This window comes from Amphibalanus amphitrite, unplaced genomic scaffold (assembly GCF_019059575.1).
Source record: "Amphibalanus amphitrite isolate SeventyFive unplaced genomic scaffold, NRLGWU_Aamphi_draft 001141F_arrow, whole genome shotgun sequence".
NCBI lineage: Eukaryota > Metazoa > Arthropoda > Thecostraca > Balanomorpha > Balanidae > Amphibalanus > Amphibalanus amphitrite.
This window is the reverse complement of record NW_024882635.1, coordinates 1-144,179: the sequence shown is the minus strand read 5'-3', so window position 1 is coordinate 144,179 and position 144,179 is coordinate 1. Positions and strand designations below refer to the sequence as shown.

Genomic DNA, 144,179 nt, shown 5'->3' with positions numbered 1-144,179 from the left:
CCGCTGCCCGTCCTATCTGGCCATATCCGTAGCTACCTGCCCGATACGTCTCCTGTTGTTCTGTCTGTGGTGTGACACCCTTGCTCTCTCCTAATATGGGGTGGGTTTGAAGTGGCTGAGACTTGAGAGTTGATAAGTGAGGCGATGCCTATTGGAATTGTGATGAGAGTGGTACTGGCATTATGTAAAATGTCATTGCATTTATGGCCATGCTATACATATACTGTGTATTTGAAAAATAGTTACATATTTTGCCTGCCAAATTGCAGTGGATTTAAATATGGTTTCTGTTGTTTGAAATATGTGAATATATATTCGACTTGGTATATTGAAGAGACTGCTCAGTAGTCCATTAGGCCAAGGATGTCATGAATTATAGAAGACAGACTTTCAGTTAAATTTGAAAAACCATCCACGACATAGCTTTTCAAGTACTTTGTCATATAAATTATATGCACAGTTGAAAGTCATATTTTTTTTTAATAAATTTAGTTCGAATGTTTGAATGGACGGATTGACAGAGCCGAGGCCCACGCTAAGCAGAGCTTGTTGCGTAGACCCCGACTCCTACCGCCCGATCGCGCAATTCCGGGTAACGGGAGAATTTAGATGCCAAAGTTTAACGTGCCCTTCAAAGCCGGACACGGCCTGTCCCACTCAACTGACTTCAACTGGCTGCGGATGCTCCCACCAACCGCAAACCATCCCCGCCAGGAGTCTCAAATATCGAGCGCCGGAGCGACTCGAACCCGGGCTCTCACTACCGGGAGTCCGGTGCTCTACCAACTGAGCTACGGGACAGGCTTTTTTTCATATGCGGTATAGCTTATAATAATACTCCATCGAATACCCATAATGCAGAAATACTTAACATTAAAGATAGTGTGCCAGCTTTCCTGGACCGTATGGAGGTAATGGCCCAGATAAGGAGAACCGGATTTTTAGAACTTATCCATACCTTCAAAACTCATGGAAACGTCTTAAATTCTTCAAATTTTGAGTACCCCAGTGCGAAATTCGCCCCGACGGGTTGTCGGTCGTACCCCAACCACATTTCACACCACTATGAACAATAAATGCACACACTGAAATCGCTATTACCGATAGGCTCATCCAATCAAGTTTCGATAAACCCGTTCATCATCATCTCCTGCGGTTTCGAACACGCCTGTTAGGTGGTTTGGTAGACCGCGCCCAAAGCCAGGGCCCCGGTAACGTGATGTAGCCGAGTCGGGGCAGCGTGCGCTGACCCAAGCCGGGGCCGCGCGTCCTCCCGGTGTTATGTGATAGCCCGGGGCTGCCCGCGGGGATGCGGTAGACCGCGCCCAAAGCCGCGGCCCCGGCTTGGGTCAGCGCACGCTGCCCCGACTCGGCTACCTCACGTTACCGGGGCCCTGGCTTTGGGCGCGGCTTCTGCTCATACTTTGTGGTGCGGTGGTGGTGCGTCGGGCCGCGCGCTCTGACTTCGGCCAAGAAAAATGCGTCAGCTGATCATTGTCATTTCTGCCACTTTCATGTGGTGAGATGGGGTCATAACTTTAGAGACGGCTGTTTCATATCAATTAATTTACATAAAATAATATTTCAAACCATAAATTAATGTTCGACAGTCAAATAAAAGAAACAATACCAATACAGGCTTACAGTTTAAATTCGACATTGTGTTGTCTACGATTAGACAGCTGATAACTCATTCCCGTACGTCGTAACTCTATAATGACCTTTGCTTATTGTCACATGTGCGCCGCATTCGTGATTGTTGCCGACGCCTGTTTGCAGGTCAGCCCACTATAATTGTTATACATATCGAAAAACCGATAAACTTTTAGGCCAAAAAAGCACTATTTTAGGCCCATTTTTGATTTTTTTTTTGCGATATTAGGTAAAAACAGAAGCTTCTTATCCTAGGAAAAATAAAATGGGAAATCATTCGAAGGTGGCACACTACCTTTAAATTAAGGATCTTTGCGTCTGTCTAGAGAGCGCCTCGGTTGGCAGTTGGCAGCCGTCCAACTCGTCTCTGCCGTCCGCCGGCTCGTCGCTCGGCCGCTGATTGGTCGTGGCCAGGTCACGTGACGGGTCTGCTGGCCCGCCTGGGGCGGTAGCCGGTCGGTTTCTGATTGGTTGTCACCAGGTCAGCTCACGGCGCCTCAGGCGTCTCATGACCAAGCCCCCGGCGGAGAGGGGCCGGGCTGAGCCGACTGGGTTTTATGATGAAGAGTTTTGCTAAATAATATTCAGGGCATGCAAAAACCGGTCGTGGGACGTAAACACCTACAGCTGGTGGCAAGCTAAAAAGCATACAGTTAACATTTGCTATAGTGCACATCAAACACTTGCGATAAATTTTTATACTTATTCTTTTATATTAAAAAAAAATACACCAATTTTTGTAATTTCATAATCTAGGACAAACCACAACAGGTTTGACACTTTCTCTTCCCGCCCTGCCAATTTCAAACATCTTTGACAAGTAAAAAAGGAATAGAAAATATATTAGCCTCATAGTTATCAATGTATTTTTAGATACAGTTAAAAAATCCTTTCGATAAAATTGCCATTTCGACAAAACATTTTGACATGTTTGAAATTTCGATAAAATGTTCGTCCTTCGTTCCCATGGCCTCCAATTCGCTTTTCCGTCGCCCCGGCAGCACCGATCTATTCTTCTCGCGGTGCCACAAACTTCAACTGATGTGCCGCCCCCGGCGTCCGGAACCCATTGGCCATTCCGGCCAGAATTAGAACACCATTGTGGCAATGATTCATGCCGCGTATCTCTGTCGCATCGGCAGTTCTGCCGTATAAATACAGTCATTCCGGGGTGGCTAATTACCAACGCAACCGGGGGTAATTAGCGATGGCACGGCAGCGCGAGCCTCCGGCAAAATCGCACTGCAATCACGTGACATTGTGGTGCAGAGCGCCGCCGGTTGACGGGTGTGGTCGCCACTAGAGAGGCTCAACAACTGCAGGTGGTCCTAAACAAGTGGTGGAACCATCAGCAGAGCTAATTTGGATAATATTCTGCTGTAATTAGCGCCTTAGTGGGAGGCCCAGCGGCTACCGATTGGAGCTTTCTGGAGTTTAACAGAGTGGCAGCGATTCATGGGGTTGGTAAACAAGCTTCCGATTTTTTTATTTTCATCGTAATCGGTGAAATATATTTAGATACATTGAATCTCACCGTTCATTTTATTTAGCCGGGTGACCTTAATGTGAGCATTGGAGCAGCTATAATCCAGCCTCCTCACAGGTGTTCTGACCTATACTTCATTCACCCATCTCCCTACACAGTTTAGAGCCAGTTATTAGATATTTAGACCCCATAATAAAAAAATCCCCCTGGGAAACTTCGAGAGCTGACCACCCACGACAAGAAAGCTGCATCATCAATATCCGGTCTCCCGCTATCGCCTTCTGAGCGTCATTTTACGTAACAGGATTTCACAGCATTGACCGGTAACTGCCGTTAATTCGACGTTAACTGCCGGTAAATACAAGATATTTAGAACCCCTCCGCATACATTCATCCAATCTCGGCTTTGCCCTGAATCATTTCAATCCATGCGAATACGTATGTATGCCGACAATGATTACATTAAAGATGGCACTGAGAAGTATAAATTCGAATGCAACGGTCGATGAATGCCACCCAGGGAGTTTTGTAATCCAATGTGATCATTACCTTTCCTCACTGTCTTTGTTGAGTCGTTGCTCACTTTTGAGTCCAAATTGTACCCGTTGTCATCCCCCACGTTGCCATCATGGTAGACACTGGAAGAAAAAATGCGTGAGTGGCCCGAACCACACCCACCTCTGCTGCGCCCGGCCCCCAGGATCGCCGGCATGCCAGGTGGCCTCTGGGCTGGCTCTCGGAGCGCGGCCTACCCATTGAACGTCGCCTTCTCATGGTATCTAATGACAGCCAGCGGTCTCAGGCGCCCAGATAACTGCAGGCTGGGGCGCGCAGACGCGCCAACGGTTAACGCGAGCGGTTTGAACACCTTGGGTGGGTAATTTTCAGAGCCGGTTGTTAGATGAATGGGGTGCAGACGCATTTTAGCAGGTAAATGACGTCATTGTGATCAAGCATACACTAATTTCTAAAGCAGACATGCTAAATTATGGCATTTTTGGTAAAAATAATAACTTAATTATTTCATTTACACTGTATTTCTGTTCATAATATTAGCATAACAAGTAACGGTGCCCGATCTACGTGGCTCGGTTCCTTCATGCATAACCTATACGGAAAATCCCCCTGCTCAAACGCGAAAATGCCCTCCACCGCACATTACTACAACGGTACCTGAAAATGAGGCCAAAACTCCCAAACAGCCCTCACGGTATCCGAAGGGGGCGCGGCCCCAAAATGGGCCGTTGCACGAGGCACGAGGTCGGAGGCGGATCAAATTACGCCGAGTATGAGTTACGATATTTCTAGTGGAATCAGTATAATTAGTTGTAATATTGTATAATGAGCCGGCGTCGGTTCTGTGATCGATCATGGCCAGCCGGTGCAATGGCCGCTTGCAGCTCAGATGAAGGGCATAGAGAGGTTATCCTGGACTCGCTGAAAACATTGTCTCGCTAAATAATGTAATTATTTCTTTCGCCATGAAGAGCTGCTTTTCAGTCCTCCGTCTTTCTATGATACTATAGTTACCAATAATATATGTTTACTACGGTTCTGATTCCCAATATTTTTGTAGGACATATAAAACAACATTTGATTTTCTAACTAAAAAATTTTTTCGTCGTAATTTAAAAACTCAGCACTTCCAGTGCATTCTTACCATCTCCGTTCACGCGACACATAGTGTTACATAGTGTTACATAGTGACACATAGTGTTATAATAACCTGCTATTTATTACTGTGACACTTCCTCGTCACCTGCTAAAGTCCACGTGATCGATGCAGTAACCCCAGTGTGCTAATCCATATTGATATTCAGGCGGTTCTGTATTGTAAACAAAACTCGGCTACCCCGATACAGTCGCTCTAATTGATTTGATTGCACTGAGTGCTGCTTAGCTATTCCATTGCTTATTTCTGTCCCCTTATGCTCATGCCTGATGCAGAGCTAGTGTTTCGGCAGTCTATTGAGGGAATTTCTTTCCGAGACATCTGATGCGGACGTGTATCACTTCTATCTCAGACGTGCCTCGCGTCTGAAAAAGGCTCCTGACGTTTGTAACCACGGGTCACAGAGAATGCGACGACTTGAACGATTATAAACAGCACAACTGGTCTTTGTTGGACGAAAGCTACCGAGTTCGTTTGCTAGTTGGCATTCCGTTTTAGTGGATGTAAAATGCTGAACACCTAGCAGGGAGCATCTTCTGTCCCTGGTGAGCTTAGAACAAGAATCGGCGGCGTGAAAAGGTAACTGCTCATCGCGATAAACAGCTTTGCGACGGGGAATGTGTAATTCATGTGGCATGCTGATGTGGATAAAGTTAATCAGATCCCTCCGCTGACCATCTTAAAAGCAACTATTAGATACACGGGAATACGGTGCATCGTATCTTATGAACATTTGTTAGTGCCAGGGAGGAGCTCGCTAGCAGCGGTCAGAACTTCGGTCAGACGGATTGCTAGCGGTGACTAGAGTGATGTCGTCATATATGCGAAATAGCTCAAAATCAGCCACGGATTACAAGTCGGCGAACGTCGTGGCATGTAGTGAATTTGATGGTGTTATGTGAAACACTTTTTAGAGACGACCATTTATTTCCGATTCCAGTGAACTTTTCATCACTCACATAACTATACTTCAGCGATATTTTGAATGAAGGAAGTATATATCGAATTAGTATTTTGACTGTTGCACACATATTTCATAACCTTTTTAGCACCATTCAGATAGGAATTTAATGCACGCCCCTAGGAGGAGCCATAGCAGCAGGGAAATAAACTCATGCATCCACACATAGCCTGCAGGCATCGTAAGCCATAAGTCTCATGGCCATCAAGCCATCAATTTAACGCAGATAGGCCTGCGGGTTACCGTTTAACTATCAGTCTGGTTTGTGCGAGATATATGGGGTCAGCGACAGGCCAGAGCCGCATGGCGCATTCCACTTGACTCATGACGCATTTACAGTCATTGTATGAGTCATAAAATATGTCATGGCATTTCAGCAGTAAAGTTGACCCGAGTCCAATCTAATCCTTTGCTCCGGACCAGTTCAAAACACGACCTTCAGGCCCGAGGTCGTCACCTCGCCTCTGATTGGGCGACGGCCCCACCCATCCCAGTGGCGTCATCCATGTGTCGTCACGCCTGAGTGAGTTCTCATCTGTGGCCGTTCGCGGGCAGCGGCAATAAATATTTACCGTACCGTTAGGCAGCTGGTGGTGACCTTGACAGGGGCAGTGACCCCCCAGGGAGGTGTGGACGTGCCCCGCGGCGGCAACCGGGGTCCGAGCCCGGGGGCCGGGGGGGGGGGGCACGGTGGAAGGGGGGGGGGGTGGAGGGACAAGTCAATTGGGGGCTTGTCGGCTGATCACACCATGTATGTTCCGGATGTCTTGTATGATTTCAAGCTTTTACGATTAGGTGCCTTTATTCAAGTTACTTTTGTCTTCTGCTACTGCATACTTAGTCAAACGAAAACAATTGACGAATAGTAGCCGAAAAAAAAACGCTACTTGAATTCCGAATGTCTTGTTTACCCCGGTGTTTTTAGAAACTACCCCGGTGTTGATATCATTTTGTGGTGCTTTACAAATACTGCAAAGCTCAGAACTATATACTGCTTACCCGGTTGTTAGCAATTCTTCTTATCCCCTTTAATAATGGCGAGGCACAACGAATCGCCTAGGCTTGTAGCTAGTCCTCAGTAGGTCAGTTCTAGCTCTGCTAGTGAAGCCGCTGACATGTCCCCGTCTTCCATCCGACACTGCACCTGGGTTTGTTTGAGCGATCGCCCCTCCTGTTGACATCTGATTTGTGGTCGGTTCCTCAGCTCTCGCCACTCGACACGCGTTAGCTCTCTGCTTTAGTGGGCGGCTCCGGCTCGGAATATTGTGATCTGGTGTCCGACAGGAACATTACATGTGATTACACGCTATGATAGATAGCAAGTATGTTGATACGTTGTCGAACATGATAATAATGGGGCTCGGATCAGAGTGAGAGGTAGTTCCATGCACTGCTGTCGAACAATGCAGAATTTTCTATCAGACTCGGCTGGCTCGGTCCAATGGTTTCATTGGAGTCTTTTTACAAGATGATGCCTGCATTATTCAGTAAAATGACCTAAATTGGTTGTTTTAGGGCGGGATCAATTAAATGGAACAAGGAGATATTACTTCTGGCGTTAGAGGCGCATAGCAACCTCTGCTAACCTAACCGTAATTGTGAAACAGAAGCCATCTTCTTAGTAAACGAATTGTTATCATAAGACATTATTTCGAATGGAATACCTCTTCGTGTAGGAGATAAGCCATTAAGATGTTGTTAGAACTTTCCTGCTCAGAGCAAAATTCATCGTTCGATGTTTTCATAATGTCATGAGGAGCAAATATGAAAAGCTCAGAATATGAACATAAAACTGGGAACTCACGTCAGAACTCACGCATATGACGCGAATTCAGCATGAACCGACTGAACCGATTGGGGGGGGGCTCAGTTCAAAGGTCACTGCACGGTGCTGCCAGTCGGGTTCGGCCATCTTCCCGCGGGGTATAATTAGTAATTGTAGGACAGGTGGCGCATTATTTACGGAGAACAATGTGCACCGTTTAGCAGGAATGGGCGGAGCGATCGGACCAGGTTTGGCCCGGTTTCTAGTGGCGCAGGTCAGTAAACTGCTTATATAACCACTGAACAGATGTGGTCAGACCATGGAAGTTTATTGCCATATTTTAATGACTGTCCAGCTGCTTTAATTATCCGTATTATAAGATGCAAAACACAAAGAGGCCCATTGATAATGTGACCTTTAACAACACATGAATAGAAGATGCCTTCATAAGCCATGCTTTTGCGCAAACATGTTTAAAACAATACATTTGTCACCTATGATCGGAGTTCTTTCTTTTTTCTTTTCTTTTCGAAGATATTTTATTATAGGTAGGATTTCGTCTTTAAATGGGGTGTTCCCGTCGACGATGATTTTAAATAACTAAACTTAACTAAGTTGAAAGTCATTTTCTTGCTTGCACTTGATTTTTAGCAAATTGAATCATTTCAATGGCTTTTTCAATTGCTCATTCATTACTTCACTTGAGGTATTCAATGCTCCTATCTTCAAATTAGCAACTACAATTAGCAAATTAGCGAAGATACAATAATATCGACAGAGCGCATGAAGATAGGCTGTTGATTGCAAACAGTGTAAAAAAAAGTAGACGGTATACCTACCTAAGAAAAATCATCATTCTAAAAAAATGCAGAGGCGAGAGGTGAGAAACTTAGTAGGCAATGCATTCTATTATCATATCATGGCATCTCTCATTTGGTATTCTGAAAAATACCCATCATCACAAACAAGTCAATAAATTAGCGCACTGTCCATTATCGAGTCAAACGTACACGCGTACGCATTTAGAGGATTTGCATATTACAGATGCATGCATGACGCGGTCTTTTCTATATGCAATGACGCAGCTTGGGTGAAAACGCAATGCAGCGCGAAATCTCGAGACATTGTGGTCAGGAGCATCCCTGAACGGAAAACCCAGAACGTTGACACAAATTTTGGCCGCAACAGGGCAGTGAACCTCATCCGGGGAGCGCATTTTTCGTTCTCTCTAGACGTGATCTATGATATTATTGTTAAAAGATGTGTATTTCTCTACCGATGGCAGTGTTATTTTTATAACGTACTTTTAGCGTATAGAGGAAATAGTCTAACCATTTTTTCTGCGGGTTACATTCCACTCCCTCCGCTCACAGTAGTCCATGTATATTTTAGTAGCTACTTAACATCAGCTTCGATGCAAATCATGTGTTTAAAAAAGTTAGCAGCTGGTGCTTATAAACTATATGGACAGATTGTTATTTCCTGTGCTTTTTAAAGATTGAAGTTGATTTGGAGCAGGCTTGCCTTAAGTTACATGATTGGCTGAATTTTGCAGCATGTCACTGACACACATGCAACAGAAAACGTGACCGAGTGACGGTCAGTACTCCCGGCTCCACTATAGCCAGACTATATTGACAGACCTCCTAACAGCGTCACACAGCCTGTTCAAGTATTGTAAAGGCCGCAACAGTTTCATTACAATGTGATAGATAAATCTATCTATGGCCAGGTCACAACTCACTAATGCATTTGTAGAAGGCTTTATGCTTCGGCTGACATTTTCTACTGGTTTGAATATTCGCCTTTTTAACATTTATGTATCGATAGTTGTGACCCTAAAGTTCTTAGCTCATTTGCAACAGACAGTATAACTAACTAAACATTATTTATTTGCCTTCTACTAGCGGAAAAACATCCATAGTATCATTAGCCCAAATCTCTCTAAAAAAATCCACACTTGAGCTTCGTCTGAGCTTCTGTCGGCTCTCACCAGGTCTACCTTTCATTGTCAATCTCCCTGAGTCCGTTACGGCCTCTCTCTCACGTTAATTGGGGTTGGCCCGCACAGAAGTCTTTCTCCGCCCGCTCCGGCTGCGTCTCAAGTACTCGCCGACAGGCCGATGAATAAATGCAATGTGCATGATCAATGATCGCCAGATTGATCTTCATGATTGATAAAAGAGCACCCGGAGCGTGGGAGCGAGCGAGCGATGACGCGTCGCCTCTGTATTGTATGCAGATGCCGCCTCTGAACGGAAAACCGCGCGTGACGGCGGAGATTCAACTGCTGTAGCACGATGACGGGTTTGAGTATGTGGCGCAGGCACCGTCTGGTTTGACTTAAAAACCGCGCGAGTGCGGGCTGAGTCATGGTTGGATGTTTGGATTTGTAGGGATCTGGTCTTGATGATGCTTCGCGCCACTGATCAAATGACATTTTGGCATCATAACATGTCCTCGGTTACATTTTGACATACACATTATCCTCCAATAAAATATTCATGGTGGTTTTAATCTTGATTTTTTTTTTTGTGCAGCTTGATATTGTATTGAGTTTTCACAACAACCACATACTGATTCATTTTGCGAGTATCTTCGAAGAAATGCTCATGGCTGTATGAATATTACCCGTGACACAATATCTGAGTTCTGGAAATCCCACCGTTATAGAGGGGTGAACGACGGACCAGCCATTCCCGTTATAAGGGTTATTTCTTTATTATTATTAACTCGTTTTAAGTTGTTAAAAACATTACTATCAGGGCAGTATTGTAATCAAGGAATATTACGAGGACTAACTAGCTGCAATGCAGCCTGAGGAGTTGCAATGTCCCTCCATACCTGTTTGTTATCAGGTTATTATAAGTTGGCAAAAGTAGTGTAATCTTGAAAATTAGAGACTGATGTTGGAAATCTTGCACTGTTCTCGGTACTCTGTTGGTAATGTTGATGCAATATTTACATGTTATTCACATTTATGCTGAGTATTAATTAGATATGCACAATGATAATTGCGGTGTTAATTTTCTCATCGTCATTTTCACCTTCTATCGCTGAAGAACATGTACGGTCATATTTATCCGTGCGCGAGATACAGCAGTTCCGCTTCTGTAATTATTTAATCAACAGAACGAATTAGTCATACGAAAATAGCCACACAACCACAGATTATGTCATCATTTTGGAAAAACATCTCCAAGTCACGTGCCGCTCGTGCGTGTTTTTCCAAGAGGCTGCTAATGCTTAGTGTTGGGTGTCAGGCGAGGGAAGTCCCTCTGTGGATCCTGTTCACTCAGCCATGTCGTCTGTCGACGAAGCGCGAAATGCGGTCAACTGTAGCCCAGGGACAAATATGTTATGCCGCCATAGTGACACCTGACAAAACATTGCATTTTTATTTGAGATATCATCAACGCCAATTTTCATTTTTTTTTTAAGTCCGTATCCATCGATCGCGGAGCGTTTTAAGTGCAGAGTCCTTTGATGAAAAGCGCACGAGAAAAACCTATCCGATGTCATTTTCCTTATTTGACTGTAAATTCATTACTTCTGTTCGCCTCGTGCATAACTTATTTGAGCTCTTGGAGAGATCCGCCCTGATAACAACAGGCTATCGTTATTCTTAATGTGCTGGTGTTATGTGCACCTGCCAGAATGCAGTCTCCATCTCTCGCTTCTGGTGTTACGCATATGTGCCGTTCTGCAGTCTTCGGGCTCGTGTGGTTTCCATTACGGTTACGGCTTTCGGGCATCCCTTACCATTTTTTCTATCACATATATTGGTTGAGAAATTTCTCTTAGGGTTGAATTGACTGTTTAACTCAATTGATACACCAAACTATAAGCAAAAATGAAGGCCAGCTGCAATGCACTCAAAACATAACTTATCCACAGCTTTCTTCTTCCCTGATTTGGGACGTCAAGGACCAGTCGCATTGTAAACCAATGGAATCATCATATCACACTACCAGTGCCTGTACCAGCGATATCAAATTCATGTTACCAGCGACTTTACCCCACCCGTGGCTCAGTGCTGAGTGTGCTCTGTCGTCTCTGCGCCCGTCCTTTGATCGCAGCATGCCGCGCCGCTCAGACACCTGATAGGACCGGCTCGAGATGAACTGATTGACACCCCGTCTGTGGTGATTGGTCGGCCTTGGGATGATCTGCGTGCCTATCAGCTCGTCAGCTCGTCACCCCCTGGGGGGGGGGGGGGCTGAGCCACACCACCCAGTCCTGACGGAACCCCCCACGTTGCCAGTCCGTGGGAACTCAACAATAAACTAACTCTGCATGGTGATTGGGAACCAATAGGGATGCATAGGCTGAAAGGTGTTGGAATTGGGGCCTGACGTCAGGTCGTAGGTATAAGTAATTTCTCAGGATTGAGATGTAAATATCGAGTTTCAAGTGGTTAGGAGAACCATTTGTGTGTCCGGTTGTGCTATGTCATTGCCGTATATTTTTATTTTTATATCTCCGGACTCAGCTTTCTATTCATTTTTACCATGACGCGCGCAAGATATTATGAAGCATGACAGGTGCATTTGAAACTTTTCATGCTCTTGGCTGCTAGATGGCTTATCAGTATGATTCTATCTGGCTGGGCGCCGTTGAAGCTTCCTGTTGTACTTGTTTGCTGCCATTATCTTGCCAATTAAGATTTTCATGCACTCGTTTACTCACAAATCAACCCATTAGGCCCTTGGGTGGCTGAATTATTTTTGTTGTACAGGCGAGCATGAAAAGTTTATTCCTGCCCGTAAAATGTAATGATGAGCGAAGGCACAAAGTGATGATACGAACCCTTGTAAGGGAGATAAAAGTCGACCATAAAGTGGGCTATGTATTGTGGGTGGAAAATGAACTGACTTTATTAGACCGCTAGTTACCTCGTGTCAGGACAATGCTTAAAGCTGGTTTGTGCAAATAAAATGAGCACTGCCTTGAGCCGGTAACGAGGTGATGAGGTGTTTTAGTTATGGAATAATTTCAAATTTCACAGGCCGTGGACTAGACGGTAAGTCTCCTTATTAATGACCATTGATTAAAATTGCCTTGCTCTTCTGTCTGCTTATACAACTAGAGGGAGACGTTTCTCCTTCCACTGGTCTTCGTGGCCTCACATTTGCCTCAGATGTCCCAGCTCTTCCCCGGCTTAACCAGCTGGCTGACCTGCATCTCGCCCGGTTCACGCTCCACTGATCCACTGCCTGTTCGCAAATCCTCCTTTGGAAGTGCTGATCGCCAGGTGGCACGTAGTGTCTGTATCCGTTTTGGGTGGCATCAAATATCCTATTTTTTATACATTCCTACCCAACCATGTTCATTGAACATATTTTCATCAAACCTGTGTTCGTTTGTGTTGTACGTTTATATTATTTCTGAATAAAAAAGAAACGATACAGTTACATATATTGGGAACAAACATGTTCAGTGACTTTTGTTTTATCTGCTGCAAACTTATTGACTTTCGACAAGCTAATAAGTCTGTGTTCGTTACAAAAGGAATCCCCTTCAGTTCTTGCCATCTGTTGTTTTATGATCGCGGTGTTGATTCAGAAAGTTTATCAGTTTGTAATCGGTATTAGTACTCTGTATTGTAGGCAGTAACTGTTGCAAGTCATTTGTGTTCACTGACATAAGTTCATATCGGCCACCAGATCGTGTCTGATGTGTTATCACTTTCAGGCATTTGGCAGGTAGATCACTGGTACCTATACACGAGAAGCATAGTTTAGTCTTTGGATAGGTTAATTCTGTTTGCATTTTAGGCCGTTTTGGTATCATTACGAGTGACAATGTTTTGAAATTGTCGAAAGTGCTCTAATCGGAAGGACACAGCAGAGTGGTGTCGAAAGGGTAAGAAAATGTGAGAGAGGATGGAGTGATTTGGGGGGGGGGGGACGGCTGGTAAGGAGCTGGGTGGAGAACTTCCCCCAAAACAGAATGATAGTATATTGTCGCTGAGCTCTCTCTCTCTCTCTCTCTCTCTCTCTCTCTCTCTCTCTCTCTCTCTCTCTCTCTCTCTCTCTCTCTCTCTCTCTCTCTCTCTCTCTCTCTCTCTCTCTCTCTCTCTCTCTCTCTCTCTCTCTCTCTCTCTCTCTCTCTCTCTCTCTCTCTCTCTCTCTCTCTCTATCTCTATCGGTCCCGTATAGGAGCCGTAGACAGTGATCCACCCCGCCTGTATCGGCTGTGGCAGTGTCAAAGGCTCGTCAAAGTTATCCTTGCATTCCTGGCTGCAGTTGCCTGGCCAGCTGCTGGTAGGAGCGACCCCCCGGATAGATTTGAGCGACGACAAATAGAGACAGAGGGAGGGAGGGGAGGGGTGCACAGACAGTGGGGGAGAACAGGAGCCAGCCAGCACTGAGGGTAGTCAGGGGGAACATTTATGGATAGCTTCATGGCATTTATGCAAAAAGGCACTATGTTTCACTCGCGTGACCCCAAGTGACTGTTGTCATGAGAATGGAATCGTCAAAGATGATAGGTTTATTCGGTTTTATATTCCGCACCTGCGCTAGTGTACCTTTCTACCTACCAAACAGCTAACATAAATAGTTGTCATTCGCTGATCGAGCCTTAACATCGACATATCGTCATGTCAAGTGGACTCACTTCACGGAATAGCAGGTGACAAGAGCCATAACGTCTGTAAAACGGTGATGTGATGTCTTCTATCACCTCTAACTGTGGGAGAGCAAAGCCATTGTCACCACTGACCTCTTTCAACTCCATGCAATTGCACACGAATGTTCATGCTCATAACACATCCTTCGTCAATTTGCAGCCCTTTTCGTGTCATGATCTCGCCTGTACCACATACGGCTTGCTGTTGGTGTCAGGTCACAGGACATAATGGCAGGTCACCGTGCACTTTTGCCACCCGACTCTCCCATAAACGTCATGTATGCCATTTTAGGGAGACGTTAATTCGGGTTGTCGTGTTGCCAGCGACATGCACCGTAAGATGTTTGGACTGCCGCCGCGGCTCGGAGTTCATTTGTCATCAGATAGGCGGACTGGCTACCAGCGAGAGGCCCCGAGAGCTGCGGTTCTTCTAAAGAGGTGCACTGGGATCTCGGACGGTGGTAAAGTGTTCCCGAGCTCGGAGCCAGAGCAGGTGCACCGGCCGAAATATGACGCAGGTGGGGGCACGGTAAATAAATAAAGGAAGTCTACTGGAGGCCTCTGGTCCAGAAACCGGTCTTGGTTGTTCCTTAGTGGTATCATACGGTAGTTGCAATTAGGGCAGATTGCACGAGGAAGATGCTTCATATGTTAGAGAATATGTTATTTTCAGCAGTGTCGGTAACCCGTTATTTAGGTTTGATTCCATTTATCTCATGATTTTATTATATTCCTTGTGGCAATGCTGCCATGATACTGATACCTGGAAGGACCAGCCACAGCTGTCCGAGCCTAAAAGATGACGCAAGCTTCGCTCAATGAAGGACGCGCCGCAAGTGCCATTGTATGTATATTAGGACAGAATACCAAACAATCGAGCCGATTAATTATGTCTCGTTCCATCCTTGTCCGAGGGTATTGAATCCCCGACAATTCAACACCGCTGAACCGCGATAGACTTCTCGCGTACTACGTTCGACCCGCGCCGGTTTTCAATCAACACCCGGCGATCAGCGATTCTGACACCCCGGTTAGCGCAGTCTAACGAGCGGGCCACGACCGGGCCGCGCCGTGCCGGGGAGGTTAGAATCCCGGTGCTGAGTTAGAACTCCTGTGAGTGTAGGTACCGCTCTGGGTGGTCTCGGCGGCCTCAAAGGGAGTGGTGGCTCGCGCGCGGCGCGGCGGGGCGCCCGTTGACCTCTGACCTAACTCGTCAGCAGCGGCGGCTCGATGACTTGACCGGGAGGGGAGGGAGGGGACGCCCATGGAACGGGTGTCGGCACTGGCCGCTGGGGGAGGGGAGGGTGATTGTTGCAGCGTTTGTCTGATTGACATCACTGATAGTAACCATCCCGTGTGCAATTCTAATTGAAGCTGAAGCCAGTCGCTCGGTGGTATCGAGTTTCACTGATTAGCATTGGTGCTGCTAATGACAGCCGCTGATTCGCGGGCCTTCGATCGATACTGGATACCCGTGGAATTCTGCTCATTGAGGCGGTCCGCATCTGATCACGGCGGTGTGTGTTTTGTCAGGGTGTCCGCGCTGTCCGTGTTGTTTATTGTGTCCTGGCCAGGCCCAGGGCCGGATCCAACTTCATATTCTCAGGCTGAGGCTGTCAAAGAAACGCGACGCAGATTTATGATGCTGGGTTCACTTATATCTAGGACGGATGAGTATATTATCAGAATGGATAAAAGCTGTATTATTTTTTTTCTGAAAACACCACACAATGTTTTCCTGGGACGTTCAAAATCGTGTCGGTATTAAATGTCGTGCATAGAGAAGCCGGGAAATAGCTTAAACGATTGTAACATTTTTACACAATCATTGTTCACGAGGCGGTAGTTTTAAAAATCACATCTCACTGAAGGTTATGCACTCGTACACTGCTTAGCTCGTGTTATGCATGTTTCACCAGCCACCTACCACTTGTGCAGCAGCCACGAAGTCTTGTCAGCCTCGAGCAAACACTAACAAGGATCACTCGTCCTGGAAAGATACACGGATCCGCCACTGTCTACGACATGATATAAGACTAATACCGCGTGCCCATATTGTGACGGGAACATGCATAGAGTGACGTCACCCCTATACAATGACCTCATACTACACCTGGGTCATATCATGGACTCGTGAGTCTGAGTCTGTTCCGCGTGGAGACTCGAGTCTGATGGGCTGCCCTGACCGTGAGACCCGGCACAGCTGGAATACAGGATATGTGTCGGAGTGGTTTGCGCCATTTCATGTCAGAGATTTGGCACGTTTCGTGGAGATGGTGTGTGTTTGGTGGCTGGTAAAGCTGTCAAACCCTTCAGACCAAGGACGGAGCTGAGTTACGGCTTGTAGTGCGCGTTTTAGGGTCGCTGTCTGAAAGTCAGTAGTATGTCCGCTGCCTAGAGCCTAGTGCCGTGGTCTGTAGCACGCAGATCGAATTCACCATGCGACGCGTCATAGAAGCTTATTTTGCACATTGGTTTGTACGTGACTTTTCTGACACTTATCATCATGAGTAAGTATGTACCTAACTTGCATAAGAAATGAAACTTTAAAAGCTAACGCGGTAAGGATCATAACTACTCACCGAGACGCGATCTGTCGAATCCATACGTTGCAATTCAGATAAGATATTGTTTTGCTCTGCTCAAAGTCGTTTATCATTCATTAGTTATCAACAGTTTTAAATATCATTTGCTCTAAGCTTCCCTGACCTATCACGTACCTTCCCTTCTCATGACCGTTGACCTACAGACACTGACACCCGTATGATTATGTAAACCCTGACAGGCACAGAGGCTCAGCTGCTTCTGTCCATGTAGCTGCCTGGGCTCTGCATATCTGGTGTCAGGCTCAGGGGTCAACAATGACATGATTATCCATAGGCCCAGGTGTAGACCGTCAGGGTGCCGCGGTGGTTTCTGTTGGGTCACTGCCTGACGGCCTGACCTCACTGGCAACATGTTTTGGAGGCGTTGATCAGTAAAACAGAAGATTGGGGCTGAATCTATTCATTCTTGTTTAGTAGATGGACTTGACAAGTGGTTTGAAAACTGGGCCTGACTTGTATTATATTGGTTGAAACTAAATTCATAATTCATTCAGATACGAATTGATCAATATAAACAATCATAAGGACTAGGGATCTTGCGTTACCTATTAGAGCTGTTTGGAGTAAAAGCAGATTCTGTCTAGGTGAGCTTTCTAAGCATCACACCTCTGTCGAGCCCATGTCATCAGCTGTGTGTCGAACCAGTGACGTCACCCGTGTATATCGAACCACTGACGTGTTGCCCGATCGATCCGAGACATCCAGTCTCGCACCATTGCACACGTCAGTGACGCTGATCGGTTTTGTGTGCACGTGCCCGGTTAGCTACTGGCACTCCGCGACGTGGGGAGCGGCCCAATAGAAATATAGACAGGTAGACAGACGGATAGATAGACAGACGGTTAGACGGACGGGCGCAAAGATGGAAGCGACAGGAGTTTCGGATACTTTGTATTCTATAGAAGGAATTTGAACTTGAATATTTAAAGTGATGATGTGGAGTTTTGAAGTGGGTAAGTTTTAGCAGTCTCAGCCCACAGCGAAACATGCGATATTCGCAACCCACTCTGAAACAAAAGCATCGTTCTATGATCATCATTTTGTTTCTCACAAAAACATCATTAATCTGATATCAATACTCTTCAAAGGTTAGTCTGTCCTTGTGTCACCATAACTTCTATCGAAGAAACACACCAGCGCCACGAAACCTCCCCCCCCCCCCCACGCTCTCCCTCGGTAGACACCCTTTCCTTCCTTCCCTCCGTTCGCCGTCCCTCCCTCCCTCCCTCCCTCTCTCTCTTTCTCTCTCTCTCTCTCTCTCTCTCTCTCTCTCTCTCTCTCTCTCTCTCTCTCTCTCTCTCTCTCTCTCTCTCTCTCTCTCTCTCTCTCTCTCTCTCTCTCTCTCTCTCTCTCTCTCTCTCTCCTGCTCTGTCACCCACTGGCAGGTCACTCGCTGGTCACGTGACAATGACAATGATCATATGGCAGTGATGACAATGCTGCTAGATATAGATGAGGGAATAAGCAAGATGCTGGTCAGTGGTCCGTCACGTCATTTTTATAAGCCCCGATACCCTGACTATGGCAAAGTTCAAATCATGCTGGCTACTTAACAACAAACACAGCTAAATGTTTTACAAAAATAAGTAATAACGCTTACAAATTGTGTAGTTTAGCTCGAAATTATGCTTTGGTTGTCACTTGTCACAGTATTGTCCTAACAACATATTCTATCGTTTGTTTTTATCAATATTTTCTCCTGGTTGACAATCCGGCTGGAGTGGAATGCATAGGCTGAGAAGCAAACATTCCTTACAATGAGGTCACTTAACATTCACTCATTTTTATTCATGCTATTTTTCATGCTTATTAAATGGAATGATAAAAAGGGCAAATTCCTAGCTATCACTCGAATGGTATGTTAAAAAGGGCAAATTCCGAGAGCTATCACTCTTATTGGGTGATAGCCGAGCTTTCGTTGAGGCGACTTCTGTTCTCGTAATCAATGTAGCAGCACAAGGATCACATGCATAAGTCGATAGAAGGAGCTCGCCTTCTTATCATGTCATGTGACTCTCTGTTATATTCATGATCACCACCGAACCAAATAAGGATGAAATACACCGTGAAGCCATCTAAACCGTTCTTTATAAGGTTGGTCTACTAGACTGTTTATTAATTAAAGCAAGCACTCTGGGCCAGATTGATGGATGCAGCTTTTAGATCAGGCTTTCTCCCGCGGGATCACTGACCTTTCTTAGAGAGGGCACAAAACAGCAACAACAACATTTTCCACTCCCAGCTGTTTATAGATTGCATCGCATTGCATTAGTTCTAGCGCCATCAAAGGTGGATGTGCAGCCTTTATTTCACTGCACTAGAGATAGTATCAGTCAGCTTACATTTGTCCTATAGGCCATCGAAGCAGTTGTGAAGTAGCTGTGGTGCAAAAAGAAGCATCGACTTTGGGATGGCTGCTAGACTGAGTATGTTGAAAAGGTCAGGAAAGGTTGACTACCAAGACCCTCGTAAATGACGGCGCGGTTCAGGGGATAGGCCCTTAGGGGGCAACATTTGTTGATTTTAATTGAAGTTTTTCGGTCGCTACGTGATTCCTGCTTAATAGCTGCATTCTTTGATTGTCTCCTGACTTTTCATTCCATGAATGTCTTATATCATTGCTTCCTATTTTCTTACATCTATAGAGTTTGTATTTCGTCAAACGATGAATCGTGGCAGGTCGAGTTGTTCCTTGTTTGCATTCTTGCATGTTTGTTCGACTCGTTAACTTAGCATAACGAACCTACTGAATAGTATCCAGTAAGTGAGACTGCATTCCTGAACTTCTCGTCTAAAGACAAGCGTTTGTCATGCTAAATGTATTCGTTGCAGAAGAGCCCTTGGCAGGACTCATTATGGCACTTCATGTTTAAACATTAACCCATAGAACCAACCCAAGCTCTATGGATGTCCGCGATTTAATCCACATACCAGTACACCCTCTCCCCACATTTGATATCGCATTATTTATTCACATCGGCCGAAAATTCCCAATCACCGATTGGAAACCTCTCCGAATCAAATATTAATAAACCACCGCTAACTCACATGCTTATGAGGCGCCTTGCCTTTGCACGACACGATAATTCCCCGAAATGTGACCGGTCTCCACTATCCGGGGCGTGGGCAGGGATGAACTGCCGTGTCGCGCTGCGCAGCCGTCGTGACCGCGATTAACACGTGGTCCCCGTGTCACCCAGGTGGGGGCCGGCGGTCATTCGTCCCTGTCCGGCGCCCGGCGCGCGACTCGCCACTGAATGATGGGCTCGTTCGAAAGGACCCGGTTCCCGGCGGTTAGAGGGTTCGCAGAGAACGGAAGGTTAGAGTGAAGGGAAGAGGATCGAGTGAGCTCGGTGACCAGAGGTACCGAGTGAAAATCACGAGGTTTGTGATGTGGTGATAGAAAAATGAGTTGCAGCTGGAGGGGACATGTGTAAACAACTGGTTAACATGGCGAGGAAAAGATAAGTCATGTAAATGCTAGCTGGAGAAGCGACATGATCAGGAGACTCATACCTGACGATTTTACAGCATTTTAGCTGTCCTGGCCGAGGTGTTACTCTGAACTATTGTCCTGTTTTCAATTCAGCCTCCCGAGACCTCATTTATCACGGACCGGTCATAACTCAGGACGGATATATTTCATCGTCGTCTTAAGTGACGATGGGTGATACGTGGTGTCCATTTTCGGATTGTAAATGATCACCAGCGCTGGCTCCGGATACACCTGTGATTTAATGTGCTCTCGGCACAGAGGAACCTCATTTCTGATAGCCAAACCGGGTTTGGTGGCGCCCTTCGAGGGACTATTACCTCCCGGCTTCGTTGGAACGTTTTGAATGACCAGAATGGGTTAGCGCGTCTTGTTCTCACGCGGTGACAAACGAGACACATTGTCTCTAGCCTGTCATGCACGTGACATTTCCTCCTAGCCTGTCATACACGAGACATTGCCTCCTAGCCTGTCATACACGAGACATTCCCTCCTATCTTGACCCGGTGTCATACACTAAACGTTGCCTCCTAGCTAACCCGGTGTCACAAACGAGACAGCGCCTCCCAGACCGTCATACAAGCGACATTTCCTCCAAACCTGACCCGGTGTCACACACGAGACAGGCACCTCGGTCTGCCACTGTGTGATTGGTAGGCGGCTCGCGCGTGTCGTGACCGGGTCTCGACTCGGTCACGCTCGTTGTATGTCTGAGTTGTGTGACGTGTCATGGAACAGGTGTACCGAGCGCCGCGCGCGCCAGAGCTCGCAGAACTCGGCTGACCTGCAGCGACCACCGGAGTCATACCCCGCTACCCCGACATGTGACCTGACTGATGGCTTGACTCTCCCGATGTTGCAGATGGCTGAAGCGCCGCATGTTCTGTGCACCGTAAGACGGGTCACTCAGATGTAGCGGCTCAGCGGAGCTTTTCGAATTGTTCGGCATTATTTTGAACAGCCTATGTTTACAAGACATTCCGGCTTGATATTGAATGTTATGAAGCATAATTGCTACGTTCGATATAGTTTATCACGCACCGGGCAACTCGCGTGATACTTTGCCGTAAAGATGTGGAGCAGAGGAGTTCTCGCTTAATTAGCATTAATTGGTTTTAATTTCAGTCAATTTAATTTATTTCAATAGTACCGTAGCAAATGGAAATATTCAATGATTGACTTGAGGGCAGAGCGTAGCTCCGAAGAGGTACGACAAAGAAATGTGTCTCTTCGATATCGAAACGGGTCAAACAAGCAGACACAACAAAATAATTTTCTGTTGAGTGATGGACATGGCACCATCTGTCATGCAACTACCTAAGGAAATAAGCAAATGTGGAATGAGCTGTGGTCTGATGCCTAATGACTCCATTTGGCGTCAAAGACGTCTTTTATTGCTGTATTTTTCTTTAGATTTCATGCTCCACCTTTGCCTAGGTAGAACGAGCTTTGATTTTTAGTTTCCAACAGTTTTTGTCTTGTGTCTTTTTGGGGGATGGGTGGGGGTAATTTGACACTCAATGGCTGATAAAGTAGACCAATGTGAACATCTAAATTAAAGAAGTAGTACGAAACTGCACAATTGCATGCGAAAACCTCCGACAACATCTGCGGTGTCGGATGAATCGTGTAAAATTAATGCAGATTATCCGATAATTTGCATCGATGGCCGGGCATTTAAAGCGCCCTGCTTTCATCGACCTGTCCAGTGTGAGTTATATACAGCCCTCAAAGCTCGTAATTGAACTAAATGCCTTCGATGAATTTATGTCTGCACTGTAATCACGGAGCGCAGAACTGAGCGGCGAAAAATGTGCCGCGGTGGGAAGCCATGATGTATGATATCTCGGAATGATCAGGTTTGATCTGCTCAAACGGGTTTGGCTGGAATGTTGTGTGCTTGTGTTCGATCGAGACCACATATAGCTGATCGCACAGTGCGGAAAGGATGTGTGAGGGAAGCAGAATATTGGTCATATTCTACAGCATGCTTATATCTTGTTAGAAAGCTCAGCACTTTTCTAGAAGTAACGATGTCATAAGTAGGCTGAATGAAATGTTAAGAAAATCGTCGTCATTTTACCTAGTATGGTGGAAAACACGCGTTGGTAATCCGTCCCCTCTGGCTGTCTCCGTCTCAGACGGCTCGTCTGTCTGTCTGTCTGTCTGTCTGTCTGTCTGTCTGTCTGTCTGTCTGTCTGTCTGTCTGTCTGTCTGTCTGTCTGTCTGTCTGTCTGTCTGTCTGTCTGTCTGGTCTGGTCTGGTCTGGTCTGGTCTGGTCTGGTCTGGTCTGGTCTGTCTGGTCTGGGCGGGGGGCGTGGCAAGATGATATCTGAGACGGCATGTGTAATTCCCACGGTCTGCGCCGTTCTTACAAAATGGATCGACAAAGATAAGGCTCGTACTTTATATACGTAGATATAAATATATCTTACGTAGATATATATGTAGTTAAGTACGTATGTCCTGCAGATATTTGTTCGGTCGTTATATCTAAAATATTTTTGTTATACCTATATTAAATAGCAATGAACTAAGAAACAAATTGCTAAGCAAACCATTACACGTGTCCATTTAGTTGTTTCTTGAAATAAAAAAGAAAACAAAAAGGCGTAGGAAAACACATCTGGTAAGACATACGACCGTTTCACATGCTTCTAGCCCTATTTGCCGCCCGGGAATACCAACCTTCTAAAGCACATTGCCGTACACATTTCTAAAGCACACAATTAGACATCTGCTAACCAATTCGGTCAATTCAGGGCGGCTGCATTGCTCTGAACTCCCGTCGGAAGCGGCAATGATCTCTTCAGAGGGTGCGCCGGGTCGGACATTCGCACGGCGCTCGGCGTCAGAATAGCTCTAATGGCACACCTTGTCGATCATTTACCCGCCCCTAACGACGTCTAATCTGTCAGCCAAATTGGCGCACATCATTGGCAACCGACCGCCGAAAGGCGTGGGATACCCCGAAGGCAAACGAAACGCAGACAACGGGCTACCGCTGATCGAAAATGTGCCGAGATCGCTGACCAGAGGACGTTTGACCGGCCTGACGAGACGAGTGTGCTAATCGATACCCAATCTGTCATAATTGACGGCCGCAATTGACGCAGTCTCTCTGGGTGCTCAATTTACCTGATGTGCAGCTGAGGTGTTGATTGAATGGGCTGCGACTCTCGTGAAGGAGCCATGGGGAGATCCCCAACTCAAGAGATGCTGTAAAGAGAACGGCACGGTGCTTAGATTGACAGCAATTATGCTTGCGGTTTTGTAAGATAGCACGTGCTGTTTGGTTGGATAGCATGTGCGGTTTGTTGGATAATTTGTATTTATCTTTTATTTGTTCTAATTAGGTGTGAGTACCGTGAGCACTTCGTTATGGAGCAAAGTTGCACTTATTGCAATTTTGATACTAGCAACATCATAACGTTGTTTGTAATGGGCCTTGTGCCAAGTTATTACAATAATTAGGTGGCATGTGTACAATTATGAGAAAGAAACTCTATGAATTCAAATTTTGTGTGATGATTGTTTCAATCTGTTGAATTGAATACTTGGAAGCAGATACATTTAGCAATTGGATATCCAATGTCCCTGCTATGTAGTAGGATAGCCTCTGTAAATGAAATGAATCAGAGCGTCGTCAAAGTAATACAACATACCTATTGCAAACTTGACTCGTCTAGTGGAATTTATTTGTAGGCATATCTGCCTTTTTCAGATGGTGGTTCGGAGAATGGTTCATGGTTTGCTTGAATCGGAATTTTACTGGTTGATAAGCGGTCAGTATAGACTTTATCGCACATTTCTTAAAGATAACAACTAATTGATGAAGTGACTTTTATGACGCATAAACTACATAACCTAAAGCGTGTGATGTCTGCCTTGCACTTTATGCGCTGCAATTTTGCTTTTCATGCGCAGCATCAATTTGTATAGAAGCAGCCGTAAAACAAGGCAATGAATTCGATATCTGGAGCCTTGTTTGTAAGCTGCGGTTCAAATGTTTTGCGTTGAGTTTGCAGCATATCACTCTGCTCACCTATTCTAATTTCGACGCAAAGGAGCCATTAAAAAAAATCGCTGTACCTACTATTAGAGTGTTTTCTTCAAGTTATGATTTTGCAATGTCATATTGGTATTGCATTGTTTGATTTGTGTAACATCCATCATTTAATTTGTAGACAATTTACATCATGTCTTGGCTAGCATGACATAATCCCAAGGCATCATACCTACTGTCCTTCAACTCTAAGGACACCTGGCGCTGTGGAATTTCCATGACATGGCGGCATTTCATATCCCATACCATGACCACATCTGTGCGCCAAGTTCGATGACATTTTGTTGCTGCCTCTGAGTCAGTTAGGATGTTTACAAGGCTCATCAATATTCCTCACAGAGGATTTGCTACAGGCGTACCCATTGCATCCTCAGGCCATGCAGCATGTGCTCTCTGAACCGCTCAAATATCTGCTGAGATGTCAGGCATGCCTGCAGAGTGATCGGTTTCTGCCAGATGAAGGCTGACATTTTGCAGCAGATCAGATGCAACATGATGCCGCTGAATATATTTTCAGAGTTTCGAGCGTTGTAGTCCTACCCATAACGTAAAGTTGTGCTCTGCGTTAGTGGTACTGCATTAGAAAAAAGGTAAGCTTATTAATGAAAACTAGCGTTAGATGTGTATGCTTTTACCAGTCAACAATGAAAACGAATATCGTACTGCCTTTAATGAAGGAATGTAAAAATTGCGTTACGCTTCTCCTAACCAGCCGTAAGCCTGATTCATAGATAAGCCAATGTAATCATTATCACACGTTGGGAGAACGCAGCCTAATTATGCCGTATTAATATTGACTAAATATAGACTTAAAATATAAAATGTGTGATAAAGCAATACAATCCCTTGATCGGTATCGCTTCGTGCGTGAATCTGAACGATTTCGCTCGTGCTGCGGCGTTTTTAACACCTCCTCCAATGATCTGATAACGAGTGGGATGGTTACCCGGGCTGCCGGCTTACCATTCAGTCTGCATGCTAACTCGGTGTCAGATTTCGGCGGTCTGATGAGCCTTTGGTCTGGTTCTCAGATTCTGCTCCTGTTTATGCACCATTTACATGGATCTGCTGAATGTGTTCGCTACAATATCGGGAATGGGCGCATTAAGAACTCGTAAGCTGCAAGCTTTTATGGATATTTTTATATCGCGAATATGACAGGGTTAATATCTTCAACCGGCATTCCTCTATGTTATAAAAGATGTGATAAGCATGAAGCTATGGTCTTAGAGCGGGTTTACGATTTCTTAGCTAAAAGCGATGATCATTAGTATAACATTGCCTGGGCGATTATGGTTTGGATTGTAGTATCGGAGCTAGTCAGGCGTATCGGTTATCGGGTTTCAGGGTATGGTCAGAGCCAATTATGACATCGGCGCTGCCATAAGTGGTCCTAGGTAGTGGTCAATGAGTAGTCCAAGGTGCCAATGATCACTTCAACTACATATATTTCCACCGAGTGCTACCTGAAGGCGTGTTGATGAACCGTTCGCTGTGTACATCACTGTTATTTTTGTTCACTTATTAGATTAGGTTTATCCCGACCACAGGTGCCTCCTCTGCACATCTTTTCGCTGACTTCAAAAGTAACGCCACGGAAAAGAGCACGCATTGTCAACCGAACGATTACCGAATATATTAAGCTGTTAGTCAATTCAGTCACTATTTATTCTTGAGTTTGCACCAAATACTAATAAAGTTCAGGCAGGGGATTGCCCTTAAACTGGCCTAAGAACTTTTTCAGCTCTAATTTGTCAATGCTTTTCCCTACTTTCTTTCAAGCACCATATGTATGTATTCTAATTTGTACTGCAGTCATGCTCCATTACAAAAGCTCTTATTGACACTATCATGATATGGCTATTCCAACCTAAAAAAGAAAAAACACCTTCCTTAGCGTTTTCACCAAGAATTTAGGTGCGTCGGTCATTTATTTTCTATTTATATTTTTGCAGTGCCGGTGCAGGATCATGTTATCCGCCACTGATCAATGTCTGCTAATCCTTACCGGGCTTGGAGGATCCTCAGCAAACCGTTATACTCGAGCAACGTAACAGTATTACATTGTAATCAGTTCAGTATATTTTATTTAACAAAATACCAGCGCGAGCTAAGCCGATTGACCGCCATTTTATCGCACCGTCACTGCTGCTGAACTCTAGAGAAATATATAGCAATGACGGCGGATATTTGTTAAGCTTGGCATGTGCAGTTCATTGGATATCCACCGTTCAGACTCAGAAGAAAATCTACCCGAGATATCGATGGGCTGCATTTATTTTGTAATCAGCTGCTTCTTCAGTGCACCACGTGGCAGAGTTTAGACTGAACCATCAATCAGCTTCACTGGCGTGAGCACCAGCATAATGCAATGCTATTACATGCATAATGATAATAAAATATATTACATATATAAATATTACATACACATTACACACACATACACATATTACATACACATTATATATATAAATATTACATACATATAAATATTACATGCATAATGCGTAAGCTTTGTTTTACAGCAATGCAGAGTGGAGGACGGACAGATTGCCTTGGTGCTTGGACAGATATGAAAAATAATGGTATAACTCATCGATTCATCACTTTTTCGTTGGTCGTCTGGACAGATGGCAAGGTCCACCGCTGTCGGCTCGTAGGAGCACCTGCCGTACGGCTGCTGTTTTTGCACTTCAAAGGAGAAACCGGCGATATGCTAGTTGGACATATTTACATATGCAGCTTAAAAGTTTTCTAAAAAAAAATATCACATTTGTTCGTTTCATGAATCATTGTTGCTTTGATTTGTCTCGCAGATGACGGGTTACCTAGCCCTGGTGGCAGGGTTTTTTACAATGCTGCTTTGATTTCTAAATGCAACCTTTAAAGGCTCGATGGGCTTGATAAGCGGCTCTATTATTTTACGTTCATTTACAATTATGTCGTGTGATTAGGGAATGATTGACAACTACACCGAGGGTTTGTACTGGGAAATATATGACCGCCTTTAAGCGTGAAAGAGATGTGCCACAAGGGTCTCAATGCCTTTTGTGCATCGTTGACTCTTTGCAATCTCCTTTGAAATGCACATGACCGTTCAGAGTTTTACATGAAAGCATTTACAACCTTCAGATAAAAGGGAATAGCTGGTCGAAACCCGTATTTCTGGTTAGACTTGTTTTTCTGGTTTGTATTTCTGGTTTGACTTGTTTACCAGGTCTGATCGATTTCCGTTATCAGAATGCATATCGAGTAAATCGTTCAACAATCCGGTCGATTATTCTGTTCATGATCATAAATACCTGTGCAAAGGGTTGCATCACTGTTTCCGAAGACCGTATTTGTTTTCGTCAAGCTCATGCCTTTCTCGGAGTGATGAACTACCACTATACCAGAAGCTCCTCACTACTTCAAGAATATCGCCTGATGTTCTAACCGAATTATTTACCCACTTCTCAGCTGACCGTGCATTCACTATTTTGGTACGCACAGCTCAAATAATCCATGTACCGGCTAAGTCAACAGACCCGCGTCCTTTATCGCCATATCATTGAGCCTTATCCTTAATAAATATGCAAATCGTCCTACCCTGCCCTATCGTGCAGCGCGCCGAGCGGAGGCACATCAGGCGCGCTTATCTGGCGGTTATACGCGTCGTAACGACGGCCCGCAATCACAGGACGCAGCAGAGGCCCTCGCTAATTGTCTGGGTGGCCGCGGTGCCCGTTAGTGGGTATTCCCCCGGGCGGTTTGGAGTTAGAGATGACCGGGGTTATGGGCAGCTATTGTCGAGAGGCGCCGCCAACATGGGTGGCGACGTGCAGTATGATGAACTAACTAACTAACTGGTCATTCTCGTTTAGACCCACACTGAATATCGGCCTGTCTGTCCTTGGCCAAAGGTGGCTGAAAGATCACTCTGACTGCAGAAATGATAACATTGAAACACACAATGGGTAACTTACACAAGAATTGGGGGTGGGGAGGGATCGATGACTTAGATGAAGCTGATTCTAACTTCTATGTGAAATAGTTTTTTTTTTTTTACTCAGCATGTGAAGAAACATGCATTATACGCTTCTAATTTCCTTTAATCACTGCGATTTTATAAATGCGTGGCGAACTGAGTGGAAATGAGATTTGCGTAACTCAGCGTACAGAGAACTTGGGAATACACACCGCGTTCATTTCCCGCAGTTTCTGATGCGGCAGCAATTTTCAGCTCGGTCTGCCGTCTCGTGTTGTGTAATGTAACTGTGGGAATTTCTATCAGTGCGTTCCTCTGATGAAATGTTGTATGCCGTCAGGGCGCATCCTTGCAGTCATAGTGATTGAAGGATGATGTATAAAATGGCCAGAAGCAAAGAGAAAAAGGAAGTATTTAAAGTAGATGTTATTCACTGATTCGGTATATTCAGACGTATTAAAGTTGGCATCGCTTTAAAAACACATTTAACAGAAATGGTCGCGCTTTTAGCGCGTCCTTCTAGCTTCTGACACGTTCGAGTGTTTGTAGTCGGTCGCTTTTTCCAATTTATGAATGGGCCCCTTACCCCGAAATAAAACCTAAACCCAGCATTGACACCCGTTCATTTAACTTCAGCGCTTTACGCTACTTTATATACAAGTGGCTCGTGTTTCCAAAGAAGGGGAGGCCGCCGATCCCTTTCTAACCAGCTCGCCACAAAACCCACACAATCAATGAATGGAAGCGGATTGCCCCGCCGCCTCCAATTAACTCCTTCTAATAAAACTGCCGCGCTACGGTCAGGACAACCCGCGACCCTTTGCGGCATTGTTCGCGCCCCGCTGACCGCGCGCGCATTGTTCGCGGGTCACTTCCGCGCCAGTTCCCTCATCTAACCAACTCCTCGCGCGTGCGGCGTGCCACCCCCGCGCCACCGCCGCCACCGCCGCGGCGGGTCAACTGAGCGCCCCCCGCAAAAACCCGCAGGCCGCCGCGCGCGTGCGCGCTCCACCAATCACCAGGCGCGCTGCGGCGGCCGCCGCGTGACGTCTCGGCGTCAACCAATGGGCGTGTCGGCGGCGCGGCACGCCCGCTCGTCGCGCGGCGGCGTGCCGACCGGCCGGCGGCGCCTGGGGCAGCGCCGCGGGCGGTCCGGCCCGCCGGCGGCGGCGGGTTGCCGTCGGCGGCGGCGCGGCCGCTCAGTCGTCCGACCGAGCCGGGTGCCACGCGTGGCCGAACACCGCTCCCAGGTGCCGCCGACGACGGACGTGTCGCCCAGACGTGCTGAGGACGTGCGGAGGACGTGCTAGAGACGTGGTAGAGACGTGCAGGGACGTAGCGCGCGAGCGACTGTGGCTGCCGGCGGTCAGTGTCGGAACGGGGCGAGAGCGCAGCGCTCGGGTTGATGACGGATTTTCCACAAGCGGTGAGTGTGAACTTTGACTTTTTCCGGTGGCGGATTTGTTATGTTTGTGCTATCACCTCCCCCGCGTTTTGGCTAAGGTGCAGAACGGTGCTATTTCCTAGCCCCCAATGAGCCATTATGTCCGAAACAAAACACAAAATTTGACACACACAAAAACACAAGTCTCAAAATGATGCATCACGTAGTCGCTAACAATCAAATAATGCAGCTATGGACTGGATTTAGTTTGTACGACACCGGTGATCATTGCAGTAATTAAGATGTTGAGATGCCAAAAGCTCAGATGAAGATCTAATGTGAAGACGATACCCAGGTGTTGCCTACTAAAGTCACACCGCTAAGAAGGATGAAGTACCGAGCCTTCTACATTAGATACTGTTATCTCTAGATAAGACACAATGGAGGCGTAATAATCCTATCGTAAATAGAATAGATGGCCTCTTTTGCTGAAATTGACAAATGAGCGACCAGAAACCTGCACAAGACCAGTGACACATCTTTGTAACAGGCGATGAAGCAACAGGTTACATAAATAAAGTGTGTTTTAAATGTCACGTAGTCACGCAGGTCTTCGGTGTGCTTTATAAAGAAGTAGCTACCACGCAGACATTCAATGCATTTTTTATTTCAATCACGAAAAGTGCCCCTATATGAAATGAGGTCACAAATACCTGCTGTTAATAGCCTGTAATGTTTTCAGCGCTTCACGCTAAGTAATTTTAGATGGCTGAACGGCTGAAGAAATAACCAATGCTTTTAAAAGACACCTCATATGAAGTCATGCGCAACGGTTAAGATGAAAAGCAAAGGACACAGTCCTTATAGGGTTTAAGCATATGAGGTATTAGCATTTGCTGACACATGTGGAGCATGCCATTCATCCACAAATGGAAACTGGCTCGCGCAGCTCTGGACTCGCTCTTCCTGGAAAATATGACACGCTTCGGGTAATTGTGTCCACTGTGCATATCATCGAAGTGGTTTTGGAAGCTCTGCATTGAACTTAAAACTTAAGCTAACTTAAACGAGGCAAAACTGCCCAAGGAATAGCAAACACTATCAACTGAAAATGTACCTACATTTCATGAGTAGAAAATAGTGTTTAAATACGCCACCAACTTAAGTAAAATATGTAACATTTAATCCATGAGTTTCGGTCTTCACTGCGACTTACATATTAATCGTGTATCAGTAGCAGCGCGAAAGCCACTTCATTTGCCACCTCGCGTCACCGCTCAATAACTTAGTGCAACAAGTCTCCGCCCACCGTATCATGCAGAGGTAGCAACAGGCTCCTTCCCGCTCCACCCAAACAATGCCAAGTGCCACCCCCCCCCCCCCCCCCCCAGAGGGTCAGCCGCCCGACACCTGCCCCGAACATTGCCCTTCGACCTCAGGCTCCCACCCTAGTCTGAGTGAATCGAGATTCATTCGTGCCTGTGCTCTCATGTATCGCCGATGGAGTGGCTGGTTTTTACGACTGTCTGCCTGCTGACGGGAGGCGCTGCCGCATATAATGCGCGTTTCAGCGAGCGATAAATGCCCACAGCTCTGTCATATCGACACTTTACGAGCTCAGTCGACGACTTTCTGAACGGAGAAGCTTTAGGATTCATGGTTTTTGGGAGAGTTGAGTGAGCGATCGTTCGACAATGGTAGGGATATCGTGATGGGTTGTTGTGAATGCGTCGTGAGGCCATTTGTAACCGCGTCAGGCGCGCGCGGCGAAGACGTAACTCGAAAAGAATCCGCGGAATGGTGACGTAATATTGACCGCTACCCCAAACACCACCGTCTAAAAGGATAAACGTTGAAACATTTATCAACAATGAAAACCACTCCTGTGCCCAGCACGAGCCTGCTGCATCTTTAAACACTGTGTGTCGTAGCCTCATTTGCATGTACACTCTGAATTGTCTTAATCATATACGCTACCCGGTCTGTGACACGTCGTTGGCCACGATATTGTTAATATTCGCCGCCACCCGGACGTGTGGTTGCTCGGAGCCTCATCTCTTACTCACAGAGTGGCGCACCTGGCCGCGCCGGTATCGCCGCGCCGCGCCGCAACACGCCGCTTACACCGGTGCCGGCCAAATACAGTGCCGGAGGAGTGCTGGTGCCAGCCGGAGCGGCGGCGGGGGGGGGGGGGGGGCCTGCCGTGGTGTATCTGTGGTGTTCCGTGCAGGGGGTGGTAGGTGGGTCACTGCGAGGCCCAGACTGCAGGGTAAGAGGCGACAGGCTGTCTGGGCTGGGTGCAGCAAAACTGGCGGCTGTGGAACCCATGTTTGCGATGACGTTCCGCCGTCTACTCATCCATTCGTATTTTATGTAATCAGTAGTGTCCATGGCATCACCCAGATGTCATGGGACTAAAGGTTATGGCGATTCGCGTGATTGTTCTTTCTGAAGGAATTCTTGTTTGTGGTGACATCTACGTTGACCGCCGTTTCTCCAAGTATACCACCTCTGCAGTCCACGTATCACCCCAACACGTCTCTGGCTGCGGGCTTCCAGGCCATGAATCCGTGACTGTCCGGCCGATAATGACTCTGTCCGGAGTCAGCGGGGAGGAGTGGGGGGACGGGCGGGGGGACGCGCCGCGAACGGGGAAACGCCCAGGGTCGGCCCAAGGCCGCCGTGCGGGCTGCTGAACCCGCGACTGCATAATGGCCGGACATACTGGGACGGCCGCTGCCTTTTGGGGAGACGCGCCTGCCGTCTGCAGAAACTGGGTTTGTAGTGTGCAGGTCAACCAGCTACTCCTGTGCATGTTTTGTGGTCACTTAAAAGTCTAGGTAAGAACTATTCATATAGCGGGGAAACCGGATGGCCGAGCAGTTAATTACGTGCAAGGCGCTATAGTGTTTCTCATGGAATATAGAACGATGTCAGTAAAATTTGATTTCAGATCTAATTACTGACTTCGTCAACGCGTATTCGCGACGCGGCAGCTCGTCGCCCAAGGCTACCTGAGCCGGTGTGAGTCTCTAGTTCCGACTGTAATTAATACTGGACACCTGGGTACGAATGACTGATGGCCAGGCACTCCAACTGCGGTGTTCGTTTCTCCAATCGACCACGGCGAGACGGCGTTTTATCGTGTGGGAACAAACCCCACGCCAATCGACTGGGCTCGGAATATCGACGCGGAAGCTAGCCGCGTCGAATTGGGTCGGTGTAGCGGCCGCCGAAGGCCCGTCAGTCCGTGATGGATTCTTCCGTCCTTCCGCTCGACCAGGTAAACAGGGACGTTTGGGCGGACTGATTTGAGAACTGGCCGGAGGCTTTTCTCACCCGACAGCGATCGCCGCTACTGCCCCCGGCAAGGATGCTTGGAGCCATTAGTTGAACGGACAGCGGCGCTGTGAGGGGCGCTGGGTTTAGTCTGAGGTGGAAATCACCCAGTCTGAGTCAACGCCCAAACCACAGACACGCTCTGATTAAACGGACCGTGCTCGTGGCTCGCGCTGACGAGATTGTTCCGCTTGCGCCACAGCGCCGCCCTCCAAACCGGCGTAGCCCCTCATGATTCACTGAGAAAGTGTCGTGCTCGTGCTGGCGAAAAGCGTAGCGTAAGGATAATTAATGTTTGTGACTGGTTGCGCGACAGGCGCCGAATCATGGAGTCGTGTCATTGCCACCCGCCACCACTAGTCTGATGGCTATCTGTCTCGTGCCTTACCGAGAAAGGAGCCGGCCGCCGGTCCGCCGCGCCGGCCAAAGACCCACATCTGGTCGACAGCTATAATTTGGGATCGATTAATTGCATGACCTGTCCCCACTGGGCAGGTACCCGCGACTGAGGCGCACTGGTTCCCAGAACACTCACTCATGCATCATTAGGCTCATTGGTATCTCGGGCAGGTAACGACACGGGAGCCTTGGCAAACACCGCACGTGCATCTCAATCTTTGACAGCCTTCGTTCATGAACAACCGACGACCGAATTTCGCCTTTATCACTCGTTGTTCATACGTGCGTTTTGCTGTTTACATTACACGCCAAATTGGCCTTGTGGCTCGCTAAGTCGTGCTGTTAGGCGGCACGGGTCTGGGTCAGGCCGCCAAGGTTGCGCCCTGGGCTCCACCTGGGCTGGGAGGCGGCCCCGCAGTAAGGAACGCCGGCGGAGGCAGCCATGCGCGACGAACATTGCTCCGCACACTGACCCGACAGGCGGCGGCGGCGGACCTGTATGCAGATGCAGCCGCCGCCGCCGCCGCCGCCGCCGACTCCGGAGCTACCCCTACGCCGATAAAGTATGCCGCGCGCGTCCAGCCTAGCCACCGGACGATCTCGCGTTTGCCGACATGTCAGAGCGATGTTTGAGGTGTCGTATACTCTGTTTGAATCAACACGCCGCCTTAGAGCAGTCTTTGTGCCGAGATTAAGGGTAATTTACCGAGAGAGATGGTGGCGTGTATCACGATGAAGCGAAGAGGCTTCTTGAGAAGCCTGGGAGCGGAGTTCCGACGGACCGGCGTCTTTGAGTCAGTCTTCTCCGTGACACGCTCACCGTGACGCCGCGTCACACGATGATGGTGACCTTTTCGTGACGTTGTTCCAGACGAGAAGCTGTTCCTCAATTCCGTCACTTGGGCTACGTCTAGCTGTCTCTCGCCAGTTCAATTAAATGCTAATGTCGCGGCACCTCGCTACCTGAAGTTTTTCACGCCTAGTCCATTATCACTCGCAGGTGATTGAATTAGCATCGCTGCGCCTCCACTAAATAGCCACTCCTGAACGTGTGTTCAATATCGAGTCAGCGCTCGCAGTAACTCCACAGGACTCTATTGCACAGCTTGCTCGACTTTCCTTGACTCCTAAGAAGCTGTCATGACTCTCTGACAAACCGAGTTGTAACTCCTCAAGCAGCAGCGGTGTCGTGTCGTTTTACCATGCTCCCGCGCAGTGTAACAAGCCCTCCCGCCGGCGGCACAGTGCTCGCGTGTCACTCGGACTCGTGTCCTCGCGCGCGGGAGGTCCCGAGAAGAGAGATGGCTGCGATGCACGGGTCAGGTCGGGCTGGGTCGGGACGGCATTGGCTCCGGCGGCACCACAGGGTGTGTGACATGAGGTGAGGATAGGATCGCAGTGGCGCCACGGTGACGGGTGGGCTAGGTAGGGAGAGAGAGAGAGAGAGAGAGAGAGAGAGAGAGAGAGAGAGAGAGAGAGAGAGAGAGAGAGAGAGAGAGAGAGAGAGAGAGAGAGAGACAGAGAGAGAGAGAGAGAGAAAGAGAGAGAGAGAGAGAGAGAGAGAGAGAGAGAGAGAGAGAGAGAGAGAGAGAGAGAGAGAGAGAGAGAGAGAGAGAGAGAGAGAGAGAGAGAGAGAGAGAGGATGGTAGGGACAGATAGAGAAGAGGGGAGAGACACCAGCTTCATATTTTGTGATGTTTATTATCTGAAGTACTAGGGAGTATTGCAATTTATAAACGACCGCAATGAAACACAAGGCCTTGAATACAATTACCTTGGGGTTCAATTTAAATTCAATATGTTTTCTAACAGGCTCATTTGTGGCTGTTACAGTAGATCTACCCGGCGTTCTCAACTCAATTACACAACAGTCGTGCTCGCTGAGGCGCCCACTGCATCAAAACACGTGACGGACACCGCAGCAAAACGCTTCAGACCACGTGCACCTGTTGGGTGACATACCGATAGAGCACTCACGGCTGGGTCCCGGTCAGTGGGACGTGCTACTGGGGCTTGGTGACTGAGCTGGGACGGATGTCCGCAATCCAACATCCTTCAGTGTAGCCGACCTTTGCATTGTATCGATTTAATGTAAAGTATAAGCTTATTCTGCCACCCAGCGATCAATTCTTGATCAGCTCGACTTAATGTTGCATCACCTTCTGCTCCTCCCAACAACTATCCAACTAGTGAACAGCAAAACCACTGACGCTTCGGTTATGCCGGCGATGAGTAAACCAGCAGTGGTAATCGTAAACAAACCGACATTGACCTGGTCTTGCCTCGGGCGCTGAGGTCGCCATGGTTACAAACAAAGGCTGATTGGTGACGCTCAGCTACATCCGGGAATCTGACGAAAATCTGGCACGCTGCCAACTGGTATGGTGATGAGTGTGACCTTGCTGGTGCGATGTGACGAAACTCTGCTCTGGTTCCTGGATGGCTTTGACGTCCGTGTGAGCTCAGTAGATCGCAGGAGATATGGGCTCGACTGTATGAGTTAGGACTGGCCGGGCCAGCATCTCATAAGCGGATGTTCAGATGCATTCGTCACATTAATAAATTATCACCTTGTTTGCGTTTCAATTCGGCGACAATTAAGTTCCGCTTGCTTTTAAATGTCCGCCTAAATTACTATTCCAATTTTTCATGTAACTTACATGTTTTGAATCATCGAGCGAAATCTGGCAGAGAAGCATGACCTAATAGTCGTATTGGACCTCATTGGAGTTCGGTGTAGCTCAGAGGAGTCAGTTACGCCTCTATGAGACCCGTGAGACCGCCGAGGTCCAGTGCAGTTCCGCGCAGCCGGCGGACCCCAGTGAGGTCCGGCGCGTGCGTTCCGGCGCGGTGTGTCGATTTTCCACCGCTAACCAGCGTGGCCTCCCATTATTCTCCCGTCCCTAATCCGAGAAGGTAGGGCGAACACTAAACCAGTGGGAGACGACTGACCAAGCGCCGGCCGGGCCGGGCGTAATTGTTTTATGATACGGGCGCGGCCGCCACGGGGGCAGGCGCCGGGAGAATGCGACCTCTGGTGGGAGGATAGAACAGTAGGTGCGAGGGATGAGGTGCGGACGGAGCATGAAGTCTATACCGTGTGCAACCAAAACACGGATGCTGCGAAGGGCTGCACTGAAGGGATCAATAGATAATGTTTTCCCAGATCTGTTAGTAGCACGTAACGTGTCTGATTCTGTCGAACTCCAGTAAACCTAAACCGGTTTCGTCTTCTAGAATTCGGAATTTCGCCGCGAGCTTTGGCCGTGAATGAGCTGTTATGGTAATTCCGGCCGGCCCGTTCATCATCTAATATGAACTGTTTTATCTCTCTCAATCACCTGACCTGCCACCTGGCCATTTCATTATTCCAGAAGTTACCTCTAATGTATGATTTCGTAGCTTTTCAGTCGCTGTCTTCGCGGGAACATCTTACCTAGCTGTTCGATGATGGTTATTGTTTGTAGATATCACAGTGCGATCTACACTGCTAAACCCTCCGGGTGGGGATATTCAACACCTCATTTAACGCCTCAGCGAGCCGAACTAGATATATCCTCCTTATCCCTGCATGTTAGCATATTTAAACTGGTTCAGTTTAATACCTAATTATATTTCTTCTTCTTGCCTATGATCTCGTTTCTACAAGCGATAGATATTTGGCGGAATGTTTAGTGCTTTACTATGCACCCTATAGTATCGTACCACCTTCATCACTCATTTTCCTCGAACTAACGCCTGCACACAATCAATCGTTCGGCACTTCGGCATAATTATTCCTGTCTACAAATGCATACTTACCGTTATGTGAGTGCAGCGTTCTATCCTGGAACTGTTCTCCGATCAGCCGGTTTTCCGCGGCGTTCGTTCGACATCCGCTCGTGACCAGTTGGTCTCGGCTCCACCAATAAGCCGTCCACTGGGCTGGCAGGATCGGTGACGCGTCTCTACTCGCTCCGCCGTCCCGTCTATCAGACTTATCTCGCCGCAGTCGAGTCGACGACAGCGGCGACGGAGCGACAGACGGACGGGAGAGAGAGACGGGGATGGATGGGGATAGGACGGGGGAGGGGAATAGGGAAGAGGAGGAAAGACGAGAAAAGGAAGGGGAGACGAAGGAGGCAGGCAGTGGATGCAAAAGAATGGGAGGAGAGCACAGGGAAAGAGAGAGAGGGATGGTGAAGAAGAAATGGAAAGGGAGAGGTAGACAGATGGAGAGAGAGAGAGAGAGAGAGAGAGAGAGAGAGAGAGAGAGAGAGAGAGAGAGAGAGAGAGAGAGAAAGAGAGAGAGAGAGAGAGAGAGAGAGAGAGAGAGAGAGAGAGAGAGAGAGAGAGAGAGAGAGAGAGAGAGAGAGAGAGAGAGAGAGAGAGAATGAGCGCAGAGAGCGCGAGAGTCAGAAGTTTCACTCATTTCTCAAACGAAGACGCAATTGATGTGTAATACACTAAAAACAAGATGTAAGACACCGACACATATACCACCTACCTCCAGTTTATGGGCCGATACCAGCCCAGTTTGGTTCGCCGCGAATGGTGCCGCTCTCCGCAGCTGCAGAGGCAATCAGCTCGTTCGCAGGCGGGCCCCGTGGACCACCCGGGGTAGGAGCGAGCAGTACGAGCGGGGCTGGTAGAGACGGACGGCGGCCCGGCAGCGGTAGGGCGTCTCGGCGGCCTGTGCTCGTCGGCGCCGCTGCATGGGACGATACATAATCACAACAATGACAGGGAGTGGGGCGCGCCGGCTGCACCGAGGTATTGTTGAGGAGATGTGGTGGAGCGGCTGCGATGACGGCTAATTTGGAACGGTGTGAAGGGGTGAGGTTCCCCCCGCGGCGGGTCCGCTGTAGACAGTTGTGATGACAGGTGATGTGACACTGAGCCGGACTATGTCCACACTTGAATGAGTGAGATCTCTTCAGAACTAGTCCTCTTGTAATGGAGCCCTCTCGACACTCGAGTCCTCTCAAGTCACGAGTCCTTCAGTTGAACGCTCTCTAGATCACCGTCTCGCGCTTCGGCGCGTGTTTGCCCACCCGAGTCCACTTGCGTCGTTTTTGCGAGCAGTTCATTCATCAGACTCAGCTGGGAGTACGCCTCAATGGGTTACGGAGGCGCTCAGAGGACGGCAAAAACGACGCTCCAGTAGCTCTACGTGAGTTGTCAGTGCCACCGTATGAGCGGAGGGGTGGGTCGGACGGCAAAAACGGCGCACATGACTGCGCGGCGCACAGCGGCGTGAGAGGCTGGTGAGGTGTGAGAATCACGTGGGTCCTGTCCCACTGTTCACTTCTATGATAATGGGCGCTGGTATGAGCTAACCTAAAGGCATGGTGTGAGAGAATCGATAGCAATACTGAGCCATCAGCCGCCGGCATCAGGTGTCATAGTCAACCTGTTTGTTTTACCGACGGGTGGTGAGGAGAATATAAGACGAATGTGTCGACAGTGACCGGCGGTGTACCGAAGCCCTGCGAGTTCGGGCTTCACTAGGAGGCCAGCGCCGCGACTTTGAAGATGAATAATGACGGACATTGTCGGACAATGTCCCCGCATAAATAGAAGGCAACCCAAATGCATAGTGCAGACTGCAGCACGATTCATGAAAACAAGCGAAGGAAGACGATTATCTTCTAGGCATCTCGTCACACACAACAAGTGGCGATTCACGATTTACCCTGGGCGTTATCCTAATGAATCCCGCTCGGCGTTGCCAGTCAGTTCTCTCCTTTTGTTCTGCTGGTTCACTGACACGTGCTGTGTCGCCGGCCGGGTCCGCCGGCCGCCAATTTCTGTCGCTCTGTCTCGCCGAGAATGTATTGGCGGCCCGCCCTCTCTAGCCTGAGGCGGGCCGCCGGCCGGGCAGATGTCGTTCGCTCAGAGACCATTCGCCGCCGGTGCGCTGTCTTCGCCGCCGCGGCGGCCGCCTGTTCTAATTGCAGTGCGCTAGACGCCGGCGCTGTCGCCCGCTTTTAGTGGCAAGTGAAGGCAATTTGGCCACCATGGCATGGGCGTCATTTAGCGCGGCACGGGCGCCGGTCCGCCATCTGGCCTGTTTGTTAGATGTGGAGAGGCGCTGGTCAGTGGCGCAGCCAGGGCGGCGAACGGGGGGTGCCCGGGTACAGTGAGCACGAGACGGAAATGGATTGAGGGTTAGCGGGTTGGAAGGCTCGGTGGATGGGGAACTCGTTATGCCAAAGCGCTGATGTGCTGCAATAGAATATAAGAAAGTTGTTCATTCACTCTTATTGGCCCCGATTTTGCGCTGGCATAATGACATGCAATCATCTGGTGTAGTGGTAAGAATTTAATTGTTTATTTCATGTGATAGTTTGAATGAGATAAGACGCGTTTGCTGCCATTGGAGCAGTTATTCCCTTGTCGGCTGCTCAGGTCAATGATTCATAATTGGTCAGTCTGCTACGAATGTAGAGCAACCAATAACCATTCTTGTCACAACATCCTTACATAACCTATAAACAACTAAACTTAAACATCTGAGACTCCATTCCCTCAACGAATCCCATTTCTGACATGTGTCACCGGGAGATGTCTCCATTGTAGCAGAGAATCTCCGTCTGTCTGTGGGTGACCACCTGTCCACGCTGTGAGGCCGGAGTGAGACGTAACTCTGCCGCGCGCTCTGCGGGCCGTCTGTGATTTTTATCAGACGCGCTGTCCTGTGGTGTGTGCCACTCCGTCTATGTCCGATGGTATCATTATTTCTCCTCTCTGAGATCTTTTTCTTCGTTTCGATGGCATGCCACGAAACGAATAGCCAACCGTTTGCTATTCCTCGTGCAAAAGTCGACGGGGTACCGCCGTGTTTGGACAACAAATGAAAATGGCTCAACGTGGCCTGTTGGCTGAATGCTAAGAGGGTCGTTATGGCGCTGTAAATTGCGCCAATGTCACCCTTACGACGGATGCCGGTATGAGTCTGATGGGTTGCCGGGGCGTCTCACCGTCTCCAAGATGTTGTGTGGGCGCCCGATGTGGGCGGCCAAGTAATTCTTGAACGCGCACACGACAAGTTTGTAGAAAAACTGCCCGCCTCCGTCCGTCTGTCTGTCCGTCCGTCTGTCTGTCTGCCGGTGCGTCTGTCTTTCTGTCCACCTCGCGCTGTCAGCTGTCGGCACTCCAAGAGCAAAAGGTGCGTCAGACCTGAGCAGCATTTGAAGTTGGTTAATTACGTATTCAAATAGCCTTTTGATAGTGCTGTTGAAATTGCTCATTTAATTAGCGAAATTGCTGTGCGAAAGCCGCAAGAGTTATCTGGTGCCAACTGAACAGTTCTGGTGACGAGTAATTGAAATTATGTGTCATCCTGTGTAATTGCAGGCTGTGGCGTTTCGATGGCACGGTCAGGGGCCTCTCGAGTGCGAGCTGTCACAGGCCCACTCTGCGCAGCCTCCTTCTGCTGCTAACCGGGCCGCGGCGGCCGGCGTTTCACGTCAGGGCACTATACTTACCGTTAGAGGGTGAAGCACAGCTGGCTTTGATTTGATTTATAAGATAACCCGAATTTGGGTAATTATTTTTTAAGGACGATTATGGTCCGAAACATGCTTTCTTTAAATGTATTTTACCTTCAATTTTGCGTAAATGACATAGATCAGCTTGTGTTGCTTATGGATTTAATTTTAATTCCTCAAAAGAATATCATAACAGTGAAAGAAGAGTCCTATGGGATTCGAACCCAACTCCTGACGGTGCCCCTGTTTCTAATTGAGCCATCTCCATCGACCTTTGTGCCTCGGCCGGGCATCGGCATTCAGCTGATTGAACATTGTAAATACACGAATGTGGCGCAGCTCGAGCGCCGTGCGGCAGTGGCGGCGCGGCTGAAAGCGCGTTGTCAATGCCGCCGCCGCGCCATTAGGGCGTCGCGCCGTGTTCGCCACTGCGGCCGACACGGCGCACCATTGAGAACACGCTGCGTCATTTATAACTAGCCGGGCGCCCCTGGCGCGTCGCTTTTCGAACTTCAACTGCGGCGGATTCCTCTGGCGGGAGACACTGAGATGACTCGAGTCGGTGTCACTATGATGACTCGAGTCGGAGTCACTGAGGGACGCGGAGGGACGCGGCGCCGGGGATTGATTTATGTATCGGCCGCCGGACCAGATGGCTGAGAGGAACCGTGAAATGTGCCACATTGGCGCCCGTACTGACTGGGTATTTTTAGTTCGATATTTTTCATCCGAGCCAATGCGGAGGAATTCCTGATATGCTGTGCTGATGTGGCTCATAGACTCATGTTGACTTTGATGGCGAGGTTTCTTTAGGGAGAATCATCTACCCCATTATGAACTAGTTTATGATGGTCCACGCCGTTATCTCTCAAATATGCGGTTGCTACTGGGTTAGACCACCAAGGTTTTTATTGCTAACAACCCATACTGACTGGGAAGTAAATGTCCAGTTCGGGTATTTTAGGGCTGCCCTCAACTGGAAAATGGCCCCTTTGGAGGAAGGAGTAACACTGGTCTACTCTTTAATTTTCAGTAGCTTTAGCAGAGGAGCTGATTGTAACTGTTACAAGCCCTGTCGAACTTCTAGTCTCGGGTCATTGTGAGTGTCCAAAGAGCTCAAATCTACACCATCCGTCACCTCAAACAGGCCCTAAAAGCCCTGTCGCTAAACCGACCACCTCTTGGACTTGTAGATGGCGCCCGATTTGCAAGTCTCACGCGCTGCCCGTGTTATCTGTGACGGGCGTTAAGTAGTTACACACCGGCCACCGGCACCCCGATCTCTCCCTGGTTAAGGCATGAGCTTCCAGGTGCCTGGTGCGCACCCGATGTCGGGGCCACTACCATTGATTGATAGACGAGAAGGCATCCCATCGGCGCCCCGTATCGCCACGAGTCTGCATACGGTACGGGCCGACAACTGACGGACCGACGGACCGACACACGGACGGATTCGATGACCGAGAGATCCTCTGACCGATTGACGAGCCGACGAGACGTAAAACGAGCCGACAACACCGCGACATGAGTCGAGACGACACCACGCGAACGGATACATACCGCGCGAGAATCGCGAGGTTTCCAGTCATCGTGAGAAAGTGCATTTCAGCCGAAAACACAGCCGGATCGCCGGCCGATGGCGAGTCGGTCATCGAGTCGGACTCAGAGTCAACTCAGGACGAATTTGTTCACCACTTGATGCCGATCACAGCTGCCAATCACTGGACTCGTCGCCGCGTGGAGACAGTGTTCAGTCGACAGCATCCTTGACGGGACTCTTGTCGCCCGTCCTTCCTCCTCGTATCGCACCCGTCCGCTACACGAGCTAGCTCTCTCACTGTAGCTCCTTCGAGGTAGCTCGGTAGCTCGCTCCGTGGCTCGCTTCGCCTCCGTCCTGCATTCCTGCAGAAGGGTGACGCCCCCGCCTCGCGGCCCGCCCGCATGCTCGCGTATTTATCCCATGCTCGTCACGAGTTCTCCATTCGGGATGGCCGGCGGGCAGACCGGTCGGCAGCACGTGCCGGCCGCTAATGAATTGTCGCCGAGTGGCGCCGCCGCCCAGAGGAAGCCGAGATGGAAACGGCACGTGATGGCACGACGAGCGATCCGCAGCGCCAGTGGCAGATGGACAGGCGTGACGGTGCTGATTGAGGAGCGTCGTTCTGATGTAAGGAGTTTTGGTTAAGTTGAGCGAGCACCGTTGGAATCTACCTTCCTACTCGCAGTGGGACGCGCATTCTTAGATAGATGGACACCGTTGTGTGTGTTTTTGCGCATCCCATTTCTAATTACGCACCCGGACCTGCGATGGATTCGGTCACCCAGCACACTCCACAGTGTCGCGTCATCATGTCATCACGTCATTCATCTTCCACTAATGTCGCGCGTCGCGTACTCGCCGACGAACGCAGACTACCTGAGTCTCGCCGAGACGACGCGATGAGTTGCAGGATCAGAGACCCAGCACACTCCAAATCGGGCGCCAGCAGCCTCCGGTGCTGGCGGTTAGATCGACAAGTGGAGCATATGCGCGCAGTGAAAGGAAGCCCCTGTGCGGAGCGGCTACCGCGAGCGGGACGTTCATTGCGGGTTGGTGCGGCGGTGGCTTTGAGAAGAGCTTCAGTGAGACTGATCCGTGCGGTCGTTAGATGCCGCTGGCAGCAAGCGATGACGAGCGCTTGTTAACTGGCGTCCGAGCAAACGGATCGTGACGTAAGGTGTGTGGTCGCCTCTGGAGGACGGATAAGAAAACATGACGGGTCGTTTAACGTCGATCATCTATTGACCTAGCACTTGAGGACGTTGTATGTTTTATCTTGATGCATCGAAAGAACTCGTTTCCAGAGATTTACGAATAATATTCGCGATGCGAATTATTTAGGTTATTGATGCATTGGGCGGAAGGCAGCTGAATTTTCAAGTCTTCAAAAAAAAAAAGATAGTCGAAGACATCCCAGCATCTTTTTCCTCGTTTGACCAATACGTCTCTCAAAGTTCCACCCCAGCCAATCGCTCACCGAACGTTACATGGCCCCGCCCCACATTACTCTGTGCTGGTATTCCCCTGCAGATACTAACTGATGGTCCGCTCGCTAGTCCATAACTCAGTCGGCAACCATCTCCCTCACTGGGCCACCCCAGCACAGCTCTTGGACTGTCCCAGGATAGTTGAAATGTCCAGCGATCGGCTGCGCGAGCAGTTTCTGACCGGTCGGGAGGCATACCGATCGCACGATGACGGTGCAATACTTGGCACGGTTTGTTGGCCGAGCTCCAATGAAGGAGTTAGAGTTAGATGCAGCTCAATCATTCCAGCGATAGGGATTGACATGCTGGAAGTATCATACTGTCCCACATCTCGTGGGAGGGAGCTAAAAGTAATGGCACGTGATGTGTGCCACAACGTAACACGGTGCATGCCTATTGCCTTATCACCAATTTCTCTCTCTCTCTCTCTCTCTCTCTCTCTCTCTCTCTCTCTCTCTCTCTCTCTCTCTCTCTCTCTCTCTCTCTCTCTCTCTCTCTCTCTCTCTCTCTCTCCTCGACTTCTTTCACATCTTCTCACATCTCAACTCGAGCGCCCGAAGGACATCACGTCGCTCCAATTTCACCTTCGTCCGGCTCTTCTCACGAGCTCCCTTACGATCCACCTTCCATCAATCCTCTTTCCTGTCCCTCTTTCAATCCTCTTTCCTGTCCGTCGCTGTCAGAGAATGACCAGAAGCTGGCGCCAATGGTTTACGCGCCATAAATCAATGGGCGGGAGACGCCCGACGCCGCCATCCGGAGGCAGAAGTGGCGCATTGGAGGCCGCTCTGGCGCGGCCTGGCGCCGGTCTGAGCTCCAGACGTGTTGGAGGCTGGTGCTTCTTTTTATTTCTACGTCGATATGTTTCATGAGATCGAGATTAGTTTGCTCAATGAAGGAGAAACTTTCAAATTGCATATGCTGCCATTGCTGGCTATCTCTGATTATTTTTCATCGTAAACACTTATTGTTTACCTTACTTAATCTCCCTTTCCCAACGCTGCAAAGCTGAGCTCGTGGCATCATTACTGTCCGAGTTATAATTGCTTCTCGAAACTATCCACCCTCCCATTTGTCTAGGCGCTGTCCCATTCACTGACGGTAGCAGGGGCAGATGCGGCGCTGCGGCGCTCCACTTTTGCCGCCTCTAATAACGGCAGCAGTCAGCTGAGCGGTCAGCTGACTGCGGCCGGCCACTGTTCACCCGTCTCTACCGGCAGAGACTTCAGCCACAGTGGCACGTGCTGATTTCGGTTGGAAGGCACTCGGGTTAGCGGTCACCCGCAGTGCACTAAGTGAAGATGGTCGGCCGCAAAAGATCATGTCGTGGGTTTTAAATTAGTGTCGTCACGGCAAGAGAAGAGCGGTTTATCTAACTACAGGGGTCACCGACGGAGATTATGTGCTAATGTTGTTTATTAGCTTGCATATTCATTTGCAGATGAGGGTCAAAGGTCGCGGAAGAGGTAAAGCAATTTTTGCTCACTTATGGACCTGTGTCACGGGCTCCACCGGCCACGTGGTGGCTGTGCGGCGATTCTCATTGACACTCGCTCCTGTGGTAATGAGTTGGCACTGGGCCTAATCCCCGGGTTATCTGATTATTGTGACGTAGAAGGTAGCTCCGTGATGGGCAGGTAAGCCCTTGACTATACATGTGCTGAATCGGCAGGTTTTGCATGCCCAAAATGGCTGTAGCCCAGGTGGTAAGGATGTTCAGAAATAAGCGTGAGACGGAGTTGACCTTTTGGCCCGTAGAGACATAAATGTCAAGGTCTTGTCTGATTATTTGTTTGAGTCTTTCCAGTTTGTTCTGAAGAAAACTAGCGAGGAAACATGAAACAAGTTATGTTTGTCTTAATTCTGAGTCCTTATGGCGTCTGAGGGGAAATGCTGAACAGAGGGAAGCATAAAACACCAACTTTATTATCAGGTTACCAATCTTTGATTATTGACCCAATTTATCTACTATCCCCTTCAGGACCTCTCCAGTTTACTATTCCAGGTTAACCCACGAGAGGCCCCACCACTGAAACCAATCTCAGTCCTATGACCTCTCCCCTCCTGCCCGGGAATCTCCAGCAGTGTGACCTGTCCAGACCACCCCTCCGCCTGTGACCAGCCGAACAGCGCGACCGCTCACGACCCGACCAAGGTGCCGGCGCTATCGGCCACATATCTAACAGAGCCGATTGTTGGCGGAGCTCTGCTCGTCTGTTCACAGCCCAACGAGGCTCCTCGCCGGGATGTGTCAGCTGATTGTCCTCACATGACGTCACTGGGACGCACCAGGTGCTCAGTGTGTTTTGTTGCGGCTGTTTGTGGCGGTGCTTTGAGCTTTGCTGGTTTTATTATATTAGTTTTTAAAATAGCTTCGCTAGTTTTGGTTTAAGGTTTTATTGACTTTATCTACGGTATTTATTGCGGAGTGTGCATTAAATGAAGTTCATCAATTATGCATTGAGTACGTATGAAAAGGAGACATTTTGTTGTTGATTGTGTCATCTTTTAGTTCAGCTTTCTAAATTATCGGTTGCAACAATAATGATGATATTTTCCTGCAGTTATGTTTGGCCGCGTGTCCGTTTAAATGACACCCGAGTGCCTGCGGGCTGTCAAATGTAACCTGCAGTCGCGCTAACTTGCAGAGCGTGACCCCGAAGATGGAGTGCACGAGCCTTCGGTCGGCTACTTAAAGGTAGTGTGCCACCTTTGAAAGATTTCCAATTTTATTTTTCCTAGGATAAGAAGCTTCTGTTTTTACCTAATATCGCAAAAAAAAATCAAAAATGGGCCTGGAATAGTGCCTTTTTCGCCTAAAAGTTTTTCGGTTTTTAGATATGTATAACAACTGTAGTGGGCTCACCTGCAAACAGGCGTCGGGCAACAATCGCGAATGCGGCGCACTTGTGACAATAAGCAAAGGTCATTATAGTGTTACTACCATACGACGTACGGGAATGAGTTATCAGCTGTCTAATCGTAGACAACACAATGTCGAGCCTTAAACTGTAAGCCCGTATTGTATTGTTTCTTTTATTTGGCTGTCGAACATTATTTATGGTTTGAAATATGATTTTATGTAAAATAATTGATATGAAAAAGCCGTCTTATAAGTTATGACCCCATTTCACCACACGCAAGTGGCAGAAATGACAATGATCAGCTGACGCATTTTTCTTGGCCGAAGTCAGAGCGCGCGGCCCGACGCACCACGCGTATTTGGAAATTCCGACCTCGACGAGCATCAGAAGCCACCTAACAGGCGTGTTCGAAACCGCAGGAGATGATGATGAACGGGTTTATCGAAACTTGATTGGATGAGCATATCGGTAATAGCGATTTCAGTGTGTGCATTTATTGTTCATAGTGGTGTGAAATGTGGTTGGGGTACGACCGACAACCCGTCGGGGCGAATTTCGCACTGGGGTACTCAAAATTTGAAGAATTTAAGACGTTTCCATGAGTTTTGAAGGTATGGATAAGTTCTAAAAATCCGGTTCTCCTTATCTGGGCCATTAACTCCATACGGTCCAAGAAAGCTGGCACACTACCTTTAAAATAATGCATATATAATGATAAAGGTAGCTTCGCAATTATGTCTCGTGCTGGGACATAAATAATCATTTTCTGTCCAATTACAGCACTTTATACCATGCCTTGCCCCGGTCTTCTTCTGCTAACAGTTCCAAACCACCGCCCACCTGGCGCACCGTTACACCAGAACTACCGATGAATCCTACTTGCGCAGTGATCTCATACTCCGACGGTCCCCGGCGCGGCTCTGTAACCCGCTCTCGCGCGCCGGTTTGACCTCTCGTGCGGCACATCCCGACTCGGGGCTCTAATGGACCATGCGCGACCCGGCGGCTGACGCCCATGTCTGTGTGTGCTGAGGGGTGTTCGCTCGAGGTCGGTGCTTTGTCAACAGTAGAACCGGTCTCAGTGTCTCCGATGGGCTTAAATACTCGGGCCTGCTGAGGTGTCGATCGGGTACCATGAGAAATTCGAGTTGTCACCGGGAAGATGAAACTTCGATGATGACGTGAGAAGACTAGGGAGAGTTACAGATGCACCCAGGTGGCCGACAGGGGTCAAAACATGGGTGCAGCTTGATTTGCGAGGTCTCCGGGGTGCAGGAGCGCGATATAATAACAGTTTGCTGAGTAATGTGGCGGCATGTCTTATCAGCGACCTCAGCGCCGAGAGCGCTGCACTCTACTGATTATAGGCTGCATTAGTTGTGACAAATTTACAACACTGGTAGTGCAGCGCGACTAAATGCTCACAAAGGACTCGGCAACGCTCGACGAGCGATAAAACCGATGCCGAATTATGTCGCCCGTCAATGCATCCGTCTGTCCGGGCTGGCGGCTGCCTTTGCCAAGACTCGTTTTCTAGGACATTATCGCTGAGAAGTAGTACGACACCTAATGTTAACCCCTGGTCAACACCCTCGTTATCAGAATTCCTCGTAGCTGTGTTGCTCGATTGCAAGCTGATGGCCCGACCGAGCCGACGCCCTTCTGCTTGGTCCGATAATGTCACGGAGGCTCGCAGCAGCACGCTAGAACACTATCGCTTTTGTTGAGCGTTCTCATTGCATCAGTGAACGACATTTTGACCACATAACTTTCTCAGACAGTCCGTCGACGGCGACGCCAATAGGTAAGCTCGATGAGAATAAGCGGTGGATTAATCTGAACAGACACACGCTGATTAGTTACCATGGCTCCTCCGTCAATTATGAAACCCGCCCACCGCATCTGTTCTCGGCTGGTTCAGTCGGAGTCACGCTCCGCGCGCCGGCAGCGGTAAGCACCCGCGCTCGGACGGCCTCTTTTGTGGTGGCCGCTAATCTGGCAGCTCATTTGGCAGCATCTGCCGGCGCCGGTAATCGCTCGAACCGCCCCCGAGAGTATCACAAGGCGGCGTCACTGGTCCCGTCTTATTACACGGCATTGTGTTGCCGACACCAAACGGTCGGTGTGACTTTGACGGAGAACGTGCGATCTTTATCAGCGCATCTTCCTTTTCTGAGACCCGCCGCCAGACACATGGCGGAGGGAGCTTTAGAGAGGATACGCCCCCGAGTCTCCGGTTAAATTAGGCCAATTGGTTGCGAGATAAATCTCACGGACGTTAACTGATAGTGTAGTCAGCTGATAGTGCGGTCAGCTGACGAGCGCCGCAGAGATGACGTGAGATAGCTTCAATAGAAAATTGATCTAATGCTTATGATCCAGGGTGACAAATTATCCAGAGTGCCTAATTGAAATAGAAAACGGTGGCCCCTTAGATTTCAATTCAATTAGCTCACTAGAAATATAATATGTCGGTAACTCTGTGGGTTATTTGACCTCCTGTGGGTAGGCGTGGACCTCCCGTGGACGGATGTGGACCTCCTGTGGACGGATGTAGATACCGTGTGTGGACGCGCCACTGTCGTTGGACGGTGGCCGGTGCGGCGCTGGTTCATTACTGCACGTTTCCGGCGGCGGGTCATTAGAGGGGCTGCAACACCGGCGGCCGCCGCTGACCGGAAGTGAGCGTCACAGGGCCATTGTTGGCGTCCAAGGCGGCGGCGGCGGCGTGGTGTGTCGCCCGGTGGATGGATGGACGGTGCACCTGCCGCCGGGGGACGGACGAGCGGACGGCGAGCGCGGCGGCAGGGACACCAGGGGTGACACAGGGTCCCATAGAGGGGTGGGTTGTGTAATGGAATGTCTGAGTACAGCTAAGCAGAATGTTTTATTTGCTTATTTTCATTTTATGCAGGTTAATGTCATATTTTTGTCCAATACAAACATGCTTTTAACTGCTTGGGATGGGTTTGGTGGCGATTTCCAACGCTCTACTTGTGACCATTTTCGTCTTTTCATTCTTCAGCATCTGTTGGCAAATTTTCCGCATATCTTGGATATGTTTTCCCACGGATCGGCCGGACGGAGTCGGTCATGGTCAGGAATGCACACGGGTCTTCGATTAGGACTCTTCCGTCCCGGAGGACGAGAAATTAGCTCGAAGTTCGGCGCCGATTCTACAGTGCTTCTCAATCTTCGATGCTCCTCAACACGTCGAATATGGACCCTCGGAAAACGTTGGCAATAATGGAGAAGAGGATGTGGGAGGAAGCGATAAAAAGATAATGGTAGTCGGATATGTTGAGAAAACAGGCGAATAATGGAGGCTGATACAAGCTGAAGGGCCCTCCATATTTCCACAGCCCCGGGTGTGAACGGGACATGTTTTTTGCTGCCAGGATTCTTTGTCGATGGTTTGGGAATCGCGTTGGAATTGAATGAGGATCGCTTGATTCGTGGTTCCCAGACTCAGCTGTGTGAATGACCGCTGTGTCGTGTACAGTTAGTCGCGCATATAAGTGGCTAGTGTGAGCTCCAAACCGGGAGTCATGGCCTTTCGTTGAGCCCTTTCGCCTGCCTCTCAACCCGCTCGAGGCCTTTATGATAATCTTTATATCATTTCCCAGATCGTGTTTGATAAATCCTCTCCGTTATCCGTGAATTTTGTTGGTTGAACAAACCCGGTGAAAAGATCCATCATTCCAGCGTATTCCCTATGGTGTGTGGGCTCGGGCGATATGTTCAAATAAGCATGACGTAGCACCCGACCTCCTCAAACAATGACATACCTGTGTTGCATAAACCGCTGAATTTTTCCCAGGCGGGCTTTACCGATCTCTGTGTTCGAAACAAACACGAATCCATCATCCCCTGTTCGCCGTATCGGGGAGCATATGTACGCGCTGACGCTCGGTCGACTGCGTGCATGTCTGGATGTCTGGGTCGCCCCAAACCGGCGTGACCATCATCTCACTGCGGACTGATAGTCGAGGAAGATGGATCGGTCGATTCCACGCAGAGCTGGTCAGAAGGTTAGGGTGCTTCGGACATGACACCGAATGTGTCTTCGTGGGATAGAGGTGGTGCGCTGCCATGGATTATGGTATATGTTATTGGTGACGCTAAGAAATGATGGTGCATTCTCAGATTGACACATACGGATGTTTGAGGTGACACATATTGATAGCACGTTTAGGTTAGGTAACGCATGACAACATGTGACAGACATGAAGCATGAAATCGGAGTTGTGGGCTATCACTGTTTGCCGGAGCTGTTCAAACTGGGTTGCGACACATAATAGTATATAGAGCGTTCAGTTTCTCATCTCGGTGAGCTGAGAAGCTTACCACCTCGGGGTGAGCAGCTCAGTATATAGATTTAGTTTGCGTATTCCTTTACATGTATAGCGCAGCAGGTGTGGTACCTTTTCCGCGCCGCTGTCAGCAATATGACCTCGGTTGCCAGTCAAAGAGCTTAGTGGCCGCTACTGCGCATCTGGCAACCCATCTGCTCCCAGCGAACTGTTCAGCGATTTATGTTGATGCAGTTGACGGCCGACCGAGCTCGTTAGGGAACGGTTGCCTTGGTAACCAGTCGCCAAGGATACTCCTCTGAGAAGATGCGTCTCAACAGGGCGTGACGGCGTTAAATGGTTGATGTCGTTTCTGATTGGTTATCTCGCTTATGTTTGACATTTGATTACATTTGCAAAATCGGAATAGCAGCATGTGACGTGTGCGCTCCGGTGGTCTTCTCTGGAGCTGAGGGTATGACTATCCATTTAAGTGATTTTATTACCATTCGTGATAAATATCTATAACGATAAATTAGCCAGGCGCCGACCAATTCTCTGCGGCATCTGCTGACCGGCTTTCCGGTTTCCCAGCACCCAGAGGTCGTTAATCATCGCCAAACTAAGCAGCCAACAGGCCGCATAAAACACTTGTCTCGTGGCCTCGTAAATGCTCCCGGTGATTGCCACACGGGCTGCTTACGGCCGCTCTAGAAGGCCGCAAAGTGCGCCAGCTGCCCCCATTACCGCGGCAAAATTGGCGCGCCGTTTTGGCTCCCCGTGGCTCGGCAGACTCGGGAATACCCGCCTCGTGCCGCTAAATTTTCTGCATTTAGGTGACGACATCTCGCCGTGTTGCCATCATGTCACAGCACTCCAGTAATGTCCACCCTATTGCGTGGACCATTTTTAAAAGTTCCTGATTGGCAGGCGTGGTCTTCTGCGGCCGACAGATGGCGCTGTCTGCTTTATGGCTGACGGGGACCGCGTTAAACCGTCCAGACATCTGCGGAGACGGCGCGTCAGGCCCCCGGTGCGAGATGATGGGCGAAAGTGCGCAATTTTCCGCCCATAAAGCCAGCTATTGAGACAACAGAGGCACGGTGACGATGGCATAACGTGTAAAGGCACTTCTAAAAATAGCGCGAGGCACAACAAGAGGATAAACTTGCGGTAGTGTTACCGTATTTAGAGAGTCTCCTCCCAGTAGACGATACCAACAACTTATGTGTCCAAGAATGATGAAAACCATGCTTAATGTGGTTTATAATAACCATTGCTGTCGAGCTGGCTCATAGCTACTGCCTCTGATGATGGCCGTTTACATTCATCCGGCCACTCGGTACTTCAACTGACGATATTAGTGTCGCAATGTATTGTAGCGAATCATAACACGTTATACTGATAAACAATGTGGAACGGCGGCGCCCGGCGCATTCCAATCACATTGGTGAAACACGATGTGTCGAACATTGCTGCATCGGTGTTTGCAAACCAACAAACAAACGGGTCTGCAATGAATTCCATGGCATTGACTCACTGAGCGCTATCTAGCTCAGCGATGCTCATTCTAACGTTTATTTTGAAACCTTGTTATAAGGGATATTCTTAGACAGTAGCACTGAGAAAGTGGGGCGAATTATTGTGTAGTCTTATCTGGCACCTCTCCCTGCACCCCCGTGTCTGCACACCTGACTCCGCCCGTGCCGCCCACATCCGGCGGTGGTCTGCCCGGCGCGTGGCTCCCCACTTCAGACACCGCCAACCCTTCAGAGCGGCCCGCGTGCGCCGGAGACTGGCCTGATTTCCCTGGGGCGTCACGCGCTGCTGACCGCGGCCTCCCATCGTCCGGAGGTCCTCAGAAGTTCGGCGGGACGCCTGCGACACACACACACACATACACAGCGGCAGACGGCGCCGCGGCCACCGCTGCAGTAATCGTTTGTTATGCTGTTGACAGACGGGGTGCGTGAGACAGTGCCAGAGGCGCCTCCAGGTGGAGGATGTTGGGAGGCGGACGGGTGAATGGGATGGGTGTTTTTGTCAAGTAGTTTGAAGTATGGCCGAAACCGATTCTTTTCAGAAGTTTGAGAAACCTTGTAGGAAGTAACATCTACAGAAATAATTGCTCCAAAACAAGGTTCACAGTTTGCGTGCGCGTCCCCTCCGATCTCCTCTCTGACCTCGCCTCTGGCCTGGCGCTGCCGCTGCTCCCCTTTCACCGGCGGGCTATTTTCCGGTACGCTTCCGCCGCTCAAGTGGCTGTTTGCCGACTGCTGGGCGCGTGTCAGAGGCGCCCGCGGCGGCGGTCCACCTGCCCGTCCGCCCGCCCCCGCACCTGCCCCCCCCCCCTCCCCCGGTGGCCCCCTGGAGTCAGTTCCTGTCATCTTCACCTGCCGTTTCAACGGCTCTGCTGAACACATGGCGCCGGCCGTCTGTCGTGGAGACTTGGCGTACTATGTAGCTCAAATTGAGGCCGGTAAAGGGACTCCAAAGACGCGTGATGCTTTGAAAAATATCAATTTTGGTTGCAAAGTAGTTTGTTCCTAAGTGTGTAAATGCTGGATAGTGGCTAAGATCAAAGCTAGGTGAGACAAATTTATTTTATCCATGGAATTACCCGAAGGCGGATCAAGTGCGGTTTATAATATCTGACCGTGATTTTATGTCGTAATAAATGGTGTAGCGATACTTTGCTACCGACCCTGCTCAATATCAAAAACCATTTCAGCATGACTCTGCTCGATTTACTACTAATCATAATTACAATGCGCACATCTGTGATAATAACCTTTGATTAACAGCAACATTAAAAACTAGAGCATAATCCAGTTTTAATGCCGATGTTAATCCATGTAACTCGGCACTTAAATACACCCACAGCCTCATACACTTCCATTACATTTATTGTTCTCGTGTAAACCATTATGGGTTGTTTCTCGAACACCCGCTGACTGTTGTAGATTAACGCAGTTTCACAGCGGTGCGTGCGCGTCTTGGCGCACGGCGCGTGCGTTGTCGCGTGTTCTGTCCGTGACGTAACGCGCCTCTCGTCCGCCATCTGGTGCCGAGTTAGTGGAAGCGGCGGCTGCGGCCGCTTCTTTCCGAGACGCGTCAGTTCGAGGCGACATTTATTTTCTGGCGTCGGCTCTGTCGCACGTTGGTGTGATCTTCTGGATCGAAAGTGCCCGTTGGATACTCAGCGCGAGACTTATGCGCTGGAATGCGTTAGTTTCTGGCTGACGACTGTGTCCATTTCAATGGATGAATGAATGAATGAATGGACGATTCACTTGGAGACTGCAGTTTCGAACAGAAAGCTAACCCCAGACTCGCCGGGAACTGCAGTCTCGCACAAGACGCTAACACCAAGACAGCTGGTGACTGCATTGCGGGATAAGACAGTAGCACACAGACACCTAAGGCGGCCGGTGACTGCATTGCGGGGTAGAAAAGTAACATGTGGAAGACGTTTGGGGACTTCATTGCGGCACAGGACGACATCGTACTCTGAGACATGAATGCGAGCGTAGCACCTAGCGCTTGTTTTGAACTGCTATCGTTTACTTGCTACAGCTCAACCCTTGTAAATAAGCAAACTTATATGAATGTTTCCATTCATTCCATTAATTTCACAACAGCTGTGGCAAGTAACAGAACAATGCAGCGCCGGCGTCAGAACGATTTACTATACCACATCGCACCCCAAGACCGCACCTGTGTCTTTTCGAGACGGCTAAGCTTTCTCATTTGTTCTCTATCGCAGCCGCTATTTAGCCGACTGCAATGTATGTGTCCAAATGATAGGGAGGCCTCTGTTCGGTGACAGAAGGGCGCTTATTTTAATACGCTCATGAGGCGGAGCAACGCGGATCAAAGGGAGCCGGCCTGGTGTTAATGAGACTCAGTGCCGCTGCTTCGGCGGAGCTCGTCTGACTTTATTTGAACATGATACCTCGTTCGTTACTGGCCGCCCGGGCAATGTTCTGGGTGGTGCCAAACGGGATATTTGCATGGTTGTGCCTGCTTTGAGCTGCTTTCAGCCGTGAGTGGATGCTGTCATCTAATTCATTTCGGAATTTTGATTCAGTCGATATAATAAAAATGCAATTTATGAACCTTTTTGATAAAAATAAACTGACTGTGGACTCTATGGCTTGTGATCTTCTTTATTTTAAGTGATTGCGTTAAATGAATTAAATATAATTTGGATAGCAGTTTTCCTCCCCACTTCTACATCTGATTATTCTGTCATTTACAATTCCCTCTGTTTTTCTCTGTGTGTTTCAGTCTAAGCTGGCAACCCTGGCCCCCACCGTGCAGTCCGAGAACTCTCCGGGCGCCACGCTGTCGTCCAATCAGGAGGACTTTTACAGCGACTACGACCAATCACCGGCGCCGACACAAAACCCCATGATCGTCATGGATATGAACGCCTCTCAGCAGCAACAACAGCATCATCAGCAGCAACAGCATGAGCAGCAGCAGCAGCAGCAGCAGCAGCAGCAGTTTATGCAGATGAGCGAGGAGTCCTCCAAGCGTAAACGTGAGTGTTATCGCACTGGTTCCTCTGGCTTTGGATTCTCTTTTGCTATTTTTCTACCATCTTTCACTCCGCATTCTATCAAAGTGCTTCGTTTTGTGACTTTTTTGTGTCTTATAGACTACACTGAATTAATCAGACTCCTGTTGTCCATTTAGGGACTTGATAATCAGCCCAGTGACAACGGTGCCCGGTGCATTACCATTTTATGGGCTGGTCTCCAGATTTTGTCCATTTCCCACAACAGCTCCACACTATCAGATACGAAGCGCGGGCCATGCATTTAAAGTGTATATTAGTGGTAGCGGGATGGACTCTGTGGCTTCTCCGGGGAGGAATTATATTAGGAGAAGCTATTTTAGATTTGGCGGATCCTTTTCTGTTCCCTCTCTAATCTCTCTCCCTCCCTCTCTCTCTCTCTCTCTCTCTCTCTCTCTCTCTCTCTCTCTCTCTCTCTCTCTCTCTCTCTCACACTCTCTCTCTCCCTCTCTCTCCCTTTCTCTGCCTCTCTCCGCTCCTGCCCGTCACCCTCGCTCGCCTTCCCGCCCCTCCTGTCCCCCTCCCGCGGACCTCCCTCCCACCCGCCACCACCGCCCCTGTTTCCCGCTCATATCCACAATTTGGCGCGCCATTAGTTGGAACTGGCCGCCCGGTTCAGCGCAGCGCAGGCCCCAGGGGCGTGGCAGTTTCCGTGGAGGGGTGGGGCCGGGAGGGGGACGAACAGTCATGGGATGGGTGTCGGTCAGGAGAGGGGAGGGTATAGGGGAAAGCTGGAGTTGGCTCGACAAAACAGACAGGGGAGGAGGGTACCGCTTTTCACTTACATAATTTTTAGCTGTTTAGGGAGAAAACGATTGTAGTAAAGCAGTAGAGCTTAGGTGAGTCGACATTGCATACAGCCGAGTCTATGCAATTTATTCAGTGTTCACTTGGTCCATATCTTATAGTGGAGCTCCTTTGGGGGAGGATATCCCGGTTTTAGTAGGAGCACCTTTGCTGCGGGACACCTCCTGTATGCAGCTTTGCGCACCTCTCAGCCACTCAACTGACCCACCTCAACCGAATCACGACTGAATGTCCGCCGCCGCCGTAAATCCTCACATCGGGAGCGGTTTGACACGAGGCGCACGCTGCCACGATAAAATGCAGGCATCGTCGTGCTTCTGGAATCTCGTGCTACTCAGGGAGACGACTTTACTGTGTTGAAAGACAGCGAACACGTTTTAGGACATTGTTGCATTCGCTACTGTCTATTGCAAGGGTTCAAAAACTATATCACTATATATCACTATGCTATATATCACTATATGCTAGATATCACTATATCACTATATGAATGCTAGATATCACTTTCTAGCATTCTCGACAGTACCTACACTTGAATTCATATAACATGTAAACAATTCATATTTAATCGCCTTGTCTCCGTGCCTTGTTCCGTTTATAAGACCGTTTAATTTTTATTAGACCGCGGGAGCTCCCTCTCTAAGGTCAGTGACCTCGATCGCTGGCCTCAGCTGACCTTGAGGGAGGCGGTCCTCGTATGTCAGAGATCTGCCCCCGGCCGCGCCCCGCTGCTTCCCTTAGCGACTCAATCACCGCCAAACCAGACGCTCGGGGTTTGTGTGCGCTCTCACGCACACATCTCTCGATTATCAAATTTGTCACACTTGTCAAATACCGCTTGGCTGATATGTTCGTTGGGTGATTGATGCTGTCACCTTGTTGACATAAGTCGGTGTGTATTTGGAGGATAGCGTTCTGAGTCTTCCGCTCCCGTATCCATCACTGCGCCGCTTTTGTCGCCTACGCCGCGCCACCGTCGCCGCGGCGCGTCATGTTTGTGCTGTGCCGCTCGGGCGCTGGCCCGGAATGCGTCACAAACGGCGCGGTTGGACTGTGGCGACAATTGTGGCGCTGTCGGCAGCCCAGGAATCCGGGCGCGCCGTTCACTGCCGCGCCGGATACGCCGCTTCTGGCGCGTTGGTGCGCCAGATACGTCGCTGTTCCGAGGCGCGGCGTGGGGTCCCGGTCGGGGTATGTCTTGAATCGTGTTTAGTGGAGTGGCTCACTATTAGTGAACGCTGACGGTCCGCGGAGCAGATGCACGGTTAGATAGCCGCTGATTTAGGCGCGACTCTGCTGCTAGTGAACAATTAAAGCGGGCCAGTCGTGGCCGTTAAGTGTTCCAAAGCATATTCAAGATGTACCGATTACTCGAGACAAATGAATTACTCAAATTACTGAAATGAGCGGAGGGCAATGAATAATTGAAAACTGACGTTCCGCCGATTATGACGTAGTCTAGAAACCATTTTTCTATTATCGGACCTACGCCTCCCATAGTATGGACCTCTTTTGCATTTATGCATTCTCCCTTCTAAATTTCCCCAAAATCCTAGCTTCATTATCATTACCTGTACCCATCTATATCGCTTTTATCCCCTTTCTCTTTACGTTTTTTCTTCCAACCCTATTTTTTCCACTGTCCATCGCCTCACCTTTGCTCCCTATTTAGCTCACCTTTCTCCTTCCTATCAACTCACCCCTCCTTCTCCCCGCCCTGGTCTCCACCCTCGTTCTCCTTCTTCCCTCTCCATCGCTCCCTCGGCACGTGGCTGCCTGTCTCGACGATCCTCCAGCACTGATGAACGATGCCGGTGATTCTGGGCGATGATATGCGCGGCGCCGAGTGGGGGGCGGGGTCGGGCGACGTGCGCTCTGCGCGCGCGGCTCGTCGGCTGATCGCTACCTGACGCTGCCGGCGGGAGACCAAATAGAACTCCAGGAGGTCAGCGACGGGATAATCAGAGCTGGGCGCGGTGGTTGGGGGCTGTTGTAAGAAGGTAGTCTTGGGTGGAAAATTGCTTGAATATTTGTTGCAAGATGTGTGGCTAACACTGCACGAGCCAAAAGCATTCAACCAAAGAAAATACACAAAAAGTGTTACAATTTAAAACTAAATTTGAACGAAAAATGCGCAGATTTTTCAACGTTGACTTGCTTTGTCTCGTGCTTAGTGTTCCATGCATCATGCGTTTGATTTTGAAGCTGAGTGAGAAGAACAAGACCTGCAATGCTATAGGTCAGTGTTGAATTGCAGTCCACGTCTAGAGGCCAATATCTGTGTGAGAAATGGAGGCCGTTTGGTGATTTCACAGGGTGAGACATGAATCACCCATAGCACCTCCCTGGGCGCCGTTCCGCTCGATTGCGCCGCCAGGGTCCCGCTGCCCCTGTAAACCAAACCCCGCGGTTCCGTATGGCCCCACTATGTCATACTCTCTGAGGAGACCGTTTGACCGGCCGCCGCCCTGCAGGGTCGCTGACCCGACTCTGATTGGTGGTCGGATTTTGGTTCGGACCATCGGCTGGCCGGTTTACGACACTGTTCTGGGATCGGTCGGGATCCTACAGGACCATTTGCCGGGCCCTGCGCCACAGCGGGGAGAACAGAGACATCCCAATGTGGCGGATTACCCACTGGTCTGATACCGATCAGGGTTCGGTTCCATGAGCGGGCTGGGACGACACCCGCGGCTACCCCGGCCGGAGAGCCGGCCGCCTCCGCCGAACCGCCTCCCCCGAGCTACGGCGCCCATAAAACCCGGTAATGAATCCTAATTTGATCCCCAGACACTAATACCCTTCCGCGGCGATAAATTCGGGCTCCGACCAGCCGCGCGCGCGGCTGGCGGCGGCGTCTTCCACTCTGCGGCAGACTGCACTCCTGCGCGCACTCCTTACCGTCCACCAGACTTACCCCCGGGCGAACACCTAGGTGTTCTTGATATATCTGCAGTATCGATAAATTGGATTAATGTTCCGCTGGCGGCGGCGGTGAAGACAAAGGATGCGGTGCGCCTATGGCCGGTTAGGCGGGCAGGGCAGGGCCCGGGAGGCTGTTAGAGCCAGATCACCGGCTGGGAGGTGGTTAGGGAAGCTAATAGCGCGCTGCCACGAATGGAGCCCGGCTCGGCTCAGAGGCTGGGTTCGGGTGGTTGTTCAATGTTGGACATCTGGTGTGGGGCGGGGGAGGGATGGAGGGTGTCATGGGGGTGGTTGGGTGGGCGGACTGATACCTGGGGCCTGCCAGAGGGAGGAACAGCTGCAGAGGGGGAGACGGAAAGGAGTACGTTCGGGTGAAGTACCCTAGGGAGGGGAGAGAACCGTTATGAGCTGGAATTGTAGGTTAAAGCCATGGACGAATCAGGAGCGTTCGAGCCACGTTAAACACTGAAGTGTCGGAAGTCCCAAACTTGGCAAACTACTTTTGCAAGTGATATGGGCAACTGTTAGAGTAACTGATGGCCAGCTGATGAGCCATTGCTGAGCAATTAGTGCAGCGTGTGTGAGTAATTGTTGGGTAATTGTTGCGCCGGCGCCAGCGCGCGACCGTCTCGCAGCTGTTGGTCCGGGAGGTGGTCTCTTACTGAGGTCGTTAGACCCGGCGAGTGGGGCGAAAACCCTCACCGCCGCACACAGCCGGGGTTATCATGACGGGCTGTTAGACCCGAGAACTGGGGTCGAACCTGCACCAACGTACAGGGGGTCAGTGCACTGTGCAATGTCATTAGACTGGGCAACTGGGGGTGAAATTCACTGCAGAAACTACGTGCCACCCTTCACTGGGACTTAGACTAATGGAATCTGTTGCATAACATCTACGTTCAATGGATTTCCTAAATACACTTACAAGATATTCCAAATCATTTCGAGGACTCATAGCCTGAGTTCATCCTATTTCATAAGTAGAACTTCATGAAACAGTATTTGCTAGAGAAAGACTCCAATATATCGGTATGCACGCGCCCACCGGTCAGTCAGAGTAAAGTCAATGCACCGTCTCTGTGAGGTCGTACCCGTCCGTGAGGCGTGCGGCGGCGCCGCGTGGCAGATTCGGCGCGGCGCCACTCAATGTGACGCTAGTTTGGCACGGCAGCAGCGGACCGCTACCGTCTGCTGTTTTTACCGACCGGGGGTGTTACGAACGGGAGAGGAATGTGTAGTAGAGGGGTTAGAGTTTTAGTAGAATAGAGGTTTAGAGCTGCTTTTTATTCATTTATCAAATTATCACCTGCTGATGGTGTCCAATGAATAACAGAATATAAATCGTAAATATTAGACTGTCACAGCAACAGTCATTCGAGTGTAGGGGATTTATTTTCATGTTAATGATATTTCCATTTTGTTTATTTATTTTCAGTTTTGACTGATTTATAACTTACAAGCTCAACAGGTCATTATTATAAATATGATCTAGCAGTCAGCAGCAAACGAGTTCATATTAGAAACCGATCACCTGTCCTTTATATATCTGCCAGCCTGGATGAATGATCACAGCGTCATTGTTCGGGGATTCACCACAGGTGCAGCGGTGCCCCTATCTAACTGTCCGTTGGTTCAGGGCGGGGTAGACCGGCGAATTACCACACACAGGGTAGCCCGCTGTGAAATGCCGCTCTTCTGTAGGGGGTCGTGATACATGGCTAGTTGTGACAGGGAGTTCAGTGCATCTATGGCGCACACTGTGCAATATTTTTTATCGACGGCCTGTTAGCAGTTATAATCATTTTTTGTATATAATTTATTGCTCAATTTATTGCCTGTATTTCCTAAGCTGTTTATGTTCACGAAAATTAGCAAAATCCAGTTATGTTTCATAAACAATGCATTCAAGACGAAACTCCTTTACGGTTTATTTGCATTAGGACCCACTAATTTGCAGTTCAAATTCAGACAATTTTGCAGACTACCCTACACTACCCTGCACTTCGAGTTCCAGCGATAAACTAATGACATTTAAATCCGTGCTGCTCTGCACCGTCGCATACCAACGTGCCACTGTCGAGTGCATCCATTGTCTAACCAGCTGCTGCTCTGGCTACCAACTGCTGACTGCTGACTGCTGAGCTGAGCTGACCGCTCTCAGCCGACGACGCTCTCCACTCCTTAAAAGCGACCGCCACGAACGCAGACTGGCCTGCCTGTTGCTACCGTTGCCATCCGTCGTCTCTGTTGTGGACGACTGTCAGCCACCTGCGGGCTACTGGACCTCTCAGGCCGCGTATCGGAAAAACCATCGCTGCTTTATTCAGAGAGCGATGGGACTGAGTTGGCATCGACTATTCGCTGGCGTTTTGGTAGTTAGAGGCCAGGTGGCTAACGAAAGACAGATAACTACAGCTAGATCTTTTGTTGTGTAGATATTCGGTCATATCGCCATATCCGGTCATTTTCGGTCATATTCGGACATATTCTGTCATATTAGCAAGTTGCGCTTATATCAGAGATTTTTAGCTCGTGGATTTCGTTTTTAGTCTGAACGGAAGTGAGTTTCTTCTCACGCGCACTCACGGCAGTGGCTCCTCCTAGCCCAGTTAGACCGGCAGCCGAGAGCCGCAGCCAGCGACAACAGCTGTCACACCGACCGAGGCCGGCGCGGCTTTGAAGCTGTCAACGCTAATGACCAAAGCCGAGCCGGGCTGTCAGTGGATGGGAAGGTGTGACGAATTGGACAGCATCTGTCGGCGGCGGCGGCGGAGACAGGGAGGAGACACCACGGAGACAGGGAGGAGACACTGTACGAGACAGGGAGGAGACGGGAGACGGGAAACGAACGGCCCTGGCCGGTCAAAAGAACGATGGGATGGGATGGGACGGTGGATCGGTTAGTGGGACAATGGGATGGGACAGCCGGTCAGCTTGATGAGACAGTAGATCAGCTACATGTAACTGTTGGATGGGACAGTTGGTGTGCCAGTTGGACGGGACGGTGGGACAGCTGGATGGGGCAGTTGGTGGGTCAGTTGGACGGGACGGTGGGTCAGTTGGATGGTTCAGTTGGATGGGACAGTTGGACCGGGGCAGTTGACCGGTCAGTTGGATGGTTTCCCAGCCAGTAGCGCGGCCAGCCCCATCCACCTGTGACACAGCTAAGTTGGACGTCTCGCCTAACGAGCATTGCGGTCCGAAGTCGATTGAAATCGTCTCTTCACCGTCACTCGGCCTGGATTGGGCGCCGCGCCGCGGGGGACCGCGCCTTAGAGCCACCCAGCGGGGAACCCACGACACGGACTCGCAGAAACCGCGCCACAAACGCCCCGCCAGCGCCGCGGCGCCGCAACAGCGCCACTCAAAGGCGACATTCACGGCGCGCTGGCCGCGGCGACGAGCTCGCCGCACCGTCGCCGTCTGTAGACGCGGAAGCAATGGTCGCCAATCGGCCGGCGCACGTGAATACAGACCAATTTGGCGCGGTGACCGTGCCGTTTTGCCGCCAAATTGGTGCTCTATGTGGCGCGGTGTGGCGAGGTGGTGTGTTGTGGCGGAGACCGATCAGTGGCGGACACCGACTCTCAGAAATCCTCAGCTGAAGACTCAAAGGCGGCTGGCGGAATTTCCTGATATGTGGGAGAGACGGTGTGATGAAGAGGTCTGAGGTTTGTGGGACCGGCAGAGACGACTCCGGGTTAAAAGGCGCGGAGTTTGATGCCGTGAATACAGTGGTGGTGTGGAAAGGTGTCACTGACCTTTGAACAATGCATGAGACGAGGTCAGGTGGCATTTAACACCGTTTTAATTCAAACTGGAGAGAAGTGGTCGCCGTGGCTTGTGAACAGAAACGTTTTAGTCGGCTTTTTTTGCGGTTCTTCTGGATGTAATTTGATTAAGCGTGATCGGCCGGTCAAAAAGTTAAAAAGTCCATCAATTTAGTGATGGAATGACGCTTGTCTAATAAACCTCTGTCATTTGTAATCGAAGAATTCATGTAAGGCGTATTATTTGTTGTGTTCTCTCACACTTTTTCTTCGTAGCAACATCAATAGTTAGTGGACAAAAAATAGCAACGAAATCTGACGAAAAAGGCTCCAGTAAAAGTCGATCAAGCTGATACCTAAAAGACTTTACTACAACTACTTTTAAAACACAAAGAAATTAGCATGTTCTGCTTCAGGTCCTCACAAATACTCCACTCATGGTCGCCGCCTTTCGGTCACCCACCTTGCCCTCGTCTCCCTTCCGTTGCCTGCCACCTGCTGAGTAACCGTCTCATCCCCATCCATTACCTCACGTCCAGCCGCTCGTCACGTGCTGCCCCCCCCCCCCCCGGCCACCCCTCCCCCCGCACCTGAGCGCCTTGAGCGACCTTGCGGTGAGATAGCTGTCTGCAGAGACCCGCCTGGCGAGCCGAGCCGAACGGGTAATGCATCCCTACAAGGGCGGGGCGCGTCGGAGCCTCGCGCGGCTGCATACGGAATTCGGCGGTCATGGGCGCATCGGGACGCCTGCAGCGCTGCACGTGGTAGGCCGGTCCCCCGCCGGCCGGGCGGTGGACTGGCTGCGTGGCAGGGCAGGGCGGTGGGATGGAGCCAGTCGAGCCGGGGTTTTGGTATAGGTTCCACGCCGCATGATTTTCTTTTTTTAGCTTGATGCGTTATTATTTATTGATGATTTGAAGTGGGATGGCTATTTTAGGTCTAATTTACGTTTCATATAATGATCTTTTAAACATTTTTTTCTGGTTTAGTTACGATGTTTGAAAGGATATTTTCCATTGAAAACATGTTCAATGAACATGAAGCTTGTTACATTTTTAATAATATTTTACGGCTGTAATAATTATTTAAAGGGTCATTTATAGCGCTGTGTCGATATATGACAATTTATGGGCTCCGCCACTGATACCGCCGGATTGTGCGGTAGGCTCTATGGACCGCTGCTGCCAGTCGGCAAAGAGTTGTTTGTTCACGTACGGACCCGTTGGCCAATCAGAAAACTGCTCAGAAACCACCAACAAAAACCGTCCAATCATAAACCGGCTCACAGCACTGTATAAAAACGTTTCGGTGGCCGGCGCCGGCGCCTGCGGTGGCTGTGGTCAGGTCGGCGGCTCGGCGGTCAGCCCAGCTCAGAGCTGACAGTGACTGTCAGCTCAGCCGCCATTGGTGCCGGCTCGTGACCGGAATAATCACCAACCGTTGATTAGTGACGTCATTGGCTCGTATTCCGCACGGTAAATCGACCGCATTAGCAGTTGCATCGCGATTGTGGCCGCCATGAGCGGCGGTTACATTTTCTCTCAGAGGTATCACAGTGGTTAACGCTCGTGTAATGCCGAATCGAAAAACGATTCCGTGTCGTTCGCTTACCAATCATCGCAAATGACCGTCTGCACAGGCGCAGTAGCCCGAGTGAACGCAACGGAAATCTTCACTCGGCCCACGTGACCCAAGTGCTAACGGCTCCTCAGAACGCAATCGCACAATTAGTGTGGATGAATCAATGAACGCAATTCGGCGGGCCCTTCGCGGTTAACTTTTGACCCTCTTCACTTCGCTGTGGATTGCTCTGCACGGGTTTTAAATCTGCGGCAGCGCGGGGAGGGAGAGGGACGCGGCGTAAAGTTATCGGCAGATGGGCAGAGTGATTGCCGCTCCCGGCTGGAGCGGCGTTCGCAGTTTCCGGGGCGCAGATTAGGCCGTGGGAACGGCAAGGGGCGGGGCTGCAGTGATTTTAGAGGGGTGGGGAGAGGGGGGATGAGCAGGGAGGGAGAGATAGAGAGAAAAAAAGAGAGAGGAGAGAGATGGTATTTGAGAAATACGGTGTGATTTTTTCCATCCAGTTTACTGACGGCTTCGAGGAAGGGTTCGCTTTAATTTCACGAGGCTGCCTACACCAGAGCTGCCACAAATGCCTCTGTTCTCTGTTCCAGTATAGTCTGTTCCGTATCAACCTTGCAGTCGGAGTTTCTTCGGCAGATCGCTCCTCCGCTGAACATTTGCGTCTTAAAATGTAAGAGCTGTATATACAGAAATCACGCACTGCATTCAGCAGGGCACTTCGGCTGCAAGCTTGAAACGGAACAGAGTATAGTGTCGATTTACACGGGTCATTAGCGCACTGAGCAGTCTGACCCGCTGTAACCACCGTCTATCTATCTCCTGCGGCATCCGTTCGGCATTCTGTGCGTCCGGAGGCCTCAGGTGTTCCTCTTAGCCGTGCGGCTATTACGGCCGGGGCGACTCTCACGAATGTCATTCACGCTGGTCGTCTCAGTGGGAAAGCTGAGCGGGATGGAGGCCAGAGCGACCATCCCTCAGCCAACCACCGTGGGATGGCTCCGAGCTCAAAGCTCAGAGCTCAGAGCTCATAGCTCATAGCTCAGACTGGAAAGATTTGAGACGCTGAGGTATCCGCTGGAGGAGTTAGTGATTGTTAAGTGCTGGAGGCAATATGCAATCATCGTCATCAGCTAGCCACTGATTGCGTCTATGCTCAGTCATTGCGTCGTTTGATCTCTGAAGACCTATAATAGCTTCATCCGGTGAAGAGTCTGCAAAAAACAGAGCACGTTCGCACATCAGGCTGCTGGACAAACATTCCGGTCCACAAAAACCCCTCTGTTGAGTCGTGAACGCTCGAAGGGGCGGTGGGAAACCGCCGCGGGGCGGCGTTTGAAGGATGAGGGTTGACCTGTGACCCGCACCGCGCCGCGCGGCTACCGCTGCTTGACCTCTGACCCCTGTGATGGCCGGCAGCAGGCCGGGGTCAGAGGTGAACAGTTTATGACCGCTGAGTGATGCCGGCCGACCGGGGACGCCGGTTGTCATTTGTGACAAACGCCAGCGACTGATGAGGTGTTGGTGGTTTCCGAGGTCACTTAGCAGCGCGTGATGGCATCCTGATGTCCCACAGCTAAGTGGCGGTTTGTTTAGGTCCTGACCGTGCACCGTTATTCTTCTGGACTAATTCGATAATCTGTCTCAGTCCTAAGCGCGCGTTGAATCGCCTGATTACATCCTAACCTTCCAGTAGTGGCACGGTGCGGATGAAATCAATCAAAGGTAATTCTACACCGCGGCTGCCCGAGTCTGCTGTTGGCGCTCTCTCGGAGCAAGGCGCTCCCAATCATCCCGCAGAGCGACCACAGGACGTGCCGCGTCAATCCAAATCGCCGCCGCGCCGTGATGCGTCATCATTATCCCTGGTCACGTCACGTGCTTCGTCAGAGGGGCGCGGATCGCTCCCCGGCGAGCAACAGGTGAAAATTGCCCTCCGCTCGGCACACCGACACACAAACACACAGACAGATACCCCGGCCGGCCGACCGCCTCCGCTGTCACTCGTTAATCCGCCACCCCACACCGCCGTGCCACCGCCCGCGGCACTGCCGCCGGCCCGACTAACGAATGACATTTTCGCAGTAAAATCCCGCCCCACACCGCGGTAATGCACCGGAAGGGCGTCGCCGTCGCTCGGCTTTGTGCCGGCAGGGGAAGATGGGTCGAACAAAGCCGAGTGGGGCGCTGCCGGCGCTGCCGGCGCTGCCGCTCCGCCCCGCGGCCGGCGACCGCTTTCTGGCGACGACAGGTGAGGTTTCTCTGGAACAGAAGGCACTGCGCTAAAACACGCGCGTGCTTTTGTTTGCGGATGCTGGTGTCAGCTTGGTCGGTGAAAATATTAGCGAGAGGGTTTACTGTTTGTCGAGTGCAAACAGCTCATGTTTGAGTGTGGACTCGGAACCTGTCTGCCTCTTGGCACCCCCGGTCAGCAAACTTTGGGGACTCAACAGATTCTTCATTGCATTCTCGCGTCTCAAGACGGATTCAAACCTCTCTTACAAAGCACACCGCTCATTCAACTCATCAGAGAAGATGCGACGTTATAAATTCACGTGCGAGTATCATACAATCACCGTCAGTGCGCGCGTCTCACCACGGCGATTACTGCCGCTCACGGGGGCTCAATTAGCTCACCCAGGCTGACGAGGTGCATTCCGAGCCGACCGATCACTCTACGGTGGTTAGATCTGGGTGGTAGGCCGGCCAACCGACCGACCGACCGACTATCCGATCAGCCAACCTACCGACCGACTGATCGGTCAACTAGCCTGGCCGGCCTCTGCTACTGGCAGCCCCTGGCGCTATTTGTTTAGCCACCCATGATGAATGGTCATGTCTGGTGGACTGATTGCTGAGGTCAGGTGCCGGTCGGCCGGCCCGGTGGATGCTCTGGACTCTCGGACTCTGTCGGTGCGGCGTCCACTTCTGGGCCGCGGGGATGTTGCAGGGTGAGTTGCAGAGCGGCCGGTGCAGTAGTGCAGCGGGCCGGATGTAGCCCGGGTGGCACCTGCCGTCCTGCTCGCGGCCCTGCCCGGCCCGGCGCGGTGGTGAGGCCCGCCAGGGGCAGGGAGGGGCCAACGCCAGGTGCCGGCGAGTCTGGCTTCCGGCATGACGATAGAATTTCAGGACGAGTCCCAACGAGCCATGAGAACGACCCAGCGCAGCCATTAGCATAGCATCAGAGCGCGTGGCGTGGACACAACGGGAACACAACGCGAGCAGCGGACACAACGCGGGCACAACGCGAGCGGCGGCGGCCTAGCGCGGTTACTGAGCTTTTATGTCACGAGAAGAAAACACCCGGGCGCTCCCGATTCAGCCGATACGGCGCTGGCATTGTCGGTATTTAGCGGTTCGGAGCGGCGGCAAACTCACAAATCACCGGTGTCGAAGGCAGTGACGCTTTTCAGGAGATGCGCGCGCATTCCGGGGTAGGTTTGTGGACTCTGAAACGGCCTCTGATGACGACGAATGGGGGAGGGGGGAGAGGCCGATGACTTTTGGTTAAACTGCTGGTGATGAAAGAGAGACAAGTGCACGTTAGATAAGGCTTGCTATTTAGGAGTGTAGCGTTATTTTTGTCGACCATTTTCAAGAACACCTAACTTTAACAATTTCAACTTATGCGATTCCTTCGTATCAAATTTCAAGTTTAGCCCCAGTGACTTGATCGTGTACAATCTAGATGTATCTAATTAACACCTTTCCGAAAAAAACTCCCGCCTCAGTTTGAAGCCTCCCGGTGTCACCGTCTCTAGTATCATGTGAACACGGTGTCTCCGCGCCTATCTGGGTCGGCATCTCCACTGGGGCCGCCGTCCCACGACATCCTGACACTGTCACCGTCGCCATGGTAGACTGCACACCGCGGGGGGAGGGGGGTGACGGTAGATGTCTCATACTGGTGGCAGCTCTTTGATTCCATTTTATTAGGGTTTCGTGTTTCCGAAAATTTGTCTTTTCCTTTACGCATTTTTAGCTACCTTTCTTATGACTTATTAGCCTTTTTCATGACGCATTTTCGTTTTTTCTTGTTTCGTGCAGAACGAAGCTATCAAGGGGTCAGGAAACGTATCCTCTTGACCACCGAGCTGAATTTAGACCGTTGCATTGTTCATTTGGGATACGCTATCTCGATGAGTTCCGCCTGTCCTATGAGCGATGAACCATCCGTTTGCCGCTTTATCTCTCCTCATACACAGCATTTTCATCAATCCTCTCGATCTGCCTCCAATCTTTTATCGATCAGCTGTCTACAGTTGTCTTCAGTTGTGTCCATCTCCGCTCCGACCCTTGGCGGCTGTGTTCTCGTGGTATTCTTGGCAGAGAGATGGACATGTATTGGCCGATTTGGTGTGTTTTACGGGACATTTACGATCGAAGATAGGAAGGGCTGACAGGCGATTCGCATTGCGATCAACGCCCACCAATGCGTAAAGAAGGTCCTTTTAGAGATTGTGCGCGTGTCTGAGCACCTTGGTCGCAGTTATGGGAAGGGAAACATGCTACTGGTATTCCGAAACAAACTTCGTGGCGAAGTTGGTGTACTGTGTGCAACAAGAAGCTTTCTTTGTTGAGTGTTTTATCGATATGCAATTACGTGCAATAGTTCGATTTGATGACTTTGATTGGCACGAGATATGACAAAGCTGGCATGCAGCAGCACATTCGCGGCGATTTTATGCGAAATGCTTGATTTAACTACCGACCGATAACGCTGGGCTATCCCCTCTCATCATGAGCAGCGTAAAAGCTTAATAGCCCTACGAATTTCTCCCTACTCCCACAAACAGTTAATGTTCAAAACTGTAACGTAATAAACAGTAACCCGTATCTTACTACGCCGGGCTTCTTGAGTGATTTTATCGGCTGTATTCATGTCCGAGTGACGTGGTTTAGGGTTTATCTGCAGCGGGTGGTATTATAATAACCCATATGGCTAGGATGTAGAGTTGTGTCCACCAGCTGTTCTCAGAACAATATCGTGTTGCAGCCGGCTGACCCGTCGACAGATTGCGGATTCTGACCCGGCAGTTCAACCGTGAAGAAGTTCGAGGAGGACGCGGGGGTGGCGGCTGGGGGGGGGGGGGGGGGGGGGTGACAGTAGAGGCACGGTACACGGACAGCTTAGACGGAGTTTGGTGACAGTGTTGACAGGATTCTGATGACAGGTTAGATGGGTGGCCAGGATTTACAATGCGGCGAGGAACACGATAATCTTGATTCCCAGTTCAACTATCAAATTATGTAAACAGTTTGCTGTAAGCAGGAGGGTAAGAGAAATGTTTGCATGATGCTGACATTTATGTCAGAATATGACAGGAGTGTCTTCTGACATATATGACAGGTGTCTGGCTGCAAAGTTCCTATAGCTTAATCACGAACAATGCAATGTTTTGACCCTTTTGACGGGACAGTTTTAGGCTTCGCTCCCTTTGGCTGGGGACGGCTAGTTGCACTTTCTGTAAAGTAGCAGTTACCTCGTGCGTTATTTTTGCATACGCCTTGAGCCGCTAGTTACCAAGGATATCTCATCTTCCTGACAGCGAGGATGGCCAGGGCGTGGCGTGACTGTTATGCTCCCGGAGAGCCGAGGAGGGGGAGGAGAGGGGCAGGACCGAGACTCAATCATGTGGAACGATTTTACTATGATCTCGCTGATTATGAGTTATATTGCACGGAGTGCCCTGCGGGGGCGGCGGGAATCGTAAGTGTGGGGTCAGCGACCTGCGAAACAGGACATTGCAGGTCAGAGACCCACGGAAGACACACGTTGACCTTCGGCCAATCTGCTTATCTTGTCACAGTGTATTTGTAAATGCAAATTAATCTATCAGCTTCACTCTGCCATTCTAAGCACAAACTTAGCTACAAACCACAGAAACGTTTACAACCGAAAGCAAAATTGTTTGGTTTTGAGATTGAAGTAAAGGCTCCACAAATTGAGCTTAGCGATTAAATGAAAATCAAAGACTTATTAGAAACGCTGCGGATAGCTTTCAAGGGGAAAAGCGGCATATGTGTGATGGATGTTTTTGATCATGCAATATGTAGCAGTTGAGTGCCTATATACCCTTCGAAGCGTATCCAGTTTGCGGCTATTGAGGACATGTGCACAGAGAAACTCTGCAAATACCAGGTCAGCACTGAGGTCAGGTCACCCGGGAGCAGATCTTTGATCGGCCCGGGAGCAGATCTTTGATCGCCTCTCCACTGGGCCGGTAAGTGGCCTGATGATCCCTCCGACTTTGATCGCGGTCTGCTACTAAAAGGGGGCGGCACCGGGCAACCGCACGTGCCCGCAAATATAATGCGCGCAGATCGAAACGCAAAACACGCGATGGGTAGATAACTGAGCGAGTGTTTAATAATGGATGAGCGGCGTGGGCGGCTGTATGCGTTGAGTGCTCCTGGAGCGTGCAGCAGAGAATGGGACGTTCGCACGGTAGCGCGAACGGTGTGCTGTAAAATCTGAACGGCTCTGAGGTGGTTATAAACTTATGGCTGCCATTGCCCTTCCCCAGACGCAGTCTCTGCCGCCACCGCCCAGCGCCCTACACCACCGCCGCCGCCGCTGCCACCGCCGCAACAAAATTAACGACACCAATGTATGTAGATATTATGGTCCGGCTGTTGTGTCTTTTCTGAACACATTTTATCCCTGACACAAAAACTCTCCGAAATTCCCGGACTGCGGACTGGCTCTGTGTCACAGCGGCGCCTCTGTGTCTTTGAAGTGGGAGTGCCTCAGCAACTAAACATCGTGAGAGTTTCACCGAACCGTGCTGAGGTCATGGGACACATGCAGCCGGATATTTCTCAGAACGGCTCCCGCGGCGCATTATTATGCAATGTCCGTCCTTTGCTGATTACTGCTCCCGTCAACCGGTGGCTGCTCAGCCATACGAGCTCTGATTATCAAAAGCTCGGCTCAGCGGTGATGTATTGCAAACGAACGGGCCAAAGTGAACGCCATGACCCGCGCTGGCTGCATAAATTCGCTTGTTTATCCTGAGAAGGGCCCGGTGAATTGGTGACAAATTGCTGGCCAACACCTGTGCAGGGAAGCTATGCACGGTGTTTGGGATAATCAACAGTAGTTAATCATCACCGGCGGTGTGTTTATGACGTCACTGGTCCGGTGTTAAACTCACTCGTCTATCTGTCTGAATCGGCCCAATAACTCTGCGCTAATTGATAAAGCCAGTAGCCCACCCGTTGCGCATTTGTATTCTGCCTATTGTCCGAGCCATGGTTCACTGAACAGTGGCTTACTTCTCGGCCGAATTTCACGCTAGAGCGGGCACAGACCCCCGTGACGTCACACATAATTGATGACGTCAGCAGGGATGACCATTGAACGTGTGGCGCGCAGATTCGACCGGCTCTCAAAGGAACGGCGCCCCGAAATGACTTCATTTGGCGGCTGGATTTCTCGGCTGTCGTTGGCCGGATATTGGCAGCGGAGGCTCCAATGGGAGGCTGGGTCACGTGCCATCGTCTCCTTGTTTCTCGCTCTGTGGTGGGCATCATGCCGTTGCTCGATCAATTCATCCCATCGGAGAGCAATGTAAGACTCGCAGGTGACAATTCAAATAACGGAATTAAACCAAACGGGACCGTTTGGACCACGCCGGACCATCAGGAGACCAGCCGGGACCGGGCGGGTGGGACCACGCCAGGGTCGGACCACATCTAACCGCCCGGCACCACTGGACGCCCGATTGGAGCCTGTGTTCAGTTCAGACTCTCTCAGACCGGCCTCCGGCTATGGTAATGCTGCCGTCCGACGGACCGGCAGACTGTGGCCAACCGTTGTGCACATTACGCTCACAGTGTCCGGCTAATGTGAGCGGCATATTCATAGGGCCCTGCTTGACGCCGATTGAAGGGCAGCTCAGTCAAGTGCCGCTTTGTGGTCGACCGATGCAGGGATAAATCAGAGGGCGGCGGGCTTTGGCAGGGACGGACACAGCAACAGGAGCTTAGAGATGTAACGCGATTGGAAGGCGAGGATCAGGATGGCTTAGATGGGATTGTGAATGGGTTAACAAGGGTATAGAGTATAATGGAATTATTTGTTGATGGCAATGGAAAATAAAACATTGTTTCCGAAAACAGCTTTGTTGGCAACTCAACCCGTTAGTTTGAACGTTGTGTAATTCTGCACCGTAATGACAGAACCACGCCGGTAACCCCAGCTCCTTTCCATATCCCCGCCTTTTCCGATGACTTGCAGCCACCGGTCTCCCCTTCCCCCTCCCCCGGCGCGCCACTGCTCGCCACACTGCGCCGTTTGTGCCGCAAACGGCGACTCTCGCGCTACCGAAGGCCGCGCAGAGCGCCACTTTCACCGAAATTCGAGCGACTAACCACAGCAATCGCGCTCTGAACACGAACAGGGACCAATTGGATGTGGCGGCTACTGAGCTGGCCGGCCGGCGCCGGCGCCCGCGCGCTCCCCTAATCGGAGGTACCGGCCGGGAGGCAGCTACTTTGGCACCCGCGCCCTGAGGGTAAGATGGATAGATGTGGCGGCGGAGGCGCTGCGGCGTTTCTCCGCGTTACTCAGGGTTGTATACCAATCAAGTCGATTGAATTGATTGATTTGATTCAACGCGTATTTTGAGTTGATTGGATTGAGTCGATTGACTTTTCGAGATGACTGGTTGACTGACTCGTTTGACTTTAGCGACTGGTTGACTGATTTGATTCCCGAAAATTAGAGTGACTCGTATGATTGAGTCGATTGAATGGAAAGTTCAAATAAGTTTTAGTTGACGAAAAATAATGACACCAATTGATGACATCAAAGATCACAAAACTACACTGAAAACTGCTTGTCATCACAACTGCAATATGGGGTAGATGGCCAAATAAAGAACAGGGCCTAAACATGAACAGCCAACTTTGACTTTTAACTGTAATATTTGCTCCAATCCTGGTGATAGAACCTGGCGATGCACCTACCTACCTTTCTGAACTCAGCAGGAAACTTTTTTTTTAATCCAGATGATAAAGTGCAAGGCCCTATATACTAATAAAGTGTGATTAATTAATAATTAACATCTCCACATCTCCCTCCACATCTCCTCAGAAACAACCCACTGAACTCTGAAACCCCTACAAAAATAACTGAAACAAAAGCGCCGTTTTCGTCTCGCTAATTACAAAAGCTAATTTGCTGCATTGTTTAATTTGCAGAAGAACGTTTGTTGATCCTTTTCTCCTGAGAGCCTAAGCATAACATATTTAATGTATTTCATTTTCCTTAAAATATTTTACCGAATATTATTAAGTGGTTTTATTTCAAATGAAATAATAATTAAAACGAAATTGGTGTTGTACAACCGATTTATTTTATGATGATCTACCATGCTACATGATAATCAATGACGTCATCTTACCAAAAAATCAAAAGACGTAGAATAAGGATTTATAAAAGCTTAGCATACTTATTGGCAAAACCAGGGATGCGGAGCCGGAGCCGGAGTCGGAGCCGGAGCCGCCGGAGCCGGCATATTTTGCCCGGAGCCGGAGCCGGAGCCGGAGCCGTGAAACAATATAGCCCGGAGCCGGAGCCGGAGCCGGAGCCGCCAAAAAAGGGGGCGACTCCGGCTCCTTTTTATTTTTTGAAGAGGAAAAAAATAATTGACCTAGCTCGGTTTGACAGTACAATGCAGTAAAACATATGGTACTATTGGTCTCAGGATAAGGGCCCAGGCGACCTGTAGTTTTGATGCGGTGAATACCCTCACCCTCGCCACAACTCGAGTGGGGGTGGCGCTGGCTGGGAGGAGGGGTGCACTCGGCCCGAGTTGTGGCGAGGGTAAGGGTATCCATCGCATCAAAACTACAGGTCGCCTGGGCCCTTATCTTGAGACCAATAGTACGTCATGGGCCATCAAGTGAATGAAAAAAGCCGAATATCCCCAGTATCCCACAGTACGCAATCAACTTCCTGTCTGCTCCTCCCCCCCCCCCCCCCCACACACACGTCTACTGCATCCCCAGAACATGAGGACCGGTCATCAGGTGACGGCCATTGTTTTGAAGCCAGTGCAGTGGACTGCGACTCCCAGCAACGTCTCTTTTTCTTCCACCCGTATTAAATTGATTGCATAGGGGATGTACTGAGTCGGAGCCGGAGCCGCCGGAGCCGGACCATTTTACTCGGAGCCGGAGCCGGAGCCGGAGCCGCCATAGCATTTCACCCGGAGCTGGAGCCGGAGCCGGAGCCGATTTTTTCTCCGGAGCCGGAGCCGGAGCCGGAGCCGTCTGAAATTTCCACGGCTCCGCATCCCTGGGCAAAACGTTTTCTTTGTTTTTCGCAGTCGCACCGTGAACTTATCTCGTGGTTCCGAGTCCCTGTCCTCTCCATTTCCTTTTAAATATATTTTTAATGCTCATCCCTATCCCCCAGTCCTAACAGTTTCAAATTGTATTGCAATAAAATGTTTTGAATTCTTCACATATAACCTATCTACCTTCGTTGGTACTGTTGGTAGCCAGTGACACATCTAGGCAGGTAAGTAGGTACCTACCTGCTTTCCTGCTGTCTTCATAAAGCATACCTAATGAAGTTGTCAAATTTGTAGCACATTTTCAACACTTTCATATGGTGTCAGTGTGGCATGAAACCTAGCTAGGTTCATTATGTTCAGGGTTCAATTCAGAAGAGCTCCACATAACTCACATAAGAGACAGACAGGGGCATTACACGGGGTAGATGGCCTGATGACTTAGCTGGAATATGGCCAAAATTAAATTGACAACTTTTAGGTGAAAGGTGGTGATTTGGGTTAAGGGGCGTTTGTTGAAGTCAACTACTGGGTTATTTTGCACCCATAAAATGAAACTTCTGCTCCAATTCTACCCATTGAACATCAATATCATGATCCACCTGTCCATCACTAGGTATCCTTCCTTATTACATAGAAACTTTGAATGGCATGGCAATTTATAATTTTAAATGACAATATTTGTATGTTTCTTCTGAAGGTAGGTAGGTAGGTAGGTAGGTACACCAGACTGCTATGGACACTTTTCCAAGTTGGTGGGGCAAAAAACCTAATGTATGTCTTGGTTTGAGTCGTTTGATTGAGTTGATTGATTCCTTTCATTGTCGCGTTTGAGTCGATTGAATCAATTCCCGAAAACTGCTCTGACTTGATTGATTTGATTGGTTTCCCAAATTTGTCGTGATTGAATTGATTGCTATTGACTGAGTCGTATACAACCCTGGCGTTACTGCGTGTTCTATCTAGGTTCTGTGATTCCTGGTAGCACAGAAGCTATAGGTAATCGTAACAGAAACATTTTCAGACTGCTTACCACGTAGTCGAATCTCTTGTTGCTAAATCAATGGAGCAAACATCCAACCCTTAGGTACACTACACCATACTTATCCATTGGATAGGCATGATTCAGTATGACCGGCATTGACTATGCCTGTTGCGCATTTACGGTAGGTAACCCCACCCACTAATTATCATGTCCAGTGCGGTACAAAGCCTAGCCGCGGCGGCAGTGGCGGGCGCGCGGTAGCCCGTGATAATTTCCCGCTCCTCCCATGCAGCGGAGATACCACACCCATTCCCTCCCCTCCCTCCCCGCCGCGTGCCACCGGCACATGGTCCCACCCTCCCCCTCCCCCAACAGCCCCACAACCGCTCTCCTGACGGCTGAGCCGGCAATCAAGACTAAAAGCTGCGATACCGTCCACATGGGGCGTGTCGGGCGTCTCATCCCGCGCCCCACTATCTGATGGCACCCCTTTGGAGAGGTGGGGCGGCAGCAAACTGGAGATAAGCCCGCGCGTGCCGCCACGGAACTGGACCGGCTGCCAGTTCAGGGGAGGGGAGGGAGGGCGTGAACTGTTGTATGTGGGGTCTAATGGGTGGCTGGGGTGTGTTGAGAGGTAATGGAACATGAGTAGTGGTAGGGGCGCTCCTGTTTTGAACTTCTTTACAATGTGTTTATTTCCTGGGGTGGGACTCTTGGTAAAAAGTGGTTAGAAAGGAAGAAGAAATGCCAATAGTAGGATTCATTTTCTACGTTAATTTTTAACGTTTTGATGCAAATGTCCGCGGTTCTTGGTAATCGCACACTACCAATTGTCTGCAGTACACACATTACACATGACGTCACACATACCATCCCATGACGTCACCTGTGTATTCAGCATTCACCTCAGCTACTCTGTAAGCCGCGCTGCACGTTGGCCGTTAATAAGACAGCTCCTCCTCCCCCTTTGGCTGGTGCCGGGTCTGCTGTGTCGGACGGTTCCCGGCGCGCGGCCGGGCGGGGTTCCAGGCGGGGCCGGTCGGTCGGTCGGTCGGTCGGCTGGCTACCATCTGGCGTTAGTCTGAGAGGCGGCAGCGAGCGCTGAGAAAGAACGCTCTGAAGCTGGGCTGGGACGCCTGTGCTGGGCGGGATGGGATGCGATGGTATTGCCGTGCTATGCTGGACTAGTCAGGTGCCGAATGACTAAGGTTTCTGGTGTGCAGGTACTTAGACTGTGAAATATTGTGCATGGGTTGAAATGGGCTAGACTTTGGTTGGACTGTTTAATGGCTGTGGTGGCTTGGCTGCTAAATTGATGGCTGAAAACTTGAGATGCAAAGTGTTGTGCGGGACAAATGTATGGTTGTAATGCTTGGTTGTTACTGGGGATGTAATGACGCTGTTGGGTGAGCTTTGTGACTTGTCCAACATGGTTCATGGTTTCATTTCAGAACACAGGGTAGTTCATAACAAGGAAGGCTTTGTTACTGGGAGGGTACAAGCTGCTCCCACATATCCTTATGCACTTAAATAGAGTTGCAGAGAAAACAAAAGCCGTTGAAATGAAATTATAGAGCGATTCGCACAGCTCTATGACCATAGAGCACCTCCGTATATAACGATTACAAACCAGATACTCGACACAAATAACTGCGGCATTCGAGGTGGCAACTAACCTCCGATGACGTCACTAAAGCACTCCATTACCGTAATTTACACGTCACTGGAGTTTGTTATCGCTCAGTTAGGGGCACCCCGGGCAGACACCAATGTGCGGTTTTTCCCGCTGGTCGTGTGCCGCTAAGCCACGCGCCCCTCGTGCATGCTGATAACCCGCGACCGCTGAGCTCGGTCACTAATTTATCATTACGCAATTATTACGCGATATTTTAGCGTATAAGACGCGGTTGTATGATAGTATGGCATAATGGGAAACGATAGGCGAGTTGCGTGTAATGATAGTCGTGTAATTTGTAATTGGCCTGCAATAATAAGGGTATTTTAGACAGGCAGATTAGTCGATATGCTTTAAACTGAACCAATATGCAGCAGGTCTTTTTGCACCAAATCACGGTGACGAAAAATCTTCCCCCACATTCCCCCATAGCCTCTACACGGTATCTCAGTGACCTTGTAGCCTCTATCGGTCGTCCGCCGGCCGTTGTCGGGTGGTGTCCGTGGAGGAGGGGGGGGGGGTGTCAGGGGGGGGGGGTGTCGTTGGACTCCGGCGGCCAGGTGGCCCTCAGATGCCGCCGCCGCGCGGTACGCTGACTAAGCCCCGCCGCGGTCTGACGGGGCGGCCAACCGACACAGCGCACCTGTCGTCCGGGCCCGGGAGCGCCGCGCGGTGTGCACGGGAGCTAGAACGGTGTGCCAGAGCTACCCAGGGTGGTGTTGGAACGCGCCGGTGGTGGTGTCTGGAGGGCTGAATTCGTGGGGAAAGCAGACGATCGGCCCGGCCTTGCCGCTGGACGATGCCTCAGCGGGTAGGCCTCCTGTTCTATTTGTCATCGTTCACTATTCTCTGCTTGTTATCCGCAGTTTGGCTACACCGTCTAATAAAAAACACGTTTCATTCATACGCATAACCTACCCCGTCCATCGTCCACCTTGGATCCGTACACAATCGTCAACCGTAGGTCATCAACCCTCTAGCCTTAACCATCAACTGCCCATGATCCACTGTCCACCGTCCACCGTCCGCCATTAATCCGTCGTCTTACGCCTGTCACCTATTGTCCGCAATCCTCAATATCCCCACCTTTTCAATCGTCACCGGTCGATCCTCTGTAGAACTCGAGAACCAGGATGCAGCTAAAGTCACTATACGAAAGTTCGTTGTCGGGCAGCTCTGAGCGCCGCCGTGGCGTCGAGGAGGTGCCTTTGTCATACCGTCACGAGCTTTGTCCATCCCTGCCAGCTTCCAGCGTCATCATTGTCATCGCAGTCATCGCCTGCGCTACCAGCGCCGGCGCGCTGCAAACCAGCCGCTTTGTCGGATCATACAATGGGAGTGTGTCCTCTGCGGCGAGTGTTAATGCACTCTCGATAGTCTCCCAGGTGAAGACGATCGAGCGCCGGTCGAATGGTCGCTGTGGAGCACCCTCCGTCAGTCTGCAGCTGAGGGGCTGGAAATTACTGCATGGGGACGATGGCCGGACGAGTGATGCTGCTGTGTCTGCAGTCTTTGGGTATGTCCCATTGGACTTTCTATTTGCTAGTAACGTAATTATGGAACTTGTATTACCTTTTGTTATTTAGTAGGACATTCTTAGGACGGAGAATACTGGCTGATTTAAAGAACCTGGTTGAGGTGAAATTAGACTTGATTATCGCAAAATACGCCCGTTTCCCAATTCCCATTTCCCACCCACGCCTAATAGCCTCAGTCTGCGGGGTGGGGTACACCAGACAGGACGCTATCCTCCCTACCACCCCACTCCTGGCGACCGCCCCGCCCCGCGAACAAAACCCGGCGCCGACGAGCGGCTCTGCCAGCGCCGGAAGCCGCCCTGTCAGCTGCAGGAAGCGGGCAGTCCCGGCGGCGCGGCGGCGGCGGCGGCGGCGGCGGCGGCGGCGGCGGCCAATTTCCCCGCCGGCTGGCGAACACGCCCTGGACAACCTCGGGGGAGGGGGAGGGAGGGGGTAGTGGGAGGTTTGTGGAGGATTCGATGTGATGCTTTAGTTTGCTGTCCTGTCTTTGCTTATAAGTTAATGCTTGGCCTCGTAGCTCTCAACTCCTATGCGCGGTAATTTCTTGTCTAGATTTTCCTTCCGCTTGGGTAGCCGTTCGCTGCCCTCTGCCATGTCCCGTGCTATCTCAGATTCTTTGGTCCTCTCCTGGGCCCGCGATGGTCCTCTGGTCCTCTCCGCGGTCCGTGATGGTCCTCTGGTCCTCTCTGGTCCGTGACGGCTGGTCCAGTGCCCCAGTGGACCGGGCACGGTCTGCTGCCCCTCGACATGCATCAGTTGGCTCTGGCCAGCGGCCGGCGGTTTAAACTGACCTTGGACCAACAGCACTGACGATGGAGCCCTGAGACAAACTCCGTTTACACGGGTCGGCGATTTCCAAGGTCGTGAGGTGTGGGTGCTTATGGGAAAATGGTCTGATGCTAGGTCAGCTTTGTGGTGCTGGGAAGGCTAGTGAGTGCTTGAGCTATACATACAATGCCAACAAGGGGGAAGCTATGACATTGAATAACATAACGATGTGTGTTTCATGGCTCTCCTCAGAAGCTTTAGTTGGACACATTAATCATTTCAGCCTCTAGCGTAGCGGTGTCGAATCCATTCAGCCGCGTTCTGCTATTTGATCCCATCTTATAAATCATACCATCGTTGGTGGTAGCTATTACGGAGACCTCCAATCAACCACGCCGACATTCTACGTCCATTTATCTACAGACATTCGCTCCTGACACATTCCGTTCTGACATCAAATCAAAACGTCCGGACCAGTTACCAGTTTCATCCTTTGTTTGGGCTCTACCCTGGACGCCGGGCGCCTTAGCTCGGTGAAGTCTGTTCATCTACCAAACGAGACACGAGAAGCTCGGCTCCAAGTTAAGACATGAGCAGCCCCACACGGCGCTGCCTTCGGTAGCTCCCTCTGCGCTCATTTGCGCGTGTCGCTCGCCTGTAGTCTGACGCCAAATCCGACCTTCAGAAGCGACGTGTATCAGGGTGTCTGTCGTAACTCGGACTCCTGATCTCCGCATTGGGGGAATAAGATGACCCCACCGAGATGACTGCACTCTCGCTGAGCTGATCTCGTAATTAACAGTTGATCTCTCGCGGTGTGGCCGGGGGTGCTCTCAGCAGGGGCGGGAGGGGCGGTTCGGGAGGGTCAGGGGGAGGTGATGGGGACCCTGTCTCGCTAAAGGTCGGTAGCTCGCGGGTGGGCTGATCTCAATGTCACCGCCCTTGATTTTGATAGGTGGGGCTTGCTTGTACGATTACCCATAAATCTTTTGTTTGGTGCCTCTTGAATATAAGAGATGACAACTACCAGAAAGCTTTTACAGTTTTTGGAAGACTATCTTATAGCGTCTCATGTTTGTCATTGAAGTTCGCGGACGATTACACCCAATGAGGTTGGTGAGATCAAGTCTGTTTGGTATCAAATCCCCAGTCCTCGGTCAGTCAATCTCAGTGACTGGGTAGCTCAGACGCCAGTGCGGGCGGGGACGGGGGCGGGGGCGGACCCACATTCGCTCGCCCGCCGCGAGAGCCAAATTGTGTGTCCGCCGTCCCGCGCCGTGCGTAACAACTATCCCCTTATCGGGAGTACCCTGATAATTGACAGCACCGCTGGACATCGCTGACCTCCGGGAGCGAGTTTACTCTGAGGTGGCCAGTGGTTAGGAATGGCTGTTTGTGCGTGAAACAAGCAACTGCATCCATTCCGTAGAACACAATTCTCGGAGGTTTCTCAGGGATTCACAGTTATTGGTTACATGTATTGAATATACTCGCATTGTTGCAGCTCAGATATAAAACAAACAAACAAACATACGTATATATAAAGTTTTGTTTAAATTATGTGAAAAAACGCATTTCATGCAGTGCATCTGAGCCAGCGCCTTTATGTAAAGCAGTTCGCAGAAGTCCAGATCCTTACATCTTTGACAGATTACTAAAGTAGTGTTCACGTGAAGTGAATTTACACTTTCTCCATGTGTGATTCCTAGTAGTTTGGCTGATCACTGAGCGATAGGAGCAGAGCGGTAGCGTTCGGCTTGTTCAGATATCGAACGTCTCACAAATTCGGAGAACCACGAGCCACTCTTATGACATAATAATCGTCCCCCGATCGGGAAATTATCGGGGAAGCTGACCAGAGTTTTAGCGCCTGACAGTTGGGCCTACGGCTGGCAGCCCAGCGCTTTATTGAGGGAAAACTAGCGGTTTTACAATCGATTAACCTAAGATTTAATAGCACATCATTGTCCGTTCCGTTAGGATGATTTTCTGGTAGATCTTCTTCTGGACTTTGTGGCTATTTAACCTTTGTTATATTTCATTGTTTGCTGTTGTACAGCTATTCTACAGTAGTCATCATTTGATGGCTCGGTAAAATTGGACGTACTATGTCTGGCATTGTAGTATTTTCTTTTTGTCCGACACCTAAAGTTGCCTGTTGAGTGCTACTGGATACCACTTTACTGAATCAAGCACTAATACAAGATTCTGGCGATGCAAGTTCAAATCTGCTACCCTTCATCTAACAAAGAATAAACAGCCTAAACCCTGGCGTTCTGCTTACCGGAAATCCTAAAGCCGCTATAACACACGTTATATATTCGCGTTGTAGCTGGCGTTAGCGTTACACGCCCGCCGCGCGCGGACCGTCGGCTGTCCTCGTTCAGTCTCCGGCTGCGCTCCCGCGCCATCGGTCGTGTGAGTTTTCCGATCGAACCTCGCCTCAGGCGCGGCGGACGCGGCGAAATCGGCGCCTTTCAGCGTCCCAGGACTATCGTTAGGTCGGTGGTGTCTCATTGGGCGGGGACGTGAGCCCGGTTCCTACAGATTCCAGTCGAAATCACAGACTGGTCCTCTGTAAAAGTTGTGTTCTTGTAAGAATGACTATGCTTAAACACGTACCCACTCTTTTCATAATTTATTTCAGGTGGTTTTATTTAATCGGTGATCATGAATATTACATTTCATCATTTTTAATACCTCTTTGATGTCCAATTTACTTTGTTGCCGCTGCGTTTTGTCTCATTTTGCCGTCTCACATTCATCCAATCACGTGCGCCATCTGTCTCTGCCACCTCCCATCCAGCCTTTGGCGCCGAGTCAAATCATGACAGTCCCATGTCTCATTAAAGCTGACAATGCCCAGCAGCCTTCCAGCCGAGTCTATCGCTGGACGCTCATCCAAACAACAACGCCAGCCGCCTGTCTAAAGTCCGCTCCGAAATCGGCCTACAAACCACTGCTTCGCTGGACTTCCTTTGTCAATAATGGGTATTCAGTGATTAAAAACGAATCCATACCACCGCTCGTGTTTCCAAAGTTTTCGTTTCCAGCAATCAGCCGAAATATGACAAGCTCGTGAGGACGTGCCTGACGGTCCCCTGTGAGCGGATACTGGTGATCCACGACTGTGTTCACACAATTCTCAGCGATCGCCATACGCCTGCTCGTAGGCTTCCGGCGAATGTTCGCATCCGGCGGCGGCGGACAGTATAATGGTAGCAGCGATCGGCCGCCGCCGCCGCCGCCGCCGCCGCGGGCAGCGGTCCTCCGGAGGCGGCGGCGGCGGCGGCGGCGGCGGCGGCCGGGCACAGTCTGCTGGCTGCCGGGAGTGCGTGCGGAGCGCGGGAGCTGTGCTCTCGGCTGGAGGAGATTTGGGAGTGAGGATTGGACCAGAGAGGACTGTGGTAGTTTGGAGGAGAGCCGCTGAGTGGTCGGTGGAGGCTGCTTACCGCAGCGTTGAGTTGATTTGCCGTTGCTGATTTGCCAAGGCCGCAACTGAAAACTGTTCGACTTCCGTCTTTGCCTGCTGAAGAATTGGCATTCTGAACTCTAGTGCTGTGGAACAGGAGCTCACTGAAGAATTTATCTGGCTCTCGCAGCCACATCTAGCGAGCTGGCTCCTCAAACGACCTCCGCGCTAACCACCGAGATGGCTTTCGCCAATACGGGGGAGGACGCCATCGCTCCGTCTCCCCCCGGCCGACGGCGGCGTACCAGGAGCTCTCAGCGACGCGCTAAACTCGCACCGCAGCCCACCGAAATCCTGGACGCCGCCACTGGAGAGATGATCACCGAATCTGCAGAACAGACAGACGACCAGAACGTCGCGTGCGCCGGTGAGTGTCCGAGTGAATCCGCCGGCCGGCCGGAGATAAGCGATTAGACGCACACTTAGTGTCGACGGCACCGCTTAGCGCCGGTCGTAGCGTGCAGACGACATGAGAGGTCTTTTAGGTGCCGGTTAGTGGGGCCCGGTGATTTAGGTGATGGGAAACGTGTGCCCATAATTGCAGTCGGAAACGCATTAGAACGGGTGCTGTTTCTAAAGAGTACTTCAAAATTGCTACTGCCTTGCTTGCTGCTGCGGGTAAACGAACAACTTGGTATTATTTTTTACAGAGGCAACTTTTAGTGGTTTGTTTTCTTCGTAAGGATAATATTTGGGCCCTTCTCTCACTTTATTTCTCCTCTTCCCCTGTTCCCGTCAGCCGCGGGCGTTCTGATAAGTAGTGCCGTCGAAGAGGGCAGAGACCGGGAACGGCTGAGCAGAGGCCAGAGGCGGCCGGGCAGAGGGCGGGGGCGGTCAGGACTGACAGCCGACCCGGCTCCTGACGTGTACGGAGCGCCACGGGCCCCGTTCGATCAGCTCACACTGAAGGGAGGAGTGACCAGGGTGTGATTTGACTGTCAAACAGTTACGGGATCATTATGACCAGAGCGAACAAAAACATCGGGATAACTGTTGGCTACTTTTTTTCTAAAGTTGCCTCCAGTAACATGAGAAAATATTAAAAATTATTATTGGCTGCTGGCTTATTTCTCCCTGGTGTTATGACAAGTTCGAAGTTCCATAATTAGCCACCAGCTCCCAGTACCATATGTCCGCTACCAGAAGCAACCCGCTCCATTTGTATATAGTATCACCCTGATATTTGTCCATGCGGCGCTCCGCCGACTCTGTGATGAGAGGTCGTTCAGGGGCGTCCGCCCGGGGGGAAGGGGAGGGGAGGGGATGGTATGCCCCGAACTGCACCTGTCGTCTACTGCTGCCTGGCAGCCGAGAGCGGACCGATTTAAAAAGGTCGGCCGCTGCTTCTGAGGAGGCTGGGCGCCACTGAATGGATAATGGCACGATGAGTTTGCTCGAGAGCATCGCCTGCAAGGTGACGGATGACTTCTGGTTAGCAGAGGAGTTTGGTTTGCTTCTGGTTAGTACAGAAGTTTATTTTGTTCTTGCCTGGACCAGGGTTTGCGTCGTTGTGAATTGTGACCTTGTACAACGTCCATGCACGTGAGGCATGGTCTGACTCAGTCAGTGAAAATGTAAATAAGTGGCTGGGGTTTCTCTCACGTCCTTGGTACCCCTGATTCTATTCCGGCATTGCGTTTTATTCTGTTCCGTGCTGGTCTATTACTCAGCGTTGAAGTCTCCGCTCCAAGCGGTATCGTTTCTCGAAGCTAAGGACGTTGCTGGTCGCTGAGGTTATCTTGCTGTTTTGAATTGCAGTCTCCCCACTCGGTGGTGTTATCTTTCTGTTCTCGAGTTGTCAGTTGAAGTCTCCAGGCTATTTTCCCGTCGCTGAATTGCAGTCTCTGGAGCTGCATAAGTCACGTGACGGTCTTATGGGCTCTACTTGTGGTCACGTGACGATCATTTGAGAAAACTGGTCATGACCACGTGAAGGTTATGCCACGGCTCTCCTGATCACGTGGTGGCTTATATTGATCTCCCATTCCAGTCGCATGACTGTCATGTGACATTCTCCGCGCTGCGGCCCCCGACTGTCACCGGTAATGAAGCCTTTCACAGCAGCGGGCAGTGGCAGTGATGGGGCGGGTTTGGTCAGCGTGGCTGGCCCGGCGGTGGCTTGCTTTGGAGTCACTCTGCTGCCGGCAGCGGCATCGGTGACTGGGTGCGATGGCCCGGGGCGGCGCGGTTGGTTGTGACAGTCATGTCATGGCTAGAGCTAGGTGTATATTTATTGACTTGGAGGTATTGGATGCATATTCTAACACGAATATGCCGACCCCAGTTTCAAATGCCCGGTCTATCTTATGTCAATGACATGCTTATGTCAATTTCCTACTCCAAGGTTCCCACCCTGTTCCCACCCTTCACCTCCCTTCCAACCCAACCCTTCCATCCGAGCTGTCCGCGAAATCCGCACCAATGTCCGCTATCCATCGTGCTTCAGGCAGACTGTCTGTGCTGTCTGGTGGCTCCTTCACAGACACCAGTCACTGTCTGGGGCGTCTCCGTGCCCCCCCCCCCCCCTCCGCTGTCAGGACGGCTGACCGCCACTGATTCTGTGAGCGACGCTTACGGCCACGGCTGGGGAAGGGACGCGATGTGAGTTGTAGAGCCCGCTCTGGCGATTGGTAGGGTGCCAGTTTGTGATCTATCTGGTATTCTAACAACTCCGAATAGAATGTAGGAAACATTAATCTAACCTTTATCATACATTATGTGGCATAAAACTTGAAAATGTTTCAACTTTTGTAGAAATCGCAATCGATGCGTTCAAGCTATCTTCCATCCTTTGTATTACTTTTTCAAAACTTTCCTGACTTTAAAATAATGTAATAACGTTGCGTCAGCCCGGCCCCTCTCCGCCGCGCCGACCGTCCATGGTCACGAGACGCCTGAGGCGCCATGAGCTGACCTGGTGACAACCAATCAGAAGCCGCCCTGCCTCCGCCACGGGCGAGCCGGCGGACCCGTCACGTGACCTGGCCACAGCCAATCAGCGTCCGAGCGACGAGCCGGCGGACGGAAGAGGCGAGTTGGACGGCTGCCAAGTGCCGGCCAAAGCGTCCGAAAAATATATACTTGCATGTATGATAATTCACATGATTTTTCATTGCAACGGAGACACCATGTGCTTCAGTTTTTATCTCAAATTGTATCCAGCTTTTAAAATAAGGTTGAAGTACGGTTCAAATACCTTTCAATCACGTTGATCAATTCTTCTAAGTCTGTTTTGCTTCGTCATTTGTATGCAAAATTTTATCGTCGCTGCCTCTTTGACGGTGAGACTTTCAGCAACATCTCGTGCTAAATCAGCAATTGCTGCTCTCGCTACTTTCCCCTTTAATCGGTGTCATCATGTCTGATCAGCTAAGATTGTTGCCTGATTATCATGGTGCAGGCGTTTTATGGTGATTTTATATCTTTTGTATCCTCTCTAGAGCTTATCGCGACTCCGTTAGGCTGCTTGATGCCTTGTCGGGGATGTAAATATTCGGATATCTCCATGCCTACTGCCTAGTGCATTGTGTTTGTCAAGTTGTTATTGAATTGGTTGCATCTAAACGGTGAATTGTAAGAATGCAAATTATTTTGTGGAACTCAAATATTAGATATGTGTGTACTAGTTCAACTTCTTTTTTTCTGATTGGCACTAAATTGCTACATTTTTTTCATGTTATTTTATTTAAAACATTTCAATCTTGTGTTATTTATCTTAATGTTTTCCCTCGTCTAATGTGTAACCCTTAGCAACAGCACTTCCAAGACCTCTTCCTCTTTTCTCTCACCACCCCGCCTAACACCTCTGCTGCCAATCCCCTCTTCCCCTCAGCCTCTCTCTCTCTCTCTCTCTCTCTCTCTCTCTCTCTCTCTCTCTCTCTCTCTCTCTCTCTCTCTCTCTCTCTCCCTCTCCCTCTCTCTCTCCACCGGTCGCTCTCCCTCTCCCTCCCTCACTCTCTCTCTCTCCCTCCCTCTCCCTCTCCCTCCCTCACTCTCTCTCTCTCTCTCTCTCTCCCTCTCTCTCTCTCCACCGATCGCTCTGTCGCTAGTCGTCGCTATACCGGCGGTCGTCCTTAGTGCCCGGCCTCGGCGGCCGCTACACCAGAGACGTTACAGCGACAGATGGTGTGATGGCCACCGGCGGACGTCGCCCTCACAGCCGGCGTGACGTCATCATGTGACGTCATATGTTAGACAGGGCCGTGTAGTGGTCGGTAGAGAGTGCTGGGTGGTAGCTAGATATGGAGCTGATCAGAGGTTTGCATAGTAGCAGGAATAACGGAAACATTGGATCAACTTTATATAGTTAGTATATGATTTAACTAACTAATATGACAGTAGGATGTTGAGTTAAATGAGATAAAATGTGGCAAAAAAATGACCAAATGACCAATCAATAAGCAGGCTGTGTTGAGTTTCCTCGATTAGCTTCAACTGTTTGTTTACATTGATTAGATTACATCATGCCAATTCGGTTTTTCTTTGAGCTGGTTAATCTATCCCTAATCGTCCGGCACATGATGCACATCCCATACACTATACAGAGAATAGCAATGCGGCACCGATAATGCGCCTTGGACATCAGTTTTCCTTCATTAATCACCTCTGATGGCGTCACTCGAAAGGTAGGTATACCCCATCGGGGGATCGTTTTATTCTGGTCGCCCATCTCGACGGTCACACAAGGTCAGCGGCGTCCACTAAAGTGCAGTTACCATACACTGCCAATGAGACAAGATCATCGACCTCCGAAGCTATGCAGCGAAACATTGAAACCACCTCACAGGACATTTACATTGGTGCACGTGATCAAGCTGGTGTGGGACCACCCATAGCATTTACACGGCACTTGAGCTGCCTTTCATGAATGCATTTTCAGTCTGATCACTGCAGTCATTGCATCAGCAACTGATGGCTGTTATTGTTAATTGCAGTTCGGCCATCGGCCAGCTGAATACTATATCAGCAGTGCATTGGCCGATTAGTTTGGATAATTTGCGCCCTTGGAAGATGTATGCCGGCGCGGGGCTTGTTCAGAGAGAGCTACTGGGTCGGGGCAGGGTCAAACGGTGTAGTGGGATGGGCGCTCTGATGCACAGCTCAGTATACAACCACTGCATTATTCGAACGGTACTTTCAGCCATTTATTTAATTAATCTCTGCCTTAAACCACAACATGAGTTTGCTTTTTAGGTTATATTTTTAATGGTCGCTTCCGCTAAGCATGCTTTTTAGAAATGTCATATTCTTTATTTTTTGGAGCCTGTATCTTGCAACAACAGTAATTAGGAAAATTGTTTTTTTTTCGGTTCGACCGGATGCTGAAGTAAGTCGCTAGCTGCTTACGAAAACACCGCTACTGCCTTCTTGTTTTCCCACCGAAATTGACCATTCACACGCTGTAAAACCAATCGAACTGGTTTCAGCAGCACAGTTTCCACAAAATCCGTTACAAAAGCGCCTCCGTAAAGTGTCAAACGGTTAGCACTTAGCAGGCCAGTGTTCTCACTCAGAGAAGTGTCAGGGCCTCACTGGCTGAGACGAAATTGGGTGGAGAGAATTTAGCTGTTTGGAACATGGGCGTGAGCGTGCATATACTATCAATTAAGTACATGGATTGCGTGATAGACAATGTAGCGTACAAAGCTTACGATGCATAAATGTTCGCTAATATTGGTCGATATCGGCAGGTTCCCTAATGCTGAACACTGTAAAAAGCAGCGAACACGATTTTCACATCTGCACATGATTCATACCGGTGTGCACTGTGCAGTGCCTCACTCTAACACTAGAGTGAAATTTTAGCGATGGTTGATACCTGCACATAGTAAATTTTGTCCTATATCAGTTGACACAAGTCCTGCATTAGAGGCTCATCCTTGGCTGGAATTCCCAGCATTTGGCCACAACTGGCGGTAGTGCTGTTCAAAATATATTTTCTTTTGTGTTGTTCGCTCTCCACAGTGGCGGACAAAAATACCAAATAGTCACGATCTGTACAATAGCTGATGACGTAACCAAATGTGAATGAATAAACATTGGTGCTTGAGGACGAAAGACGACATTTTTACAGCACTCTGAAACTCGTAAAGCCGAAACCTAGACAGCGGTCAGCACAGGGGTAGAGAAGCGGAACCGACACTGTTGTTAACTATGAAACAAGTCAAAAGAAAAATAAACAAAATGCGACAGTGAAACCTACTAGCTGATCTTGCGTAGTCATCGTTACTGTTTGATTAGTAATTAATTTGCAGAGCGTCGCCTGCGATTTTGCTGTTTTCATTCACAGTAATTGTGCGGAGTGGCGGGGGTTTTCCCGGGCACGGGCTGTTGTTTTTTAGGAGCGCCGACCAGCTCATTCGATGACGTCATTTCGAGGAAATGGCACCCGACGTGAGAGGGAGATGACTAACATTTGCACCGGGAGTCTGTAAATCGATCCTCTATTGGTCTGGAATTGGATGGTTCAACCCGAGCCAGCATTGAGACTGAATGAGACAGGCGATATAACGCAGATGATATAACATCACAGAACACCCTTTTTCGTGGAGCTAAAACACAGCTGTGAAATGCAGCACTGTTTCAAGCGATGAAAAGCACTGTGTGCTACACGGTATTGACACTTTATTTGACGAGGGAACCTGTAAAGAGACGACAAAAATCGCAACATCTTCAAACACTTAGATACGCTCGCAGTCTTTTTTTCAGACAAGACATTTCCAGTTACCAGCCAACATTCAGAACATCAGACGCATCAGGCCAGGCATCCCAGTCTCGCAGTCGCGTGAGGCAGCTGCCCGACTCAATAGAAAAATAAATAACCCCGATAAATCACGCGCCGCATCCCGGCCCCGGACCGCCGATCAGATGAATTCTTAGCACCGCCGTCACCGACACCTGCTCGATCGTGAAAACGGCCCGCGCGCCTCCTTTGGAGCTATCCGACAAAAGAGCGGGTTCAGTGGATGTTCGCCTCGCCTGGTAGTTAGTTCAGGCTCGATTGGCGTTCACTTGAGATCGTTGGAAGCTGGCTGTGGTCGCTATCTAAGGAGAAAGCCTCTAATTGAAAGCAAACGTGCATTCTGTAATCAAGCAAAGTCTGGGTGTGGTTGGGTGATTTAGATTCAGATATGCCTCCTACAAAACAGTATTGATAAGAAATAGTCACGAGTTGATACTCGTGATCCGAAAAAATCAATTTCCAATTTCAACACCAACAAGGGAAAGCCTACACACCTCACGATTATTCAATGCAGTCCGGCCCGCCCCTCCCTCCCCCTCCCCTCCCCCACTCGATCAGCTGATGGGGTCAAGGCCACGGGCGGCGACCCCTCGTCGGCACCTCAGACAGAGTAAGCCCCCGGGGCGCGCCATCCGTCACCACAGCTGTTGGCAAAGCCAGGCCGAGACAGGAGTCTACCGTATCTCATAGGCCATGTATGAACCTAAGCCTGGGAAGCATGACGCATTGAAATGAGACACAGTGTGTGTGGGAACTGGCTCAAGGCATCTCGGGTGGGAACATCATTGTGATAATGACCGCGATCAGTTTTACGGGAGTTTCATCTCGGGGAAATGGGGACGTTTGGTCGATAATTGACAACGAGTTTTTGCTGGTTTGTGTGTCAACGACCACAGCGTACACACTACACACACTATAGACACTAGGGAATGATGCATGCGGCTTAGGTATTCACATTCGGTGGCTTGGTCCTCTCCTGATAGCATCTAAAGCCGAAAATAGATGATGTTGCTTTAGCAGCACCAGGAGCCATTGAGCGCACAGCATGTGAACAAACACCAATACAAACACACATCACGTGCGAAATACAGACCGAGGTCCTTCGGTTTGTGTTTGATAGTGCCGGGTGCTGAACTTCCTACACGATTGGCTGCCCGGTTATGGCTATAATAGATCGGATGACAGTCTGTATTTGAAGAGGAGATCTGATCTGAACTCATGCTGGGCCGTAGACGCTCCATTTATCTTTATACAGGCCTGGTGTTTCGTGGGTAAAGGATACAACCGTAGATGGATATATCAGTTATGGAACCTTCTATGCGCTCTTAGAAAACCGTAAAGGAAAACAAAATTCACGAAATGCTATTTTGGGGCAAATGAATTTCAGTACATAAAGATCGGACCATTCGTGACATTAGAATGGAGAAACTCCCTCACTATTCCGTATTCAAAACTCCCACGTTCACTCTTAGCTTATCTGTCACTGCGCACGTGCACATTATCCCGCACGCACGTGCATATTACGATACGAGCACGTTCGGCGAGAGTAATGTTATCGGGCGAAATATCTCCGGGACCGAGAAATATCTCCGATCGCGCCTCTGCTCGGGTCATATGGGAGCCAATTGGGTGACACGTAACGTTTCCGTCAGAATAGGGGAGCTAGAGAGAAGAAGAAAACAATGAACTAAAAAGAAAGGAATGTAGTGAGCATGGATGACCCGATGGGATGGGTTAGCTATTTGTATTGCATCGCAAACTGTTCGAGGTAGAAGCCAGGCCTAAATCAAGCATTGCCATGATTCTGCTCACCGTCAAATCTTCTACTCGCCGTATGTTTTGTGACGTTATGTTTGGAGTGTTAACCGGTGTTCTCTTGTGTTCCAGGTGAGTATTTTGCTGACGGAGGATGCTCCAACCCATCCGCGCGTGAGTCCAAGACATTAGTGGGGACTTCTGAACCCCGAAGGCCCAGAAGCCTCGCGTCCACCATCCCAGCGAACCATGTCTGCATCCTGAACACTGCCTGCGGTCACCGCCTGGTCGGCAAATGCAAATCAATTATGTAAATTGAAATGTAACGTACCCTGCCCTGACACTCATGTGATAGATTCCGACGTGAGCTGAAAGCTGGCGGCTCAGAGCCACCCGAACTAGTCGGTTCGGAGTACGGAGCCAGCCTCGAACCGTTTTTCTCACTAACGGCTCATCGGAGGTGCGATTTGCATGGCCAAACTGGACTAGATGGCAACGTGGAACCTCATCAATTGGGTTATCTTCGGCTCCCGTCAACACCCACCCATAGACCCAATTACTGGCGGCCCATTCCGCTCAGGAAAATCGGTCCCCTCGCAAAATTAGCTTCTCATGGAAGGTTACGCTAATTTAATTCAGACACTCGATAAGTATCTATCGGTAGTACGGCCTGCAAAGCGTACAATCAGCTTAATTAGAGTGGCGTGTTCGAAGGCAGTCTGTTTGGCGCCTCTGGTCTTTCGGTGCAAATTACTAGTGCTCGAGATGACACGCTAACACCGAGACAGATGTCCAGAGTGTTTGCATTTTGCTATCGGAATTTATATCAACAATGTCTTGCTGTGATGCATGGCTGCAGCCGGGTATTATTTACATTGAGGTCACTGACCCAAGGAGTGGTAGTAAAGCTACCAGGGGAGCCGGCCAAGAGAGATAGTGCACTGGCACGAATCAAACCGTCGAGGCCCTACTAAAAGTGGGCGGACCGGAGGGCGCGCGCATATTTCGCCACGCATGCTGCTCCCGTGCTATTCTGAAAAACGGCACTGCTTGCTACCTTCACGGAAGTTTCAAACTCATCTACATCCTGTGAAAAGGCTCCACTTGTGCGGTCTGTGAAACCGCCCTCCAAATTACCCATATACTCTTAGGAGGCGGACACACCCCATGCGCGCGCTCTAGCCCGCTCCCCTATTTCACCGCGGCCCAAATTAGTCACAGAAGGGCCACACACATGGCTACGTATCGCCTCGGGCTAAATCTCGGCGGTCCAGAAACGAGCGCTTAAATCAATCCGAACAATGCACGCGGCATCATGCGAGTAGGATTCTGTGGCGCGCAGAAAACTGCGCGCTGACGCGCCTGTAATGAGTTGGGCCTTTGTGCTGTTCAGCTGCCGTCTGCGAGCTCTGAACACGTTACGTTCAGTGCTGTCCCATTAATTCGTACGTTGCTGTGATAATTATACGGTGAAATTATGGCAATTTACATTGCAAAGTAGCTGCCGGCCGGCTGCGCTCTATTTTGGACAGAGTTTTTGCGTGACACCGCGTTGTGCGCCACTTGGGTGCCGCTAATGGCAGACATAGCGGGATTTTCGCATTTTACGCGTTAAAGTTATTGTTAAATAATGCGCCTGCGTAGTGTAGCGCCCGAAATTAAAGCAATGCTGTGGCATTTACTGCGCCAGAGCTTTTATAATGGAGAAAATCCTGCTAGACATTCCATGAATATATAAATGTCTGGAGCTTCTTTATGCAAGTGGCCAGAAGCCATTAGGCCTCTCAGTGCCCTTGTTCAACTGATTTCTTTTTCCGCTCGCCGCCTGCAATGCCCATAATCGCCACAGATTTTGGAAGTTTGTCGGCGCACCGAGAGTGGTCACGTGACTGAAGCAGCGTTCCGGAAGTGGCTGAAGCCGCTGTTTTCGTGGGTCCAGAGCTGCCAGTTTTTGCGGGATACAATAAGGTGACAGCTGGTGCGCTTTCCTCGAGGGAGCGCTCTCTGCTGTTCCGGGAATTCTGGTGACTGATGGCAGTGGTGCTGCTTTGAGTGTTCGCTTACTGTTCTGCTTTTTCTAGGCGATATGATTTATCTCATACTTTAACTAATAACTACTTCTAGGAGTCAAGCTTTCAACTGGATCCTTTCTTTCATTTTACTCATATCACAAGCATAGAGGGACGAGAAATATGTTGACATACCCGTCTAATCATGGTAGCCGGTCACTTATATCTCATGACTTTTGAAACGTTTGAAAGAGAGGCATGCGATAATCAAGGTCTCATGACACTAACCGCCCTCCCTTTTCTTTTCACACATTCGTTCCACTGACTGTGGAGGCGCTTTTCTGCTGCTCCAGATTTTTGGGGCGTTGCCAAACGTTATGAGGTGGACCATTCTGTCTGTTTCATTCGTCAGCGGGTCTTTTTCCTGTCATTCAACGATGACGCTCTGCTCTCACGCTGGCTTTTGTTTCTCATCTCGTCCTTTTTCTGCCAGTTTTTATTGTATTTATTTATCCTTTTATCATTCTATTTATTAAGTTCCTATTTTTGATTCAATATTGATTCGGTGACTCATTCATTACCGTCTTATATTCTGTTCCCCAATGGTTCGCCTTTCCACAATGGATCTGAGTTCGATCAGCAGCGCTGGCACGCTCAGCTGACGAGCCGCCGGTGACCGCAGGGTTTTAACCCTTGACCCCGACCGCCACTAACGAGCCTGGCCGCCGCGCCGGCCGGCCCGGGGCCACAGCCGCCCCATCCTACCTGTCCTCAGTCATTTGTCAACGAGACGCCGAGCCGTCCCAGAGGCGCCAGATTTGTCTCCGCCGGCTGCGGTGACGTTTATGACGCAGTAGCGGATGTCGGTGGTGATTCCGTTGGCTTCTGTTTGGTTTGTGTGAGTTTGTTTGTGATTGTGTTTGTAGTTCTGATTGTGCTCCGTCGCCTCTGGCTCGGAGCGCCGCATTCGTCTCATCTGCGCCGGTCTGTGGCGCGGCGCCAGGGGCGGAGGCCAGTGATGGATTAGTGAGCTCTGTTTGGAGACGAATAGCGCCGCACGCTGTTCACACATCGTCCCAGCGCGGGGTTTGTCCGGTCATAGAACCGGCGACTCTGCATACAGACGCGGGCGGCAGCCAATCAGAGGCCGGCGCCGAGGTGTCACTGCACTCTGATTGGTCACCGCGCGACCCGTCGGCTGTCGTCGGTTTAGAGCTGAGTTTTTTTTGTGCTCGTTTCCCGTCGGTTTCCGTCTGTGGGAACTGCGGTTTGAATTCCAGTCGGTCTACAATCAATATGTATCCCCTGAAGAGCGAGAAATGCCAGAGCTGCTTAAAAGGAAGACCAGGAAAAAAGACAACGGTTTGGATTAATTGATTATTGGCTTCCAGCCGTGGTGCCGGCGCGAAATGTAGATGATGAATGGACAAACTAGTAGACTCGAAACGATGGACTGAGTTAATTTGTTCCAATCGTTTCAGCTAGTTAGGCGCTGGCTTATGATCAGGCTTACCACATTTCTCTTAGATTTTCCAATATTGCATTTTTGTTGCTTTTATGGAGTGAGCGTTCAGTTGCGTTTGTTTCATGTTATAGTTCATTTGCATGCAAAATGTATATTTTGTTTCAAAGTATATCGATTTTATCTTTCTTATTCGCTAACGTACGAAAGAACCCATATCAAAAGACTCGGTGATCAACATCCCATAAACGGAGGCGCGCATCAAAGCTATCGTCTCACCATCAGCTCTCGATTCACTTCCAATCATAAGTCATAAATCTGGCAAATGATTATCCTTCGGCCGAACCGTGGCCCGGTGCGTGCCGGCGGCGTGCGCTGCTAGCCGTTAGCTCCTACCCATCGCCGGCGGCGACGTGGCGCGCTCGCCGCATCGCGCCACATTGGCCGCCTCTCCAATTATCGCCAAGACGACCTCGGTTGGTGGAGGTGATCCATCTCTATCGGCGACGGTACTGGTACTTACGGGGCGCCGGTACTGGCATTTACCCGTCACCGCCTGATGCCCAGCTCTATCTGATGACACGCCTTCCCTGGCGTCTGTCGACAATGCTGGCGCGGGGTGGGCGTTATCTGTCAACGGAGAACGCGTCTGTATTTCGAGAATGCGTTGGAATGTTCGGGAATTTCGTTGAATCGAAACAAAAATGGAGAGACGAGCAGCAGTAGCTTGTAACATTATTTATATTGACACTCGGTAACCAGGATCACCTTAGAGTGTCTCAGAGTTGACCAGTGATTCATAGTTTCCCAGAATGTCTCAGAGTGTCTCAGAGTGTCTCAGAGTGTCTCGGAATGAGACACTGAGTACCGATGTTGAGACACGGAAGTGATGGACGGTAGTTGTGTCCGTCTTTGAACATTCGGCTACCCACATAAACTCGACCTAACTGTGCCTAAAGACGAATTCAGATGCGCCTGCCAAACCCCGTGAAGAGTGATTAGGTCGTTTATGGGTGAATCCGGGCTGCACGCGCTATGATCCGAGGCGACCGTAAAACGCCGGATTGGGAGGTAAGTGGTAGATAGCGGGGTGTAAATATCAGGGTAGGGTTACCATGGCTTAATCGGCCGGCCGATAGACCTAGCAGCATGTTCCTGTCATGTAGTAAGCAAATTGTCTGGTTAGGGTTTAAAAATGACTTGAGTGATGGTCCAGGTCAAAGTTTGGCAGTAAACAGTTTTTGTTTCACGCGAGGTTTAGTATGATGTTTCCCGTTTATGGTTTGATGTGGTTGTGTCGGGTGTGCTAGGTAAAGATAAATATCTATTTATTGATCGAGCTGATCGTTATTGGCAATTTAATCGGAAACGGATATTGTAAAAATTTAAATCGTTTGACACCACTCAGCATGCAGTACAAAAGCACGAAGCCGCGAAATGTTTTCTTTCACTCCATTAGCTTTGTCTTTGAATTTATCCCAGTCAATGAAGTTCAGTGTCTCTAAGAAATGTTTACAAAGTCATCAGACAAACAATTTTCAACCGTCGTCTTGCATCTCACAAATTGTCACGACTTCACATCAACTGTTCGTTTAGTGTATTTTCATATGGTCATCTTTGCGTCATCTCTTAGGAATTGTATCCGAGAAAACATCTTGTCTTTCAAATGACGCTCGTTGGGGATTAACTTTCAAGAAAGTGATTTCTTGACAGACAGACCCTAGTTCAGCTCCTCTCTTTGCAAACACAAACGACGCCGTAGTTATTTCCTGGTCAGGTAACCCTTCTCCGGGTGGGTTTCTTTATCGCTTCTGCCCTTCTCGTCTAACAAATTAGCAACGGAAGCGCGCAAACCGATCACTTGTTTGGTTGCGAGGTTTTAGTGCATGCTAATGTTCCTGTTCTAACGGTGAGGCTGATTTTATTATGTCTGCCGCTGAGTGTTCGCCAAAAACACAGACAGCAACATGGCGATAATACGCCGGAGCGTTTTCTCACGCTGTTTATGATTTTCAGAAGCGTTCAAAGAGGTCACTCAATGGGATCAGGAGCAATCACTTTACGCCCGTTTTCATTGCATCATGGACTCTGAACATGATACATCCTTCTCCCTATAAAAAAATGCTGTCGTGGCCGGCGCGAGACATGAACGTTTTACGAGTAAAACAATTGCTGGCAAATGCAACCACAGGACGTAGAAATGCATTCCAAATACTTGACATTATATCATAACTGTATTTATGAAAAATATAGGTACTATATTTGACCCTGTTCTTATCACTCTAATTCAAGATGGACCAGATTGGGTAATGTGGACTACTGTACTCTCCCGAACTAAATATGCTCACCGTCCGAGTCTGTCTTTCGGACTGTCCCTCCCTCTCTCTCCCTCTCTCTCCCTCTCTCTCCCTCTCTCTCTCTCTCTCTCTCTCTCTCTCTCTCTCTCTCTCTCTCTCTCTCTCTTCCTCACTCTCTCTCTCCCTTCTCTCCCCTCCTCTCTCTCTCCCTCCCTCTCTCTCTCTCTCTCTCTCTTCCTCACTCTCTCTCTCCCTTCTCTCCCCTCCTCTCTCTCTCTCTTTCTCTTTCTCTTTCTCTCTCTCTCTCTCTCTCTCTCTCTCTCTCTCTCTCTCTCTCTCCCTCTCTTCCTCTCTCCCTCTCTCCCTCACTCTCTCCCTCTCCTGTCAGACTCACCGGCCGCTCTGCCCGGCCCCACTGCCCCATCCCGCCTGTCCTGTGGCCGCTGTTATTTATATCAGACGGGCTGCTCTGAGCGCGCCCTACGGCGGACGCATTCCACGCTTTATGAGTAGCACCGCTCCCATTTACATGGCCAGACGTAATGTCGATGGAGTTTATATACCGCCGGTGAGGATACCCTGGGATCAGCTAGCTTCAGCCCTGACTGAGGCTGCTGAACTTACTGAGGGACTAACTAGAGTGGCGTGATTGTAATCTGAGTCTGAGTTGTAGTGGAGATATCTTACAAGGCAGGCTTGTAATTGCGAGTGCTGGGTCCTGGTTGTGACTTAATCGAGCCCCTGAAAGTAGTTGTAAGTATTGCTTAGTTTGACCAGTTTGGCGACAGTTGATTCCGTCTGATACTCCACTATACATCATATTTCGTCTGAGTGATGGTGATCTTTCAAATTTCTTCGGATTTAAAATCAGCCCCGACTAGTCAAAATAGACTAATTACCTTGGCGATGCCTTCTCAGTTGCCAAGCAGAGCCCAGCTGCCGATACCGATAGGTCATTGCCACTCCTAATGGCTTCTGTTCATGAACACGATTTACTGTTTTCAGCACCTCCCGCGGGTGTAATTAATCAATTAATTATATTGAACATAATTTACCTGTTATTTTTTCTCTCATAAACCATGTCCATATGACTTCGTTAACACGAAACTCGTTCAATAAATCAAAAAACCATTGTGCATTCCGGACGGAGAACATTGAACGAATATTAATCACATTCATCTTGAAGCCGTCAACTTTTCGCAGCTTCTGTTTCTCTTTCTTTTCCGATGATTCAACATGCCGAGAGGAACCCCGATCTCAGTTTCGTTCACCTGCCCCGTTATTCATTCGTTCCACGGTAGCATCTTCCCACCCCCACGCACAGGAGCACCCCCTCCCCTCCCCCCTCCTGCCGCACAAAAAGCGTACCGCTCGTGCGCGGGCGCGCTCTCGGGCCGGCCCTAACTTCTGGCCGTCGTGTTGAACTCTAATCACCGTCTAACCGGCTGATTACGGCCCGTAAACTCAGCCCAGTCGCTAATTCTCGGTGATTGGGGAGGCGGGGAGGGGGAGGGGAGGGTTGATCGAGCTGGCCCGCGCTCCTGGGCTGCTGGGGGTAACTGGTTGTGATACTGGGTGAAGAGGCGTTGGAGGGGAAACAAGCAGGTCCAGAGGTAGACTTCTTGCCTTTAATTCAGCTATTCTGGTTCGATACTTGGTAAGATTCATGGTCTTCGTCTTTCCGGTTCCTTGGAATTGCGTGAGAGTTTTGGCTAACACTTCGTTTCATTATATAGGGTGTCGTCAACAGCCAACCAACTTGAACTAGCTTTGGAAGCTTCGCTCTCATATCTTGCTTCCCTTCAAAATGAAGAGTCTGGCTGCTGTACTCCTTTATTTTGATAATATATTTGAGGTAATCGCAGGTATATAATTACATAAGGTCACTGCCGGCTCTCGCGGCGTGTTTCATCCTCTGGCCTAACCTGCGCCATGCGTGCCGCTGGCAGCGGCGGCGGCGGCCGTACTCGTAACTTGGTGTAGCGAACACCGACCCCACTCGGACCGGGCTACCACATTAGGGCCGGACCAGCACCTCATAATCCGACAGAAATTATAATGAAATTTGTTCATGATACCAGCCACGCAGCGGGTATGAATTATTCCAAATGAGCCTGTGATCAATTTCTCAGAGCTGTATTGGTGAAGGGTTTATGTGTGTGTAGTTTCACGTAGTTTAATCGTGGGTATATATCATAGCATGACATTGAGCATGACTAGACGGAATGTGTTGTCTTGCTTACGGCGTCTCTGCGAGGTAAAAGATCGGTGGATGGAAGTTCACGCGTGTTTGTGAAACTGGCGGTGTCTGTCCCTCGACACACAGCTGATAGGTTGCATTGTTTAGCTGGCTAAGCCCCCAGACGCTTGGAAAGCAGGTGTCGTCTCCGGGAAATCTACATCTGTCTGTCCGTTTGCAACAGCTGACTACGTCATGTGCTGATCGGCTGTGCTTGTTGCCATGACAACAGCTGCAGGGCTGGCCGGCAAATACCTCGCTTCTCGTTTGGAATGCACTACAATGTAAACTATTCGGCTGGTATGCATGATTTGGGACAGTTCTCTTGGAAGACAATCGGAGAAAGACCCGTTTGTCTTTTAGCCGTGATTCGCGGATAGATATTCCACATGTCTCGTTCTTGGGGAGTGTCACTCGAGCCCCACTCCATCCCCCCCCCCCTTTCCCGGTCGTCTCAGCTCCATGACTGCACCCACCTCTTCGACTCACGTATCGTTCGATTATTGATTGATACGGGGCCCACAGAGCCGCTCGGCGGCGCCCGTGCACAGGTGCGACTAGCGCAGCAGAAGATGCCTAGTCACAAGGTGCACGTAACGCGGTGCAAAATTCAAACGGTCAGAGATAGAGGCTAGAGGAGTGAATTGCAGGTGCACAGGGGGATGTCGTCCCGGTTCTCCCCATGTATTATTCGCCAATCAGCTTAACACTACCAGTGACGTCACTGGTGGATCGCCAATCGGGGCCGGCCGGCCGGCCGGGCCCTTAGAAGGCCAAACGCATACGTTTTCAGAAAAGCGTAAGCCGTATAGATACAGTCGCGGATGGAGTTTTGCTGTGATTCGGCTCTCCAAGAGTGCGTCAGCGGACCAGGACCCGGATAAAGGTCATAGTGAACCGGCATCTGATAAAATCCGCTCACGGCTTAGCAGCCGACTTCGACCCTTCGCCCTCGTAAAGCACAAAAGCTTGCCGGTCATCAATCCACCCGCATCTCCTCATCTGCTTACTACCTATATCGACCAGTTACTGCAGCCGATTTGGAGCGGCTCATGGCCGATAACACGCCGGGCGTGCGCTAGCCGCCGGTGCTAAGCGCTAACCATTGAGTGCGCGTGGCCGACTGCCGCCCCGATGGCGCTGGCCCCCGGCACCGACACCGGCGCGGCGCCGCTGACCCATGGGGGGGGGGCTGCTAATTAGTTGAGCCGGAATTGGGATAGAAGCCGGTATGGGATCGGGATAGAAACTCAGCGAGACTAAGGGATTGTGTTGTGCCTTCGGTAGTCCCCAAAAAATCACCGGTGTAGTGCCCTCAGGGCCGCCGGTTATGAAGCCTTTGGAGGCACTGGTGTGGGCCCTCACAGGTAGGTACCGGTGTGAGGCCCTCAGACTTCAGAGGCATTGGTGCGGGGCCCCAGAGGTGCCGCTGTGGCCTGTGGGCCCTCTGAGGTGCTAGTGTGCATGGCCCTCAGAGGCGCCGGTGAGGGTCCTCACAGTTGCCATTGTGGGCCCTCAGAGACACTGCAGTGTGGGGTCATCACAGTCGGGTGTGGGACCCTTAGGGCTGCTGGCTCGAACCCTATAAGCCGACAGGGGCTATCAGAGACCGACAAGGGGCCCTCAAAAGGTCTGCGGTGTCTTCAGGAGCCCTGTGGAGTCCTCAGAGACCAGCAAGGTACTCTCAGACGCCAGTGGGGGCCCTCAAAAGTCACCGGTGAGTGGCCGTCCGATGCGAAGGTCCCGTCTTAGGCCGTCAGAGGCTCCGGCGTTGAGCCCTCAGAGCCGCCGATATGTGGCCTTAAGAAGCACTGGTTTGGGCCTTTGGAACTTCATTCAGGGGTGCCGGTTGAACTCAGAGGTGGCAGTGTGGGGCCCTCAGCTGGGCACCGGTTTGGGACTTTCACAGCCGCCGGTGTGGGCCCTCGCAGGCGCCGTTGTGGGGGCCTTCAACCATTGGTTTAGGGGGTCATCACAGGCGCGTGTGTCACCCTTAGAGCTGCTGGTCCCTGATAGGCCGGTAAGGGCCCTCAGAGGCCAGCAAGTAGCCCTCAGAGGTCGCTAATGGGCCCTGAGAGACCGGCAAGGGGCCCTCAAATGCCGACAAGGAACAATAAAAAGTCGGTGTGTGGCTCTTATGGAGAGAAGTGTGGCTATTCGGAGCACATAAGGTGTTCTTTCGAGCCCTGTGGGGCCCTTCTGAGTCGAAAATGCCAGCGTGGACCCTCAGCCACCAATTGGCGTCGCAGGGCCCGTCGGGCCCGAGAGGCCCCCTGATCCGATGGGGGCACGTGCCCCCTAACCCCCTCCCCCCCTCCGGGTGCAGATAGAGAATGCAATCGGCGGTGCGGGACACAACAATTGCAATCGTTCCTACCCCCGTCGCGAGGTCGCCCATCCGACCCAATCCATACCCCAAGATTGTCAACCCTGGGGCTCGGGTCGGCAATGTATCGACAAGGAAATAGGTGGGTAAAAAGTTATTAAGAGTCATTACTCATTAGTTGTCGTTACGTTCAGTAATAACAGCGATAAAGTGCCAAATGTACCCGACGTACGGCTTGGAGCCGGGCGCCGCGCGGTCTCCACCAGTGACGTCACGCTAATGCTTAGCGACCGGTCCATTGGAAATTGCGGGATGATTCTACCTCTCTTATACGGCCTTGCAGGTGCAGTGGGTATTGAATGGGATGTGAGACTGTACTTTTTTAAGATGGATGCATAGACGGTTGTGCGAAAAAAATGCAGTGCATTGCACGTTTAGGACTGGGTCTTTGTTGAATGAATTTACATGTGATGATGATGATGATTAATTGATAATTTGAAAGAGCACAAGTTGCGACTAAAAGTAATAGCCAAACAATCTCAGGTTGAGGGCTTTTACAACTGACATTGCCTTTTAAACAGTGCCCCTTGCCGGCCGTTCCTCCCTCTTCAGCCAGCCATAAGCTGCCTAAGCCGCTGACCGGGTCAACTGATCAGCTATGTGATACCGCCCGGGCCTGGGTCAGCGGCCCGTATCGGTCCGTGGCCGGTTGGGGGAAGAGCTGCTGACCTGCTGACCATATCAGCTCGAGAGGCAGCTCAGATAGGTGCGGTTGCTACTTGCTGATCCGCTGATCCTATCAGTTGGAGGCGCTGTTGGAGATAAAACTGTTGATGAGTCTGTATCTGTTTGTTAGTTTCTCTGATATAAGTGCAATGCTTTCATGGTTTGCATATTGCTATTTCATGTTCGTTGGGCCACAGAAGAGAACGAGAAAGCGACACCGAATTCTGGTTCTGTCGAGGAATTTACGGGCTGGGAGTATTTCTAGGAGACTTTGGGGCCACCAGAGCCCAGGACAGTGCACAGCATTGAGATAGCGCTGGTCGGGGCTGGGTCCATGGAAAGGCAAGGCTTTGTGCGTCCGTCCCGGGTAATGGTATTGTGTTTGGTGAACCATTGGGTCAATGCCTCTGCTAATCCAGATAAATGGGACGTTTATTGGGCCGGGATTTGTAGTGTGAAGCAGGGAAAGACACGCGCAGATAGAATATTGGGAATTTGCTACCAGTTTTCGACTATTTACTGCATCCGTTTCGCTGTATGGCTCACATAAACTCAGGTATTGCCCGCGGCTCTCCCCCATCTTTCCCTTACTTTCTACTACATAGCTTTCCCTTTGCTCTACTAAACCCAAAAACACAACTTGGATGAATTCTAGGCCACTTCTTTGATCAGTCACTCTTGTAGCTATTCCGGGTGTCTGGTTTTCACGTTTAACGAGACCTTATACAGCCTAGGCTCTCCGGTCTTTAAAGCGCCTTGGTGCGAAATTAGCTACATTGTTCCCGCGTGTTTCGGCTTGTTTGTCTCGGTGGCGGCGATTCCGACGCACTGATACGCGTTACGCCGTGAAACATGTGACGTCACACAAATGTCGCGTCGAGGACATCACATAGGTGTAGAAAATATCCAAGAAACGGAGCTAAAATTGAAGTTAGAGGCTTGTTTTGAATGTGATCGTGATCATAAATGATCGTCAAAAATAATCCTTTTTATTGATAAGTGGATACCTACATATTAATTTGTCTAGTATTTGTTGTGAGACTTCCATTTACCCAACCTCGGATGAACATCCCATACACAACAAATTACAACCTACTCCAAACTCTCATTACACCAGTTTGCCCCCACCCCCACCCCACACCGCCACCCCCCCCCCCCCCGCCCCCACGTGCCCCGCCGGTGCGCCGTGGTGCCGTGAGGTTTCCCCGTGGCGACCGTCACGAGCCCAGTTTCTCCATCGTCACGTGACAGACCGCGGTCGTGACGGCGGCGTCACGTGACGCCAGCGCCCCCTGGTGGTGACGACAGGTGTGACTTGACGCGAGGATGACGTGTCACGTGATGCGATGCGCAACTGACGTCCAACTGACGTAGCTAAAAATAACAGATCGTCTACCCAAAACCGGAAGCGATGATTTTGTGTTTTATTAGACCCGGAAGTCGTGAACGCGCTAGTTGAAGGCGTGTTGCCAAGGTCAGGAAGTGAGCTAGTTTAGTGTCGTTTCACACGGCGTTTTGCGGAACTTGTCCCAGATTTAGTAGACACACAAAGCTGTGCATGGTTTCTATCAGTCTATTGGTGATTCCCCGTGCTGTGTATTGGAGCATTCGCTGCCATTATCGCAGTGAATATCATACCCTCGCCTCTCGGCTCTAACCGCAGTAAATAAAACTGCAGCGGAAGTGCAGCCATAACGCGACTGATGCTGGCTTTGTTCGCCAGCAGCACTGCCTATTTGTGCTGCCCAGAACACAAAGGCTGACATATCACCTCGGTATTATACGAGGACTGTTGCAAGATGGCGGCGGTGAAGCGCTGATCGGTCCTATTTTACCGGCACAGTGTCACTGGAATCGCTGTGTGTAACAGAAAATGACCTCATTGCCTCAGTTCTGGCTGAACACGAGGAAAGGATGATTGGACATTGTGGACAAAGATTGGAGCATAGGTGAGGGCCAGTAAATATTCCTGGAGCATCAGAAAAAGGAAATATTCTGACACCGTTTTTATTGCATAGCACACTGGTCCCCCAAGCTGCTGCTCTTTGTGAGCGTTTCTCCGTTCTGCCCACTCGACTAGGACAGAAGATGACAGAAAATGAACAACAGGTGTCAACTAATGTCAGGGATAGGACAGGAGATGACAGAAATCACTGCAGCAGCTGTCATCGTGGCAGGACGGCAGATGACAGGCGCTTCAAACGTGACACACTCGACTAACGGGCTACCGACCAGATCTCGCCCGCAGCGCCGAGAGAGCAGATTGGCTCACTTTACGGCGAATTAGCGCGGTACGCAGGCCACATTACGCAGAAGAGCTACGCGGCAGAGCTCATGATCGTCGTGATTTTGGCTAGATGGGCCGTGGGTAACACATGGTGGCGATAATTTTAGACAGAGAATGACACTGAAAGGGTTTTCTGATGCGTGATTCTGCGTGCAATCTTGTTCCAACTTCATGGTGTGTTTGGGTAATGTGCTATCACCTCTATACGCGGACATGAGATGATATCACGGTACTTTGAACAGCACAACGAACCAGCGGTAATATGAAAGCAGACCACCACTGTGAGTGGACATTAGCTGGGGTTCGGCCGGCCAAACCCCGAGTCATCATAACACTTCCCGTGTGGGTGGCGGGTGGGGGGGGGGGGACCGAGTCCAGGGCAAAGCCAGAAGGGTGACCATGCCGTAATAACTGGTGTGTCCGTCCGTCCGTCCGGCTGCGCCCCAGACATCACAACAACCCTGGGCCACTTCCGCGCCCGGGGCGACGCGTCCGCATCCGGCCCGGTCCCTAATGAACGCCGCCCAAATGAAGGTAATGATAAAAAATGGCCCGGGCCGCGGCCCACTTCCGTTCGCGGCAGCTGGCGGCGTAGTTCCACCAGCCGCCGCCGCGTGGCGCTAGCGTCGCTCACGGTGATACTCGACGTGGCAGGTGGGGGAGGCTGGGAAAATATTTCTGGAATATAATTCAGGCAGGTGAGGTGTTTTAATGGTGGACATTTAGCTGGATATGACGCTAAACACGGCTGATAATCTGCCCTGTGTCGTGTTGTGATGATTTTGCTCCTCGGCTGGCGGCTCGAGGCACTATCTATATTCGGAGTGTTCGATCATTTCGGGACGCGTGCCTGATACGATCATGGAATGTGATCTGTCTACGGACAGAGATTGTGACAGGGCCCCGACGGCGCCGCGTGAGAGAGGGATGGCGCGCTGGTCTGGTGACAAATTGGGGGCGGGATAACCATCTTCCCGGGGCGCGCTGTCGGATATGGGGGGGGGGGGGGGCAGAGGGACTCAGGAAGGAGAGAGGGACATGGGAGGGAGAGAGAGAGAGAGAGAGAGAGAGAGAGAGAGAGAGAGAGAGAGAGAGAGAGAGAGAGACCGGTGTGAGGAGGGGTCAGTTTTCAGTGCCGTTTGTGAGATATGATGGATGGAGACAGCTGTGTTAGTTGTCTAATTAGACCGCGCCGTGGTTTGATGGCTTGCTTTAGATAAAGCGCTGAGAATGTGCTGAGGTATCCGAATGCGGCTATCTGTTCGAAAATATTTTTTTTTCAAACACGTATGCCCTGCTCCTGCGAAGCATGATAAACCACCTCTCCTTTTCTGCGCGCTCTCTCTCTCTCTCTCTCTCTCTCTCTCTCTCTCTCTCTCTCTCTCTCTCTCTCTCTCTCTCTCTCTCTCTCTCTCTCTCTCTCTCTCTCTCTCTCTCTCTCTCTCTCTCTCTCTCTCTCTCTCTCTCTCTCCCTCTCTCTCTCTCTCTCCATTACACAATAGCCCTACCATACTCCAAACAGCTTCTGATATCTCATCTGGAACTGCCCCTCAAGGCGCCTGCAACGACACACTTCAGAGCACTATAAACATAAACCGGGTTGGACAACCGGCGCCGCGAGACTAGATCTCAATGACTTTATTTATTTAATATGGCTCGTCAAACGACCTATCTTTGTCTGCCCACACAGTTGGAGGCGAGCGAGCCCGGTTAATTGAGCTGTAATGATAGTAAGGTGCGATTACAGCGCTCGTCTTTGTTCGTGCGCGGCGTTTTGTTATTTGTTTTTGTCCGTGTGGTGTTTTTGGGTGTCGAGTGTGTTTCTAATGGCGCGTGTTTTGTTGTTTCAGGTAAGTACCCTTCGACGAAGGGTATCAAGAGCACCGGCACCGCACAATCTCCGACTGAGGATGGTAAGTGCACCGCACCGCACCTCACCGACGGGGAGGGGTGGAGCCGACACACACACAGCGGGCAGCAGACAGACGGACAGAGGCGCCGGGGTAGATTACAGCGCGCGACTATTAATTTTTGGCTGATTTCTGTTTTTCAAAGTTTAAATTTTCTTTACCTCTGTCATTTTCATAGGTTTCAACAAGTAAGCATTTCATAGACATGTATTTTTGCAGAAATTTTGGTTGTTGACTTCGTTTTTTCTGCATATTTTATTCAAGCTAAAATATTGTTTGGTTTGATGGTTTCAATGGTTTGCTCCTAGGCGCCGTTGTAGTGTCCGTCTCGGTCCAGCTGTGGTCGGTGAAACCCGGTACCCGTCTGCACCGGTCCGTCTAAATGTGTGACACTCGAGGGGAAACTCTATAGTGATACAATCATGTAGGCTTCTATTTCATTTGCATAAACATAAGATAAACTAAAGAGGAGCCTATTGTGCTTGCAAACATTATGAAATAAGGAGGACAAAAAACAGGCACTCTCCATTCTCTTTTTCATACCGTATTATCGATGATATTAACGCTAACTTATTATGAAATTAAAGCTTGGTGTTTTCCCTCGAGTGTATTTGTTTCGAACGTTGCATGCTAGTGCAGAGTCACATTTGGGTCAACGTATGAACATGGCAGATGTTGGATCCACGGACTACTTATTTGGAGTAATATTCAGTGAGTCCTATTCAGCATTCAGTGTCTAACAGGCCATCGACACGACTCAAACATAAACGTTAACAGGTGTTCAGACCGGCTAAACAAAATGGTCTGCCTTGATGGATTGTTTCAATATGACTACAAGATTTGTCCGCGTGGTGTCGGAATAATTAATAAGCTCGTGACATCTTCATCGCTGGTTAGGACTGCACTTCCGGAAGCTGACTTAACTCGTGTTTCTTTTTCATTGCGAATATACAAAGGTCGTTGACCTTTCGCTTATCGATGCTTGCTTGCTTTTATTGCATTTGTTTTGCAGTTTTTGTATCTTTGCTCATTGCTATAACGTTTTATTTGTGAAATAAAATCTGTTAAATTCATATCTCTCCGTAAGTTAGTTCAAATGTTTTGGATGTCTGATAGAACATTGATTTAAGTCATGCTATGCCCGTTTATGACCCAAATGTGGCACTGTGTCGTAGAGCACCGCCCGTGCACTGATGTTTCACTGTTTGTTCACTCATTGCTCACTGTGTGCACCGTATAGGATTCACCTTCACATTCACAGCTTTTAGAAGATGAGCACCTGTAAATATAGCGCACCCTGCTGCCACCAGTTTAGCCATGCACTTATGATTGAGGGGCATCGTATTACTGCATGAATATGCGATATTTATAGCTGTTTATGAGTCTTATAAACGGGTGTCCCCTGTCCTGCATCCGGGAGATTTCCATCAGCTGTTAGTGTTTCTGCATATGAACGTTAATCATGTGTCCTGATTTCCTATTGCATCACCTTAAGCGGTTTTTATGTATGAATGGTGCAACTACATCCGTCTCAAGTCCTGCACCCTAGGCAGACTGCCATACTGACAGACTGCAGACAGACTGTCATACAGACTGCCATACAGACAGATAAACTGCAGAGAGACGAACAGACGAAATATGGCGAAGAGCAGAGACAGTAACAGAGGCATTTTCAATCCAGTTAGCCATCTGTTGTCTTGCTGCGCATTACCCCAGCCGCCATATGTCAGTTGAAATTGGGAAATTCCTATCTGCTTATGCCAGTTCACCATGTGATGCAAGACTCTCATTCAACCTGCAGGGCTTAGAATTTCCAAGTAAAAAAATGTAAATTTGTTGACTTTCATTTACCATTCGCTCCTTCAGACATCGTTCTAAATTGGACAGGCGCGGACCACCCCAAAAACATTAATAACATCATGAATCCAGTCTAATCACATTCCTGGGATGTTTAGATATCCTACCAGCTCAATGCATTCCCCAGTGGTGTTAGTTCAGGCTTTGAGAGCCCGTCCCGAGCCCAGCACGACTAGACACTTTGTTAGGCTCCCTGATAACTTGGCGCTCCTCTGTGCGGCGATCGAGATTCATAAACATTCCTCCGGTCTGAGCAGAATGGGAGCGTCATTAATCCATTGATAACCGTAGCAAACGATGGACCGGTGGAGACGCGACGGCCCGTCGCTACCTATGTGGTCCGATGCGTCCCAGGGCCGTCAGTGGAGCGACCTCTGGGGTCTGCCGCCGCGGCAGGTGCGATGGTGCTGCCACTTGTGTAAAAGGAGAGTCGAAGGTTCACGGTACTGTCGCTAGGTGTCGCATGAGCTCGGGGGTTCGGGAATCAGAGGCTTCAACTGGGCCTGGGGCTGCCCCGAGGACTGGAACACCTCGTAAGGAGTCTCTCATTGACTTTTTCCTTTCTGATCCGTTTTGTTGAAGGATGGGCTGCTCTAAGTGCAGCTCTTTTGGAAGGACCTATTTCGGGCCAACTGGTAGAGCTAAATTCGCTGTCGGCCGTCGCGCTCAGATGGCCGGCGGTGTGTGGTCTCTAACAACGCCGCCCTGTTCTGCGCTGAGTTATCACTGCTCGGACCGCTGCCCTCGAGCGCTGTTCGCCGGACCGCAGCCAGCGGCGGTCCGTCCCACTGCCCGCCACCCGTGACCTCTGAACGGGGGACCCTCCCCTCCTCTGCCACCGTCCCTTCCGCCCCTCTCCCCGCCCTGATGCCGACACAAACGATTCCGATGACAAATTGCTGTCAAATCGGGGGCATTTATCTGTCAACCTGTCTTGTCGGTGCAACTGAGAGGTTGGATTTATACTCTTTATCCCACGTGCCGGCCGCTTCTGAGGTGCCTTCGCTGCGGCATTGGTCAAGGCTGACCGAAATCAACGCCGGAGGCCGGCGGTTGGCCTCAGGGTTTATGACGTCATTGGTTCTGGACGGGTGGTGCCCCGCAGGTGAGACGGAAGTTTCCTGGGAGGTCCGGATATTCTGTGGTGGTAATGATGACGCATTAAGGGGAAAATATTGCGGTGTTAAGGTCTAGGTGTTGAGAACGTGCGGTCGGGTACACGACATTTGAGGTTAGTTTTCCGTAACTAGTGGTTTTACTCCGGCTACATTGAATATGTTTGGTTATAACAGGAGTGGTTAAGCGAAAAACGGTTACCGATAAAAAGTTTTCGCTAAAAAAAAATATAAAGACCTCTTATTCGGGTTTGGCGAAATAGATAATTCTGTCCACCTAAACTCCACAATCCCTGTGCCCTTTGTCTTGTATCCCCCCCGTCACCCCCCCCCCCTCCCCCTCGGCGGCAGACATCATCAGCTCTGCACAGCGCGATGATGGATGTCTGCGCCAAATTCGCCGCGCCGCCGCACGTCGCACCTCCGCAGGGATTGCCTCTCGGTGCTGCGGCACTAATGCGGCGCACCGCGCCATATTTCGTCGACAAAGCGGCGGCGATGAACTGTCAAAACGCCACGCCGGCGTCATCCAACACCAGCCAGGATCTAATATAAAACTCGCCGCATCGACGCGGCGCGCACGGGCGCCGCCAGGAAGACAATCAGGGGGGTCACTCGAGAGTGTCGGAGGGGATCTCATCGAACCGGATGTGATCTCCCGTGCTAAAATCGTGTCTGATTTCGGTGTTGGCGAGTGTTCGCCAGTAATTTCCGGTGATTTTTAGGGGAGCCCTATCTGCATCCGCCACTGGCTGGCGAAAATGCCAAACAGGAGCGCCGCTTTTGTGGCCGGTGGTGGGAAAATTAACCCCAAATTAAAATTCGACACCGCGGCCGGCGCTCGATGATTGATTGCGGTGCCAGAGTGCGGAGCAGGGGAGAGGATGAGTGCACGTGCTCTATGCCGCCAACGCATCCAAAAAGGCAGCGCTGATAAAACGCAGGGCTCTGGAGCTTGCGCCCGCGCCCGGAGAGCTGATTATAAATGTGAAATGGAGGCTGATATTGGGCAAGAAGTCTGCGGCTTAGGTAATTAGATGAGGATACTGGCTCATTGATCAAGGCAAATTATAATTTCGGCGACAATGACGAGGCATTAGACTGAAAGCATTGAGAAATGGGGTCTCTGGATAGTCGGTAAAATTGTGGAGTGAAGGAGGTACCTAGAAGTAAGAAAAATGATGTGTCATATGCAAAGAAGAACTCATTCATTTATTTGAGCTATTCATTTAATAGACGCGTCCACGAAGTGGTGATGAGGTGCGCTTCATCAAAATCATAGCCACTCAGTCTCTGGAAAACACCTCTCTGGAAAACACCTCTTGTAAAAAGGAGTGATAATGAGTATGCAAATTACGTCATAAGTCTTTATATTTTGTGACTACTCAAAACCTTGATTGTACATTTCATTTTATTTCCGTACTTATATCGCCCTATGTTGTTGTTGTTTTTTTTTTTTTTTTTTTTGCTCTGTATTCTTGTTTATAATATATCAGCATTTTACATCGATGATCCTGTCTGTTGCCGCTCTCTCTCCTCTCTCTCTCTCTCTCTCTCTCTCTCTCTCTCTCTCTCTCTCTCTCTCTCTCTCTCTCTCTCTCTCTCTCTCTCTCTCTCTCTCTCTCTCTCTCTCTCTCTCTCTCTCTCTCTCTCTCTCTCTCTCTCTCTCTCCTCTCTCTCTCTCTCTCTCTCTCTCTCTCTCTCTCTCTCTCTCTCTCTCTCTCTCTCTCTCTCTCTCTCTCTGTCTCTCTCCCTCTCTCTCTTTCTCTCTCCCCTATCTATGTCCCCTGACGCCGGTTTCCCGTAGGACATTTGTGCCGACCAAGTTTGCCCTCTGACGTCCCTATTAATTCCGATCGTCCCGCCGGGAAGAATCACAGCAGCCGGGGGCGCCACCGGCCCGTGACGTCATTAAATGACGTCATCAGCAGCCACGGGCGGCTCACATTGAAATTGTGTCCCAAACGGCAGAGGCGTACTCAGTCAGTACTCAGTCTGAGTCATTCACTGACTCTACTACATAGGCTAGCGAAGGCTTGAAATGTATGTTTGCTTTGAAGATTTTGCGGTTCAGAAAATAGTCCTCTTTGTAATTTCATTTTTTTTACATATTGTCGTGAGCCGTTACGTTATTTTCATCCAAAGCCAAGGCGTAGAGAAGGCCATAGGAATGCCTTGGGTCTATGCAAAATGCGATGCAACATTCGCAAGTTCTGCATTCAATACAGCTGAAATAGTCATATGAACGCAATCAACAGCTTTATTCACAAACCACTCTGCACTCTCACAGCCCATTCCCCCATGACTTCCTGAGCGCGCCCCTGGCGTTTATGGCGTGTTGATGCCCGGGTCCAGATGGGTGACAACAATGTCCCACCCCGGACCGCATATGGGAGCCGTCAACCGGAAACAACATGTCGAAATCGAATCAACCCCTTTGCAGATGGAGCTGTCTGAATTGGGCGACCCTACCCCTGACTGTGTCTGTGTGTCTGTGTGTGTGGGGGGGGGGCTACTCGGGCAGTACAATATGGTTAGGGGGATGATCGCTTAGTTGAAATGTTTGTCATGATTGAGCTCTGCTGCAATACACAGACGTTAATGCGAATTTTGCTTACAGGCACACTTCGCAGTTTTCTTATCAAGATATATCAATATTTTTCATTATACCTATTATTCGGATTTAATACGCTTTGTTACAAACAGGTTTTATGTTAGGCATGCCTATTTTTGGTAGATGTCATGAAACTCTGATTACTCATTTAACCCTCGCCGGACCTATTGGTTTTCTACATACGCGCCGGCCGAGGGGGGGGGGCGGGTACGACCCCCCCTTCGCCGTTTCGCCCCTGGCGGAGCTAGCGCGTCGCGGAAAAAACGAGCGTGTGCGCCGTTACGAGACGCAGAGATTGGTACCCGATTTCAAGGTCCTAGGTCAACCGGTGACCTCTGAGGTCAGGTCAAGTGCCCCAAGGTACGCTTCAGTTTTTGGTGAATAACTTCGCAAAAAAACGGCCGTAGAGCGCCGATTTTGGCAGCATCGTGTTCGCCTCGCTCAGGCGCGTCGAATGATATACTTTTTGTCCGGGTCAGGTCAACTTGGGGTGTTGACCTCAGGTCAAGGTCAGGTCAGCACCCCCAGGTCACGAAGTTGGTCGAAAGAAGTCATGTCGCATATCATTCGATTCGGCAGGCCTTCCTGAGTCCATTGGTGGCTTTCCCGACTCGCTAGCTCAATTTGATCAAGAGTTATTGACAAAAACTAATATGACCTTGATGACGTCATAAATGACGTCACGCAAGGTCAACATTGCAAAAGCGACGCATCTAACCTTGCAAGGAGTGCATCAAATCACGATTCTGTGTGCTTGAGATAGTTGGAGATAGTTCCCGGCGCCAGAATAGCAGTTTTCATTTTTCCCCATTGACTTATAATGGTGAGGTCACGAAAATGACCTGACCTCATATGACCTTTAGGAAAAATCCGAGATATACAAGTTGTGGGACTCATAATGGATACTAGATCCTGCAAGTTTCATTTCCCTGTGACATCTCCTCTGGCAGTGAGGGCGTTGCGAAGTTGCGACATCTGAAGACCGTGCAGAGGTTCACTTATGACGTCATAGGTCAGTGACCTGACCTGACACAAAAATGCGGTTGGTGTCAAAAGATCCGGCTTGGATCAAAGGTCAGGTATGCCAAGTTTCAGCTCTCTATCGCCAGCGTTTTCGGAGCTATCGCGAAAAAAAAACCCTATGGGGGGGGGCGGCACCCGCCCCCCCCCCCTCGGCCGGCGAGGGTTAAATGAAACATTTCAATTCATTATGCCTCAGCAGTTAGCAGTACCTAAGCTCTATCAGCCTTCCCTAGCCCCGCGCCGTCTCGGCCCGTCTCCGGTCCTCTGCCCCCCCCCTCCCCCTCTGTCCGCCCGTCGCCCGGGGCCGCCGGCCGGTCAAGGTCAGCTGACCTGCCCTGTCCCCGGGGGTGACCTAGCAACAGCTGACCCCGGCTGTTGCCAGGCGGCGAACTACGCCTCAGGAGCCGGGCGGCAAACTAACCAATCACAGATTGCATAATCTCAGAGAGCGTGAGTGATCTCCAAATATCAATGCGATTTGGAGCAAAAATAACTTACCTTACGTGCTCTTCATCACACCAGTACCTACATCTACTGTATAGACTCGAACAGTCAACGGAATGCAAATCACAAACACGAAATCAATGCCGCTTCTTCCCCTGTTTACTTGTGCAGTGTGCTTCCGGGGGTGCTGCTCGAAAACTCATCATTTTCAGTTGACAATACCGAGAATTGACTCTGAAAGATTCCCCGCTGGGCTGACTGCGGGGGAGGGACGTGGGAGTGGGGGAGGGGGAGCAGGGGGCGTCCCCTCCCCCAGCTGACAGCATGGTCCGGAGGTTTGGTCCCAGGGGCGATTGTACTGGACCGGGTCCTGTCCTGTCCCTGCCGCCCCCGCCCGGTGTTAGCTAGAGGGTCGCCGCTTTCGCAATCAGACATTGTGGGCTTCATACGCCTGGATACTGGCCGGCTGGTGGGGCGGGGGTGGGGGGAGGGGGCAGATGTGGGGGAGGTTAGGAGCTGCACGTGCCAGCACTCGTAGGGAATGGATATGTAACACGGGACTATATTTATCCATTCCTGGCTTCTGAGGGCTCCTATGATGACATGAACGTTGCTCGGAATACTACTGCATCATTTTTGTCGAGCCCAATGCGGCTCAAGGGTATTTCCAATTGCATTTTTATAAAAGTCAAGTAACGCAACGCGATGGACTTGAACTTGGCTACCGTGTGCTGAGATGTCAGCGCTTTTGGCTGTGTTACGTAACACCACTCCTTATATAAAGATCTCGATTTGAAAATGGTGAAATATGGACCACCGTGTAAAAATATTCTGGCATACACACTTGCCACACGCCGAGCGCTTTTCTTAGACCCAGTTCCAGACAGTGCCCCGGGGCAGACAGGTCACGTGACAGTGAAGTCAGAGCACTCGGCGACAAGGTTGACCAATCAGAGCGAAGGGAACGCGCCTGGTTTCGAGCTCGGCCGTGATATTATGTGACGTCTCCCGCTAGTTTGGGATGAAAAATAAGTGGCTCTTGGAAACGCGACGGTATGCAATTTTGATGGGTCTTAGTTGAACATATGCTGAGTAAGTTATCATAATTTTGCTGGCGGCCTACGCTATTCCTGATTATAAATTAAATATGGAAGTACTGATCGGTCAATAAATTCAATTGAATTAACTAGCGTTTCTATTCACATATCTGTCTGACTTTCGATCAAATTTCATGTCACGAACATCTACCTCTGAATTCAAACATCGGGTACTTTTATAGACGATATAAAGCAATAGCATATGTTAGCACGTCACAAGTTAGGGGTATGTAAATTCAGTCAGCATTTTATTCTAATTGACCGTTTAAACGAATAGCTCTTCGGCTGCAGTTTGCAGCAAACCATGTAACAAAACACCTAGCGGATTTGTTGAAAATAATGATCATGTTCTAAATCAGATATCTCCATAACTTTGGCTCGTCTTTATTTTGCCGTTATCAGCGCTGTAAAATCAACGGTTTGCCGGCGGCGTCGATAGATGATCGTTAGTTGCACGTGCGATTGCCTCTCTAACTACCCTCGGTATCAGTGTATTGTTAGGTCCGCGTCGTAAACCATCGGTCTGTTCAATTTCTCCGCTAGCGGGCGGTCCCGAACATCTTCTTCGTCGAGGTGTTATCTTGCAGGACACCACCGGTGTTTCATCAAAGGCAGCTGCTAGGGGCCCCTTCTGCAATAATGCAGATTCAGATATGCTAACATCCACCCACACTTTCCCTCTCTCTCTCTCTCTCTCCCTCTCTCCCTCTCTCTCTCTCTCCCTCTCTCTCTCCCTCTCTCCCTCTCTCCTCTCCCTCTCTCCCTCTCCCTCTCTCTCTCTCTCTCTCTCTCTCTCTCTCTCTCTCTCTCTCTCTCTCTCTCTCTCTCTCTCTCTCTCTCTCTCTCTCTCTCTCCCTCCCTACCATCCACCTACTCTGGATCCATTTCCCGCCAGCTCCGATCGCTGTATGGCACACATATCTGGCATTTTTGCCCAGTCTATAGCCGGTCGCGATAAACACCCTTTAACAGAGTTTTGATGTACCCCGGCACTCGGGCAGAGGGTGATTAATTCCTCTGTCGCCCCGCCGGCACGGCTGGCGCACAATACCGTCCGAGCGCCTTTTCCCGACGCGAATCAGTGCCTTTTCTGTTCCTAAAGGGCCTTTTATGTCTGGCGGGTCTTTATTTGGCGCGCCAGGCCGTGCGCTCAGCGCGGCGGCCGCGCGGGAACAACGGCTGGGCAGCTGGGCGGCTGGCGCGCGCAGAGGCGGGGGCAGGGGTCCGGGGGAGGCGGGGTGTCAAAAGTCGGATAGGCAAGGAATTTTGAAATTTTTGCTTGTTTATTGTGGATTAATGTCGTTGAAATGCCTTACCTTACATCCAAGAACTGTAAGTTAAGATGTTTCCACCTCAGCAAATTAATTCGAGTGAAATTGGCCCTATTTTGAGCGGTGTTTTGGGCACGGTGGCTGACATATCCTCACCCCTCTTCCCTGGGTCCGCCCCTGCCGGCCCTCTCACACCGTCCCCTCTCACCCTGTGAGCAGCAGAGTCCACACCTCGCCCGTCCTCCGACTCACTGAGCGGGCGGGGGATCGGCAGCCAGCCATGTCACGGGCTGCTGGGCTGTTTTACCGACACGGGCCGTCCAAAAAGGCGGCAAATTTCACCGTCTCGTGAGCACCGCCAAAGGAGGGGGAGGTGCTGAGTGACCTGACCGGGGGTGAGGGGTGGGGACTAGAGTGTTTGACTTTGTTTTTAAACTCGAATCTAGATGAATGAATACAATAAGGCATTCCTATTTTTGTTTGATCGAATGCTATCTCAATTCTGATTCTGAAATATTTTCTGAGTCACTATTTTTCCCCATCATATTGAGTCATGATTGAGGGTTTGTCTGTTTGCATTTGGAGCTACATTGGCATTTATACTTGCAGAATTCGATACTACGCTTTGCAACTGTTATAGAAATTGAAGTAGTATCGTCTTTGCTTTGCATTTATTACACACAGCAGGAAATTTGTTTGAGTCAGCCAAAACGGTATTTACTTAAAGTTTATTTACTGTTCTCACATGCCTGTTGCCAATTTAAGTACCAAAGTGGTCCACCGAGCCATATCTCTGTAGGAAATATTTGAACTCTATCGTGTTCACCGGCTGATGAGCTGGTCACCGCGCCGGGCGCCGAGTTCGTGGTCCACGAGTTCAGCCACCTCCGAACCCGTCTCCAAGTTCTTCGAAGGCTAGAGCCGGGCCAGCTCTCACTCAACTCTGCGCGGCCCAACTCTTTATGACAAACTTCTAAAAGCAAATACTGGTGAGCGTCGAAATCTGCTGAGTAAATGAACCGGCAACTTCTAAATCACCACAAATACGGCCCATCCATTCGGCATAACAAAGATATCTCTCGGACGGAGGCATTGTTCGTCGAGAACGACGCTCGACTTTCTGCCGTCGGCTGGCGGCGCCGTTGCCATGGATACGCGACGATCCGCCCCCGGGCGACGTCACGGCCGGCTGGCCAATCAGCGCGCAGATTTCCGGCCCGGCCAAAGATCGAGATCAGATTTTAGCGCGCGGCCGGGCCGGCGCGCGCGCTGATTGGTGGACAAAAATGCCGGCGAAGATGACAGCCGCCGCGCGGCCAGGCATGGATTATGAAATTAGACAAATCATAGCTCGGGTGGAGCGTGACCAAGTCAGCCGCGGTACTCGGCGTGTCAACAGCAGGGAGCCGCTGCCGGCAGACGGACGGACCGACGGCGGTGTCGCAGACCGCGGACGGACTCTCAGACGGCTCGCCGGCGCCGCAGTGACTTGTGTCGACCCGTGACCGGTGTGTGCGGCCACGCGCATCAGTGAACGCCGCGTGTGCCGGCGCCCGTGACCGAGACCGATCGCCAGTGCCCGCGGCGGCAGAGAGGAGCCACAGCAGAGCGGTGAACCCTCGCGCGCAGCGGAGCGAGGCGGCTCGTGGCGGCACGCGGCCGAGCGAAGCGGAGCGGCGCGAAGCGGTGCGGGTCGCGACCGTCGGGACTTGAAGTTATCAAACTGGATCCGGCGGTGAATTTGGGGATGTTTTCCCCGCGGTTTTCGGCCATGGACCTCACGGCCGCCTACCGCTACAACCAGAACATGATGGAGTATTACACATGTAAGCCAACGGTCGGTGACGATTTTGCTCGCTTCGCGTGCCTTATTTTTGTCATTCCAATCATTTACCATATTCCCTAGATAGCTAATGTGTAAACTTTTAGGTTACCTTTCAACATTTCAGGTTCATGTGCTAGGCTTGTTCTGCATTCCGTGGCTACTTGTGTTATGAGTTCTTTCAAAAAAGCGCAAACAAAAACATGAAAGTTTTATATTCGTCAGATATCGAATAGTGTACCAAATTTCTGACATTGATAGGTTTTTGGTACAAAATTGCTTATTTCATTTTCTTACCTGTTGCGGGCCTACATCAACACACAAAACACCCACATCTCTATGGTCCCTAACGTCAGCTGTCCACATCATCACATCACGTCACCTCACGTAATCGCGTGACAAGTCACGGCACCGCTCCTCCGCCGCCGGCGCCGCCGGCAAAATTGGCCCGTCTCATAAAATATTACCGGCGATAATTATCACGTCAGAAATCCGATGTGGCACGCGCTCATTTCCATTAATCAGTGCGTATCGGATCAAAGAAGAGATGCGAGATGTTTTTGGTTTGACTGGATGATGTTTTCTGGGTAACTATGTTATTACGCGTTTTTATGCTTGGAATGAAAGCATTCGATAAGATGAGTTTGGAAATTGAAGGTGCTGCATAGCGGAGCAGTTTGTAATATTCAGATCCGTACGACCATGATCCGCATTAGATTGTTCATTTGAGGGCGAGATGTAGATACTTATCTTTCTAGTTGAGGTTTATTTGCCATTGGGTCTACAGTGCAGGGATATTTCTATCTCGCACTCCTCTGAGATGCAAAGATAAAATTTTGTTATCTCTGCATCTCTCTGAGATGCAAAGATAAGGTCTCGAGGGTTCATAGCCAAAAATTCAAGAGTTCAACTGATGATGAGTCAATAACCCAACGGCATTTTTAATAGCTGTTTATGTACGAAACTTATGAAATAAAAACAAACTACAGTAAATCTGTTTTTACATAGATGAAAACATTTAAATATAACATTAAATTAATTAAGAATAAACCTCAACATAGAAAGATATAGGATTCCTCATGGCTCACTCGTGGAAGATCGGATATCTTTTCCTCGCGTGTTACAGAAAAACCTCGCTCCTTCGTCGCTCGGTTTTTCAGTAACCCGCTTGGAAAAGATATCCTTATCTTCCACTCGGAGCCATGAAGAATCCTCTATATCTCATCTGCACACAAAGAAATGATTGGTGCAATATGCAATGCCATAATGCACTTCCGACTTCCTGTAAACCATAAAACGTTCTTCCTGATAGCCCTCTTTTTGCGAGCACCATCCACGGAAAAGATCCTCAGTAACTCCGCCGTATACAGGGTGTCCCATAAGTTCCTTCTCACCTAAATTTTTCTTTTAGAGGCTCTCTTATTTAAAGCCACGCTTAATTTATTTTGTAACTGAGCTTTTGGGGTTGCCATGGCAACTGTGAATGTGCTCCACGGTAAATAATTCGTCTAGACAAAATATTTTTTGCCAGAGAGTTCACTTCCTTTGGAGACGGCTTACGCCGCAACATAGAGGTCTCTGATACGGGAACGTCTCGGTATTTAGACCGCACTGGGCCATTCACGACGGTTGAGGGTGATTGAGGCCATCCAGTATGTAGCCAATGTCTGTCGCTAACTGGACGCACAGTCAACAAGTGACGCCGATGATTTGTCGGGAGTCAATCGCTGCAAGTTTATGCTCTTTTTTTGTCAGCTTTCACGAGTGAGCCATGTGGCCAAAACTGTGTGGCGCCAAAATGGCCGTCAAAAAGGTCTTAGCGTTAGACAGTTGGTAAACAGGCTTTTCAGGATGCATTACCAGCTGTCTAAGAGTATCATTTCGGGGTACCTAACTCAAGGTCACTTAAGCTCTACTTACTGGAGGGCTCAAAACAGTCAAAAACGTCTTAAAATGGCCAAACATGTGTTTCGTTATGCCTGAGGCTAAAAAAACTGGAGGGCCGATAACATCAATGTGGTCATCTGGACTACCTAGTCCGTGCTCGAGATAAAACACCCGTCCAAACCCCAAAACGGTCCCATATGGGCGACGGAAAAGGCCTTTGTGTCATCCAGCTTTATTCCTATGCATAAGGCCAGGGTCACGGTAATGTGGAGTGATATGCGTCCAGACACTGATCACGTTGCGATTGATGCTCCAGAAACAGTCTTGGGACGCAGAATGCTTCTCCAAGAAGATCTAGGAGGAGTTTCAGCTTTCTAGCTTAACTCGAACCGCAAGTATGACCACATTTTTTTAGAAGAAAATGGCATCCGGGAGGTCGTAGGCCCATCTTCAAGCAAGACAGTGCATCAGTGCAGAGGTCAGGCAAAGCATAAAAGCAGTGCCAGGAGACTGTGATAGGCGTGTGTGGCAAGATCACATCCCAGGCAACTCATCGGATCCAAATTTCATAAAAATGTGTTGGGAATATTGAAATCGAGGCTCGTCGAAGCGAAGCGGTGTTCCAGCATTGAGGAGCTCACGGCGCATGCCAAGTCAGTCTGGGCTAACTTCAAGCCTGCTATGCTGCCAAACATGCCGGTTGGCATGTCGCAGCATGTCATCACGTGTTTGCCTATGAAATGGGGAGCACATTGATGGGTTATAAACATATCAAAACGCAATGTACTATGTTTTACATGCAAATAAAAGGTGAGAACGAACTTATGGGACACCCTGTATGCAGCCAGGACCCGGTCCGTCCCTTCACCGCCCGTTCCGTTCACGCTCGGCTGCACGCGAGGTCCGATCACATCGGAACCGACGTTTGTACATCGGAGCCGACGCTAGCGCATCTCCGGAGAGAGAGGCGGTGCTGATGGTATCACACGAGGCGCTGTAAGGTATCTGATACACTGCTGATGACGACTTGATGAAATCGGTGATACCTACAGCGGGTCTTTCGAGTTGTTTTCTTGGAGATTTAATTGTGCTGAGATTTTAGCTGCCGTTGAACCGTTCATTTTATATTATTGTGTTCCAGTTTTTGGAACACACAGGATTTAAGATTTACGAACTTTTTCTTCACAATTTTACAGCGAAACACTGGAGTGCTGTTGCGTGAAATCCAGATGACGTCTGTAACATACCTAATGGGTTATAACGGCATCACTGCCAGACGTGCAAAACGGGCCCATGCTTCACTGGAAGTGCACTGAGATTCGTTACGCCCAGGTGCCTGCAGACCCTGGCCTGACTTATTAGCTCTAAAATAAAGCGGCGTGACTAAATGAAATGCGGCATAAATTACCTTGAAGGTACTGGCAAACTGATTCAGTGTAATGGATTTTATTTTCGTAAGTACCGAAATCGAGGCGAGGCTTTGCTTCATAAACGCCTTTTGAAATGTGTTGTCGAAACATAAACCATTTTGACCTTGTACCTCTCAGAATTTTCAGTTCTTATTTTGTAAGTTATATTTGTATTCATTGATCTAATTTTTCTATCTCTAAAAGTGTGCGGATATTTCTTCCTCGACATTCATATCCTTCCCAACGGCGCATCCATTCGGTCTCCCCATCGGCTCTTGCCATTTCATCCGTCGCTGAAATGGTAGCGATTGGAGCACTGGCCTCTCTGCCGGGGGCACCTCCGCTGCCGGAGAGTCCGGCCGACTTCCCCGACATGGTCGGAGCCGACGAGGCCGGGTCGTCGATGTCGATGGGATGGGACGGCGGAGACCGGTGGAACGGCTGGTGGGGGTAGAATGATTGGAATGAGCACTGAATCATTTTGAACCATGAGATGAGCTGGCTAAATTATAATCACCCATGTCCATAATAGACAAGTCTCCTTTTGCTCCTCCCTACCTTTTTTGTAATTAGACAGCATTTGCATCAGCATATTAGCCTAGCGCACTACTGAGCTCCCATAAAATTGGAATTGCATAAAACGATTGAAGCATTAATCATTGTTTTGACGATAGGTATACCTATTTATTTATTTATAACTTGTGTTTGTAGGTAGTGGCGAATGAAAGGACACTGAAGTGATTGTTGTCAAGCTCAAATTTATTGCCACATTGTGGTACAAATGCCTCATTTCTATTACCTCCGGACGGTCCAACATCACGCTCGATGACGTGATGTCGGGTGACATCCTCTCTCAGTCACCACTCCTCCCACTAACAGCTCGAAGCGTGCCCTCCTCTAATCACCAGTACCATCGCACCACTAACCAGTCGGCTTCACTATCCACCTTTCAACACTGCTCTCCCGCGGGGCCGGCGCCGGCTCCAGTTGCCAGACGGCCGGGTCAGGCTGCCAGATATCGGCACTGATCACTCGGCACAAGTGAATATGTGAGGTTCGGAGATGGGTGGAAGAGATGGGAGATGGCGGAGATATGTCTCCCCCGGGCGCGGAGACACCTGTTCTAGCCAGAGGGAGATTTGGGGGACTGGCTCGTGGTTGTGTTGATGGTAGAGGCGATACAGTTGTGTTTTGTTATGGGATTTACCGAACGCGCCTTTTGTTGGGCGGCTGTCGACAAGTGTAAGCTTTGTGAGCCGCATTTAGGGAGGTAGGATTTCAAGCAAAGATAAACTTCTTTTAGAGCTCATTTGTAAATTATTTACATATAACGGAACATCTGGTCGTGTAAATTTGTTTCCAAACCTGAACTCAAAACAAAAGAAGGAAAAGAAATGGACAGTATTCATCTATCTTCATATTTAACTGCCATGAGAAATTTGTTGGTTTAAAAGGAGCGTAGGTAATAACTGACATGGCGATATTGTCAAAATGTCAGCAATAACTCTCGGACCAATCCCACGCCGGTTCATTGCCTTGTCATTTCCGAACGCAGCGTGATTGAAGCCAAGTCCGTGCGTTAGCTCACGTGGATTCCCGATCTCGGCGATAGATATTTCAGCCAGGCGCCTATCGGACTGACGTTTTGACAGGCGTTCCACCCCGGAAACTGAGGGCGGGTCGGCGGTGTCACTAGTACAGGACAGATGGGGAGTCATGGACGGGTCCCATGTCAGGGAGCGCTGTCACGCAACCCCCCCCCCCCTCCCCGCCTCCGACCTGACCCTGCCTGCCCTGAGACTACCATGAACGTTTCCGGAATATCACTGTGTGATTTCTTGGATTAACTAGCGACAGCGAGGATTCGTTTGGGGCAAATTTATATTATTTTTGTTGCTTTGTTTGGATCTGTTTCAAATTCAATGAAATGAAAATGCAGCCAAACATATTTAAAAAAATAGTGTCGTATGGTTTAGGATTCTCATTTCAAAACAAATACTCAACGTGACCGTCATTTTGAGTCTCTTTAGTTCCGCTGGTGCCTGGTTGTGTAGCCCATACCGCACCCAACTGGCGGCCAGAGGAGGCTGTCCCCTCCCCCTCCCCCCCCCCCCCCCAACCCCTCCCCCTGTCCCCGGTATGCGATCTCTACCATTCTCCCGACTTCATTACTTCCCATTCCCGCTCCATTGAGGACCCTTGGGACGGTCATACACCTTTGTGCACCTCTCACCTCCGTCAGGCTGAAAGACACTGTCAAACTGCACGTGGGTCTCTCGGGAGGGCAAAAGGTGTACGCCAGGTGAGCCGCCGGAGTTTGGTGGACGTCTGCGCGTGCCGAACAGAGGTATTTTCCGGGACAATCGGCTCCGGTCCTGCCGTCCTGGGGTGTCAGGGGAGTCGCGGACCCTCCGACCCTCCCCGATCCGTCCCCGGTCCGTCCCCGGCCCGGCCCCATGGTCCCCCTCCCCTCCCCAGAATAGTGATACCGCCACTGAATAAACCCCACAAAGCCGGTTGAAGTGGCCGCTACCTCCCGCAGGGCAGAGGGGAAGAGGGAGGGAGAGTGAGGGGAGGGGTGACCGGGGGCCACTGGCTGGGTGACCCCTTGTTTTATCAGGAGACTGGCCAGTTAGCGAGCGAATGTCCTGGCGTGTGGGTATGCGTGTGAGTTGAGTGTTTGCACTGCGCGTGCGTTCCTGACGGCTGCTATTTTAGTGAAAATTGCGAAGAATTTAACGCGAAGTCTGTGCAGACAAAAATGCAGACACATTCATGGATCTTTGAAGCTTTCAACTGTCATGGTAAGACGAAAAAATGTCAACCTTAAAAGGTGTGATCATACGGAACTGCGATGGATTATCCGGATCACACATGTCAGTATGGTGTATCCCCTTTACAAATGCTCGACGCGTGTGTCTCTTGCCAGCTGCATTTTCAAGCTGTTTTGTGTTTCACGCGGTTTTCTATGAACTCTCAGTGGACAGTGTCCGCAGAAAACCGCAGAACGGTAAATGCTGTAGTTCATTCATCCATCATCCCCCTATGGGCCACGAGGTGCAGCTTAGTGACCCTCTGAACACATCCCTGTGCTCCCCCACACTGGGTCTATGTCGCGGCGCGCGCACAGCACAATTTACAGCGATCTACCAGCGCTGGCTGTGAAAAGGCACGCAGGTGCTGGTTCGGTATTGTGCCGCTGCTCTTGTGAATACAGTCTGAATAACACGGCCGGCTGGGTGCACTACCTGGCTCATAACAGTGAGTCCTCGTGGGTTCGGCCCGCGGTGAAGAGCCGGGCCACGCGGGCAGCGACAGAGGCTTTGAGAGCGACCGCCCGCCCCAGTGATACATTGCCAGTGGCGCAGAGTCGCAGCCGGCATGTATTAATCATCGATGGGAGTTTTTAACGAGTCGTTAGCATGGAGATTACGGATATATTCGGTGGAGGATCTCCAATGCGCGACTGCACGAGATTGATTGGTGCAGGCTGTGATAGAGATCGCTCCTGTCGCCTGCATAATATGCAATGATCGGTGTAATAATCACGGGGAATCGGTAATGACGGCGATATTCATATGGAAAATATGCCGTATGTCATATGGGAAATCTGACGTGACATATGAGTAGCTAGGTCGCATGAAACAGATCGGTCTACGTGATTGTGAATCTGATTTTGCAAGTCAGCTGGCCTGCAAAACGTAGAAAAGCAATTGCTAGCTTGCTTTCTCACAATAGAGTATCAACACACCCATATCCACGCGCGGCTATTCCTGGAATCTGTATCTGGTGCGTTTCTCGGTCTGTATTCCTCCCCTTTCTGGCTACCTTTGAGAGCGACCGCCCGCCCCAGTGATACATTGCCAGTGGCGCAGAGTCGCAGCCGGCATGTATTAATCATCGATGGGAGTTTTTAACGAGTCGTTAGCATGGAGATTACGGATATATTCGGTGGAGGATCTCCAATGCGCGACTGCACGAGATTGATTGGTGCAGGCTGTGATAGAGATCGCTCCTGTCGCCTGCATAATATGCAATGATCGGTGTAATAATCACGGGGAATCGGTAATGACGGCGATATTCATATGGAAAATATGCCGTATGTCATATGGGAAATCTGACGTGACATATGAGTAGCTAGGTCGCATGAAACAGATCGGTCTACGTGATTGTGAATCTGATTTTGCAAGTCAGCTGGCCTGCAAAACGTAGAAAAGCAATTGCTAGCTTGCTTTCTCACAATAGAGCATCAACACACCCATATCCACGCGCGGCTATTCCTGGAATCTGTATCTGGTGCGTTTCTCGGTCTGTATTCCTCCCCTTTCTGGCTACCGCTGACGGGGTCTGCCGTCTATCACATCTGCCACGGAGAATATGCGTCTCCTCTGACGGAGAATGGCTGAGTGGACCGGCGGGCAGAGGGGAGGAGAAGGAGAGAGGACGGGAGGATGATGACCGGCCCGGAGCGATGAGCCGTGCACTGTGTGTGGTTGGCGGTCGACAGGCGTGGTTAGATTATCAGAGACCGCCCGGCCGAACCGTATTACATTGAATATACTGCCGGAATCAATGACCTTAGATTTGGTAGAATGGCTCGAGTGGCAAAAATAAAAGTCCAGTTAAGAAGCAAAAGGTTAAACAGTGAGAAAACGATGGAAAAACGGTCTGGGTTCCACTTCAAATGCAGCCTCAAATCATATTCCTCAGCTTTTACATTTTCAACATTTGATATTCTTTTCCGACCTGGCCTGTTTCTCACTCTGACTCCGAGATGTTGCCTCTAGCATCTGTTTGTTTGACCTCAGGTTCCTCCGACCCCTCCCCGTCTGACCTCCGCCCGTCTGGCTGACCTCCGGCCGTCTCTGACCTCCGGCCGCCTGGCTGACCTCAGGTCACGGCGGTGTGAACCAGCTGGGTGGTGTGTTCGTCAACGGCCGGCCGCTGCCCGACATGGTCCGCCACAAGATCGTCGAGCTGGCGCACAACGGCGTGCGCCCGTGCGACATCAGCCGCCAGCTGCGCGTCAGCCACGGCTGCGTCAGCAAGATCCTCAGCAGGTGGGTTAGCAGCGCCTGCTGAGGGCGGCTCAGGGTGGCTGGGGGACGGGGAAGGCTGGTGGAATGGCGCCTGAGGAACCAAACGGGTGCTGAACTAGCCTCAGCTGTCGGTGGTGGATGATGATGATTTTGATTATTTGTTTTGGTGTGTTCGGTGAATCTGATGGCACTTTGTCGTCTGTTTGCTTCAAGGGATTTGTGTACTGATGTGGCTGGAGAATTGTGCAGCCTTTGGTCTAAATAATGCGTTCTGAAAACGTGTTGATGTGTTTCACTTTGTAATGCTCTTCTTGATCTGTTTTATGTGCTGAATGTTGTTGGTTTGGTGTGGAGTGTGAAACAAATAACTTGTGTTCCCGTAATGTGGGGTGTTAATGCTGTTTTGTGCGTCAATCGTTGTCTGGCAACTCTTACTCAAGTATACTCAAGTATTTTGTTGTCTTATTCAACTCTGATCTGAACAAATCTGTTCATTTTTCCGAATGCAAATGTCAGTGGACTTCGAGGACAATTTCCATCATAGCTGGAAGTGGAATACGGTATATCCAGATAATATTATTTTCATGAGCATATTGCTCAACTCAGCTGCACTATCACAAGCCTCAAACACGTCTAACGTCACACTGGAAACATGTGCCACCATCTGACACTTACCCGCGCCACAGTGTCAGCCACCCCCGCGGCGGCAGAGCGTGTCATTTATCGGCCGACACGACCCCGTGTCACCGTCTGACGTCTCAGGCTGACACCGGGTCACCCGGTGACATTTGAGACGACTGTCAGGCTGCTGACGGTGATATAAACCCGGTGACGTCGAGTTATCGTCCGGGATCTTCGTGGGTTGAAAGTGAGGTTCACGATCCCGTGGATTACTTGGTTTTATTTTCGGAAAACAATTCCTTATTCAACGAGACAACCTTACAATATTTTTCACATTTTATCTGGACAAGGTTCTTTCAAGTATCAACAATAGAATAGAAAGCGTTTCGCAACTCTTTCCCATTTTACATCTACGTGTATTGTTACGTTGATTTAAAATAAGATGGACCCAGTTCTCCAAGGCGGCGATTTCGAAAGCCGAGCCCGTGTCGCTCCGGCTAGAGACAGTTGGCAAAGAAGGGGGCCGTCCTCCGGACCGGTCTGAGGCGCTCAGGCGTCCAACCGCAGCACCCAGGTCACGTTGTCGGGCCGGTCGATCGCTGCTCCCCGGTCCCCGCCGGACCAGAGCCCGCAGAGCTGCCGCAGCCCGGGGCTGCCGCGGCAGGGGGAACACAGGCTGCCGCGGCAGGGGGGCAAAGATTTTGGATGTGCATGTACTTCAATGGTGTCTTCCTCAGTCAACCTCAAACTCTACGCTGGTTTCAACGCTATTCATGGCTTCGTCGTTTTCATGAAGAATTGAGTGGTGACTATACACTGTACAGACTGAGCTACAGACTGTAGCTCCCGTCTGTTCAGGGCTCTCCAGCTGCAATTGATCATATAATTGCCCATCTACCTATCCTTCTCGCTTCAGTCTTTTCAGTCATGTTTGGTCTTCATGCCTTCATTCCTGTTTCGTCTTTCCACAAACCCCCGCCTCCATTCCCGTCTATCTGTCTTTCCGTCTCGGCTGTATCTCTCTCCGCTGGAAGACGAAGAGAGGTCGGCCGGACCCCCGGCGGACGATGGCCGATCAATATTGCCGCTCCATCGGAGACCGGATGTGGCGACTTCCGGCGCCGCGTGCGATGCTCCGGATGCGCCCCGCTGGAGAAAATCCACACACCGAGAGAGAGAGAGAGATGTCAGCGAGGGTTCGCTGGGGATCTACAGAAGTCGATGGAAAGTCGATCTGTGATTTTTTAGGGATAAATTGTGGGTGGTCAGCTGGTTTGAGATTGCTAGCAGTCACTGAGAAACATTGGTCCAAGCATAAAATCTAAGGCTGGTCTTTTTGTGAGGATCCTAGGCTTTGTATAAAAGTAATTATTGTTTTATGCGCTGAAAGTTCCGGTTCCATGGATTGATAGCTCAGAAATAGCTAATTCTGCGGACTCTTCAGTTTCAGACCAGCCCCAGAATTAATTTCTCCAAACAAACGACATCCCATAAACCATGACAAAGAAACTGTCACCGGTATTTCGCGATATTTCTCCGTCTCCGAAGTCTCATCTCCTCATCACCGAGTCATATCTGGATCATTTCTGGCCGGTGCCGGCGGTCTCGGCCGTCATTCCGCGGCGATTTTGGCGCGCTAATCCTCCTCGGCGGGCCGCGGGAGCGCCGTGAAATCACCGGCGCGCCGCGCGCCGTCTGTCCCCGGGCTAATCTGGCGCGCGGTGACGCTGTTAACACGGCCGCGCCGCCGCCGGCCGGGGTCCGTATGATGTCGTTACACCCCTGAACGCTCCGGTGCCCCGGCGGCCGACACAGCCGGTCCAGAGGCGGCTGGTGATGGTGTGCTGGTGGTGAGACGGGGTGTTTGTTGTGGGTCCTGCTCGGTGAATGTGGAGAGAGTGGTCTGATTTTCCGCCGTATTTGATGGTGACTTTCGAGAGGTTGGCGGAGAAAATTGGATGGGATTTGAGATGCAAGTGTTTCTAAATTTGTCAGAAAAGAGAAGATCAGCTAAAACAAGGAAACAGCGCCAGCAAATGCAGCTGATTTAAAACTTGCATTTTATCCTTTGAGTGCAAAACCTTGGGAGCACAGCCGGTCTTCCAAATCACGAACAGACTTCGCAGTTATCTTCGAAATTCGTCGATGGATTCTTTTCCCGGCGTGCGTATCAAACATCGCTCTCGATCGAAACGAGCGGTCCTCTGCCGCTGCCGCCGCTCTGCGCCACAAATTAGCCAGCGTGCGTCACAAATTGTCACCGACCACCCGGCGGCGGCGGCGGAACTGCCGCCACAACTCGACCCGCTCGCGCCGGAAACTGGCGCCCGCGCCGCATTACCGGGCACATCACCACCCCGCGCGCTGCACGTGCCGCGCGCCGGCGGTAAAAAAGCGCGCGCCGCCGCCGGCCCGGTGGCGCGCCGCTCTCCATAATCGCGATTCGCTGCGGCGGCGCAGCGCACGCTCCCAAAGAGAGTGAGATAGGGGAGAGAGGGGGTAAAATAAGACGGCTTAATGGTGTAATCAGTGGAGTTAGTGGTAGGTGTTTTAGGGGAGGGCTGGCAAGGGCTGCTGCTGATATTTGCATACAGGTTGTAATGACTAGCGGATGACTTATCCCATCATTTTATTTGGATTAGCTGGTGTCTTGCCATGCGTGGTACGATGTCTCTTGATAGCTTTTGCCTTGTTCACTTGTTTGCACCTCAATTCATGACGCTTCCGTAGCAATGCAGAGTAGGTATACGCCTATCCCTAACTGTTTTCCAATCGTTGATTCATTGACCGCTCCCCTCCCTTGTGAGCTCACTCACAAGCACCACTTGTATCTCCCCTCGGTTTATCTGATCCAGGGCTGGCGCCCCCTGTACCCACCGCCATACTCTCCCATACAAACACTCGGGCCCAAATCCCGCCCCACTCCCTCGTACAAACACTCAGACCCACAATCCGCCACCAAACGCGTGTTGTGGCGGATAACAAGCGTAATCCTCTGGTAACGCACGTGCCATCATAGTGTCGCCTCCGCCACCAGAAAGTGCCGCCGCTGACACAGGGAGTGTCGTTGACACATTGGACAGTACACAGACACTGGGGCGTGTGCGTTAATTTGATAAAACGGCCGCGCCTGGTGCGTACGGCTGCCTGTGGTGGCATTACTAGAGGAAGGAGGGGAAAGAGAAGAGGATAAACGCGGTGGTCTAGTGGATGGAACAGAAATGGTAATTGATTCGGTGTCTCTGGTCTTTGATAGTCTTGATGGCCGAGAGTTTAGTCTGAAAAGAAATCTGTTTTGCAAATGTTTGATTTATTGGGATGTGATTTAGTTCGAGCTTGGAACATCACTTCACGATGGAGTTTATCCTGTCTGATGTCAAGGGTTTTCCTGAAATGTCTCGTTCCACAAATGGAGTCGTCCATGAGCCGCCGACCGGTTCGTATGGCGGCTCGTTCAGTGGCGTTCCGATGTCCCGTTTTTGCTGCTCCTCTGCAGCCGTCACCGTCTGCCCACGGCTCTGAGTCCGTCTGGTGACAATTTGTCACCGCTCCGTGACAGAGTCACTGGTCCGCCTCCACGCTCACTGTCCGAGCTCAGAGCCAGCGGTGCACCTCACTTCACACTCTTACCCCAAGGATAATCACTTCTCACACTCTTACCCTGAGATAATCACCGCCTCTGAGGAGCTCCTGCCGCCGCGGACCGCGCGAGGCCTCGCGACCGAGCCGCCGCGACCAGCCGCCGCGAGAGGATGAAGACATTTTTCACCCCCACAATGGCGTCGTTGATCCGTCGGGATAATTAATTTGGCTCCGGTGCTCATTCGGAGGCCATTTCCTGTCAGTGTCGACGTCGACAATGGTTCGACTGAGCGGAGGCGATCTGTCATAAGGCCCGTCGCCAAAAAGGCGCCGCACGCGCGCCCGCCGCCCGCGCAGGAAATGCAGAAAACGGCGGCGGTGCGGCGCGTTCCGGAATCTGCTGCGCCGGGGATTGTTTGTGTGTTCTGTTCCCTCTTCGGCCCGGCGGTATGATGTGAATTGTTGTGAGACAAAATGGTACAGCTGGAGAATCGTCCACTTGTTTTTCTCGGGAAATTGTTATGGTTTAATGTCGTTTGTAAGTCGCTGCAAGTGGTTTGAATTAGGCATGGCTCTGCTATTTTAAGAACTTCTAGTTTTTCTGTTTTTTATTATTTTGGGAAAGATCTGCCGTGCGCTGACTCCAAGTCCTCTTTGGTGAATTCTTCTAAATTTGCTTCACTTTTCATGGTGGGTCGTCGAGAACGCGACCAAAGCCGTCGTATTGCGTCTGCGTTTTACTCCCTCGTGGCGAATCGACTTGTCAACCTCCCGTCTCCGCGCCGTCGTCAACTTCAAAGGCCCCGGCGCTGTCGCCCCCACGTTCTGCCAAACGGCTCCTCTTTCCCGGGCACAATGTTTCTTTTAGACGGCGCGGCGCGCGAATGCCACGCTGTCTCGTGCGCCGGCCGAACGTCCCTCCCTCCATCCGGGAGACACGCGATATTAGCAGCCACCACAGGGCGGCGCTGTGGCGCCGCGTTCCGGACCCACCCCCGACACATTCCTGACGCGGCCGCGGCGAGACGCCCGTACCGCGGCGCCCTGCCGTGGTGACCTGTGGGTGAAGCAAGCCGCGGGGTGGCCGTGTGGTAATGTTTCGCTTTGATGTGAAGAGAGCTGAGTGATTGAATATGTCGTTGACAAAGGTTTGCATCAATAGATGTCGTTGAACAATCATTTGATCATGTTGCTTTCCTTTCTGCGAATTATGTGATCTTTTATGAACGCCTTGGTCCTTGCAGGATGCCGTGAGTTCAGCAATTTGCTGAAAGGCTCGTGACAATTTGCTGGCTAATCCTGCATGTGCCTGAAGCGAGTCTCGACCCACGTTTCCTTTTGTCTTCTCCATCTTCTAAGCGGCTCCGTCGACCATTCGCATCGAGTCTCTGCCGAGTCAGTCGTGTCGGTCTCGCCGCTGAGCAGTGGTTCTAATAATACCCTCCGCGGCTGAATCAGCGGCCGAGTGGCGGCCGGCGCCGTTTGAAGTGGCTGCCCGCACAGGGGGCCGTTGTTGGGCCCCCGGCACGTGTGAAGGGTTATTAGTATGAAGTGACGCCGAGCGAGTGATGGCTCCGGGCGTCTGAAGTGCCGCGCGCCGACAGCGCTGGGCCCCAGAGGTGGGCCGCGTTTTGATGGGCTGTGGTGTAGTGATGGTAGTTTGTATTTATCTTTCTGTTTTATCACCTTGTGCTGACTTCGTCTCTTCGCAAAGTTATTGAGCTGCTTACGACTGTAGGCATGCACTGGGCTTTCTTTTGAAAAGTGGATTTACTTGCAAGTTTAAAATAACTGCTTTAGCATCTAGTGTTTCGGTGACTCAAAATTATTCTCGCTCTCACTTCCCGTCATGTAATTTACTGCACACTCCCGGACACTTCACATCAATTGTCTGCTCACGTAGATCATTCGGCGGCCGGGCCGACGACAGGGCTCCACTGTAACTATCTGGGCGATCTGTCTCTGCAGTGACGCGCGGACGGCCAGAGTGGCGCGCGCCACATTTCGCCGCATTCAGCCGTGTCGCCGCGGCGCAGGAGCGGCGCCAAACGTCGCCTATGCGCCACGTTCAGAGGCTGTTTTTGTGCCCCGAGAGGAGACGGTTTGAGAGAATTTAGACGCCAGAAAACCGGGAAGGAGGAGAGCTTGAACGAGTTGCCAGCTTTGTTCGTTGGGCGCTGAATTAGGGGACTGTTTGTGCGGTGTTTGTGGGCTGTTTGTGCGGTGCAGTTTGGCTCGTTATTTCGTTCCGATGCGCGCGTTTGTGATGTGGTGTCCGGACCGCTGTGTTTTGATGATCGGGACGCGAGACAGGCTGCCTGTCTTTGAAACCGTGCGGATTTGGGTTCTTATGCTCAGCCGCTGTGACTTGTATGAGTAATTGGCGGGCGATGTTTTGCTCACAATTATTTATGTACTGTTTTTGTTGCTTGTGAAATGTGACAGAGACTCCGTCATTTAACGTTGGACTAACGGTAGACTGATGTTGGACTAACGCTGGACAGACGAGACGAGAGCACTCTCGGCACCAAAACCATCCACCACCACCCATATCTCCCTTTTGGCCCACCCCTAGCTTTGCATCTCTCTTAGATTGCATTCACTCCCCGCGTAGTGTTGTAGCTTTGCTACATTGTATCGTAATGTACCCCAGTAGCACTGCCCCAACCCTCATTTTTATTACCCCATGCACTCCCCCACCCACACCCCTTTTGTCACACCCCTGCACCCCTCGCCGTGCACCCCACACCTCCCCCGTGCACCCCTCTGACCCATCACCCACCCCGACCAGATTCTATGACACCGGCTCGGTGCGGCCGGGGGTGATCGGCGGATCAAAACCCAAGGTGGCCACGCCCACCGTCATTCAGGCCATCGCCGAATACAAGCGGGCCAACCCGACCATCTTCGCCTGGGAGATCCGCGAGCGGCTGCTGGCGGAGCGGGTGTGTGACCAGGAGGGCGCGCCAAGCGTCTCCAGCATCAACAGGTAGAAGAGGAGGACGGAGAGGACGGAGGAGAGGTGGAGGAGGTGGAGGACAACTGCGGTGGAGGAGAGGAGGGGAGGGAGAGGCCTCCTGCAACGCGAAACAACGGCGATATTTGGCTGATGCTTCAAGTATAATTAGTAAAACTTTCCTAAAAGTGAAAATCATAAACGCCTTGAAAAAGAAAACTTTTTATATTTCTTGTTTCCGAAAAGGATGCCAAAATAATGGAACAAGGTTTGCTGTGAAGCCAGCCAAATACCGCCGATTATTTCTCGTGCGGAGATGTTTCTGCCGTCCGCCGCCTGCGCTAACTCAACTACTCGGTGACGGAGCTTCTACCCTTGGTGACGGTGACCCTGACCTCCGGCACCCTTCGGCACTGACCCGACTAACCGACCGAGACGCCGACCCGACTCACAAAATCATACGTCTCCAAAACTACGTCTCTTGTGTGGGAAAATCGCAGGCGTAGTTTTCGAGTCGTATATTTCTGTGACGACGGACTGACCTCAGCTGATGACCCGGTGTCGGTCTCCCGCGCTAACCGCTGCCGTCACGGCCAACTGCGCAGGTTTTATGAGACGGGCAGCTTCAAGGCGGGTGTCATCGGGGGCAGCAAGCCCAAGGTGGCGACGCCGCACGTGGTGGACGCCATCGCCAAATACAAGCGCGAGAACCCGACCATGTTCGCCTGGGAGATCCGCGACCGGCTGCTGGCTGAGAATGTGTGCAACCAGGACAACGTACCGAGTGTGTCCAGCATCAACAGGTACTGGCCGCTTACAGGGGCTCCCTTATCTACCTACAATATGCAGTTTGATAATCATTCAATCAATGGTTGTTTTATGCATGCGAATCAATGAGTCATGGTCGGGGCCATTAGTGGTTTAACATCGTTCTTCCCAACTGCTATGGCTTTGCGGGTTAACTGCTATCTATAACTAACCATGGTGCTCTGCTTTTTTGTGGGGGTGGGATACTTTTCAACGAACGGTGGTCTGCTTTTTCCATTGAGCTCGCTTTCTTTTCTTGCAATGTTTTGTGACAATGTTTTCAAGTGTTGTAAATGTATCCATCCGATCAAAATGATCCAAACGATTTATTTATACCGCGCCTTTCACGACCACCACTCAACTTTCCCCAGCCAGTGTTTCGCCTCCCCTTTCCTCCGATCATCATCCTCCACTCCCTGCACTCAGCTGGCAGTAGCTCACTCGGCAGTCGCGGCCACTTTTCCGACCGGCCCCGACCGCTGCGGTCCGTCCTCCCCCCCCCCCCCCCTCCCCCCGGCCGGCCGGCCCAATCCGCAATAAATACACCGGCGGCGTCTCTATTGGGTGCCGCGGCGGCCCCTAAGTGGCTTTCAAGTACCAAATACAGCCAATTGAGAGAAATGAGGGCCCCGGCGGCGCGTTGTCACTCGTTTGCAGGACACCGCGGCGGCGCCGCTCGGCCAGAGAAGCGACCGACCGAGAGCGGAAAATAGCTTCTAAAAGGGGTAAAAATAAATGTAACATCATGTATAGTGTTAGAGATGTTCGCCTGTGAACCTGTCTCTATTTTAATGCATTCAGCGAGTCTGAGCAGCAAAGTGCCTGCCTTGCGTTCGCCTTTGTCGAATGTGTCCGTTTATCGAATCGAGAGGGAGCCGGGCGCCCCCCAATGGGCTCAGCCAGTTGAAAGTAACAGCACATGAAAGGCGCCCGCGCACTGATCTAATAAGACCGTACGTGTCGACAGCTGCTCGGCTTTTAAACGCTGCCTGCGCCGCGCGGGGAGCCGCCAGATTTTCGGCACGTTAAGTGTGGATGATTTGGTTTACTGCTCTAACGCAAGAGCACTCGAAATTTGGTTTATTTTTCACGCGCATGTTGTCGCCAGGCGCCCCTGTCCAGCGCTGTTCATTAGTTGATCATAATTCGCGCCAAAAGACGCGTCTGTTATGGTGTTGTCGACGGGGAGCCGTGTATTCGCATTCAATGGCTCTATTAATCTGCGCTGGCGCCAAAAGTCACACATCTGTCGCGCCATGTCCCGGCGGACGCGCGCGCTCCCCGGGGGAGCCGGGCACATATGTTCGCTGATCTGAATTCAGCGATTTACTCGCCGCTCACTTTACGCGACATCCCAGCGGGGAGCTCCGCGCGCGTCCGATAGAAGTACCATTAGTGGGCGGCCCGGCACCCTTGTCGCCGCCGCGCCGCCGCCGCCCGGCTAAAACACCCCGTTCAGGTTGTGAGTCAAATTGTTGATTTTCGGCGGCGCGCGGCGGCGGTCGCTGGCAGCGCCCCGCAGCGCTGTTCTGTTGTGCGATGTTCTGTCGCGGACCGCTAAGTCAATGTTGACGGTGGTCTGCTCCTTTCAGCAGACTCTCCGCCGCTTGAGGCGAATTACACTAATGAACGGGTTAGCAGGCGCCATGTTTACCCGCCATTTGTGCGGCGCGTGGCGCCAATCAGGGTAATGTCGGCGCGCTACGGTCCACAGGCGACCGGCGGGCATTTTTCTTTGCGAGTTTCGCGCGCCACTGAATAGAAGCGGCCGGCTGGAGTGGCGAAGTTTGCCAGAGTGGGCGCCCGCCGGCCGGTCAGATAGCTGTTTGCGGCAGTTTTGTTGGCCTGGTGTGCCGCGTCAGTGGCCTAGGTGGGCCGACGGATCGAGACCGGAAAGTCAGACGGCTGTCCCATATCATCTTCCAATTAGGTGACACGCTTTAAACGAATTGAATAACAGATGTTCGGTTCAAATTGCGCCAAAGTTTCACATTTTCTTAATCATGCCAACCACTCTCCCGCATCGCGCTACTTTGTCTCGTATTTGTTCGACTATATCACAATATAACTATCACCTTCATGTTAGTGCTACTTGCATAAGACACATTTGCGCTATTTATGCTATATCATATTGAGGAAAGAAATATCACAACCGTTAAATCGCCCCAACGTCTCGCCGCCCGCTTTCCTTCTGTCCGTCCGTCCGCTCCGTCCCTCCCTGAGCCGCCCCTGCCAGTTCCGGGGGTAGACTGTGCCGCCGAACACGCAGTCACTGCGGCACAGCATACCTCCCAATCGGATTACCGAGACCGAGCCCACAGCGGCTGATGGCAGCGGCAGTATACGGGCTGGGCCGTATTCACCGGCTGGTAGCTAAAACTGAAACTGAACGAAAATGGGTGGCCTTTCTAATTTTTATTCCAGCCATTGTGACAGTTTGGCTTGATTCACCAATGGTCTTAAATGTATATTTCGCTAGACATTTTTATAAAATTCGAACACGCTTTGGGTTTCTTAGTTCCTCAGTAAATAATTACAATTGTTTTGTTGGCAGCGTGCCCAATTACATGCATTCGAGTAAGTGATGTATGTTTTGGAATAAGATAGCAGCAACCACTTAGCATGCAATTTTTCCCCATTCTTATGCTGAATTCTGACCTCTGCCTCCCGTTCTGTAGAATTGTGCGGAACAAGGCGGCGGAGAAGGTGCGGGGGAGCCACGGCGGCTCTGGCCAGAGCCACCAGCAGCACGGGCACACGGGCGGCCTGCCCTCACCCATCGGTCAGACCTCGGTCATTGCGCATGCGCCGCCGGCCGCGCACGACCTGAGGGACATCCGACCCAGCTACAGCATCAACGGCATCCTGGGCATCGGCGCGCAGGACCCCAACGGAAACAACATCGGCAAAAGGAAACGCGACGACGGTGAGTCGGGAAACGGAAACGGCGGCACGGGGGGATACTTGGGAAACGGGATTGCCGTGAGGGTGAAACATGAAAAACTTGAATAATATGAGCGCTTATCTTTGGGGAGCTGAAACGCCATCAGGCAAACATGATGCTGTTGGAACGGTCTGGGCTGGTAGTTACCTTTTGAAAGGAGAAACGTAAACTAGTTATACGCCAATGTGAAAGGAAAAATGTTCTTTGAGCAGCAAAGAAAACACAAGTTTCGAGGAACTTGCCAAAATCCAAACGGTCTAACCAGTCATGTTTCGTGGGCTTCGATCTGTTTAAAGTGATAACCACGGACATACTCCATTCGCGTTTTCAAATGTTTGCTATTCAACTGAATTCAAAGCTTTTGAGAAGTTGTTTTCACATGTGTGCTTTGGAGCATTGGACTATCAGTCTTGCTACCACGTATTGACAAGAGGTGGGCCCCAAAACATCTTTCGTAAATATGCTCGCCATTTGTAAGTGGAACGCCTGCAAATGCTTGCAGTGGGCACATACGATTTATCAATGTCATAGGTGGCCTTTGGAGGTACTGGGCTGGTACCAAACTCCTTGCCAAAAGTGGGGTACTGCTATTAGTGTTTAAATGTACAAAACCGCTCCCACTTCGCAAAACCTGCGCTGCGTTTTTCTGCTACCTGCTCTATTCTACTGTTACTATGTCCCTCTGCTTTCCTCTATTCTCCTATCCTCTCATCTGCTCTCCTCTCCTCTCCTCTCATATCCTTTCCTCTCGTCTCGTCTCCTCCCCCTCACTCCTTTTCTCTCTCCTCTCTTCTCCTCTCCTGTCGGCCATTTTCTCCGGCCGGCACCACGGACCGCTCCCACCGCCGCCACCGCCGCCGCCGCCGCCGCTTAGCCAGCGGTTCTCAGCGGCGTCCGTCGGGCTCCACTGAGCTCCACTGAGCTCCAGTCGGGCTCCAATGGGCTCCAGTGGCTCCGGTCGGGCTCCAGTGGGCTCCAGTGGCTCCGGTCGGGCTCCAGTGGGCTGCAGTGCCCGTGGATAATCGTTGTCGCCCGCCGCCGACCCCCCGTGATTGTGTTGTGGCGGCGGTGGTGTGTGGTGTGTGTGGGAGGGAGGAAATGGTCGGAAAAGGGCTGTGGGGGTGATTATTTGGGTAAATATTTGGTGTGGTGGGCGGCGTCGATAGAGAAGGGCAGAGATACAACATATCGTATTCATCGCAATGTAGTTCAGTGTATTACAGCATTTTACTAAAAATGGGTTAGTATCATTTAGATATGACGAAAAGTTTAAATTGGCGTAGTATCAAATTTGTCTCAACATTGGCTATCCATCTAATGATCAAGGATAGTGACTGGCTTATTCTCTCCAAGCCATTCATGCCGACGCTCCGGCTCGTTTTGACTTTTCGTGACCGATGCACGTTCATTATAACTGTTGACAATAGTCTGTTGTGCCATCGATAGATCTAGGAACTCCAATAATTGAATGCGGTGTGATAAGTAACCACGGGAGACTTTATCTGACTTCCGACGACTGACTGTAGCATTGTTTTTGTTTCTAGAAAACGACGAAAGACGCCTGATTGACAACCTGTACGACCCTAGGCCAGGTAACTAGCGACGCTGAGGGGTGACTATCGGTGACGGCTTTTGACACTCGTCTCTCACATATAACTCAACACACACTCGACTAACGACGCTACTGAATAACCACCGCTGCCGTATGATTTTTACTGTTTACGTATGGTACTGTTATGGGTGAAAACAAACATATTTTTGTCTGAATATGTGAATATTTTCATGCAACTTGACGATTCCGAGCAAAACTAAATATGGCAGGAAAAGGAAAAGCCAAGGCCTTCCTCACAGATGCACTTCATTCAACCCTCTGTTCATTTAAAGTCAATATATTTAACCTCCAGCCCGCTTCATAGCCGCGTGTGGCCGTAATAAGCTCACAGCGGCTCTAGTAAGCGCTGATTAACTCATACATCAGTCGGTCGGGACGGAGCCGGTATATCTGTGGATTTGGCCGGTTTCCGGTCATTGACCGTTCAACTGGGCAGGGCGGCTCGATTAATGCGCTCAGTTCGCCGCAGATGTGCGCTCCGCCGCCAACGAGACGGAGCTGAGGCGGATTAGGCGCAGTGCGCATTTATTGACTTGGCTAAGCTGGCGATTAGCGTGGAAATTGAACTTCTGAGGCGATTGATCATACGCGGATTCGGTTTATGCTTCGATAAAAATGATGACATGGTTGCTGGTTAACTTGTGGAAAATTGAGCAGCATCGACGAATAAGCTGTGAATATATGGAAGTTACCCTGTGGAGGTCCTCTTGATTTGTAAATGATTTCCACTGAAGTTCCGGATCAAATAATGCATTACTTGTTCGTTATTTTGAAATTTGCAACAAAAAAAATAAATTTAATTTCGAAGCCTTAGTTTAGCCGTTTTCTATATGCAGCCGCGGGTCCGCCGCCGCCCGCCGGTTTTCGGAGCGGCGCCGTCTCGGCGAACAAAGCTCAGCGTCCGCCATTGTTCTGCGGTGGCCGCGCCAGTTTTCCCCGACCACCTCCGATTCGGGAGAAACGACAAAGCGGAGCGCTGCGGGCGCACAATGGGCCCGGCTAAAATACGCCATCCCCTACCCAACTAGCCATCTCAAGTGGCCATATATCATGCCAGAAGCCGGCGACTGCCGTCGGCCCGGCCGGCCGCCAATGATGTCTCCTCAGCGGAGGTGGGGCCGCAGCAGCGGAGGCTGCCAGCGCCGCCGGCGAATCTCGGAGGAAATCAATAAGGCGGAAATGACGTAATCAAGTTAAGATGGCGTCTCAGTCGAGTGCGGAAGGTAGATTGCCATTGTTTTGAGGCGAATAGGGGTTGTTTCTGGAATGGTCTCTTTGAGAAGATGGAAGGGAGTTGAGTTGGGTGGAACGGGCGGGCAGAGAATGGGAGAGAAAGAGAGAGGAGAGGAGCCCGGGCCCGGGTGGTGGCAAAGTCGGACGACGGTGGCCGACACGTGAACAGAGTTAGGCCGAGTTAGCCGGGAGTTTGCAGACGACCGATAGTGAGTGGCCAGAGTCGGCTGAACTTTGGCTATAGCTGCTATGCTTGGTTACGGCTACGGATGCGGATGCTCATTGGTGACCATGACAGAATGAGTTGGATGAGCTGATCGTCCGTCTAGGCTGATTGTGAAAACATAATATTTCCTACGTCTGGTGTGTATTTAAGTACCTAAGCAAAACTTACCGATAAAAGAAACGAAGCTTTCTTGTGTATCGAGGGAAATCAATTGAAAGGTTTGTGAACAGTTCCCGCCATTCGAAAAGTGATCAAAGATACATGCCTAATGAAAGTATTCATGAAATAGATTAAATGTTATGTCTGAGGCAGCGAGAACGTGAAAGAAATATGTTGCTGAATTTCAACGGTCTTCTAAATTTCTCGCCTAAAATGGCACATCCAAACATAAGACAAGATCATGTGGCATCCATCCCACGTTAATCCTAATCTCTCTTCTCCACCTAGCCCATCCTCCGTGTCCCTCACCGGGCACCAGCGGCGTCCTCCGTCCTTTGGCGCGCTTCCTGGTGGCGCGCCCTGCCTCCTTGTCAGCTTCCTGCGGCCGCGCTCCCGCCATCTTGTTTTGGCGCGCAGAATGGATGCGCTCGTTTCCGGCGAGTTATTACCGTGGCTGGGGGGGGGGGGGGGGGGGGGCGAGAGATGACCGCAGGCCACCGCTACTCCGGTCAGTGGGGAGGGAGAGAGAGAGAGAGAGAGAGAGAGAGAGAGAGAGAGAGAGAGAGGGAAGGAGAAAGAGGCAGGGAGAGATGGTTGTACGGGTTTTGTGGATATGAGAAAGTGGAAAAAACAAGCGCCGGTATGTTCCCTTTGAATAGCACACAACATTTACAAAATTTACAATAAACGAGATTCCATAATATAAAACGTAACGACGAAAAAGCTGTGTTTCCTAAATTTATCAACGTTTGGTATTCGGCCTTTCAATGACCGATCCCGGCCCGGAGTGTATCATTTTAACGTCGCCGCCGCTGGCTGCGGCTGGGAGTGCACATCATCCCCCCCCCCCATATCATCGACGCCGACTCTATGTCTGCCGACAACAAACTGATCAAAGTGTCGACGGTCGGCACAAAGACTCTCCGATGGCTCTATATCACCGTCTGCTGTCATTAACTCAGTGTTACCGCGGCGATCACAACAGAGAGGCAGCTGCGCCCCAAGCGGGGGGCCGGGAGGGGGAGGGGGGTCAGAGGGGTCCGGCGCCGGCCCTGGGGCACAGGCCGATCTGTAATGACCCGTGGATAACGAATATGGGAAATCGCCGCTTGATTCCGCGCGGGGGCTCGTCTGTCGTGATTTGGTGACGATGATGTTACTTATTTACGGCAGGGGCGTAATGCGTTGTAAATGTTTCAATTTAGGGTGTCGATGAAATCAGATATTGAAGTTGATTTGATCAATTGATATATTTTGTTCCCTAGGCAAATTGCAATGGGTAAAGTAAGAAAATAATCGGTATCGCGATTCACATGCTCATCGATTTCACAGAAATTATTCGTCGCTTTTGGGCGGGCTGCAGTGTCTTCTAATGGATGTCTCAGGATCTGATACTCAGCTTTCCCCTCTCGTAAGAAAATAATCGGTATCGCGATTCACATGCTCATCGATTTCACAGAAATTATTCGTCGCTTTTGGGCGGGCTGCAGTGTCTTCTAATGGATGTCTCAGGATCTGATACTCAGCTTTCCCCTCTCCTTGCCCGTCGCTTTTCCCATTTCCTCTATCGACACGATATTTTAGTGCTGTGATATTCTAACCATCTGGTGTCCAACGAAACTTCTCGGTCGCCGTAGAAGCTCATATATTCCTAAGTATTATCTCTGCTATCGGTACCACCATCTGCTAACAGTGTTTGTACTTAGATCAACTTTTCATGGAACAACCCGGCCACCCCACCACTGTAACGCCTCCCTGCCAACCAGCCGCCGCCGGCCCACCGCCGCGCCGCCCACCAGCCCGGCCTCTAACGCCCGTGTTCGCTGCCACTCTCTAGTCTCTGCCTCCTACCGCCGCCGCCGCCGCCGCCGCTGCCATTCCCCATTAATCCCGGGTAGAGAGGGGAGTTTATGGCTGCGGCCGCGGCACTTAGTGGCGCGCTGGCGGCGGGTGGCGCGCCGCAGACCGTCTCCAAAGGCACCCCTGTCCGCGAGTCTGTCCGGTGCCCCGCTGATGTGCGGGTAAACATATTTGCAAGGCGACATGTGGTGAGAATAATCAGAGAGGGAGAAGAGTGGGAGGAATGGTCCTAGGAAGTGGACGGTAATGCAGGAATAGAAATGTGATGGTCTTCGGCATATAAAAGCAGAAGAAAAGGTGCAAATTTTGATATATTTTTGGGGATGTGACCGCGTTCAAATGTCGTAATGGGTCCGTTGACTTTCAACCGAAAGTCCACAAGGAAAATCCAAAAGTCCACATAGTTTTCTTATCCACAAGGCTCAGTCCGCTCCTTCTCAGATGTTTTTTAAGATTTTATTACACCTTTTTGAAGTATTGACGGCATGAGGCCAAACATAGAGCCAATACCACAGTTCTTGGTCACCTCATATTGGTTCTCAGCGTTCTCTGCGGGCAATGGTGGCCACTGCCAGCATGGCAGGCCAAGTCCCGGCGCGACTGGGAGGGCGCCTCGGCCGCTGCCGGCGCCTCTCGTCGTCACGCCCGCTGGCCACCCTCAATGACGTCATTGTGGCGCCCTGTGACGTCATCCGGAAGTGGCACGCGTCCCGACGGAACCGGCCGCCGACGGAAACGCAGAAACTGCCGGCGGAGGGGACACACTGCCGGGAGGGACAGAGGGGGACGGGCAGGGACGAGAGGCTGGGGGTCCGGCTGAGCCGGGCTGGGATGGTATTCTAAAAAGAAAAAAAGAGAAAAAATGGGCAAGGCTAATATACTGGTGGAGTGGTAGACCCTTGAAATGTGTCGTCATTTGTATACCTATTGAGCACAACTGAAAAGAACGCCGTGGTTTTTGGAGCTAGGAAAGTCAATAAATGTTGATAAGATCATCAGCAATCTGAAAGTACTTGGGTGACGCTCCATGACAAACGGCACACTCAAATTCCCACTCTGCACCGTCTCGAGGCCGCACGTCTCCGATTGAGCATCATCCTCCCTTCCCTGTTCAGTATGAACATCCACCGACATGCAGCATACGGCGGCGGTCGGCGGCACCCCATAATGGGCCAATAATGTAATCGGCCGCTACCCGAGGGGCTGTCACAATCGGACCGGAGGAGCACCCTCCACTCTCTCCTCCCTCCCTCGCTCTCTCCCCGGGCTGTCCCCGGACTGTTCCTGGAGCGGCACGGAACGGTCCACTCCGAGCTGTGATCTCTCTCTCTCTCTCTCTCTCTCTCTCTCTCTCTCTCTCTC

The 144,179-nt window shown here is 50.4% G+C and overlaps 1 protein-coding gene across 1 annotated transcript; it reads left to right on the top strand.

Moving 5' to 3' along the window:
- Positions 1-29,519: 29,519 nt before the first annotated feature.
- LOC122370525 (protein gooseberry-neuro-like) lies at positions 29,520-139,327 on the top strand. The gene is made up of 8 exons (XM_043346188.1): positions 29,520-29,728; positions 55,370-55,625; positions 107,180-107,242; positions 126,673-126,838; positions 133,812-134,009; positions 134,582-134,779; positions 137,462-137,709; positions 139,272-139,327. The coding sequence occupies exons 1-8, from the start codon at positions 29,708-29,710 to the stop codon at positions 139,325-139,327; spliced, it is 1,206 nt and encodes a 401-aa protein (XP_043202123.1). The 5' UTR covers positions 29,520-29,707.
- Positions 139,328-144,179: the final 4,852 nt, after the last annotated feature.

Coding starts and splice junctions, on each gene's coding strand:
- LOC122370525 (XM_043346188.1), top strand. CDS start 29,708: ATGACGGATTTTCCACAAGCG. Junction 107,243..126,672: donor ACAATCTCCGACTGAGGATG/GTAAGTGCACCG, acceptor GGCTGACCTCAG/GTCACGGCGGTGTGAACCAG. Junction 134,780..137,461: donor AGTGTGTCCAGCATCAACAG/GTACTGGCCGCT, acceptor CCCGTTCTGTAG/AATTGTGCGGAACAAGGCGG.